At 42.6% G+C, this 127,417-nt stretch overlaps 4 protein-coding genes across 18 annotated transcripts; 3 read left to right on the plus strand and 1 right to left on the minus strand.

Moving 5' to 3' along the window:
- The first annotated feature begins 1,637 nt into the window (after nt 1-1,637).
- Nucleotides 1,638-7,372, plus strand: ZNHIT3 (zinc finger HIT-type containing 3). Its single transcript, XM_087956547.1, has 5 exons — nt 1,638-1,789; nt 3,830-3,861; nt 4,894-4,986; nt 6,218-6,298; nt 6,889-7,372. Exons 1-5 carry the CDS (start codon nt 1,695-1,697, stop codon nt 7,077-7,079), a joined length of 492 nt encoding a protein of 163 aa, XP_087812673.1. The 5' UTR covers nt 1,638-1,694; the 3' UTR covers nt 7,080-7,372.
- A 778-nt stretch (nt 7,373-8,150) lies between these two features.
- Nucleotides 8,151-48,609, minus strand: MYO19 (myosin XIX). Of its 3 annotated transcripts, XR_015747810.1 has the most exons (25): nt 48,435-48,609; nt 42,658-42,793; nt 39,748-39,896; nt 38,503-38,616; nt 38,075-38,207; nt 36,820-36,889; nt 35,297-35,399; nt 33,517-33,613; nt 29,352-29,428; nt 28,261-28,351; nt 27,349-27,520; nt 26,817-26,890; nt 26,357-26,478; nt 26,118-26,231; nt 25,174-25,350; nt 24,035-24,193; nt 22,464-22,571; nt 20,288-20,358; nt 18,878-18,990; nt 16,041-16,165; nt 14,478-14,650; nt 13,939-14,068; nt 13,313-13,398; nt 11,966-12,274; nt 8,151-9,412 (listed from the first exon to the last, which is right to left on the minus strand). XR_015747810.1 is itself a non-coding variant. In XM_026682733.2 (24 exons), exons 1-24 carry the CDS (start codon nt 48,441-48,443, stop codon nt 9,296-9,298), a joined length of 2,904 nt encoding a protein of 967 aa, XP_026538518.2. In that variant the 5' UTR covers nt 48,444-48,609; the 3' UTR covers nt 8,151-9,295. The 3 variants fall into 3 exon arrangements, 2 of the variants coding, with proteins under 2 accessions (XP_026538518.2, XP_087812566.1); XM_026682733.2 differs by lacking the exon at nt 16,041-16,165; XM_087956440.1 differs by lacking the exons at nt 11,966-12,274; nt 16,041-16,165.
- A 1,970-nt stretch (nt 48,610-50,579) lies between these two features.
- PIGW (phosphatidylinositol glycan anchor biosynthesis class W) lies at nt 50,580-52,885 on the plus strand. Of its 2 annotated transcripts, XM_087956533.1 has the most exons (3): nt 50,580-50,673; nt 50,752-50,819; nt 51,251-52,885. In XM_087956533.1, the coding sequence occupies exon 3, from the start codon at nt 51,261-51,263 to the stop codon at nt 52,770-52,772; it is 1,512 nt and encodes a 503-aa protein (XP_087812659.1). In that variant the 5' UTR covers nt 50,580-50,673; nt 50,752-50,819; nt 51,251-51,260; the 3' UTR covers nt 52,773-52,885. The 2 variants fall into 2 exon arrangements, with proteins under 2 accessions (XP_087812659.1, XP_026538521.2); XM_026682736.2 differs by lacking the exon at nt 50,752-50,819 and having other exon boundaries at nt 50,583-50,673.
- On the plus strand, nt 50,588-119,760 carry GGNBP2 (gametogenetin binding protein 2). Of its 12 annotated transcripts, XM_087956521.1 has the most exons (16): nt 56,558-56,758; nt 63,607-63,736; nt 79,382-79,462; nt 81,084-81,337; nt 82,927-83,025; nt 86,103-86,228; nt 90,112-90,114; nt 90,248-90,361; nt 94,763-94,972; nt 99,934-100,108; nt 103,412-103,609; nt 104,283-104,427; nt 107,061-107,186; nt 109,408-109,553; nt 115,108-115,359; nt 119,314-119,760. In XM_087956521.1, exons 2-16 carry the CDS (start codon nt 63,644-63,646, stop codon nt 119,515-119,517), a joined length of 2,226 nt encoding a protein of 741 aa, XP_087812647.1. In that variant the 5' UTR covers nt 56,558-56,758; nt 63,607-63,643; the 3' UTR covers nt 119,518-119,760. The 12 variants fall into 12 exon arrangements, with proteins under 12 accessions (XP_087812591.1, XP_087812642.1, XP_087812627.1 ...); XM_087956465.1 differs by lacking the exons at nt 56,558-56,758; nt 86,103-86,228; nt 90,112-90,114 and adding an exon at nt 50,588-50,673 and having other exon boundaries at nt 107,061-107,204; nt 119,314-119,650; XM_087956516.1 differs by lacking the exons at nt 56,558-56,758; nt 86,103-86,228; nt 90,112-90,114 and adding an exon at nt 56,346-56,405 and having other exon boundaries at nt 94,763-94,966.
- Nucleotides 119,761-127,417: the final 7,657 nt, after the last annotated feature.

Below are 127,417 nucleotides of genomic sequence, written 5' to 3' on the forward strand. Positions count from 1 at the left end.
TTTGCTATGACTACTGTACTGAAACTGATTATCGCCACCTGGTGGTGAAGAGTTGTCATTACTTACTATATTACCTTGACTTATGACCACAAATGAGCCCGGAATTCTGTTGCTAAGTGAGATAGTTCAGTGAGTTTTGCCTCCTTTTACGCCCTTTCTTGACATAGTTAAGAATAGAATAGAATAGAATAGAATAGAATAGAATAGAATAGAATAGAATAGAATAGAATAGAATTCTTTATTGGCCAGGTGTGATTGGACACACAAGGAATTTGTCTTGGTGCAAATACTCTCAGTATACATAAAAGTGTACAAGGACAAATAGCTGAAAAACAGCTTCTATCCCAAGGCAACTAGCTCTGTTGAGGTCTACTGTATGGTGCAGTGTTGATGTGGTGTTGGGGCTTTTCAATTCAATGTGTGGAATGTGAAGGATGTGTGAGTGTTTATTTTCATAGTCATGATGTGCACTGAAGATGGTGTTTGATTTTGTTGTACGAGGTGCAGTGACAATAAAGTAAACTAAACTAAACTAAAGAAAAGAGACCTTCGTCAAGAGTCAAGAATCATAAGGTACGACACTTAGTGATAGTCATAGGGTACAATAAGCAATCAAATCATACTAGGAAACAGTCAATATAAATCGTAAGGATTCAAGCGACAAAGTTACAGTCCTACAATCACAAGTGGGAGGGGATGGATGATCAGGAGTGATGAGAAAATTAATAGCAATAGTAGTGCAGACTTTGTAAATAGTTGGACAGTGTTGAGGGAATTATTTGTTTAGCAGAGTGTTAAGCAAATCACTGCAGTTGTTAAGTGAATCATGCAGTCATTAAGCAAATCTGGCTTCCCACATTGACTTTAGAATAGAATGAATGAGCTGGAAGGGACCTTGGGAGGTCTTCTAGTCCACCCCCCTGCTCAAGCAGGAGACCCTATATAATTTCAGATCAGGGACTGTCTGAAGACTCTTCTGAAAAACCTCCAGTGATGAAACCCCTGCAATTTTTGGTGGCAAGCAGTTCCACTGGTTAATTGTCCTCACTGATAGGAAGTTTCTCCTTAATTCCAGGTTGCTTCTCTCCCTGATGAGTTTCCATATCCACTGTTTTCTTGTCCTGCTTGGGACACAGCAACAGGTCATAAATATGAACCAGTTGCCAAGCATCTGAATTTTGACCACAGGATCATGGGGATGTTGCAAAGGTCATAAGTGTGGGAAATAGTCATAAGTCCCTTTTTTCAGTACCGTTATAACTTCGAATGGTCACTCCATGAACGGTTGTAAGTCGAGGACTCCCTGTCTACAAGAGCAAGCTTCAGCCCCCAAAGGGTTTTTCTTCCACCCACCCTTGGGAATCACGCATTCATACGACGCCTGGGAATCACGCATCATGCATTCGCGTACAGGCGGTCGCTGAAGCCTTCCGAAATCGCAACTCGGGGAACTCCGAGTCCTCGCCTTTCGTCAGCCTTAAGGGTAGGGTTCTCCTGCTTGGGCGTAGAGGGGGGGAGGGGTTGGACTAGATGACCTCTAAGGTCCCTTCCAACTCACAAGCCGAGCGCGATCCGGCTCGAGAAGCAGCTTTGCGGGCGGAGCAGCTGCCGGGTCTGGAGCCAAGCCCCGCCCGGGAGGCGGATCGGGCAGGCGGGCCGGAAGAGGCGCCGGAGAGCCCGGCCTTGGTGCGGCCATGCCGGGGACGTCTGCCGAGGGGCGATGCGTGGTCTGCAGACGCGAGGGGCGCCAGGCCGCGAAGTACCGATGTCCAGGCTGTCGGGAGAGATAGTGAGTACCTACCAGGGCGCGCTTTGCTTATGCTCAAGAGGCCGCTTTCGCGAGGGGAAGGGGCTTCCCAGGGTCTGGCGTTTGCAATGGGGGAGGGCGAGGGGGAGGAAGGCGCTTGGATGATCTCTCATTGGAGGGGAGGGGGGTCCGCACTGAGGAGGCTTGGAGATGCTTTGCAAGCACAGGGGGCGATTTGTTTTTGTCTATCTATCTATCTATCTATCTATCTATCTATCTATCTATCTATCTATCTATCTATCATCTATCCTATCTGATCTATCTTTCTATCAATCAATCGTATCATCCATCTATCTATCTATATCTATCTATCATCTAGCTGATCTATCTATCAATCGTATCTATCATCCATCCATCTATATCTATCATCTATCTATCTGATCTATTTATATCAATCATCTATCAATCAATCATCTAATCTAGATCTATATCTTCTGTCTATCTATCTATCTATCTATCTATCCTATCTGATCTATCTTTCTATCAATCAATCGTATCATCCATCTATCTATCTATATCTATCTATCATCTAGCTGATCTATCTATCAATCGTATCTATCATCCATCCATCTATATCTATCATCTATCTATCTGATCTATTTATATCAATCATCTATCAATCAATCATCTAATCTAGATCTATATCTCCTGCCTATCTATCAATCATCTATCTATCTATCTATCTATCTATCTATCTATCTATCTATCTATCTATCTATCTATCAATCATCCATCCATCTATATTTAGCTATCTGTCTATCAATCTATCAATCATTAATCAATAATCTAATCTATATATCTTCTACCTATCAATTATTTATCCCATCCACCCATCAATCATCCATCCATCCATCCACCTACCTACCTACCTACCTAATATTTCTTTGAACATATTTAACACATTATTATCCTCCTATTTGCTTCTATTTATAATATCCCAGCTTGGGGGATATACTTGGGGGAACCCCTTGCCAGGGTGGGAGGAGCAGGTTGTGAGGGATTTGGGGATTACTGGCAGAGCAGAAGGTCTCCCCTGCCTCTTTCTTTCGCCCAGGTTGTAGTGCAATAGGAGATTACTTAGGATCAATCTCTTCTAAGTGAGAATTGCTGGTTTATAGAAATCTAGAAATTGTTTCCCCCAGGAATGGTCCATTGGGATGTTTCAGGAGAATTTGTGGGTTGGTTCAGGTTGGAACCTACAAACTCTGTTCACACAAAAGTTAGGGAGAGATCTAACATAGGGTTTCTCATGCTTAGGAACTTTTAAGAACTGTGGAGTTCAACTCCCAGAATTCCCCAGCCAGCTATGCATTCTGTTTTCCGACAAAAATACCCATTGGATAAAATTGAGTTGTTTATTGGCTGGGGAATTCTGGGAATTAAAGGGGGCGTGCATAAGCGCACCAACGTGCCTACCGTCCCTGTCCTATTGTTTCTCTTATTCTTTTATTTTTCTTATATGTACCCATTTCATATATTCACAACTATGTATACACTTGTACTTATTATCTTGTAAACAATTGACAAATCAAATAAATAAAAATAAAGTCCACACGTCTTAAAAGTTCCTGTGAGAAACTTTGATTTAGCAAATGCATTTCCAGAATGTGGCAGTCTTGGTTAGAGTTTTGCTTAGTTGCGCTCTCTCTATTTTATTTTATTTATTTTATTTTTAAATACTGTGCTGTGTAATTCCAGCTCTTTGGCCTGGTGGATACTTTGGTGTATAATAGGAATCTTGAAAAAATGGGTAAATTAAGTGAGTTGTGTGTATCTCAGCCTCTGGAATCTAATTACCTTTCCACCTTAACTGGTGGGTATTTACTTTCTCTGTTGGCATTCAGCCTTGTAATGTCTAAAGGAGCAACAAGGAGACCTTTATCCATGTGCAGAGCGCATTCCTCCCACTGGATCCCGAGCTAGGTTGATATACAGAACCTTGGGATCAATCCACATTTTTCTTTTCTATTTCTTTTGCTCTTAAAACTCCTGCCCTGATGGATAATAATCTTGTCATTTCAGTTGTTCGGTGCCTTGTTACAAGAAGCACAAAGGTAAATTCCCTTTTTTCCCATCTGCATCCCTATTCAATTAATTCAAATTGTAATTCTGTGTCTCAGCCTTCTCAAAGTCCATATTGGATGGGGTGTATGGGATTTGAAGTCCTATAAATTAGAGAAGCATCGGTTTTGGTTTTCCATTTGCATCGTTTCCCTTCTGGTCAAATTCTATACTGTTTTTTTTCCCCTGGTTTTCATCTGGGGAAGTCCATTGTGGTGTGGTGGCCTAGAGGTGGAGTTCTCACCTCACAATCAGGAGGTTGTGAGTTCAATCCTAGGTAGAGGCAGGTATTTCTCTGTCTGGGCACAATGAGAATATATATCTGCTGAAAAACAACAACTCCTCATTGGTGACAGGAAGGGCATCCGGCCAGTAAATACTCAGCTCCACTCAGTTGCCCAGACTCCATTCCACAAGGGATTATGTGGTCATTAAAAGATGATCTGGGGAAGTCCATTGCAACTTTGGAACAGCTGCTAAGAAACCATTTCAAATTATAACAGACTCCCAAAAAGTCCTTATGACACCCTTCTGGGGTTCTGACAGCTATATATGCACACACACTCACACAAACACAACGTGGTCATGTGTGATTGCAATGAACCTTTGGCAACTGGCTTGCGTTTATGGCCTTTTGCAGGATCCAGTCCCATTACTGCAATTTGTGGTGGCTTTTGCTGGTTTCCGACATTCTGTTTTGTGGCAAAAGACACTCACTGGATAAAATTGATTTGTTTGTTGATCCCTGTGTTCATTGATGACCATGTCACTTGTTTAACAACCTCTGCAGAGAAAAAGCCATACAATTGGGCACCATCACATGGTGATCCACTTAACAATTGCAATTCTGCGTTCAATTCTGGTCATAAGTCAAGGACTACCTGCAGCCAAATGCAGATCTGGAGTCAAGTTTTTAAGCTTTGCAGCGACTGCCTTAAGAGATGGAAAGAAGGGTGTGGGCGTGATCTGTAATTCCAAATCAACATGATAACCTTAAAAAAAAAATGTGTTTGGAATTTTAATAGAAGAGTGCACATCCAGAGTGGATCCAGCCACACGGCCTGCAGATTCAGATCCTTCCTGCCCCGTTCAGAGAGAGAAATCCTGGAGGGCTGAAGGTAGGTGTTGTTTTAGTTGTGATGTGGAAGGGAAAATGGATTTTCTTTCTGTATGAAACATTTGCAGCAATGTTTCTCAGACCTGGCAGCTTTCAAGATGGCTGGCGGGGGGAAACTCTGGGAGTGGAGGTCCTCGAATGGTTTTGCTCCTTTATACTACGTAGTAGTAGTAGTAGCAGCATGCAAGAAGAGGCAGGAAAGGAGAAAGGAAAAGATGAAAGGCAAAAAGAAGAAAAGATGGGAAGAGAGCAAGGAAGGAAAAAGAAGGAAAGAGGGGAAGGAAGAAGAAATTAAAAAGAGGGAGGGAGGGAGGGAAGGAAGGAAGGAAGATAGATTATAATGAGAGGGAGGGAGGGTCTCATCAAAGTCCTGCCTTAGAACTTGGCCACCACAGGTGCCTCCCCTGACACGAGTCCCATGTCACACCCACCAGGACCACACACACCCCAGCCTTCCCCAGAGGTCAAACACAACTGGCCCTCAATGAAATTGCGTTTGACACTCCTGACATAGAATAATAGCAATAGTGGCGAATATCTGCAGCTCGGGTGTAGGATGAGGGTGAAGGTTCCTTCTCCCAAGCTCGGAGAACAAACCTTCACCCTCGTAGTATAATAGGGTGGGAAGGGACCTTGGAGGTCTTCTAGTCCAGGGGTCCCCAACCACCGGTCGCGGACCACCATCTTTTTCATGAAAAAGTGCTTCAGGTGAGCTTTTCCGGGTAGAAAGCTCACCGGAGGCACGTTTTCATCAAAAAGATGGCGGCGCCAGCGCTTTTCCGGTGAGCATTTCTACCGGGTAGAAAGCTTCCGGTGAGGTCACCGGAAGCACTTTTTCATCAAAAAAAGATGGCGGCGCCCAGCTGATGCCAGTACCGGGCCGTGGCGTCAAAAAGGTTGGGGATCACTGTTCTAGTCCAACTCCCTGCTTAAGCGGAAGACCCTACACACCAGCAGCCCCCAACCTTTTGGGCACCAGGGACTGGTTCTGTGAAGAAAGGTCTTTCTGTAGACCAGAAGGCATGGTTTTGCATGCTGCCTGCATCCTGTGGTTGGCGCCTCACTTGTTTGCTGGGATGCCGTGGCCCGGTGCCGGCCACGGACCGGGTGTTGGGGACCCCCTGCCCTACACCATTCCAGACAAAGGCCTCTAGCACAATGGTAAGATCTGTGCAGATGCTGCTTTTCTGGATTTCTTTAGTGATGGGAGTTGTCTCCTTTCGGTTTTTTAGGCAGCCCTTGGTCTGTGGATGACATTTTGACCGAAGATGATGAAGACGATAGGGTGCCTCTCCAGAAACTTCAGCTGTTGAGTAAGTTTTCGGCATAAAATAAAGAGTTTCCTGCAGTTGAGGAAACTTTCCTTTTTCAATCTCCTGCAAATGTTTGTTTGAATGAGATTACTAATGAAATCCTGATGATCTCCTTGCCACTGAGGGAACTAATTAAAAAATAAGGCAGTCGGAAGTCCTTGACTTATGACCACAATTGAACCCAAAACCTCTGTTGCTTCTAAGCAAGGCAGTTGTGAAGGGAGTTTTGCCCCCATTTTACGATCTTTCTGGTTAGAGTTATTAAGTGAATCACTGCAGTTATTTAGTAACGTGGTTGTTAAGTGAATCTGGCTTTCCCATTCACTTTGCTTAACTGAATGTTGCAAAAGTTGATTGCATGACCTTGGGATACTGCAACTGTCATAAATATGAGTCAGTTGCCAAGCAAAATTCACTTAACAATTGTCTCACTTAGGAACAGAAAATTTGGGTTCAATTTTGGTCGTAAGTCGAGGACTACCTGCATTTGACTTGTCCCTGATCCTCAGACATCTTAGATGCCAAGAACCTTTCAGTATCTGAAATTCTCAGCTCAACCTTCTTCATTTCCCTCCCTTTTCTTAAAACAGGGGAATCGGAAGAGCTCCGAGCCATCCTTTCGAATCCTCACCTCCGCACGCTGCTGCTGACCATTGACCAAGCCAACAACAAGAGTGCTCTCATGAGAAGATACATGCAGGAGCCTGTCTTTGTGGAGTTTGCAGATTGTTGCCTGAGGACTGTCGAGCCGGAGGTGGAGGAGAACGAAATTCCAGAGTGAATGTCTAGGAGTCAAGTAGAGGTTTCTCCAGCCCTGGAAAATGGCTAGCAAATCTGGAGATGCTTTGTCTTATTCACTGCCAGTTCTGTGTTGGAATCTCTTGGACAGAATGGGCCACGCTGCTCCCAAGAACAGTTGATCCAAGCATAGGGGTCATTTTCACAAGCTGAATTTTTTTTTTCAACTACCAAATTTTTGCCAGTTTCAAGAGTGGCAATTCCTCTGGTTTTGAAAGGGAGAAAGATGCTTTTATTTTTAAAATAAATCCTTTAATAAAGTCTAACCTCCTTTTTGCACTCTGGTCTGATTTTATATCATGTGGGAATGGGAGAAAAGTCAAAATTTTACTTCTGGAGTATAAAACTGATGCAGTAAAAATATCAAAACCAGCCATATTTATAATCATCTCAAGTTTATTACCTCTTAATTTACCGTATTTATCGGCGTATAACACGCACAGGCGTATAACACGCATCTTCATTTTAAGAGGGAAATTTCAGGAAAGCGCCGTTCACCCCCACTCCCACCCCCCGCGCGCTTCAATCCACAGTGTCCCATTCTGCCTGCCTGCCTGCCTGCCTTAGTTTCTGGTTGTTTGGGAGCAGCTTCGGCTGAGAATAATAACTATTCGCCTCTTTTACTCAGCCGAAGCTGTTCCGATTCAACCATTAACGAAGGCAGGCAGGCAGGCAGAACGGAGCACTGCGGGCGGGCGGGCGGGCGGGCGGGGTGGGGGGGGGAGAAAGCTGCGGCGACAGGAAAAGCCCCCCGCTTCTTTGAAGCAGTTTCTTCCTGTGCTGGTGGAGGAGCGAGAGAGCGACTGACAGAGCTGACCCAGAGAGAAGGACAGGCTTCGGTTGCTTCCTCCCTCCCCTTCTTTCATTTGTGTCCTTGATCCCCGATCCCAGCAGCATTCACCGAAGGCTTCTTAACATTATATCGGCGTATAACACGCATACATCATTTGCCCCCTATTTTCAGGGGGAAAAAGTGCGTGTTATACGCCGATAAATACGGTATACAGAATATAACGCAACCCAGAAGTTAGGAAGAATGATCGGGGACTATTACTTTGACCTCTGCCTTTTAATAATTTATTCTTTTTTCTGACATTTTAAGAAATATTTTGAACAAAACAGCTGCATCTCAGAAGAATTTTTAAAATAACTCTTCAGGTTTTTTATTAAAAAAATGCCCAGGCATCCGGCTTTTTCCTCATTACATGGGGGACACTGACAAGTGCAGCAGATTTAAAAAAAATATATAAAGTTCTCACTACATTAAAATGGTGTCTTTGGTGATTTAATGGTGTGGCCATTAAAAAACCCCTGAAGATTTCTATCCTGTGGTATATCAAACCTACAGCACCCTTTTGAAATAAACATTGCTATATAGACACATTTTTTTTAAAAAAAATAGCACCCTCAAAACTAGCAGGATTGAAATTCTACTGGCTCCTGGTTTTAATAAGATTTAGAGCTGTTACATGCTTCAAAAATGATTTGGAAGAACCATTTTGTGCCTGTACTGATCCAAAAACAGCACCTCTTTGCAATTTGTTAAAAAGTCTTTTAAGATTGAGGATTCTACAGAAACATAACATAAAAATGCTGTTGCTTTAAAGTTCTACATAAAGCCCCTGGATTCCTTGAAGTATCTTATTTAAAAACTTGTATGGAAACGTGGAAAAAGGTAGGCTGTTTTACTGAATAGCAGTAAAGTGTGGTGCTTTGAGCACTTCCCAATCATTTTCAAGGTGTGCACAAGACATGTTAAGATTTGCTTCCTGATTCTGAAAATAAAGGATCAGACTATCAAGGAGATGGGATCCTTTCATTACACTAGATTACCGGCTGCTATCAGGCCAAATAAAGCATTGGAGGTAGCTTGTTTCTGTTATATGCATACAACCATCCCAAAGGGGCGGGGGGAGTACAATTTAATTGATGGATTGAATGAGTGGGCCTCTGCATCTGGACTAGTGCTTCTCAACTGTGGCCCCTTTAAGATGGGTGGACTTCAGCTCCCAGAATTCCCCAGCCAGAGAATTCTGGGAGTTGGTCCACCTATCTTAAAGGGCCAAGGTTGAAAAACAGTATTTTAGACAAGCTCTGTATTGGGAAGAAGTGCTTAAGTTCTCTGGTCCTCCAGGAAGCATCCTAAGAAGAGCAATAAATACAGGACTAATCAAGGGCCCCAGAAGGACCCTTCCAGACTCAAGGTATTGTGCATTTATCAAGGAGAATCTGGTTGAACCCGGTCACTATGTGGCTGTATGGCCTGGTGTTGGCATAAAGCAGCGGAGACTTTCTGCAGTAGATCTTGGCGGAGTCCTGAAGGAAAAAAAAACAATAACTAGATGACTAAGGCATTATACAAATTAAAAAGATACAGTAATTGCAAAACGGCATCAAATTTGAAGCAAATTGGACGGTTATTTACAGTGAAGATAAACTGAGGGGCACAGTTAACATATATATTTCAAGCAAGGCCCAGTGATACAGCGAATGTGCAATCTATTTTTTTTTTATACTGAGATATTTATTGGTTAATTTTATTTGCCACCCATCTTGATGTGGGTCTACTCTGGGTGGCTCACAACCATAACATGAAGAAACCAATAACAGTAGCAAAGGAATAAAACAATAAAGAATGGAAGTACAATAATATGAAATTAAAAAATATGGGCAGAGGGGGACTGGGAAGCACAGAGGAGAAGTGGGGTCAGTTAATTAGTCCAGTAGCCACCATATATATTATTTTGGACTACATATTCCATAAGATAAAACAGCTACAGGTAATCCACGACTTACAACCATTTGCTTAGCGACTGAAGTTATAACATTGAAAAAGGTGACTTACAACTCTGTCAGCATCCCCATTCGGGTTGCTTGGCAACCAGGCATGTATTTACGATAATTGCAGCATCTCTAGGTCACGTGATCATCATCTGCGACCTTCCCAGCCAGCTTCCGAAAATCAAAGTCATGGGGGAAGTTGAATTCGCTCAACAACTGCATGATTCACTTAAGGGCAGTGTTTCACTTAACAATCGTGGCAAAAGGCCATAAAATCAGAACGACTCAAGAACAATCTTGCTTAGCGATGGAAATTCTGGTCCCAATTGTTGTAAAAGGACTACCTGTACAGGTAGTCCTCAGCTTACAACAGTTCATTTAGTGACCGTTCAAAGTTATACCACCAAAGAAAAAAGTGAGTTAAGAGCATTTTTCACACTTTTATGACCACTGCAGCATCCCCATGGTCATGTGATTTACAGTTGGATGCTTGACAACTGACTCATTGCTGCAGTGTCCTGGGGTCACGTGATCCCCTTTTGCGACCTTCTGATGGGGAAGCCAGATTCACTTAACAACCATATTACTAACTTAACAATTGCAGCGATTCACTTCAGCTGTGGCAAGAAAAGTCATTAAATGAGGCAAAACTCACATAACAAATTTCTCACTTAGCAAAAAAAATTGTGGGCTCCACTGTGGTCGTAAGTCGAGGACTACCCGTACGATGCTAGGAATGGCTAACATAGCAGTTATTCTAAATATTAATGAAAAGAAGGACTGGGGTGACATGATGGCAATGTTCCAATTTCTCAGGGGCTGCCCCAAAGAAGAGGAAGCCAACCTATTCTCCACAGCATCTGAGGGCGGGACAAGAATCAATGGGTGGAAACTAATCAAGAAGAGAAGCAACCTAGAACTAAGGAGAAATTAATCAGGGGAACAACTAAGGAGAACAGTTAATCAGGGGAACAACTTGCCTCCAGAAGTTGTAAATGCTTTAACAGTGGAAGTTTTTAAAAAGATGTTGGATAACCATTTGTCTGAAGTGGTGTAGGGTTTCCTGCCTAAGCAGGGGGTTGGATTAGCCCAGGGGTCGCCAATCTTTTGGACCTCAGGGACCACCAAACTCATAATTTTAACCCCTGGGGACCACTAATATGAATTTTGACTGACGGTGGCTTGCTGATGTTGGTGGGAGAGAGACAGAGAGATTTGATCTAACCTCTCTCTCTTACTCACACACACACACAGAGGCAGGAGTGGGATTAAAATTTCTTAACAACCGGTTCGTGGGTGTGGCCTAATTTGTGGGTGTGGCTTGGTGGTCATGTGACTGGCTAGGCATGGCTGTATATAAATATTATAAATATTTATGTAAATATTGATATTTTTTTATAAAGAGCAATTTTTACCCAAAACCAGGCAAAGGCAGGCAGATTTGAGTTGCTCACAGAATCATTCAGAGATCTATTATCTATCTGCCATCGACTACCTGAGTCTGTCACATAAAATTTGCTTGCAGTGAGTCTGTACTGAATAACAGAAGCTTCAATCCTAAGGAAAGTTCTAAAGATTAGCTAGAAAGCAAGAAATGCAATAATTTCCTGCTTTCTAGCTAATCTAAAACTCCCGGCACAGCAGAACAGCTGATGGTTGGAAAAAAAAGAGGAAAAATAGCAACTTAGCAGGCAAGTTCGCCAGGTAAGGAGTGAGTGGGTGGGGAGGGTACCTGTAGGCCATGTGGGTGGCACAGCCTTGTGTTTCTGTGCAGCCTGGATTAATTCTTTGGGGGGTGGTCTGGGGGTGACATTTTTCTGTGGAGCACCAAAATTTTCTCGCGGACCACCAGTGGGCCGCGGGTCACCAGTTGATGACCGCTGGACTAGAAGACCTCCAAGGTCCCTTCCAACTCTGTTATTGTATTCTATTCTAAATTCACTGGGTCTCCATGTATTTGAAAAAAATGGTTGTGCCCCAGTGTTTGGTTGAAAATTATTTAAGCGTGGCTGTTTTCCAGGGACGTGAGTGTGCGAGTGAGCAAAATTCTAAGTCAAACGTGGAAGTGTGTGTAACAATAGTCCTTACTTGTGGGGGAGCTCGGATGGAGTTGACACCTTGTATAGTGAACCTGGTCTCTGCCTTGGTCCAGTTCATCTTCTGTAAGACTTGGAAGCAAGTTAGCAGAGCAAGGTTTCTCTGGAGCCCCTCCAGCGTTGTCGGGGTGCTTGACAGAACAAGGCTGAGAGGCCAGAAACAGATGATGGAATTCAGAGGCCAGGATCTGTCCAGTTTTCTCGCAGCCTGGCCTGAGGGAGCAGCTATCCTAAGGACAGAGGGAAGGGGATGTTCTTCCATGCCATCCAGTTCTTCGGCAGCTATCACAGCCATCTTGGTCTACGGAAGAGTTAAAAAATACTCCAAGTTATCCACCAAGTGTCAGTACAGGTAGTCCTCGACTTACGACAATTGAGCCCAGAATTTATGTTGCTAAGTGAGAAATTTGTTATGTGAGTTTTGCCCCATTTTACAACTTTTCATGCCACATTTATTAAGTGAATCACTGTAGTTATTAAGTTAGTAACCTAGTTGTTCAGTGAACCTGGCTTCCCCATTGACTTTGCTTGTCAGGTCGCAAAAGGTGACCACATGACCCCGGGACACTGCGACTGTCATTAAAGCTGAGCCAGTTGCCAAGCATCTGAATTTGGATCACATGATCACTGGGATGCTGGAAAGGTTGTAACCATTATGAGTCCCTTTTTCGGTGCCATTGTAACTTCGAATAGTCAGTAAATGAACTGTTGTAAGTCGAGGACTACTTTTAGTGTGTGTGGAGGGCAAATGATGAAAGCAGCTGTGTCAATCCATCGTGACATAAACCCCACCACTTTTGCGTGTTGTGAGGTCACACACAGATATTTATTTTATTATTTTACTGATTAGATTTATTTGCTGCCCATCCTGCCTCAAGCTGACTCTGAGTGGCTTACATCATTAAAAGTGATAAACCAAAAAAATTAAATAGTTCTGATACAAATAAAAATACAAAATTAAAATTAAAAGATGGGGAGGGAGGGAACAGAATGCAAAGGGGTGGAGGTGGGGTCTATCCAGCACCTACAGTGTGATTATTCCTCTGTTATGCCTGAAAACAATTATTTGTGATGCTGTTTGAATTGTTTTGAGGAAAGCCTCCAATTCTATCAATGCTTCTACCCAACCTGTCTCAGACTCTTCACCCACATGTTTTAATGCATTTGTAGACATAAGGACTAGAAACTCTAGAAAAACATTTTAAAAAAAACAAAAAAAAAACCCTTGCTTAGGTTTTTGCCCAGAACTGCAACATGCACCTAGTTTTGTTTCCAGTTTTCAAAGAAGAAAATGCCTGGATGATTTTTTTTTTTACCTTGTTAAACTTGTTTTTCTTACCTTCCATTTCTTCCAGGTCTGTTTTATAATCCTAACAGCTTTACGTAACCTCTGGAAATGTTTCCTAGCTAGCCACTGGCGAACAGCTACCAAAAGAAGAGAGAGAAAAATGCATTAAGGGAATATACTAGAGCAGTGTTTCTCAACTTTAGCAACTTTAAGATTCATGAACTTCAACTCCCAGAACTCCCCAGTCAGTTATGCTGACTGGGAGTTGAAGTGCACACAACTTGCAAGTTGCCAGGGTTGAAAAACAGTGTGTTAGTGGGAGACAGATAGCAACTCTCTTATACTAGGACAAATGACTCTTCTAACTTTCTTGGAACTTGAGAAAATAACAGAATAACAGAGTTGGAAGGGATCTTGGAGGTCTTCTAGTCCAACTCTCTGTTCAAGCAGAAAACCCTATACCATTTCAGGCAAATAGCTCTCCAACCTCTTCTTAAAAACCTCCAGTGTTTTTAAGACTTTCCAAAGGGAGAAAGGAGACATTTCCCTAATTTGATCCATTTAAATTGAAATGTCTGGGATTGAACCTGTAGAATTTCACTCTAGCTATGTCTCTCCTTTCAAAAGACATGTAGAAACTCTTCCAGATCTCTCAGTATAGGAGCCTTCCCCCTCACCTGACTGGATGATGGTTGCAGACCATCTCTGCCTGGCAATTTTCTTCCTCCTGAACCTTCTCCAACAGCACTGGATGCAGAATGCTTTCTCAGATAACAGAGAAGCCCTTTGGAATTCGAAAAGCTCCAACTATGAAAAGAAATGTAAAAAAAAATTCTTGTTGGACCTGGGTGTAGCCCAAAAAAGATTCCTACACACATACACCTTTATTCCCTCCCCACCCCCCACCCCCAGTCAAGTTTAGCTCAGAGGGCTAAACTTCATCTCCTCTTTTCTGGTTTACAAAACAATTATGCTAATCAAAATGATTTTGTTTCCCCCCACATCCAAGGTAAGTGGAGAGGAGGGAGAATGGGAAGGCCTGAATCTATGTCACTAAAGGGCTTTGCCCCCACCTCCCAGACTTGTTTTTCATGTGTCCTCCTGAGGGCTAGAAATCTTTGATGTTACAGAATCCTATCGTGGCAAAAATTCACCCTGATTCCACCCCCGGCCAACATTTTGTTTTCCTTTCCAAAACTTGCTGGATGATTCTTACCATGGAGTTGGTCAAAAATACTTTGGTCTTGCCACAAAACATGGGTAGGTTGGGTGATTTTGTTTCTCCAGGTTTGACAGATGAATGAATGGGTTTCACTTGCCGAAGGATATCTTGGACCTCAGACTGCAAAGTGTCACATTCTTCTTCTATAGGAGTAGTCATTGGTTTGCCTGTTAGAGAATTAAAAAAACCACAGTAAAATGTTTTAAAATATTAGCAGTCACTGTGGGCCAAACTTCACGGGTTTGAACTTAAAAGTACTAAGTAAAATGGGACTAACTAAAATGTCTTGGAAATGCCAAAGCAGGTGATGCTGTGGGATCTAAATATGTACAATCTTTCCCCTCCTGCATGGAATGGATGCAGTCTTTATGGATTCTGTCTTCTTTACAGAATCTACAGGTAGTCCTCGACTTATGACAGATTGCTTAGCCACTGCTTGAAGTTACAATGGAAGAAGGGACTTATGACCCAGATTTGAAGTCACAGTGACCATTCCCCCAGTCTGCTATCCTGTAACCACATTTTGGCAACCGGTCTGCATTTACTGTTGTTTGCAGCACCCTGTGGTCACGTGACCATAATGTTTTTTTCCAGAAACTATTGTTTACTTCCAGTTTCCTGGGGGAGGAGCACCCATAGCGAACAATGGCTTCACTTAGAGACTGTGGTGATCGCTTTACGACCGTAGCATTTTGTAAGGACCTGCCTCAACTAGTTCCTCAGGAAAGTAAGACTCTTGAATCTGTTTGGTTGAATCAAAATAACTTTTACTGAGAGAAAAGTGATTGCAGGAAAGCCAGGCAGAATCTGAAAGAGCCCGCGCAAAGCACACAGCATTCTTTCATTTCCCCAAACACAAACCCCCTGACCAGTCCACCAACAGCCAATGTGAAAAGTTGTTATGGAAACTCCAAGGTGCTAGGTAGATAATCAGTCACCCTCAGGGCATGATGGTCCTGATGGCAGTTGGAATTGTCTGGGAGGGAATCAGCTCCTTCTCTGAAGACAGTCCCCCTCCCCCTTAATTCCCAAGCAGTTACAGTAAAGGCAAAAGCCTGAGAAAATGCCAGTGAGCCTTCTCTCCCCCTTTTCCAACAGAAGGGCAGAACACGATGCTAAGGACCTGACACATTCACTTTATGACAGATGCAAAAAAAATAACTTATAAAATCAGATGTGGTCACGGGATAAACTGCTTAACAACCATCACGACTTACGAGAGTGATTTACGGTAGTAAGTCGAGGAGTAACTGTACACAACAGTTGCATGAGATGTTGTACCTGCCCCAGCTGCTGCCCATTTACAGTTTGAAAGCATGCAAATGCAAGTAGATAAATAGGTACCACTTTGGTGAGAAGATAACAGTGCTTGCCTTGGCATATAGTTATGCTGATCACATGACCACGGAAGCATCTTCAGACTACGCTGGCTCCCTTGGCTAAGAAACGGATATGAGCAGCTCCCCACAGAGTCAGATGACTAGACAGGGGAAATCTTTATCTTTACCAACCCATGTAGTTTGGCCCCATGACGGGGGAGTCCTAATCTAAGCTTACCTCTACTAGCCAGCCTTGTTCTGCTAAAGCAAGGAGAGAAGGGTGAAGTGTGTTGCTTGGAGAGAGAGAGGCTGCCGTAGAGAGAAGCAAGTTTTGGGAAGAGTGGAAGAAGAATCCAAGGAGAACTAGGAAAACCAAAAAGGCAGTTGGAAAGATAGCGGGCAACTCATTTGATTAGCTGACGACAGCAACAAAAATAATAATCAAAAACTAAACCAAACACCAATAATTATTCCCGAATTTGTATACAGGTAGTCCTTGAGTTACGACCACAATTGAACCCAACATTTATGTTGCTAAGTGAAACATTTGTTAAGTGAGTTTGCCCCACTTTACGACTTTTCTTGCCACCATCGTTAAGTGAATCAATTCATTTATTAAATTAGTAACATGTCTGTTAAGTGAATCTGGATTCCCCATTGACTTTGCTTGTCAGGTCACAAAAGGTGATCGCGTAACCCTGGGACACTGCAGCCGTCATAAATATGAACCACTTGCCAAGTATCTGAATTTTGATTGTGTGACCATGGGGATGCTGCAAAAGTTGTAAGTGCGAAAAATGGTCATAATTCACTTTTTTCAGTGCCGTTGTAACCTTGAATGGTAGCTAAATGAATTGTGGTACCGATGAATTGAACCGAGGACTACCTGTATTTAGGTGCTTATTTTTCTAAAAATAGTGACAAATAAGAAGCTTTGGAAGCCATTAGCACCAGAAGCTTCCACGCTGCCACATTCTTGAGCTTGGGAATTTGGGAGGGGGGATTTTATGCAGCGTATGTAGTTAGACATAATAGCATTCTTCTTTAGAGTCAAGATCATGTTATTTCTGTACCTGGTGGTTGAAGGGATGTCTCAAGTTGGAACGGATGGTGATCGGGGCATGTGATGAAATGATGGGTGCAGGGGATGGATTTGTAATTTTTAATTATTGTAGGAAAACCCAGAACTTTCAGATTCGGGTTTTTCCAGATGTGCCAGCATGACAGCTCTAATAAAATGGAACTTTGACAAAATGCCTGTCTCGGAGTTTTGCTGTTGGAGTTTGTTTTTCTGAAACGCTGACATAAGACGTACTTCCCTAACCAAAAAGGAGCACTGAGTTATTTGTAAGTGTGATTCTTCAAGTGACCATCTCTAAATTCATGTATATTTGGCTACATTTTGCCAGAGGTTAGATTTTTTTACCAGGAATTCATTCTGCTTGTATTCCATATGTGCTACTAAGTAGGGCCTTTGCTATTGCTTCTGAACCTTGAAATTTAGAAGGGTAAATTTACAGATGATCAGGAATGGGACTGATAGGGGAAGTCACTGGTTCTTCATCATTGTTTCTGCTTTACAGATCCAGATGATTATACTGTTCGTTATCTGGAGGGAAGTAGATGCTGTAAGGCAGGGGGTCCCCAATCCCCAGTCCACGGACCAGTACCAGTCCATGCAAGTGGCAGGTGACTGCGCAAAGCTCCATTTGTGTAAGCAGCAGGTGTGTGTGCAAAACCATCCCTACCACCACCGTCACTGCCACCGGTCCACAGAGAAGGAAAAGTTGGGGATCGCTGCTATAAGGAAACAGAAGATACAGCTGTTTTCCTGAAGCAAGGCACTCTGGGGATGAAAGTCAAACTGACAGCATTGTAGATGTTTGCATTTCTGGACCCACTTAATACAATGATGGGGGATACAATTAAGAAAAGCTAAATTCTTACAATTAAGAGAGGCAGTTTGGTGGTGTGGTTAAGATGCCAGGCTCAAAATCAGGAGTACATGAGTTTAGTACTCTTTAGGCATTCTTGGTCCAGTCCAGGGGTGTCAAACTCAAGGCCCATAGGCCAGATCCAGCCTGCAGGGTGCTTAGATCTGGCCTGCAGGGCTGCCCTGGAAACAGTGAAAATGGAGCTCAGGGAAGCCACGCAAGGCTCCGTTTTCAGCCGTGACAGTCTCCTACAGCCCTCTACCAGCGAAAATGGAGGCCTGGGGAGGCTGCATGCTCCATTTTTGCTGGCTGAGGGATGGAGGAGGCTGTTGCAGTCAAATACGTAGCCTCAATGAATAATGTCGAGCTGGCCATGCCCACCCTGGTCACGCCCCTGACCATCACCACCCCAGCCCCCTGAGATCAAACACAACCCTGATGCGACCCTCAATGAAATCGAGTTTGACACCCCTGGTTCAGCCAGTCACTCTCTCAGCTCTAGGAATGAGCAATGGCCAATCTCTTCTGAAAAGCTTTGCCAAGAAAATTGAAAATTGTGACAGATGTGTAAGAGGAATGTTCTACAAAACGTAACCCTACAACTCAATTCCTCATACACTATAACTTCTGAAATCTGCAAATTCACAAATTTCAGAAAAATTTCAGAAAATCCAAAAGCAAAGGGAGGAATATGAAGAATAGAGAAAGTGAACAAAACATTTAAAAAATGGAAGAGAAGTTTAAAGACCTTGAATGCCCAAAGCTGATGAAGTCAATTAATCTTAGAGATAGTTGTGAAGAAGAAAAAATGAAACTTCGATTTTGGTTTTGTTGATTAGAAAGATTTGGTATTATAGGAATGGCTAGTTGTATGGTAATGTGTAAAAGCAAAAGTTGAGGTTGGAGTGTGTTTATTTGTGCTTAGAAGAGTTGGAAGTCAATGCTCCCTTTTCTTACTTTTTTCTCTTTCCCTTTGTATCCTACACCTTCTTTTCCCTGCTCCCTTTCCTTCCCTTAATTTCCTATTTTTTTCTTCTCTTTTTGTATTTTATATAATAAAATAAAACCTTAATAAACATGAAAAAATAATAATTTTAGAGATAATCCATGCTATTACCAGAAGATACAACCTTAAGCTTACCATTCTCTGCATCAGGGGAAAAATCATTTCCTTGGCTGGACGTTGCTTTCAGATTCAGTTTCTTTAATTTCTTCAGCAGCCCATAACGTTCTAAAAAGCTTCTGAAGGAAATCCTGCCAGGAAAGCAGTAGGGGAAAGAAATGATCTGATGCATAATCCAATTCTGTATACTTCTGTACAAACAGCCTATCACTGTAACTGAACCTGGAATTAGCATAATAAATCATGACAGTTATTAAAGAGGTCACCAGGTGACCATGCCTGATTTTATAACCTTTTTTCTGGTGGTTATTAAGCCAATCCATTGTCTGCAATGGGCTTTTTTTTATTACAGGAAACCAGAAGTAAATGCCAGGCTCTGGCAAAAAATATATATAAATCATGGTCACATGATCATCTGACACTGCAAATAGCCATAAATGTGGGCTGGTTGCCAAGAACCCAAAATGTGATCAAGGGTAGGATGCTGAAACTTCAAATCTGGGTTTTAAGTCACTTTAGGAAGGTCTGTTGTAACTATGTATGTCCAATTGATGTACTAATCAAATGAATTGTGGAAGCATAACTTTCTCTTTTACTCTTTCTCTCCACCCATCTGCCATTCCTCCACCCCACCCCACCCCCTCCAGCTATCCTCTCTCTTCCTTTGCTTCTGGCTCTGATTCATGATGGACCTTTTAGGTCCTCCTAAAAGAAACAATGGTCACAGTTTGGAGAAATGGTGGCATTTATGAAGGACCACCTCTAGGGGAGATGTATAGGGATAGTTATTGCTGTATTCCACCTATTTTAACAATGAATGTATCTTTGTGCAATTGAGTGATTCCAAATCAAACTTAGAAGTTGCTTTAAATAGTTCTATTTCCAAAGTTCAGGATGTGGTGAATAGGACCAGCAGGCTTGGAAAAATCCAAAAAAACTGCAGAAGTACAAAATGGTATATACTTAGCAAAATTATCAGTAGTAAACTAATAGCTTGCTTTGATGCTATCAACGGATGACAGGAATAGCAACTTATGTATGTTATGTCTGTATGCTAGCCAGACAGCCACATTAATTTTAGAGTTAATTTGGATATAAGCAAAAGGCCTCCAGTGTAAAAATAGCACCCAATTACCCAACCTGCAAATAACAAATAAATACCTTAAGAGAGAAAGGTCCTGGAAATAATTTTGTACATTTATTGTTTGGGGTTTGGCTTGCAGGAAATTTTATTTTATTTTTAAAAAAAGAGGGAAATCCTCTCCCACCACCGACAACCCAACTCATCGGGAATGAGATGATAGATAAATTTTATACAAATAATGTATTCTCTCATTTCCAAATATTATAAGGACAATGAGAGAAAAATGCAGGGAAAAATACAAGCCAGGAAAATCATAAATAAGAAAAGAAGTGCAACCTCTTTACCTAACTGGAAAGCCAGCTGCACTGATGTTGACAGTTTCTACAATGCCGCATGCCTCCAACTGATGCAGAACCTGGAAGAGAAAGAAACTTTGAAGAACACCACTCCCGAAAAACTGTTTCCACTTCTGGGGAACACACTCCAAGAGAGCTTCAGAGACAGAAGGGTTGGAGAAGGGCAATAAGAATCATAAGCGGTATAGAAATTAAATTCTACAACAGGAAACTGAAAGTCCTGGATATGTTTAATCTTGATAAAAAATGACCTAGAAGTGATATGATGAATATCTGAAAGAAGCCCACAAAAAAGGTGAATCTCATTCCAGAGCGTAGGAGGCAATAGAGTTGATTTTAATTACCAGGAGGCAGGTTCTATTTGAAAGTTAGAGAAAAAGTCTGGAGAATAAGAGTAGTCTGGCAGTGGGAAAGTCACTCAGGGCTGATGCAAAATCCTTTCCTGGATGTGTTCGTTAGGGGTGCTTTAATTTGGATTCCTGCTCTAAGAGAGAAGTTGGGTTAAATACCTTAATGCCCCCTTCAAACTGTATTACTGAAGAGTTAGATAGCTACTTACATGATCCCTGACATATACTAAAACAAGTATTTTTGTGTGGAAAAGATAGCAACAGCAATAGCACTTATATATTAATTCATAGTATTTTGCATAGTATCTCTGGGTGGTTTACAATGTAAGCATTATTTGCTTATTGCCTACAACACTCTGGGTCCTCATTTTATTTTATTTATTTTATTTTATTTATTTATTTGATTTGCCAATTGTTTACAAGATAATAAGTATAAGCGTATACATAGTTGTGAATACATGAAATGGGTACATATAAGAAAAATAAAAGAATAAGAGAAACAATAGGACAGGGACGGTAGGCACGTTGGTGCGCTTATGCACGCCCCCTACAGACCTCTTAGGAAGGGGGGGTGAGGTCAATAGTAGACAGTCTAAGGTTAAAGTTTTTGGGGTTTGGGGAAGAGACTACAGAGTCGGGTAGAGTATTCCAGGCGTTGACCACTCTGTTGCTGAAGTCGTATTTCCTGCAATCAAGTTTGGTGCGGTTTACTTTGAGTTTGTATCTATTGTGTGCTCTTGTGTTGTTATGGTTGAAGCTGAAGTATTCATTGACAGGTAGGACATTGCAATGTATGATTTTATATACCATGCTTAAGTCAGACCGAAGACGAGGCGTAATTCAAGGTTTTCTAGTTCTAGAATTTCAAGTCTGGTGGCATAAGGTATTCTACAACGAGTAGAAGAGTGGAGAACTCTCCTTGTGAAATATTTCTGGACTTTCTCAATTGTGCTAATATCAGATACGTAATGAGGGTTCCAGACTGATGAACTGTATTCGAGTATTGGTCTAGCAAATGTTTTGTATGCTCTGGTTAGTAGTGTGATATTACCAGAGAAAAAGCTACGTAGGATTAGGTTAACAACTCTTAAGGCCTTTTTGGCTATGTAGTTGCAGTGGGCTCTAGCACTTAGATCATTAGAGGTGAGTATTCCAAGGTCCTTTACAGAGCTTGGGTCATCAACAAGTTCTTGACTATTCAGCTTGTATTTTATTTTCTGATTTTTTTGCCAATATGTAAGACAGAGCATTTATTTGTTGAGATTTGAAGTTGCCATTTGTTTGACCATTCAGATACATAGTCAAGATCTTTTTGAAGGGTAGCAGTATTGTCTGTGGTATTGAACAGCTTTACATCATCAGCGAAAAGAACGCAATTGCTCTTAATATGATCGCAGAGGTCATTTATGTAGAGTATGAAGAGAGTTGGTCCTAGAACACTGCCCTGGGGGACACCACTATTTTACTGACCTCGGAAGGATGGAAGGCTGAGTTGACCTTCAGCAGGTCAGGATTGAACTCCTGGCAGTCAGCAGAATCTGCCCGCAATACTGCATTCTAACCACTGAACCACCAGGGCTCCACAACCCAGGAAAGGGTGGGTGGTATCAGCAAAACCAACAGATCCTTTATAAATATTGGGATAATGGGGTTATGCCTTAACTTTGAAAGACAGAAGAAATATAAAGAAAGGACTCCACATTGTAGAAGATATTTGATATTGATAGAAGAGAATATTTGTAGCTCAGGGTTGAACTATAAGGTGCCCTTGGAGGGGAAAACATAAATAAATAAAAAATTAGTGTACAGGTCACCTCCTCTTTTCTGAAAAGGTCCGCCTTGCAGTCTGCGTTGGGCTTAATGCACCGGATGTAGTGTGGGGTGGTGCTGTGCAGGATCTCCATCAGCTGCTCGAGGGAACCCTGCAAGAGAAACAAGAGAAATGGGCCCTTGACAGTTTTGAAAAGAAAAACTGATCTACAGTGAAACATTGCAGCGTAATGCATTCTTGCTCAAGATTGCAATCCATATATATATATATATATATAATGCCATCATCAGGCTTCTGTATAGTGTTCATCTGTGAGTCAGGCTTTTACAGTGGTTTCAGATTTGAATTTGAAATCTGAAACCACTGTAAAAGCCTGACTCACAGATGAACACTATAGAAGCCTGATGATGGCAGATGGATTCTGCTGAAACGTTGCTACAACTTTAAAAGAACAACTACAATGACGTGGGAAAATACCCGAACAAAGCGAATGCCATACATGTAAGTACCCGAAAACTTAAGAAAACATATATATATATATATATATATATATATATATATATATATATATATATATATATATACACACACACACACACACATACATACACACACACATATCCCTTGCCTTCCCACTCCCAGCATTCTGTGCCTGCTAAACTCATTGGAATCACGCCTCATAAGAAGCCTGGGGAAGCAGGATGTGAAAGCAAAGGAAAGCTGGGAGAAGCAGGGCACTATGTGAGGCCAAGGGACTGACTGGGATAATTTGTGACGGTTTCCCCTTTGTCTTTGCTTATGGGAAGATGGCAGGCAAGGCTGCGAATGGTGATCACGCGACTGTGGGGTGGTGCAGTCATCCTAAGTGGCAGCTGGTTGCCAAGTGCCCAAATCGTGATCATGTGACTACAGGGTCTTGCGATGACCAGAACTTCAAGGACCAGTCAGAAGTACAGGTAGTCTTTGACTTATGACAGGTCTTTTGGTGACTGTTCGAAGTTACAATGGCATTGAAAAAAATGACTTATGACCATTTTTCACACTTATGACCATGGCAGCATCCCCAGGGTCATGTGATCAAAATTCAGACACCTGCCAAGTGATTCGTATTTATGATGGTTTCTGTGTCTGCGGGTCATGTAATCCTCTTTTGTGGTCTTCTGATAAGCAAAGTCAAAGGGGAACCCAGAGTAACAGCCGTATTACTAACTTAACAACTGTAGTGATTCACTTAATAACTATGGCAAGAAAGGTCATAAAATGGGGCAAAACTCACTTTACCACCATCTCACTTAGCAACAGAAATGTTGGGCTCAATTGTGATCATAAGTCAAGGACTACCTGTATTACTTATTCAGTTCTGTTACAATTTCAAACAGTCACTGAACAAATAGTTGGTAAGTGAGGACTACCTACAGTTTAATGATTCGTCCTTTATTCATACAACATCCCATCCTGCCTCCCTTACCTGTGATCTCCTGTTCTAAGAATCTCACTTCCTCCTCTTCCTCTCGTTTAACAAATACAGGTTTTGGGGCTCACTGTTGTAGGAGGAAAGCACGGGGATAAAAAAATGAGGCACAACTTAAATTGAAATCTGTAAATGGGGCGAACCTTAAATTTTGAGACGACTGTGACAAGTGCAGGTTTTGCTTGAGTCTTTGTATGATTTTCGTCAGGTTTGGTGTTTGTGTCTTCTACAGGAAATAATTTCTGAAGCAAGGCATCCTGGGACTGTTGCAGCAATAGGACCAACTCTGGGGGAATGGGATCCTGTATTTTTAAAGAAAAATCAGAAGCAAACAAATTATCAGACTTTATCATAGTGAACCATAAACATACAGAACAATTCTAAATGCATCTAACTGTTGCAGCAGAAAGTGCTTCTGATAAAAATTCCAGTCCTTGCTCCGCCCCAATGTATCTTGGGGGGCTGGTGTTCCAAAGGACAGGGGCCACCATAGAGCAGGCCACTTCCTAGGTCCTATCAGAAGGCACTGCTTAATGGATGGAGTACGTCCACTACAGGCAGAAACCATGAAATACAGAAAGGTTTATATCTGTCTAACTTTTTTGTGGGTTTGTAAGCAAAAGCTGTTGCCACACAAAAGCTTCAGAAAGGAGACCCTAACCAACAGCCAGAGATATAATGTTTATTTGCGCATTTGTGAACAAAATTTAAAATCTTCTGGGGATGATGACATTATATTATTGCTGGAGGAACTGCAGGAGAAATTATTCCAGTCCCTTAAAGAACATGGTGTGAAAAAATATTCATATATATGAATAAATGGTATCTTCTGCATTCTTTTGGCCTCTATGGTCAGCAGATGATGGTTTAAATTGATGTTGTTCCCTGGTACCAAAGATTCAAGCAGCATGTGCAGGGAACTTCTCTGTGGCAGCAGCCTTCCTATTTTTACAACTCACTTTTAAAAGGCTGACAAGGTTTTTTATATCAGAAAATAATAATGGGGGTGGGGAGGGAGAGAGAGAGAAGAAAGAGACAGACAGGAGAAAGAGACGGGGGGAGGGAAGGAGAGAGGAGAGAGAGAGAGAGAGAGAGAGAGAGACTTGAACTAAGTTTTGTTTTTTTAAACAACTGGATGCTTTTCTTTAATTGCCCATCCAGTAAACCTATCAAAAGCTTTCTTGTACCAAATAATTAGAGACTTAACAAAAAATGACTTAGAGACCACTGGTTTCCCTATCTCTCATTTAAATTAACAAACACAAGTGATAACCAAACATACCTTATTTTTTTCTACCATACTCTCAATTCGATAGCAGACACTACCAGCATAATGGGATACGATGAAGTTTGGCTCCTTCCTAAATTTGTCTCGGCTTACACTCCTGTTCTTGGACAGAGCAATCTCAATCCGACTTTGAAACTGTGCGGCATTGGAAGTCCAGTTAAGGCGACAGGCCTGCCAAAGAAAAGAGAGACACAGTGGGGAAAAGTTGGCTGGTGGTGGTGGTGGGGGGGGACAGGGGGTAGGAGGACAATTACGACCAAAGCCAATCAAATTTAGGCATAGATGAGTATTTTGGAGCAGTCCAAAAAGGGGGAAATCCAATGTCGTGGTCAATGTCTATGGAGGTTTTCAGTCTTTGAAGATAGCAAAGTCCACATTATGGACAGAGAGGACCTCTGGTTTAAAAGAGGAGCCAAAGAGGCCATCTATGTCAAAACTGAATAGGCTTCTCTCAACAGAGGGGGAGGGATATGACATCACTCATCTCCTGTTTACAACACAGTCCTTTCGGCAGTTCCAAGGAGGTTCCACACTTATTTGCACTACTCAGGTGACCCTGAGGACAGAGACAAACCTCCAAGTGGCCTCAACAACTCTCTAAAAGAATGCAAATGACCAGCTGTCTGCAAGGAATATAAATCCTTCCATTCCCCACCATCCAGTCAGAGATGAAGAAGCTTCTTGGATGAGAAATGTCTTCAAGGAAAAACAAACAAAGTCCAGTCGTCTCTTGAAAAAAGCATCTCTGGGACAAATGCTGTGGTCTTTAAATCAGGCACTCCTTCATGCCTTTTACATTCCTTTTTTTCCCTTGTCTTACATTGCATCAGTATTGTCTTACAGTGCCAGTTTAGCCTCTTCCTTCCTCCTTTGGATAGCTCTGATTACGATTTAATGGACTTTATTTGAAAAGGAAGAAACGGAAGCTTTGGACTCACCTCATTGAGCAAGGAGAAGATGCTAACAGGATTCCCCTCAATGGCATCCAGACAGGTTTGATTATCTTGGTAGTTTACAAAGGACCATTCAAGACCTTCTTCAGCATATTCTTCCTGGGGGAATCAAAATCATAGGAAAATAACAGAGAAAATGATTTCAATTTGCCCAAAGACCCTGGGACACAACAACTGATTCTTGCAAAAGAATCCTTGGGGAAAATTCACTGGCAAAGTATTACCTGTTGAGCCTTTAGAAAATGGCCGACAAAATGCTGCTGCAGTTTCTCATTGGCATAGTTGATGCAGAGCTGTTCCAAATGGTTTTCCACAAAAGATTCAAAACCGTAAACATCAAGTAGACCTGAAGCAAAGTCAATGGGGAAGCCAGGTTCTCTTGATGACCACATGTTTCAATTAACAACTGCAGTGGTTCCCTTAACAACTGCGGCAAAAAAGGTTGTAAAACAGGGCAAAACTCATTTAACAACTGCAAATTTTGGGATCAATTGTGGCCATAAGTCGAGGATTATCTGTAGCCTCATCCCAAACCATTTAAAGCTGTAGAGGTAATAATCAGCACCCTGAAAGAAACTGGATGATTCCCAGATTGCAGAAGGTTTAATGTACAGAACATTATTTAATGTGGATTCTAACTATTTCTGCCAGCAGTTATGTATCCAAGATGGCCCCAAACAATACCTATGAAGTTGTTCCACACGGAATTTGAGGCACAGATGCTTTCGTTGATCACAGACACCAGCCAGTCAAAGATCCTGCAAGAAAGATGCAAAATTGTGTCACTCTAATCAGCCAGATATGCTATTACATAGCAACAAATAAGCCGTAAACACAAATACTGAGTTGTTAGGTGTCTGTCATAAACAGGACTGAAGACCCAGTCCAAAGCTAATAATCAATCATGAAGATTATACTTTTTCTTCCAGGTTACCTTACCCTCCAGGTGGGCCTCAAGGAGAGAAAGAGATTTTGAGGAATAGAATGGCGAGAGATGCACAAACTGAGATCTATCAGTTAAAATCACAAAGATACACGGCATTTTAAAATGTGATAGAAGGAATGAAAACACAGAATTTTAAGGACATTTGATGAACATTTGATGCTTTTATGAAGTATCCAAGGCAGTGTTTTTCAACCTTGACAACTTGAAAATGTATGGACTTCAGTTCCCAGAATTCCCCAGGCAGCCAGCCATGCTGGTGTAAGGACTTACCTGGCATAAATCACCTTGGCCAGACAGTCCCTCCTTGTATCACACTCTGCCTTGAGACAAGGCTTCCTGAACACCTGCCGTTGTCTCCCAGCGGTTATCGTCCGGATCCTGAGTGTGTCCAACAACTGCTCCCCAGGCACTCTTAAAAGCCGGGAAGCAGTCTCTGCGAAGCCTTGTTTTAAAAGAATCATTAAAAAAAGGGGTCAGTCACTTTTTTCTTAAAATAGCCTGGATAAATTTCTGTTCTACAATATAAAGCTTAGGATAATATCTTGGCTTGATCTATGGGTGGTTCACAAATATGAAATGGGAAAATGACTTATCATCCTAAAATTTTCTAAGTCAGCAACCACACACACACACACACACACACACAATTTATACAGATACAAACACCTGTATTTGTATATATCCGACATTATACAGTTAGTCCTCAACTTATGACCATAACAGAGCCCAAAATTTATGTTGTTAAGTGAGAAATTTGTTAAGTGAGTTTGCTCCATTTTATGACTTTTCTCGCCACATTTGTTAAGGGAATCACTGCAGTTCTTAAATTAGTAATACAGTTGTTAAGTGAATCTGGTTTCTCCATTGACTTTGCTTGTCAGAAGGACTCTGGGATGCTGCAACCGTCATAAATCCGAATATAAATCTCGTGACCATAGGGATTGCTGCAACAGTCGCAAGTATGAAAAATGGTCATAAGTCACTTTTTTCAGTGCCATTGTAACTTTGAACAATCACTAAATGAACTGTTGTAAGTCAAGGACTATCTGTATTATGACGTACTTTGCTGAATAAGATGCAAATGTCTGGTTTTACACCATCTTCAGAATTAAACCATGATTCTTTGGCAAAGCTGAAACTAGACAGTTTTGAGATTGGAGGACTGGCTCATGGGCAGCTCACCTTTGGCCAGGTTTTCTAACTCACAAAGTTGTGCCTCATCTTCTGACTCACAGAACTGAATATTGCCCAAATGGAGAAGACCAGCTAGTATCTGTAACAAAAAAAGGTTGCAAACTGGTTAGTTTCTCTGTATTCTGTACTAGTGATGTTTTTGGGATGATCTATACTCAGAAACTGAGTTTGCTGGAAACTGGCCAGCAGAAGATTTGAAGGAAAAAAACCCCACCCTAGGATAAAAAAAACATCCTATGTGAACACAGACAAAAATGGCATGAAGCCAGGCTGCTGAAATTCAGGATATGCTAAATCACCCTCAAACATCAATATGTGCTGATTAGGTGGCCTAACAAATCCTATCACGGATTTGTAACTAAGACTAAGAACATGGCATCTGGCCTCACAATTCCTGGCAAATAGATGGGGAAGAAATGTAGGTAGTGACAGATTTTACTTTCCTAGCTCCAAGATCACCGCAGATGGGGACTACTGACAAGAAATTAAAAGACGCTTGCTCCTGGGGAAGAAAGCTATGGCAAATCTAGACAGCATACTAAAAAGCAGAGACATCACCCTGCCAACAAAAGTGTGTATAGTCAAGGCTCTGGTTTTCCCAGTTGCAATGTATGGCTGTGAAAGTTGGACCATAAGGAAGGCTGAGCGCCAAAGAATTGAGGCCTTTGAACTCTGGTGCTGGAGAAGACTCCTGCGACTCCCTTGGTCTGCAAGGTAATCCAACCGGTCAGTCCTAAAGTAAATTAATCCTGACTGCTCCTTAGAAGGCCAGATTCTGAAGATGAAACTCAAATACTTTGGCCACCTCCTGAGAAGGAAGGACTCACTGGAGAAGAGCCTAATGCTGGGAACGATTGAGAAGAAAAGAAGAAGGGGATGGCAGAGAATGAGGTGGCTGAATGGAGTCACTGAAGCAGTTGGCATGAGCATAAATAGACTCCGGGGGATGGTAGAGGACAGGAAGGCCTGGAGGAACATTGTCTATGGAATCACGATGGGTCAGACACGACTTTGCAACCAACAACAACAACAAATCCTATCAATTAATCCAACTGCTATTGAGCCAAGGTTTAACTGACCTTAAAAACATTCTTCTGGGTGAAACTGTCGATACCCAAGTGGGTCATGGCCTCCCGAGTCACATCAAAACAGTCTTCTACAAGGCAAAGAGACATTTGTTAGATGGAAGTTCTCTCTTCTCTCCTGAAGATCAGGTGGCTCTAAGGCAGTCCCAAATCATGATTTGTAAGACGTAACAATGATTTGCTGCTACAATTTAACCAACAGCCTGAGTTAACATGCACTGGTACTGAATCAGAACGAACCTAGTAAGGCCAAAGTGCTCAAGTGCAAGAATAACTTTTAAGAGTTGAAATTGCAGGTAGACTATACTTGATTCCGCCTGCTTCAGAAAATGGGAAGAATCATGAAAAATGGATGAGACAAAAGCAAACTTATTTTTCTTCCGGTTTGTCGGCTTCCGCGAGCGGCAGGGATTTGCGGCTGCGCGATCCCTGCCGCTAGCGTTTTGGGGCTCCGACCCAGACGGCAGTGCGGAGCTAGGCTGCCCTGCAGGGGCAGCTGAAGGTAGGGGATCCGGAGAAGGGACTGGGGTGTTGCAGACCCTCCCGGCCGGCAGAACCCCTTTTCCCAGGACGGTGCAGCGGCGGTCTGTAATGGCCGCCACAAAGAAGCTGGCAGCCGGGTAAGAATGCGCAGGAGGAAGTGGAGAAAGTGCTTGAGAGGAGAAGGTTTTTCTTGGCTCCTAGGACTCTAAGACATATTTAATAAAATTCCTGAAAAGTATGACTTTCTGAATAATACCTGCCAGAAGAGGAAAAAAGCGGCTGTTTGAAGGTGCTGAAAGGATAGCTTTCCCTCTTTTCCTACGGAATAAATAACTGGATATTAAGAAACCTATTTTTTAGGTGAAAATTGGTTTTAAGCGATGAGTGGGAAGAGAGAGGATTAAAAAGAAAATAATTGTATGCTAAGACTTTGTTGGAGCAGATGCCTTAAGGATTTGAAGACTAGAATATATTGTAATAAGATTTTAAACAGATTTGGACTTTCTTTCTCTTTGATTGATATTACCCCAGAAGGAGAAAGTGAGAACTCTGCCTTGGTTTGGACTGATTGATAACTTTGGGACTGTTTTATCTTTTTTATTTTCTTTTGAATATTCTGGTTGTTGTAAGAAGAAAGAAGGAGAAAAGAAAAGAAAAGATTTATAATGGCTCTTTCTGTTGAGGAACTAAGAAAAGAATATGAACAAGCAAAAAAAAAATGGTAAAGATGGTGTGGAAGAAGCTTTCCTTTTCTTAGAAATGGCGCTTACTAATTATCAACAAACATTACAACAGATGAAGACAGCAGAGGAACAAGAAAGAAAGGAAGGAGCCATCTTTAATGAATCTCAGAATTTGATCCAGAAAGAAGGAAGAGAGAAAGAAAAGAAAAGAAGAGAAAAGAAGAAAACTAAAGGACTTAAGGACTTAAGATCTAAAAAACATTTAAGAAAGGGAAAATAAAGTGCAAAACCAATATGATGATAGTAAACAAAAGGGAAAAGGAATACGACAGAGAAGGGAAGCCGGTAAGGCAGAGGCTAGAAGAAGGGGGTAGAAAGGTTTGTTGGGAGAAGAAAGAAAGGGAAAAGGTGGAGAAAAGCTACAATGTTTTGAAATTAAATGGAAAAAAGGAATTTTTATGGATAATGGATAAAGTATAATTTTAAAAAAAAAGATTTTGCAAGGTACATAAGATGAGATGGTAGTATTGCAATGGTTTAAGAGTTGACAAGAGATTAAAATGTTAAAATGTTTAAAAATGATTGGCTTTAAAACTTAATAATAGGAGAGGTTTAGAATATTGTTTTAATTAAAGAGTTTAATAAAATTATGGTATTGATGTTATTATAAAATTTTTATTATAGTATTTTTTTTTAATATTTGGATTTATTGTCTAATTATGCACTTAATTATGTTGGATGTATTAGTTAGATAGAATGTACCAAGCAAAATCTGATTGGGTATTAGATATTATTTTAAAGATTAATTTGATTAACTTAGGGGGAGATAGAAAGGCATCATACTCTGATTAATGATTTCAGGAGAAACTGATTTTCTTTTTTTTTTCATAAGGAATGAGACAAAGGGATGATAAAAATGGACAAAAGATACAAATATAATGATTCAAACTAAGATGATTAATTAAGGTAGAATTAAGAAGTGTGAAATATGTGGAGAAGTTAATATAGAAGGCTTAGAATGGTAAATAAAATAAGTAATGATATGTAAGATGAGCATGAATATACCGTATTTATCGGCGTATAACACGCACAGGCGTATAACACGCATCTTCATTTTAAGAGGGAAATTTCAGAAAAAAAATTAAATTTCTAAATAAAAACTTTGAAGCAAAATAAGGGTAGCTCAGAACTTTTTTTTTATTAATATTATTACCACTTATAAGGTAAATCAGTGGTCCCCAACCTTTTTGTACCAGGGACCGGTTTCAAGCAGAAAATTTTTGCAAGGACGGGGGGCGGGGGGGAAGAGAAGAGAAGGAGGCTTCGCTCTCGCTGCTCCACCATCCAAGGAAGAAACTGCTTCAAAGAAGCGGGGGCTTTTCCTGTCGCCGCAGCTATTCGAGCGCCCGTTTCACCCCCCCCCACCCGCGCGCTGCGCTTCAATCCACAGTGTCCCATTCTGCCTGCCTGCCTGCCTGCCTTAGTTTCTGGTTGTTTGGGAGCAGCTTCGCTGAGAATAATAACTATTCGCCTCTTTTACTCAGCCGAGCTGTTCCGATTCAACCATTAACGAAGGCAGGCAGGCAGGCAGAACGGAGCACTGCGGGCGGGCGGGCGGACGGGGTGGGGGTGGGGAGAAACGGGCGCTTCAGGGAAGCTGCGGCGACAGGAAACCCCCGCTTCTTTGAAGCAGTTTCTTCCTGTGCTGGTGGAGGAGCGAGAGAGCGACTGAGAGAGCTGACCCAGAGAGAAGGACAGGCTTGGTTGCTTCCTCCCTCCCCTTCTTTCATTTGTGTCCTTGATCCCGATCCCAGCAGCATTCACCGAAGGCTTAACATTATATCGGCGTATAACACGCATACATCATTTGCCCCCTATTTTCAGGGGGAAAAAGTGCGTGTTATACGCCGATAAATACGGTAATTGAAGTCCATGAAGAGAGACACCTGGGTCCAAGTTACTTTCCAAAAGATTTTTTTATGTTTTGTGTGTTGTGTGTATATGTCTTTTGGGGGAGAATTAGTAAAAACTTGTAGAAATATAGAATGAGAATAATGGTAACTAAGTCAGAAAGAAACAGATGAAATAATAATAATGATATTGAATAAGAGTAAAGAGAAGTAAAGAGAAATTGAATAGGAGGTTTTGGTATGTTATATGGAAATGGTTTAAAACAGAATCATAATTTATCTGACTTGTTAAATTTACAATGGAAAAAGGTTTAAACATGTAATGAATAATGATAATTTGTGTGTTTTAAAAATTAATAAAACTTGTTTTTTTTTTAAAAAAAAAGCAAACTTATTTTCACTTTCATGAAAGCAAGAAAATATTGTCATTTTTCCTGTACTTAACGTATTTTCCCTGCCTCTAACATTAAACTTTGACATTTGGGAATCCTCAGGTTATACATCCAGGGCCAGGCAGTACTGAGAGAAATGGGGATGGGTGGAGAGCGATTATTGGTTTTTGTATTGGGGTTTCATCCCTAATAGCTGTCTGGGGTCACCAAGAGTGAGTTCAGTAGCCAAATACATTTTCTAAATAAATAAATATTCTAAAACCAAACCAAAATCCCAGGACTTGGTGGGACTACGCTCCAATTAAATAATCCTACTGAAGTACCTCAGAAATTATAAACAAACAAACAAATACATTTTTTAAAAACCAAACCAAAATCCCAGCTTGCTGGGGACTAAGCTCCAATTAAATAATCCTACTAAAGTATTTCAGAAATTATGTAAAAATCCTTTTAAATGAATACAGCTGAGAGTTTAAAAAGGTAGATTTGTCACCATAGTTCCTTATTATCTTTTTTTGAAAGTTAGCCTCAGAATTTGCTCCAGCAGTTTTCATCTAGTCATTTCTTCTGTAACAGCAACTCGGCTTAATTAATTACATTAAATTTTATTTATTTAGGCTTACAGTCAATCTCCTCCCTTTCTTTAAAGAAGCCTAAGAGTCTTTACATGATCTGGGTTTTCAAATGCTACCTTCTAGAGTCTTTTCAGAATTTGGAAGCCAACAGAAATGTGCACTCTCCAGAAGATCCCATTCTTGGCGCTCATCCAGCGTGGCTCCTTTTGCAATCTGGAAAGTAAGAAAACAGTGTGGCAATTTCCCTCAAACCTACATTTGTGTCCTAGGTACTGACTGTCATCCTCATACAGCTGCATTTACAGAACTTGCTAAATGTGCTTACTGAATTAACCCATTTACTGAATTTGTACAGTGATGGTAGTCTTACTTAAGTTGAATTTGGCACATGGTAACTTCTAGCTTACATTTCTGGGGTCTCCTGCTGGCTTCCTGTCCAAACTCTAACCAGATCTGAATCTTTTTCATTTTTTTAGGTCAGCCAATACAAACTAAGTGGTGGCATCGGCTGGAAGAAAACCAAACCAAGCAAGCTGTACAACATGCCACCCTCTGCATCTAAAGTTAATACTAATCAGGCAATCTATATGGAAAAAATTAAGAAACTAGGTTATTAAATGAGCTTAACACAATTATGGCAACAGGATCAATATTTAATGCAACTATGGTTTAACCATTAGACATGTTTCACAGGCATCTAGTAGCTAAAGCTGAGAAAGAATGGATCTGATTAGTACTTGGATGGGAGACTACAAAGAAATCCCCGGATTACAGGATAAATTAGGAAATTATGGAAAGAAGACAATGGCAACCTCCTTTTGCACCCCCAGAATGGCTAAATTTGCAATATTTCTAGAAGTCAGGCTCAGTTCAAAGAATCTTTACTTTGCTGGCATATTATGGTTGGTCTGCCAGATGCTTAGACTGGATGTGGCATTTTTGTCCACCTATCGAGTCCTTCCCAAGGATCTTGGATAGGCGGGTGTTTTTGTCTGGAGGTATTAAAGATATCTTTGTAGGATGTAAACTGTTCTGAGTAAAGCTGCCTTTTGCAGTTGACTGGTGGGATTTTGTCATTGCCAATGATGTTCAAGTGCATCTCCAGATGTTTTGGAATTGCACCCAAGACACTTATGCCTATTGGTAATACCTTTGCTTCCTTTTGCCACAATCATTGTGCATCTATTTGCAGATTTTTATGTTTTGTGAATTTTTCCAGTTATTTTTCTTCTATTCTGCTGTCTCTAGGTATAGGTAGTTCTCGACTTACAACAGGTCGCTTACTGACCATTCGAAGTTACAACAGCACTGAAAAAAGTGACAGGATTATTTTTCACACTTATGATCATCACAGCATCTCAATGGTCATGTGATTTACATTTGGATGCTTGGCAAGTGGTTCATATTTATGACGGTCATAGCGTCCTGGGGCCATGTGATCCATTTTTGAGACCTTCTGCCAAGTAAAGTCAATGAGGAAGCCAGATTCACTTAATAACCATGTTACTAATTTAACAACTGCATTGGTTCACTTAACAAAATGTGGCAAGAAAATTCATAAAATGGGTCAAAATTCACTTAACAAATTTCTCATTTAGCAACCTAAATTTTGGGCTTAATTGTGGTTGACTACCTGCATTACAATTACAACTAAACTTTTTTGTCTTTCTCATCAACATTATTAGATTTTTGTGTGTGTGTGAATACCTAATATTCCTGCCTGCCATTTTCCCACGAACAATTGAAGCAAGCAGGTTGTTCCATTAAAAAAAGGATATTACTCATACTGAGACTCTCAGCAACAAAGCAGAATTATTTTCCTAACATCACTATATGCATACAAATTTAAAAAGAAGTTATTGATTCACATTAAACAAACACAATAAAAACACAAACCTGGTAAAAAATATGGAAATTCCTTTCCTGAGGGGCTTGATAAGCAACTCTTGTTTTCTCCAGAAGAAAAGTCTGAATGGAAGCACTTGTTAAAAGCTGAGATCTATAGAATGGCAGATTAAAATTAAATCTTAGACTCTAAGAGCAGTGGAAGTTCAGCAAAATTACATTTCCTGTTCTATTCCAGAAGGCCCTTCTTCACATACAAGCTTTCCCAACTCAATGGATAGCAAAAAGCAAAGATTGTAACTTCAAGAATGCCAATCAATGGCCATAATTGATGAGGATGCTGGGAGGTGTAGTCTCAACATATTTGACGGGTGTTCAAAATAGACAGGATGGCAAATGTTGTGCATGATGCAAGCCAGGGGTGGGTTTCTACCGGTTCTGTCCACCTCTGTAGAACCAGTAGCTCTGAAGAGCAGTAGACATAGAACCGGTTCTATGTCTGCTGATGTTTTTGCCTGCCCACCCACCCGGGCTCTTACCTGATCTTTATTTCCTGATTTTGCAACTTCAGCTGCTGAACGAGGCACAGCTGCAGTTAGAAAAGCAGGAAAAGAGGGCTGTTTCAAAGGCTGCTTCTCTGCATGTAGCGTGCTGATGATGATTTACAGGCGCACAGCTCTCAGCCTGCAGGGAAGCTCGTAAATCCCGAACTGGTAGTTAACCCTGTCGTATTCCACCCCTGATGCAAGCTCCACCCTTCAATTTAATGCCACATTGGTTGTCTTGCCTGTTTTGATCCCACCCCTGGACACAATGCATAAATTCTTGCCCAGAATACAGGCAGTCGTTGACTTACAACTGGTGGCTTAATGACTGCTTGAAATTATTACAGGCCTGGAATGGGTGCTTTATGGCCCCTAAAGCATTTGTGGCAATTATGAAGTGTCATGCCACCTACTCATCCCATGGCAGTCATGTGACATTTTGGGCACTTGGCAACCAGTATGCCTTTATGATCAGTTTCAAAGTGCCCCAATCATGTGACCATAATGTGTGACTTTTTTGTCAGTTTCTGGCATTTTCTTTGCTGGTTTCTGGCCCAAAACACCTGTTTGGAAGAATGATTCACACTTATGAATGCAGCATATATATAATGACTGTGGATTTGTTTCACAACCACACCAAATTGCTTAATGACTGCTGGGAAAAGTATCATAAAATCAGGTCTGTTCATAGGAGTCCCTTGACTTATGACTATAATGACTTAAACCCAGCAATCCAGTTGCAATGTGGGTCAAAAATCGGGGACTGCCTGTATGGCATCTTTCAAATATATTTTTCAAAGCTTCAGGTTGGATTGGAGCTCAAGTCCGTTGACTTTTCAAATGTGTGTGTGCGCATGTGTGTACACGTACACACACACACACAAAATAAAAGTTGTGGAAGAAATTGTTAAGATCATCAGGAGGTGAACTGGACTCAAAGGAGAATGTATCTTTTTAACCTTAATTCTGAAACTTGATCATTGCAATAAGTTAAAATAGAATATCACTATGTGAGTGAATTGACAATACCTGTTTAAGTGAAGTTGGATGTATTTCCCAAAGCGGCTGCTGTTGTTATTCCGAAGGGTGCATGCGTTTCCTGTAAAATTAACAAAAAACTGGCAATATGCAAGACACACGTATCTATCACAAAGGTTAAGGAAGTATGAATTCAGGTAAAAGAGAGATCCGGCATTATGTTAACATGCAAGAGGATTTGACATAGCATGCCGTGTTAACTTGGCTTGATTTATTTTATGTGTGTGTAGCCTAAAATCCTGTTTTTTCTATAGTATATCAACATTTCTCACTATTCAAGGCAGGAAAGTAATGCAAGGCTCAGAACTGGACTAATATAATTTTTTAAAATGTCATCTCCCAAACCAGTTTTACCCAATTAGTTTAATTGCCTTATATTTTGTGGCCCTCTAGGTTCCCAAATGTGGCCACTCCTTTATATAATTTAGTGCTTTTTTGTGAATCAATCAGTTGTGGGTTGTTGTTGTTTTACAAAATGTTGCTTGGGGCAATGTGGAAAGCCAGTCACACTTTTTTTATTCATGGCTGTGTTTAGACAATTTTAGTTGGGTATGTCTGACTTTATAATCAGCTGGAAAAACTACATGTAAGAATTATGCCTTGAGGAGTATTTTTAAACCAAGAAGTAAGTTACTTGTTTCATCTATCAAGCTTTGTTCTTTTTGTACCTCTGCACAATATGGTAACATAAACAAAGTTTGTATTGCAGCCCATTTTTCACAGGTGTCTGAGCAAAAAGGGCTGCAGTACAAACTTTATGTTTACATTACAATATTGCACAGAGATACAAAAAGAAGAAAGCTTGTTAGATAGCATCCTAATGCACGTCTGATTAGTCTGATAGCTTGCTATGGACACTTATGGTCTGGAACTGTTTGAACAGACTAGATCACTGTTTCTCAACCTTGCCAAGCTTAAGACAGGTGGGCTACAATTCCCAGAATTCTCCAATCAGCAGGGAGAATTCTGGGAGTTGAAGTCCACCCATCTTAAAGTTGGCAAGATTGAGTAAGATGGATCAGATTTAATTTTTATTTGAATTGGATTGTTCCATTTGATAGAACATTGGTCCCCAACCTTTATGGCTTGGCAGACTGGTGCCCAGAGGGGGCGGAGAGGGGATGGTTCCATGTGACCGGTGGAGGCATGCCACTTATGTGGCCCAGTTCCGAATAGGCCATGGCCCGGAGGTTGGGGACTTCTGTGCTAGAGCAAACATTTTGTTTATTAAAAAGATCATACTTACCAAAAGCTTCCATGACAGGATTGGAATCCAATACTCGTTGCTCTATCCTTTCCACCATTATACTGCCTTCCGGGATGTCAGATGAAGCTGCAACAGTTGCATAAAACTTCATCAGGCAGCGAGAGGTCCATGTCTAGAAACAGATTTTGAATCAAATTCCATCTTTAACAAGATCTGGAATCTCTCTTTAATCCTGATTCAGTAACTACAGTTATGCAGAGGCAAGAACGAACTGATTCCATCCAAGGCAAAACTGGAAGGGGATGAAATTCAAAGCCTTAACTTCTAACATGGAAAAATGAGTTAGAGTGGCAACCTTCTGAATCCAGGTAAAAAAATCAGCTGGTCACACAAACGTGTAGGTCAATTCAACCAAAAATAAGCATGCAAAATTTCCCCCAAACAGTTTTAAAGACATCTTATCTTACCTTTCCAGCACCACTTTCCCCGCTAACAATTATGGACTGATTAACTAATGGAATCTGGCTCTGGACATTTCGGTAGCTTTCTTCTGCTACTGTGAAAATGTGAGGTTTTAATTCCTAAGGAAAAAAAAATACACAAGCAATTGGAAAGAAAAATGGAAACAGACAATTCAATGGCAGATTGAAACATTTTCAGCAAAAGGGACTCAACAGTAGCATCCTGGATGGATGGTGGAAGTAGTACCACAACTACGTCTTGCCTGTTTTGATACACACACACTCATGGACACAACTGGACATGCACCGTGTGGACTGAACCAGAACTGGAAAATTAACTAAAGCTAGGATAGGCTGAGTGTTCATGTGCACAAGCATACACCTTGGTTCTTGCCAATGCCGTGTCTTCTAAGCTCCAACAGTAGTTGTTGTTGTAGTTTTTCTTTGAATTTTTCCCACAATGTATTTTTTACATTGTGCTCACTGATTTCTTACAATGAAGCTACAATACACATTGTGATGGCAAAGTTTTGATTATTAGATGACCTGTCACAGAGTCTATGTTTGTTAGAACCAAGAAAGAATACTGACCTGAAGCCATTCAGATACTTCCATGCCTAAGAGAGACTTTAAAAGCAAAGTCTCTCTACTCGTAACTCATCACCTCCACCATGCACTGCATTACTTCTGACTGGTCTCTCCCAATATATTTCAAAAAATTAAATGATAGAAACCTTCAGTCCAATGCTTTGTTTTAAAATAAGGGTTCTAGCAATATTTTATTATATGCCTGTATTGAGGTGTCATACAAATCAGAAAAACAATTGTAAAATTCCACGGAATTAAATTAGTTTGAAATTTAACAGCCAAACTAGTAAACAAAGATTGAATATGTGAAATATTTGACAAGTAAAACCAACTGCAAATTACATAATTTGTGCAATATGCCATAGCACTTGTTGAGCTTAGTGCTTTATGCTTTTTTGGCTTGGGGAATTCTGGGAGTTGAAGTCCGCACATCTTTGATTGATAGAAGAGAATATTTTGTTGAACTGTGGGGTGCAATGCTAGAGTTGATGACATTACGTACTTTGGTAATGAAACGTCTGCAAAAAACCACTAAGCTTAGAAGACATCAAGGACCCCATACACATATTAGAGTTGCCAATATTGAAAAGCATTAATCTAACTTTAAACCCAGTTTGGTTTTTCAGAAAGGTAGCAATCAGCCACTGCGGTATATCCTCTCACCTGAAGATGGTCAACAGTGTGGTATTGGTTCATGAGCTCTTGCGAGTAGAGAGACTGAACTGGACGGAAGGGGTTGATGGCCACAAGGCTGCACCCCGCTTTGGTATAAAACACACTGATCGCATATCTTGCTTGCAGACACCTCAGAACTAAAGATAGCAGAACATTTTGTCAATGTTTACTACCTGTTCTTTTTTGAATTATCTATTTTAGTTACCGTTTTCAAAATACAGAATAGTAAGTCTCTGCCTCGTCTGATGTCTTTTTGGACCGACAAAGTTGATTTTACTCTGGACATCATGAGTTTCAATTCCCCAGCAATTGCTAAGTTGGCTTGAGAATTCTGGAGTTCATGTGTATAAAATTCAAAATATCAAATAGTGGCGTTATGCACAAAGACATACAGATAGTCCTCAACTTACAACCATTCATTTAGTGACCATTTGAAGTTACAACACTGAAAAAAGTGACTTATGACAGTTTTCACATTTACGACTGTTGCAACATCTCCATAATCATATGGTGCTTGGCAACTTGCAAGTTTTTGTGTTATATTTATGCCCGTAGTGTCCCAGGGTCACGTGATCACTATTTGTCATCTTCTCAGCCAGCTTCTAATAAGCAAAGTAAATGGGGGAAATCTGGATTTACTTAATGACCACTTGATTCACTTTAATAACTGCAATGATTTGCTTAACCGTGGCAAAAAAAAGCAAAAAAATGGGGCAAAATTCATTTAACAATTGCCTTGCTTTGCAAGGGAAATGTTGTGCTCAATTGTGGTTGTAAGCCGAGGACTACCTGTAATTCAAACTCCTGAAGGCAATAGGGGTGGGTGCAAATGGGCCATTAATCAGCTGTATTGGAGAGTAAAGCAATTACTTCTTTTTTTAACATTCAGCATGACCAGACTGGAATAAGCAGATCTCCAAATTACAGATTACAAATAATTTCCCTATTTTCTTGCTGCTGAAGACCATTAAGGGTTGCCCCCTATCAAAGTTGTGTCCGACTCTAAGGTACAGTGCTCATCTCTGTTTCATTGGCCATTAGCCAAGGGAGCCAGCGTTGTCCAAAGGCAATTTTTGAGGTCATGTGGCCAGCATGGCTATATGCCAAAGGCGCACAGAATGCTGTTACCTTCCCACCAAAGTGGTACCTATTTATCTACTTCCATTCACATGCTTTCGAACTGCTAGATGGACAGGAGCTGGGGTGAGGATGGGAGCTCACCCCATTTGCGTGCTTGGATCTTGAACCCAGGCTGACAAGTTCAGAGTCTTTAACCACTGAGCCACTGCACAATCTTCATTACAGGTAGTCCTCAACTTACAACAGTTTGTCATTGAAATGGCATTGAGAAAAATGTCTTATGACCGGTTTTCAGCTACAACCATTGCAGAATTCCCATGATCATGTGATCAAAATTCAGATGTTTGCTGACTGGTTCATATTTATGACCGACACTGTGTCCCAAGCTCATGTGATCCCCTTTTGCAACCTTCTGACAAGCAAAATCAATGGGGAAGCCAGGTTTACTTAACAACCATGTTAGTAACTTAGCAACTGCAGTGATTCACTTAACAACTGTGGTAAGAAATGACGTAAAATGGGGCAATATTCACTTAACAAAAGTCTCACTTAACAACAGAAATTTTGGGCTCAATTGTGGTTGTAAGTCGAGAACTACCTGAAGCTGCTTGTTTTTCAAAGGGCAATAAAAGTTGCTGCAACGTGATCCTAGAGTACAGTTTGAACTTCTTGTACGGAGAGACCTCACTTAGCAACCACAAATTGGACGGGCAACTCTGCCACTAAGCAAAACTTCATGTACACACAACAGGCTTACCATCTCATTTCTTCTATTTATTTATTCATTTTTAATTTTTATTTACTGTATCGCACCTTTGTTGTTTTTACAGAGAAACTCTAGGCGGCAAACATATCTAATATTCCTTCTTCCTCCTATTTTCCCCATATAACAACATCCCTGTGAGGTGGGCCGGGCTGAGAGAGAGAATGAGTAGCCCAAAGTCACCCAGCTGGTTTTCATGGCTAAGGCGGGACCTGAACAGTTGTAAAAATCCACTGGTGTTTATCATATGACTGCAGGGATGTTGTGATGGTCAAATGCAAAGACTGGACATAAAGCTTCTTTTTCAGCTCCATTGTAGTTTTAAATGGTTGCTAAACAGGACAGTTGTTAAGTAAGGACTACCTGTAAAGTAGGTAGTTTTATTTCCAGGCCTCAATGCATTTCAATGGCCAAATTTCTAGTATATAGATAGTCCTTGACTAACAACAGTTCATTTAGTGACCATTCAAAGTTACAACGGCACTGAAAAATGTGACTTAGGATCGTTTTTCACACTTAAAACCCTTGCAACATCCCCATGGTCCCGTGATCAAAATTCAGATGTTTGGCCACTGGTTCATATTTATGACGGTCGCATTGTCCTGTCCTCTTTTGCAACCTTCTGACAAGGAAACTCAGTGGGGAAGCCAGATTCAGTTAACAACCATGTTACTAATTTAAAAGCTGAAGTGATTCACTTAACAACTAAATGAAAGGTGGTAAAATGGGGCAAAATTCACTTAACAAATGTCTTATTAGCAACAAAAATTTTGGCCTTGATTGTGCTTGTAAGTTGAGGACTACCTGTAATTTCTGCATGATATTATTGTTCAAATGACTAATATCTCTGATGTTACAAGAGACAACTCCTCACCTCAATTGAGTCTATTAAATCGAATTATATTATATTAAAGGCAATACAATCTATACCGCAAACTGATTGTTGATTTCAAGTGAGAGAAGAATTTTCATGAACAGGCGACCTGATTGTATATGTGTAAAATAAGAGTAGCTCTGAAGCAAACTGTTTTCTTTAAGAGTGTTTGAACTCTTACCCGTTGTGGTGGTTACAGGATTCACTTTGGTAAGGTCACTGATGCAAGAGAATTGTTGTTGGTCACTCAGAAAAGATTCAACTTCTTTGTCCAAAGAATTATCTTCCCCATTGTGATGGGCGGTAAAGCCATTAGCCTAAAAGCAGAGATACAAGCATTAAGAGACTAATGCAAATGAGATATTATTCCAAAGACTTCAGGATATTATCTGCAGGAACCTAAATTTAAAACATTATTTTTAAAAAATAATAACAATCCACATTCCTGTCATGAAACTTTGTGAGATTTGTATTCTGGTGTGATTTCTGCCTTTTCATTTTACATGAATTTTGCCCTTCTGGCTTCATTCTACCTCGCCTAAGTGGGTGCCTTGACTTATGATCATAATGGAGCCCAAAATTTCCATTGCTAAGCAAGACAGTTAAGTGAGTTTTGCCCCATTTTACGACCTTTGTTGCCATGGTTGCTAAGTGAATCACTGCAGTTGTTTGATAACACAGTCGTTAAGTGACCCTTGCTTCCCCGTTGACTTTGCTTCCCCGTTGACTTTGCTTCTCATGTTACAAAAGGTGATCACGTGATCCCAGGACACTGTCTTCAATACGGTTAGCTAAGAATCTGAATTTTGATCAGGTGACCATGGGGATGCTGTAATGATCGTAAATGTGAAAAATGGTCATAAATCACTTTTTTCAAAGCCGTTGTAACTCCAAACGCTCTCTTAAAAGAATGGCTGTAAATTCAGGACTAACTGTAGTTACTAAACCCTCAGTTTAAAGGTTTGTTGACAAAGGAATTTGGTACAATGAAATCATATGCATCATGACATCTACATGTGTGTGACATCATCATGACACATGGAACATCATTTGCCTCCCTGCAATTACTAGGTTCATGAATCACAGTAAATCAAACTGCATTCTGGTTTAGAAAAATGTAGGATTCATACAGTAATTGGAATGAATTGGATTGATGAATTGAACTCAAACAGAACTCTATAGAAGAGTCTATAGAGATGTTCAGTCATCCAGGTCATAATTGCCCCAAAGTTGCTTCTCATCCAAGAAGCTTCTTCAGCTCCGACCTTAGAGCCCTGTCCCAAAAGTGGTTTTTTTTCAAGAGGCAGCTGGACTTTCTTGATTTTCTTCTAAGACATTTAGTTTATCATCCAAAAAACTTCTCCAGCTCAGAGAAGATGAGAAGAGAAACAGAGTTCTAAGGCATTCACTAGTATAATTTGTATGGTTTTGTTCAGCACTAATTGTATGAACTCTTGTCATCATTTTGTATGCAAAGACCAACAATTACAGGTAGTCCTCAACTTACAACAGTGTTGTTTAGTTTCATAGTGAGCGTTCAAAGTTACAAGGGCACTGAAAAAGAGTGACTTATCACTGTTTTTCATACCTACAATTATTGTAGCATCCACATAATCACACCATCAAAATTAAGACACTATGAGAGTTGCAGTATCCTGAGGTCATGTGTTGCCCTTTTACGACCTTCTGACAAGTAAAGTCAATGGGGAAGCCAGATTCACTTAACAACTGAGTTACTAACTAAAAAACTGCAGTGAATTCACTTAACAACTCTGGCAAGAAAGATTATAAAATGAGGCAAAATTCACTTAACAAATGTCTCACTTGGAAACAGAAATTTTGGTGCAATTGCAGTCTTATGTCGAGGACTACCTGTATAGTATTAATCCTTTGCATTTTGATTTCAACTACCACATACCTACCAATTTTCATCTGAATAACAGTTTGGGTTTAATTGTCGATTAATCATCAAAATTACTCCATCAGGCTTTTTCAAACCAGCATGTTTTTTTCTTATATGTGTTTCTGGCAGATAAATTGTATTTACTTTTAATTTTTTTCCAAATCTTCAATGTATTTTGGTAAGTGCTATAAAGGGAGGGACCAACTATGCATGTTCATCCTAACCTGAAACCTGTGAAGCAGCTGTTTACAAAACATACAACACACACTGCTACTGTTGTGGACTGCCAGAGTTGAAGATAATCCAATGATTTTTCTCCAATATAACAGATCTGTTTCCAGATTGTTACACGCACATTAGCAAAGAGAGGAGGAATGCCTGAAGGGAAAACAGAGGCAGAACAATTTTACATGGGTGTGGTCTGTGGAAAGTTTTATGAGGACAAGGAGGGAAAAAGTGTGAAAACATACTTTTTGATTGCTAGCTTCATTCCACTTCAGAGCAACTGGCAGATAATAATAGCTTTAAACTACACTAGATGCTTGCTTATTACATGCATAGAGTACATTTATATTTCCCCTACTGTTATTTTCTCTATTAAGATTCTTCCCTTTCTTCACAAAGAATTATGTTGTACAATAATACAATTTATATTAGTTTCTTTCGAACATTATTATACTGTAATCATTATTACCATATATTTTAAGCAGAAAATGGAATTAAAAACCCCCATTTCTTTTCCTAAAAGTTTTTTATCTGCCTAGAAGTAGTTTCCCTTCTTCCGCATAGAAGAAGGCTAGAAACTAGGAGAGCGTGAGTTCTAGTTCTGCCTTGGACACAAAGGCAGCTGGGTGACCTTGAGCCAGTCACTTTCTCTCAGCCCTAGGAAGTTAAATAATGGCAAACAACTGAAAAATCGTACCAAGAAAACTGCAGGGTCTCTTGTTCAGGTAGTCTCTGAGAACTGGACACAATTGAACAGAAGAAAAAGAAGTCTAATTATAGTCCTTCAAGTCCCCCCTACAAAAGCTAATTGGTTCTGACTCTGTTAGCTTTTGTGTGACAAAACAAGGTCAATGTTGTTATTATTTGGCAAACACTAAATTTTCTGCAAATTTGCCCAGAGAAAATGCTCACAAAGATCTCAATGTCCATTTTTTGCATTGCCATTTTTAAGCAGGTAAGAAATAAGACATATAAGCCATAATTGAATTAAACATTCTGTTTCGTATATCAGAGTTTCAGCTTAGAGGTATGTAAGAACCAAATAATGTTTGTTGGATTAATAGGAGAGGAGAGTACAGGACAGAACAGGACAGGACAGAATAGGATTCTTTATTGAGCAAGTGTAATCCGACACACAAGGAATTTGTCTCTGGTGCATAAGCTCACAGTGTACATATAAATATCGTAAAACATAGGAAATAATGTTTATGGTTGCATGTGCTGAGAAAATCATGGAAAAATACTAATTCTGGAAACCTTAATAATATTCACCATTAATCAGCATAGTGTACAAGTATAGCCTATGGGATCAGTTTTAAATTGAACCATGGTTTATAATGATTGATTTGTGGAATAAATTGCCAAGCTACAACGCAGATCTTCTGTACAAATCACAATGGCTGAATTTATCAATCATATTAAGCCCAGATGTCTTCTTTGCCAACCAATGCAGTTAATATACTCTGCCTTTGGGTTTACCTTGAACAATTTTTGATGACTAGAATTTGATTCCTTTATTCTATATGCAAATGCGCTCACACTTTGCCTCTTACCAACCCAGACAGTGCAAAGAAAGGGATTAGCACTGACCTCAAGTATTTGCTTGGGCAGGGATCTGCAACCTTAAACACTCAAAGAGCCATTTGGACCTGTTTCCCACAGAAAACAAAACACCAGGAGCCACAAAACCTGGGTAGGCATGGCCAACTCGACATTCAGTCACTGACCCTCCCAGCCACACCTACTCAGGTTTTGTGGTTCCCTTGTGTTTTCTTTTCTATGGAAAACAGGTATCTCTGTGTGTGTGTCCCTCTTTCTTTCTCCCTCTTTCTCTTTCCCTCCCTCTCTCCCATTTCTCTCTTTCTTCCTCTATCTCCCTCCCGTCTTTCTGTCTCCCTCTCATCTTTCTCTCATCTTTTTCTCTCTGTCTCTTTTTTCTCTTCCTCCCTCTCCCATCTCCCTCTTTCTTCTTCTCTCTCTGTCCCTCCCCCCTCATCTCTTTCTCTCTCTATGAACCAAGTCAACACGCACTAGCTTCAGATTTTATAATTTAATTTAAATCAAGCTAAACCATAAAACAGCCAAGAACAATCTACTGTACTGTTTATAACAATAAAGGTACTCTAGCCTTAAAGATCTACTGCTGTGTATATACTATGGCTTTTTTGTGAATTATATCTGTCCTTCAAATAACCTACAATCCATACAAAGGGCTGTAAACAAAATTTCTCCTCCTCACCACAAACTGGCTTAAAACAAAACACACATTCAAAATTCAGAATTTAGGGATATAAAAACAATCTTCTTGAATCAGAATATTTAATTCTTAATGCTTGCCCTCTTTTTTCCCTGCCTTAGATTAGAACTTCATTTAGGGGGCATAATATTTCTGGGAGCCCACTGAATAAGATTAGTGGAATTGCAGTATAAACACTGGATATAAGCTCTTTGACTGAAAAAAACCCTTCACTTTGATGGATCTAATGAGAAGCTGATGGACACAGAAGACTATTACAGCATTGTAGCACAAATTCCAATTAAAAAACAAACAAACAGCAATAATTCTTTTAAAAATCAGTCTTAGCCTTAGGCCAAGTTTGCCCACTGGATATTCCTCAAGGAAGAAAAAGATAACTAGAGAAAGCCACCACAGTTTCAAAGAGAAATGGCAACAAGGCCTGGATTTGAGTTGGATGATGGGGTTCCATTATTAAACAACCCAACCCAGGCTTGGCAACACAAGTTGATTGAGGTTAGAAGACTTTTGTCCCAGATTTTTAGTGGGAGAATTTCAGCAAATATGAGGCTATGGTCATGATGTATCCAACATAATATATTTAATTGGGTTTGTACACCATATGTAGCCATAAACAAGGTTTTGTCAAGATTTTACATTTCACCTGTTATGCCAAACTTTTAAAAAGGTAACTATCTCAAACAGCCTTCAAAATTCCCGAGGTGCCTTCACCCTTTTCATTAATCCTAAATCTTTAATATAAGACAGTCCTATTGAAATCTATGGGGTTTTTCATATAAACATTTCATATTTTTTTAAAAGCCACTTGCCTCTGGCTTTGTAACTTTAAAAATTACAAGCAGGATATTTAAGTTTTTCACATGCTGGTGGTAGATTATTCTTGGGTATAAAAGTTCCACTGAGTTATGACATTGTACTCATCAAACAAGTATCAGGCAGACCACTTGGAACTATTTTGTGAATGAGCTTATTTTGGACATTGGTGAATTTAAAATTTGGTATTTAAATTCCAGCACTTTTCCAGTTTGACTGCAAAGATTTGCGTATAAATATATACTTGAGTTGACTCACCAACACACTACACCAAAAGACAATTTTATTTTTTAATGTGTATCTTGTGAGCTACAGTTAAGTCAGTATGGTTTCAAAGCTACAGTCAACTTTAATGTATTAACATATATTCATTTTCTGTAAAAGGGTCCTAGCCATTATTTTTAACCCTAACTTACTGTTACTACTGGATAACTTGCTACAAAAGTTTTTTTTCTTTCAAATGTTGAAATTAAAGGAAAGCCGGGCCTCTTAGCTGTCTCTTCTCTTATACAATCTGGCAACTTTTTCCAAAAACACTGCTTCTGCCAAGTTTTCTCCCCTCCCACGGTTTAGCTTCGCCCTGGGAAGCAAGAAGGAACTTCGTACATGCGCAGCAGAACTCTTGCTCCTTTACATCTCCTTTTATTTCTCAAGATTTGAGGGCATATTAAGGGGACAGACGGAATAATCAGTGCTCTGGTTCAGCCACGGAGATGGGAGGGGGAGAAAATAGATCGTAATATTGCCCAAACTGACTCACCCGCCGCATATAGATAGATATGGAAAGCGGATAAAGCTAGAATCGGAGTTTCGTGGTGGTCCTGGGAAAGCCGAAGGAAATGTCCTCTAACAACAACCGGGGAAGGAAGGCTGAGGTCGCTCCCTACCGGTCCCAGTCCAGGCAAAGGCGGGGCAGGAGCAAGAGGCGGAGGCTGCTGAATTTGAATCATCAAAAGGCCGGGATTGAGCGTCCCGCCTGCGGAGCCCAAAGCCCCCTGCGTTTTTTTCTGGGGAGGGAAGGTTAGCGAAGGACAGTGGCGGAGGGCTCTTGCAAGGGGTGCGCGTTTTCCTCCGGGGAAGTCGGGGGTGGGAAAGTCCTGCACTCTGCAAAGTTAAAACTCCCCGAAAGACGCAACCCCTGGGAAAATGCAACACGTGGCTCGTGGAAAGATCTGATCGGGAGCTGTATCACGTGCTTTGCGAATAGCGTTCGAGGTCTTGGCGTTTTCGCCCAGCTACTTCGCAAAAGGCGCAACCTTCAGTTTCGTCGATTTTTGCCTGTAATTCTTTGTATTACAAGGACGTACGCGCGGTCCTTCGAATAAAACAGCTGGATTAAAGGGCTAGCTTTCTACTTAAAGGGATTCAGTTTCCGTAAGGTGAAGATGTCACTCAACATCTGAAATCTGGAGGAATCGCTTCTAAGCGGGTGGAGACGCCAAGCGAAGGATTTGCCGGTCTTGGGTTGTTCCAGATTTTAAAGGAAGGGCAGGAGGGAGGCTTTGGTACCTGGTTAGAATAAGTACCAAAGCCGTGGTTTCTGTAGGTCCATTAGCCCAAACTAAATGGAGAGATGCTCGAAATGTTATAAATGTAAGTGAAAAGACATTTTTCCTACTTGGGGTTAAAAAAAAACTTTCTCTGCAAAAAAAAAATATGGATGTAGAGGTTTGGGTCCCAGTTTTAACAAGCCTAGAATAAACCACTTGTCAACGAGGACCTCATTTCGGTGCCTGATCTTATCTATGGCTGAGTTCACTAAGATTCAGTAAGGCTCTGATTTAGATTCACATACTTATAATCAGAACATAATTTTGCGTATCATGTTAATCCTCTGGATTTTTAATAGGAAACGAGCATTCATTGCTCAAACAGCGTGGTGAATCAGGCAGTACGGTTTAGGAGGATATTTGCTGATGAAAATGTCGCTAGGAAACGGATTCCTCCTTTACTTTTTTTGTGTACGGTGCTGTGGCAAGCTGAAGTTTAAAATAGTCCGCAGCGGAAGGCAAAAGAAGAAAGTATTCCAGACGTTCAAATGTAATATTCTTTTGAAAGAGCAATTCTTCTCTCTAAACTGCGTCATTCTCATTTAAGTAACTCAAGTCCTATGTTTTTTGTTTTTAAGGAGTTGTTCTCCCTGGTGACTCATGTAGGTTATTCTTTCAAAGCATTTCCGGGTGAATATTTGAAAAATGCAAAGAAATGGATAACATTCAACTGGATTTTAAACTTTTCTCTCTTCCTGCTGCCGCCTCCCAGCCTGTCTGAATTAATATTCAAAATATGGGGATATTTATAAGCTCGTATTTATTTGTTAGTTGTTTCAGAAGGGCAGGGTCCAGACTCACTTGCTGCCTAGAAAGCAGCTTCCAAGGGGATTTAGTTTGAATTTTAAATTTATTTTAACTGTTCCTGTTAAAAGGAAATTAATTTTAAATATTTTAAGTTTTCTGCAATTCTTGTCACAACTGGGCAGTGCTGGTGTCTGAATACTTAATTGCTTGCTTGATTTTATTGTTTTTAAAATATTTTTATTGTCAGCAGTTCAACGAAATGTGTTCACGATTGATTGACAGATAAGATAAATATTATGTGCATTGACATTTTAATCATTCTCTACCCTTTCCTTTATAGGGAGAAAAACCTAAACACCAAATTTCATATTTAGTAATGAGCCCAAAAAAGAGATTAGCATTTCAGCAGTCTAGACCAGTTTGGGAATAAACAGAATTGGAATGGAATGGAGTAAAACCAAACGTGTTTACTGGAACACGATAAAGCAGCCCTTCATATTTTGTACTGCAATGCTTTGTTATGAGTTGTACATACCTTGTCAATCAGAATGCATTGCAATATTTCTTTGAATTTGTAGATTTCAAAGAATAACTATTTTGTTTTTCAGCAGACTGAGGAATTTCTAAGGAATCTGCTAGCCAGAAAAAAACATGCTGAGAACAGCGATGAATCTTCCTTGAATTATCTGCTTATGCAAAGAAGTACTTATTTTTTATTACATTTATATCTCTTTGTTAGACTTCTGTTCTACCTTTCTCACACAGTATTTTCTCTTCCAGTAATTATATGGAGAAGTAATGAGTTGAAATGTGCCAAGGGATGAATGGAAAATGAGAAGGAAAAAGGGGTTAGTTTTATTAATTGAAGGGCTATTAGTTTTTCTGTCTAAATTGTGGTGGTCCTTTCTGGATCACAATGATATCTTTGGTCAGAATATATCTTCTTGCACAAATCTTTCTCGTCTGCTTCCCAAAATTGTTTGTGATGAGTCCCTTAATAACTGGCATGACTTACAGTCATAATTCTGGGGTTCATTACAGTCAAAAGCCGAGGACTAGTTGGGGAGATCATTATTGCTAACTGATATTTTTCATCAACTACGCAAAACAAATGTATTGTCCATTGTTTTGTCCAATAATTCTCTATTGTACATTGAGAAACTGGAAAGTAGTCTCTGAAAGGTAGGAATCTATTTTTAAGCAAACCCAGATGCTTTCTTTTGATTCCTGTTTTAATTTTCTTGCCATTCTGATTTTTGTTTTAAATATAACTTTGCAGAGGCTGAAAAATGTCACAGCGGTTGGTAAAAGAAGCCTTTCTAAGTAACCTAAATGGAACGACGTTACTTGAAATTTCTGTTGGCTTACCTCTTGCACCATTATGTGTTCTCACCAGAGGACTGCTCCTAATTTTGTATTTTCTCCACAATGGAAGACCTTTATGCTCAGTGTATAGTAATTTTTTTCTAGACTTCACTGTTTTAATTGTACCTCCAGTACTTTCCTGTACAATTTTAGCTTCCATACTCCCTTTTGTGGTCCTCTCCATTATGGCATTCTGCACGGGCTTGATTTTTGTCATTTTTACTAAACGGACAAATTATGTCCAAGTGTCTCTTAAGCGAATCTTAGATGATTTTCTGAGAACCAACTTGGACCCAGAATACATTCCCTCCATAACCTCGCTTCGAGTGTTCATCAATTTATGGACATCCATTAGCATCCTGGCTGTAGACTTCCCACAGTATCCCCGGAGGTATGCCAAAACAGAGTCTTATGGGACAGGAGTGATGGATTTGGGAGTTGGAATATTTGTTTTTGGAAATGGTGTGGTTTGTCCAGAAGTTCGGCTGAAACCTGGTGCAACCCAACACAAATTCTTTTATCTCACAAGGCAATTGTTGACCGTATGGCCCCTCCTTCTCCTTGGCTTTGGACGACTAATGAGTGTTAAAGCAGCTGACTATTATGAGCATGTCACCGAATATGGTGTGCACTGGAACTTTTTCTTCACTTTAGCTGCTATACGAATGGGTGCATCACTTCTTCTGACTCTCTTCCCCGTGCACAAAGCCTGGATAGTCGCAGTAATGTTAGCTGTGGTTTATGAATGCTTTCTTGAGATTACACCTCTGAAGATGTTTATTTTGCATGGAAGCAATGGGCAAGATTCAAGGACTGGTTTTCTAAATGCCAACAGAGAGGGCATATTTTCTGTCATCGGTTACCTTGCTATCTACATGGCTAGTGTGCAAGTAGGTTTATCTTTGTTAGGAAAAAGAACAACAGCAAGAGGGTGGCTTAAAATAATCATCTACTTTTTACAGGCCATTTTTCTCCTTTTTATATGTCTCTACATTGCTCAGATGTACATTGACACCGTGTCCCGACGAATGGCAAACCTTTCTTTTTGTATATGGATTGTTGCTAGCTGCTTGATCCTCTTTAGTTCTTTTTTAGTGGTTGATCTCATTCTCGTATTCACAAAGCTGCTTGTGGGTGGGGCTGATATTCCTAGTAGTTGGAACGTTCTGCACTCATCAACATATAAAAAAACTGATTTGGAATTTCGGCACAGAAAAAACGAATCTCAGAGTATGTGCATGATCAATGCTGTGAACAAAAACCAGCTTCTGCATTTTTTGCTAGCCAATGTTTTAACTGGTCTTGTAAACATGCACTTTGATACAATGCACAGCAACACACTGTCTGCCATGTTAATTGTGCATTTATATATGTTTACAAACTGTTTAGCTATGTATATATTGCAAGCAAAAAATATAATTTTTAAATGGTGGTAATTTACAAAACTGCAGGACATGTCTAAGCAGTCTCCAGGCATCAACACTGACTTCAAGGTACAAAAAATATTGCCAATAAAAATGATAAAAGCTGCAATGCCATTATGATGAAATATAAAGGCTTGGGTGTTTTTCCTTAGGTTTGGGATATATATGCATAAGATGGGTTGTTGTTTTTTTAAAACTGGGATATTTAATACCCCATTTCTGACTTTTGGGAAATGGGAACTATTTTAAACAACAGAAGACTTCTTGTCAATAATGTGATATGTTTACAAACTTTTGTGACATTATGAAATATAAAAACCATTATCACTGGCGTGGGTTGGGACAATTTTTTTTGGTAGGGGGTTAAAGGATACAATTGATAAAGACAAAGGCACCTGTTTTTATTCTTATTTTAGAAAAAAAAATATTTCAATGGTGCAATCAGAACATGAGTGCTGGGGGATCAGGTGTAGCTTGAAGGTTTCTTACACTTGTTTTACTGTTTCTACTCAGCCAAACTGACATATAAATTTAGGCTGGTTTTGGACCCTCAATTGAGAATACAGAAGGTGAATCAAAGTATAAAAATTAAAGACGGCCGTTCTACTTAGGTTTCTGGAAATGGATCAGCTTCTACCTACATTAGCTTAGTTGTAATTTACTATTGATTGGGGAAAAAACATCAACTACATACAAATAATGTACAAAATAAAGTTCTCGTTTCTGAGGTCATCACCTCAGAAATGAGTTGTTTGCAGTGGAACTGTCATTATACAAATAATGTGCCATTTTCAAGGCCATGCAATAAAGTAATCCAATTGTTGTATTTGTTCTGAAACACAATTTATTTAAAAGCATCAGTGTTTATGCAACTGAAACTTGCCAATCACAATGAGAAAATGTGAACTGTACAGGTAATCCTCTACTTACATCCGTTCATGACTGTGGTGTCTAATTGTCACTAGAAATAAAGGGATGTGAAGAACCAGAGGTCCCTGTATAAGGTCGGTTTCTTTCAGACATGCATGCAATGTTACAATGCCACATTCAAAGGAACCATGGCAACACTAAGACTGCTTTCACCATTTATTTTTTGCAATTCTCCCCATCACTTCCACAAATACCAACACTTGTGAGACAGGTGAAATAATGTTCAAATACTTTTGGTCTGCAGCCCTTGGCTATTTTTCTTTTCTAAATAAAATTATGCTTTACGTTGTGATATGCCACTTCCAATTTATTTATGATGCTAAAACGCTAGATCAGGGGTGTCCAACCTTGGCAACTTTTAAGACTTGTGGACTTCAACTCCCAGAATTCCTCAGCCAGCAAAGCTGGCTGAGGAATTCTGGGAGTTGAAGTCCACAAGTCTTAAAAGTTGCCAAGGTTGGACACCCCTGCGCTAGATGAAGGAGCCTAGCAAGGGAGTCGTTACAACCCTTAGAGTGACAAATGGAATGGCAAAGTACTTGGCAGGCTAGAAGCTAGATACTAACTAGCAGTTCAGGTACAAGCCAATCTTTGTTAGAACCTCAACCCTGTAACTGCTTAATGCCAGGTTGATCTATATTATGAATGCAATAATATACAGGTGGTCCTCAGCTTATAACTGTTTGTTTAGTAAACAGTTACAACAACACTAAAATAAGTGACTGCCCTTTTTTCACACTTAAGGACTGTTGTAACATCCCTGTAGTTGTCATGTGTTCGAAGTTCAGATACTTGGCACCTGACACATGACAATTGCAGTGTCCAGGGGGTCATGTAATCATTTTGTATCCTTCTGACAAGCAGTCAGTGTGGAAGCCAGATTCACTTAACAATTGTATTACTAACTTAACAACTGTAGTGAGTCACTTAACTATGGCAAGAAAAGTTGTAAAATGAAGCAAAACTCACTTAACCAATTCTCTTCTTAACAATAGAAATTTTAGGCTGAATTGTAGTCTTAAGTCGAGGACTACCTGTAACTATGGATAAGGATCATAAGATGACCTTTCTTTCCAAATAGACGTAAATGATTAATTCCTTCAGTTTTACCTGAGTGCTGGTATCCAATCTGCTGTCAGTATGACCTTGAATTATAGAAGAAGCATTCCATTTTTGATTTCAGATTCAGGTTTATCTTCTGCTGGACACCTGTACGGAAAGATATCTTTCTGTTCTATTGCTGTGCCATTTCTCAGTTGATTGCAAGAAAAGGCCCCAGATTTGGCATTGTGCATCTCTAAGCTTCTTTTAAAAATTGATAAGATATATTTTGGGGGCAACACAGGTATACTTTGCACCTCCTTTAAAGTATTTATAAGATATATTCTTTTTTTTGGGGGGGGAGCAAGTTATATATTATCCCTTTAAATATTGATAAAGCATATTTTGGGGGGAAAGCAGGCATACATTGTACTTTTAAATATTGATAAAGTATATTGGGAAGAAGCAGATTATGTACCTTTTAAATACTGAGATAAAATTTGGGGGAAAAGCAGGTACACATTATACCTTAAATATTGATAAAGTATATTTTAGGGGAAATAAGGTATATATTATACCTTGTTTTAAATATTGATAAGGCATGTTTTGGGGAGAACAAAGGTAGTCTTTAAAATATGGATATGGATATACACATCTTTCAAATGTTAAGATACAAGTAGTCCTTGATTTACAACAGTTCATTTAGTGACTTTTGAAAATTACAACAGCACTGAAAAAGGGTCTTAATGATCATTTTTCACACAACCATTGCAGCATCCCCATGGTCACATGAACAAAATTCAAATGGCAACTGACTCATTTTTATGACTGTTGCAGCGTCCTGGTATCATGTGATCACTTTTTTTTATAAGCAAAGAATGGGGGAGATTCATTTAAGAACCATTTTGCTTAATAACTGCAGTGATTCACTTAACTGGTAAGGAAGGCTGTACAATGGGGGCAAAATTCATGTAACAAATGTTTCACTTAGCAACAAATATTTCGGGCTCAATTGTGGTAATAACTGGAGGACTGCCTGTATATTTCAGAAGGAAAGGTCGCCTCATAATTTTTTTGTATGAGAAACCAAAACGGTTTAAAGAGGCCAACGAAGTTTAAGGACCAGTAGCTATTTAAAATGGATGAGGGAGAAATTCTTCAGGAACACTGCCAAAGGGGCAATTTTGCCCCGTTTTTTATCCCAAAGCCAGCCCGTTTCGGATCTATATACGAATTCACTCTCGCCTCAGGGAGAGCGCGAGATCAACATCGCCTCATCGCCACTTTTTCCCGCTCGAACTTTCTCTCGAGGCGGAAGAAACGGCTTACTGGGCATGCGTAAAACCTCAGCGCCCTATTCGCCGCACCGGCGGCAAGGGGCCATTTGTGACAGTTCCCAAGAAGGCGGGGGAATAAGCTTGTAGATTCGACTTCACGTCAGCGTTGGGCATGCGCAGAAGGCCGCAAGCCGGAGCCTCTTACCGGCTTTTACCTATATAAAGGAAACGCTCTTCCCCACCCTCCTTTCTTCGATTTCAGCTCGCGGTGGAAAAAAGCGAAGGGGAAGGCCGAGGAAGGGGCGGGCCACGCAAGGGTCATTTACATACAGAGAGAGGGGGGGCGGAGCTTGTGGCAGAGGAGAGAGCTTGAGCCGAGGCACGCCCTGAAAGAGCAGTTAGTCGCCGGGAGGAGGGGGGGGTCGAAAGAGGGCGGGGTTTGGGAGGCCAGGAGGCGGAGCCTGGTGAGCGGTTGGTCGGGGCGGTGGGTGGGGGAAGGTGGGAGGGCTGCCTTCTCCGTCTCTCGCGAGAGGAGGGGGGGCAGCAGGAGGAGGGGCGGGGGCGGAGCCAAAGCCGGACGAGGAGGCTCCATGCTGCCCTCTTGAAAGGGGAGGGAGGGGAAGGGAAGAGAGAGAGGCCAAAAAAATAATAATAATCGCCCGTTTCGGCGTTTCGAGGTGTGGCAGTTTCTTCTCCTGCTGCTTCAGCCGCTTCAGCCAATAGGAGAGGCGGGCTGGGGGGAAAAGGAAGGTAAATTTAAATAGAAGGTGGAGCCTATCGGAGCAGTAAGTGGTGGGGGGGGAAGGAGGAGAGAGAAGAAGAGGAAGAGCGAAGGTTATGCTTTGACCTACTCGTTGCCTTATTAATTTATATTTTTCCTTCCATGTATTTCTATCCTGGGGAGGAGGGGGCATTCCTGCTCCTAACCTGCTTCCTTTCGAAATGCGTAAAGAAATCCCCCCCTCTGCCTGGAGAAGGAGGGGGGGAAGCCATTTTCCCCTTAAAAAAGCCATTTTCCCCTTAAAAAAGCTATTTCCCCTTTTTAAAAAAGCCATTTTCCCCTTAAAAATGCCATTTTCTCCTTTAAAAAGCCATTTTCTCCTAAAAAAAAAGCCATTTTCCCCTTAAATAAGCCATTTCCCCCCTCCCCCCATTATTTGAAGATTCCCTGGGAAAAATGCCCCCTTGCAAAATCTGAAATGCCAAAGGTGGGGAAGGGATGCAAAGAACATGGGAAAGTCAAAAGGAGAGGTAGTAAGAGTGAATTTAGCCCCTGATTAAGGGGAGAAAAGAAAAAAAACCAAACCACCCTCCTTCTATCCCAGGGCAGTAACTCTATTGAATTCTACCGTATAGTGCAATATTAATGCGATATCAGGGGTTTTTAATTCAATGTGCGGAGTGTGAGGGATGTGTGTTTGTGTTTATTTTCATAGTCATAAATTGTACACTGAAGATGGTATTTAATTTCGTTGTACAAGGTGCAATGACAATAAAGTAAAGTAAAGTAAACTTTTGGGAAAAGAAGTAGGCAGGCTGCTAATTACCAGGACTTTTTCTTCTGCTTTGAAACAAGCTGCTTTGCTTTATTCTTTTTGCCCCCTTGGGCAAATTGGGTAAGTGTGTAGGTGTGCAGGTTGTGCTTAAACATCATAATTGCTGGTAAAGCCCTGGATTTGGGTTGCTAAAATGCATTGCAAGTTGGCCTGCCTTGCAATTCCAGGTTGCTTAGTTCTAGAAAATCGAACATGTTTCTCCTAGAAGTGGTTTTTCAAGCTGTTACCAGGCTTGGATTTTTGGGTCCTGCTGTAATTCAGAGCCTTTGGCTCAGCAGCGTGGAGTTTGGTGTCTTTATTTGGTGTCCTACTTTTATCTCTGTGCAGCAAAAAAAAAAAAAAAAAATTCCCTAGAAAAAGTTCCCTTCCTCTCCGTCACCTCGTTTGCAACTAGTTGGCAGGTGCCCCATCACCAGAAGGTTTCAAAAATAGACTGGACCACCATTTGACCCAGGATGCTTTGAGCAGGGGGTTGGACTAGAAGACCTCCAATATCCCTTCCAACCCTACGATTCTGTGTTCTATGTTTGTAAAAGGTAAATTGGGGTTGTGGTGGGAAGTTACTTTGGCTTAGCCTGTGGTGTGAACCCAAATGACGTGATTTTCAATAAGGTTAAACTCAACCCTGGCACAAATTGTGATACAGGTAGTCCTCGGCTGATGGCCACAATTGAGCCCAACATTTCTGTTGTTAAGTGAAAAATTTGTTAAGTTTTGTGACTTTTCTTGCCACATTTGTTAGAGTAAATCATTGCAGTTGTTAAGTTAGTAACCTGGTTGTTAAGTTGAATCTGGCTTCCCCATTGACTTTGCTTGTCCGAAGGTCACCAAAAGAGAATCCGATGACCCTGGGACACGTCATAAATATGAACCAGTTGTCTGGCATCTGAATATAAATCACTTGACCATGGGGATACTTGCAAGTGTGAAAAATGTTCATAAGTCACTTTTTCCCCCCGCCAGTGCCGTTGTCAGTTTGAATGGTCACTAAATGAACTGTTGTAAGACAAGGGCTGACTTGCATATTATATGGTGTAGTCGTTTTTTTATTGTGTGTCTTTGAATCTGTGTTGTCTCCTGGCAATTGCCTGGGCAAGTCTGCAGTTTTCTTGGCAAGGTTTCTCACAAGTGGTTTGCCGCTGCCTCCTTCATAGAACTGAGAGAGGGACTGGCCTGAGGTAAACCAGCTGGTTTTCCGCCTAAGGCAGGACTAGAACTCGGCTTTCCAGTTTCTCGCCCAGTTGCCTTAACCACTAGACCACTAGGCTCTCCTGATATTATACCTCTAAGTGCCCAAAATATTTGCACAGGCATCATAAATATGTGGTAGGCCCTGAGTGTAGTATAAGGATTTATGGGGATGATTGTGAATACACATTTCAGAATGATGTTAGTCTATGGGAGCAGAGATTCAGCAAGGGGTCTGGTAGCACCTGTCCTGGCTGATCCATTTTATTCAAAGGCATATTTACTCGATTGTGAGGCAAGTGGCTGTATAAATATTAATAAATTAAGCTTTCGTGCACTGCATCTTGCTTTATCGGGTACACATTTGAGCAGCAGCTCACAAAAGCGTATACCTTTGAATACTTATTTATTTAGCATATGGCATATACATGGGCTAGCAAGATATATTAGCATTTCATCTAGATTAGTAAAACACAATAAAATATAAATGTTAAAATAATATAATAATATGTACAATATAATTATTAATAAAATATAAAAGAGCTATGTTCAAATTGCAATGTTAAACTTGATTTCATTGAGGAACGCATCAGGGTTGTGTTTGACCTCGGGAGTCTGGGGTAGGCATGGTCAGCTCGATATCACTTGTGTCGGTTGCCCTGAGTGCCCTGCCAGCAAAAATGGGCTCCCAAGTTCTGTTTTTGGCTGCGACGGCCTCCTGCTACCCTCTGCCAGCGAAAACGGAGCTCAGGAGCGAGCTTCATTTTTGCTGGCAGAGGCACCTCAGGCTGGTCCTTCACTGTTTCCAGGTTGGCCCTGCGGGCCAGATCTAAGCACCCCACAGGCCGGCCAGATCCAGCCCCTGGGCCTTGAGTTTGACACCCTGGTTTAGGCCATCTTAACTATTGAAGCCCAACCTCGTTTATATTTTTTTAAAAAATCAGATACTGGACTGGTACATGCCCTCAGCTTACAGCCGGTCATGATGTGATCTACAGTTGGATGTGGGATCTCGCAATCACACCTAGGGGTGGATGCTATGCCCCATGTATACACAGAGTCTCGGCAGGCACTATGTGAGGTGGAAATCATGTTCAGGATTGTCCATTGTCGTTGTGGGAGGCACATTTGTATGGAGTCATTTATACGTCTTCCTATAACGATGTTCAGTGACCCATTTGACTTTCCATTGGGAACCGATTTAAAAGTTGTTGGCCAGACGTTGTGTAAGTGCCAACGAGGACTTCCTGGATTTGAGTCTTCCGGCTGATAAATGAGGAAGGTCAGCACTTTTAAAAAATTATCCTTCGTTCCAGGTTGCAATTCAAAGAGAGAAGCAACCTCGAACTAAGGAGAAATTTCCTGACAGAACAGTTTATCAGTGGAACGGCTTCCCTCCAGAAGTTATGGCTGCTCCAACACTGGAAGTTTTTAAGAAGAGACTGGACAACCATTTGTCTGAAATTGTATATGGTCTCCTGCTTGAGCAATGGGTTGGACTAGAAGACCTCCAAGGTCCCTTCCAACTCTAGCATTCTGTTAAAATTGTGTTACTGGACTATTATTATTTTTTGCAAGGCTGCATTGCATCTATTACATATGTGGTGAAATAAATTTATTTCTTTCAGATAGGTAGAAATGGGAAAAGGGAAAATTGGAGGGAACTTAAAACTGTATGACTCTGGTAAAGAGAATTGTAATTTGTGAATGTGTAAAGAAGATATGAGCACGTATGTTATTTAGAGTGTCATCAGTGCTGATTTAAAGTCTTCAGTCCTTTACTATTCTTTGAAGTGAAGCCCAGAGGGGAGACCTTTGCTAAGAATAATGAAGTGGAGATTTAAGGCAGGCTTAAAATTTAGGTGCCCCTCCTCTCACAAAAATGGCTCCGCTTATATGTGTATGCTGGACGGGTGGGGGCAGCGATATATTTTAAAAACTGGATTTTCTGAATGTGTACCCTGTCCCAACCTATAAGCTGGGTTCATGCAATATATACTAAGTTTAAACTGAACACTAAAAAAGCTTAGGTTGCTAAAGGAGAGTATTTGTAGCTCAGGGTTGACATGAGGGTTCCTTGGTGCTCTCTGAGCTTGGTTGTTTTCTTGCAGACATTTCATGACCCAGCTAGGTAACATGATCAGTGATAATCAACTAGTCATCATCGACTAGCACTGACAGTGTTACCTGGTTTGGGTCATGAAACATCTGCAAGGAAACAACCAAGCTCAGAGAGCGCCAAAAATCCCTCAAAGCATAGGCCAGGGGTCTTCAAACTGGACAGCTTTAAGACTTGTGGACTTCAACTCCCAGAATTCCTCCTCCGGTCATGTTAGCTCAGGACTTCTGGGAGTTGAAGTCCTCAAGTCTTAAAACTTGCCAAGTTTGAAGACCCCTGGTACAGAAGCATAGTTAATTGGCTTGGTTATGTATGTTGTTCAGTGGAAAAGCCCCAGTTTTGTTGTGTTTTAACAGCAACCCCACGGTGTCCAACTCACCTATGTTTTTAACTGCCAAGTATTTTTTTTTAATTGTGTTTCAGTTGCTAATATGATTCTGAGCGCCTCACGTGTGAGGAAACATTGACACAATGCTGGTACCTCTGTCTTTCCCTAATCTTAGTTCTGAGCAGCCAGGTTGAGACGCAACACTATTTATTTTTTATTTTATTTATTTAGTTTAGTTTGTCAAGCCAGTATGACAAAACAAGTATAAGTCTGAACATAACATATAAACATATAAATATAAACCGGTATAAGTATATACATCATAATTGAGTACGAATAAATGGGAAGAGTAGGATAGGGACGGTAGGCATGCTGGTGCACTTATGCGTGCCCCTGTCAACTTTGGAAGCCATATTAGCACCAAACGCTTCCACACTGCCACATTCTTGAGCCTGGGAAAATGGGAGGGGGGAATGTCTTGGAGTGTATGTGGTTAGACATAATAGCATTCTTCTTCTAAGTCAAGGTCATGTTATTTCTGCACCTGGGTGAGAGGACGTGTCAAGTGGGGGCAGATGGTGATTGGGGCCTGGGATGCCATGAGGGGTGCAGGAGGCGGATTTGTAATATTTTACTTATTGCAAGGAAACCCAGAACTTTCAGATTCGGGATTTCCCAGATGTGCCAGTTTACCACTCTAATAAAAAGAACCTTGGAGAGGATGTCTGACTCGGAGTTATTTGTTGGAATGGAGGTTTTCTGGAACGTTGACAGCCCCCTCTTAGGAATGGAGTGAAGTCCACAGTAGACAATTTAAGGTTAAAGTTTTGGCGGTTTGAGGCTGTGACAACAGAGTCAGGGAGTGAGTTCCAGGCCTTGACCACTCTGTTGCTGAAGTCGTGTTTTCTGTAACCGAATTTGGAACAGTTTATTGTTGAGTTGGTATCTGTTGTTTGCCCGTGTGTTATTGTCCCCAACATTGCGAATTAGTTTGCTTTTCAGTGCGGCCAGGCTGAGGGTGGACTCATTCGGATCTGGATTAATGAATCATCCTGAAATCTGTGCATAATGTACAGGTAGTCCTCGACTTAACAGGAGTCCATTTAGTGACTGTTTCAAGTGACAATGGCACTGGAAAAAGTGGCTTGTGTGACTGTTTTTTCCCCCATAGTGACGACTTTTGCAGCATCCCCATGATCAAAATTCAGATGCTTGGCAGCTGGTTCAGTTTTATGACTTTTGCTGTGTCTCAAGGTCGTGGGAATCACCTTTTGCGACCTTCCGACAAACAAAACTGTCAACGGGGAAGCCAGATTCACTGAACAACCATGTTACTAAACTTATCAACTGCGGTGAAGTCACTGTGGCAAAAAAGTGTCGTAAAATGGGGCAAAACTCCCCGAACCAATGTCTCGCTTAACAACAGAAATGTTGGCCTCAGTTGTGGCCGTGGGTCAAGGACTGCCTCTATTCACAAGATGATCTGTACTGTTAACTTTTTTTCCCCACTTTGTTGTGGGTCTATGGGAAACAATCCATGCAAGTTCACACACCCGCAATCAAACCTCAAGTGCTTGTACTTAGCCATGGGTGTGTTCCAGCCGGTCTGTATGACCTACATTTTCTGGACTCCCTTCCTTCCTCCTTGGAAGAGCTTTAAGAAGCACATGTTCAGACATCCCACAACTCCAGGAGCCGTAAGGTGCTTCTCTGCTTCTCATCCTTGAGACAGGTCAGAATAACAGAGTTGGAAGGGACCTTGGAGGTCTTCTAGTCCAGCCCCCTGCTCAAGCAGGAAACCCTTATACCATTTCAGTCAAATGACTGTCAGTCTCTTCTTAAAAACCTGCAATGACGAAGCACCCACAACTTCTGGTGGCGAGCTGTTCCACTGGTTAATTGTTCTCCCTGTTAGGAAGTTTCTCCTTAGCTCCAGATTGCTTTCTCTCCTTGATTAGTTTCCATCCGTTGCTTCTTGTCCTGCCCTCAGGGGCTTTGGGAGATAATTTGACCCCCCTCTTCTTTGGGGCAGCCCCTCAAATACTGGAATGCTGCTATCATGTCACCCTGGTCCTTCTTTCCTGTAGACTGTCCAAACCCAAATCTTGCAAATGTTACTTCATATCTTCTTCTAAAACTAGGCTAACGTCCTGAAAGCCACCCCCTCTTCTGGCTCAAATAAAAATATAAAAAATAAATAAAAGCCGTAGGTAAAAAAAAAAAAAAACATCCAAGGAGCACCTAGATGAGGTGTTGCCCCCCTCCCTTTCTTTCCTCCTCCTCTCACTTTCCTCTTTTGTCGAATCTGTCCCGGTTAAGGAGGGTGATTTTCTCCCCCCTGCTGGTGAAAGTGTGGCAGAGGAACTCAAGCTTATATTTACTTGCCCTGGGTTTGGCTGCTTTTCAGGCTTTGGAAGGAAGAGGCAGAGCAAACGGCAACAGAGATGGCGCGGCTGGTGGCCGTTTGCAGAGACAGCGAGGAAGAATTCCTCTTCGAGAGGCTGCAGATCCCCCTTTACATCGACGACACCCTGACGGTAAGCGAGTCCCGGGCCACTTCACCCTGCGCTGGGGGGCACAGCGGGGAGGGCTCGCAACGCGCCACAAACGGGTGTTTTGCAATCCCCAAGCAAGCCATTCCACCCCCCAACCCCCCCTCCTCCTCCTTCCTCCTCCTTTCCTTGCAATGCTCTCGGCAGACTCTGGAAAGGCCTCCGGGGCCACGCCTTGGAGCCCTCCCTTTGCGGTAATTGGTACACTGGGGTTGCCTCCAAACGCCTTTTTGTGCCCTTACCCACATCTGGGAGACAACGTGCACGCACAGACACACACGCAAGCACGAGCGCACATACACGGGCAACACACATGCCCTCACTCGGGAGGCCTTAAGCCGGAGAGTCGAAGCCATTTTGGAACCTCTATATATCGCCCGTCGGAGGCCTTGGGCGGCATTGTGGGTGGGGTGGGATATGGGGTGGGGGAGGGGGGAATAAAGGACCCACAAATGCAACTGTGGTGATGGGGGGGGAGGGGGGAAGGATTCCTTCGGTATCCTTCAAACTCTCTTGACGGGGTGGAGAGTGAACTTTGGTTGCTTTGCACACCTGTCCGGCTTTGCACGCCTTCGTTTTGAAGGATGGGCATTTTAATTTTATTTTTTTCCTTTTTTATTTTAGAAGGAAGGAAGGGGGTAGAGGGTTGCAGGGGAACCTTTGCAGGTTGGGGTGATTTTTTTTTGTTGTTGTTGCAAGATAGAGATTTGGGCAGGAAAGATCCCAATTTCTGAGAGGAACCAAATGCCAATATTGTAGAGGAATTTCTTCCTAACATTGAAGGTGACACCCCCAAAATATTTAAGCATTTTACCAGCATTTAATACTCTTCCAATCTGTTCATCTTCCTTCCTTCCTTCCTTCCTTCCTTCCTTCCTTCCTTCCTTCCTCCCTCCCTCCCTCCCTCCTTCCTTCCCCCTTTCCTTCTCTTCTTTTCTTCCCTCCCTCCCTCCCTCCCTCTCTCCCTTCCTATCCTGTCTCCCTTCCCTCCTTCCCTCCCCCCTCCTTCTTTCCTTCCTATCTTCTCCCTCCCTCCCTTTCTCTTCCCTTCCTTCCTCCCTTCCTTCCTTCCCACTTTCCTTCTCTTCCTTTCTTCCCTTCCTCCCTCCCTCCCTCCCTTCCTATCCTGTCTCCCTTCCCTCCCCTCCTTCTTTCCTTCCTATCTTCTCCCTCCCTCCCTTACTATCCTTTCTCCCTTCCCCCTCCCTCCCTCCCTCTCTTCCCTCCCCCCTCCTTCCTTCCTATCTCCCTCCCTCCCTCTTTCTTTCCTCTCTTTCTTTCTTTCTTTCTTTCTTTCTTTCTTTCTTTCTTTCTTTCTTTCTTTCTTTCTTTCTTTCTTTCTTTTTCTTTCTTTCTTTCTTTCTTTCTTTCTTTCTTTCTTTCTTTCTTTCTTTCTTTCTTTCTTTCTTTCTTTCTTTCTTTCTTTCTCCCTTTACCTTAAATTTCATCATAAACAGAGGGCTCTATTCTTTTTAACTCTTTTACCCAGGCCCTGAACCACTACTTCCAACTCCATCTTAAGTTGCTTGCTTGTTATTTTGGGTAGGTCATCCAACCTCTACTTGGAGATCAGGCCATTGGATCAGGCCAGTAGGAGTAGGGCCTAGTATCCTCGGTCTAAATCGGCGATTCAATGGATAGAATGAGAAAGCCCCCAATTTTCCTATTGTTCGGTATATCTTGGTCATTAATCCTTGGCTTATGACTGTAATTAGAATCAGAATTTCCATCGCTAACCAAGGCAGTTAAGTGACTCGTGCTGGATTTGAAGACTTTTTTTTTTAAACCATGGTTGATAGAGGGTTCAGTGCAGTTGTTAAGCGAGTCATGAGGTCATTAAGCAAGCCCTTTGTCACATGACTCTGGGATGCTGCAACCATTATAAATACACGCTTGGTTGCTAAGCGTTTGAATTTCGGTCACGTGACCCTAGGGATGCTTCAACCCACAGTCCTTGTGTATGCAAGGCCTGGATTGTGTAAATCACTTTTTTTTTTAGTGCCACTGTTAATCTTGAACGGTCACTAAATAAATGATTGGAAGTCAAGGGCAACCTGTACTTTGATGCTGGGAGTGCGATTTCCATCTGCTGCATTGAGTGATGGGAATAATCACAGGTCAGAATCACAGAGTTGGAAGGGACCTTGGAGGTCTTCTAGTCCAACCCTCTGCTCAAGCAGGAGACCCTATAGCAGAGGTCTCCAAACTCGGCAACTTTAAGACCTGTGGATTTCAATTCCCAGAATTCCTCAGTCGGCCGTGCTGCTGGGCAATTCTGGGAGTTGAAGTCTAGAAGTTTCAAAAGTTGCCAAGTTTGAAGATCCCTGCCCTATACCATTTCAGACAATGACCTGTTGGCTTGGAGATCAACAGCTTGGGGAAATCCAGGCAGAGAATTTGGACTTTAAAGAGAAAGATTCTTCCTTTGACCCCAGTTTCCCAATGAGGGACCTTTCTGGATCACCGGTCCAGATTGCTGAGTGCCTCCAACACAATGCGTGCAGATAGTCCTTGAGCTAAGACCACAATAGAGCCCAAAATGTCTGCTGCTAAGCGAGACAGTTGTTAAGTGAGTTTTGTCCCATTTTACGACCTACCTTGCCACAGTTGTTGAGTTGAATCACTGCACTTGTTAAGCTAGCCACATGGTTTAGTTTAGTTTACATTTACTTTATTGTCATTGCACCTCGTACAATGAAATCAAACACCATCTTCAGTGCACATCCTGACCATGAAAATAAACACAGACATCCCTCACGCTCCAGACATTGAATTGAAAACCCCTGATATTGCATTAATATTACACTATATAGTAGATTCAATAGAGTTCCTGCCCTGGGATAGAAGCTGTTTTTCAGCCTATTTGTCCTTGATTTTATTATTATCCTGTACCGGCTGCCAGATGGTAATAATTCCCAAAAAAAAGGTTAAGTAAATCCAACTTCCCCACTGACTTTGCTTGTTGGAAGGTTGCAAACCCTGGGATACAGCCACTGTCATAAATACGAGTCAGTGGCTGAATGCCTGAATTTCGATCACATGACCGTGGAGACCCTGCAACAACCGTCGTAACTGTGAAAAAATGGTCATAGGTCACTTTTTCTGAGTGCCGTTGTAACTTTGGACGGTCACTAAATGAACTGCGGTAATTTGAGGACTTACTTGTACAAAGTTCCTGGCTTGCTTGGAAAAAGTTCCACATTAAATGCCTAATACAGGTAGTCTTTGAACTATCCCAATTGAGCCCGAGGTTTCTGTTGCTAAGTGAGTTTTGCCTTTCTTGCCACAGATGTGAAGCAAGCCACTGCAGTTGTTAAGTGAATCACTTGGTCATTAAGCGAACCAGTTTCTGTCTCCTCCCCCCCTCCCCCATTGACTTGGCTTGTTGAAAGCCGACCAGGAAGTTTTACAATAGCGATCACGTGACCTCTGGGCAGTGCAACTGTCATAAATACAGGTCCTCGACTTACAACGGTTGGCTTAGTGACTGTTCAAAGTTACAGCGGCGCTGAAAACAAGCTACTTATGACCGTTTTTCACAGTTACGACATTTCCAGCATCCCCCAAATTCAAGTGCTTGGAAACTGACTTGCATTTATGACAGTTGCAGTGTCCCGGGGGGTTCATGTGATCCCCTTTTTGTGACCTTCTGACTAGCAAAGTCAATGGGGGGGGAATCAGATTCACTTAGCAACCGTCTTACTAACTTAATCAACTCCAGCGATGCCCTGGAAGGTCGTAAAATGGGGCATAATTCACCAAACAGATAATCTCGCTTAACAACAGAAATTTTGGGCTCCGTAGTGGTCGTTATTTCATGGGCTTGCCTGTACAATCCGGTTGCCAAGCACTCAAATTTGGATCAGGGGACCATGGGGATGCTGCAACCGTCGTAAATGCGAAAAACGGTCATAAGTCACTTTTTTCCAGTGCCTTCGTAACTTCGAATGGTCACCTAAACCAGGGATCTCCAACCTTAGGGACTTTAAGGCTGGTGGACTTCAACTCCCAGAATTCCCCAGCCAGCTTTGCTGGCTGGGGAATTCTGGGAGTTGAAGTCCACCAGCCTTAAAGTTGCCAAGGTTGGAGACCCCTGACCTAAACAAATGTTTGTAAGTTGAAGACTCCCTGTATCACCAAGACCGATTTAACTGCCCTGCTGAGCCGAGATCGTTCAACATTAACCAAGGTGGAAACCTGTTACCCTTTGTATGCTTCGGATTATAATTTCCCAGCCTTGTTATTAAATAAGAATTAAATGAAGTTTCTCCGCCGAAGCCTGGAAAACAATAGTTCACTATTATTATTTTTACCACTTGAAAGGGGCCCTTGATCTCGCCTGAATGGCGTGGTGAACTTGCCGTAAAACTGAAAGCACTTTTTATTTTAATCGTCTTGCCAGTGGTGCTTTCTAAGGCGGCGGTGGGTGTGTCTCTCGGGAGTGCAATTTTGTGATGAGGGTGGCAATTGCCTTAAAACGCCTGGGGTGCCGTTTCGCAAAAGAGAGTTTTTGAACTGGGAAACAGCAAAAAAGGGGAAAAAATTCTTGGACTGCGCCAGTGGCGGATTAGAAAATACCTGGATCTCCAATCTATCTATATATATATAAAAAAAGTGAAATGCCACTCACGCATCATCACAAAATCTCCAGAACCGCAAAGCCTAGAAACTTGAAATTTGGCACGTTATGTTCCTTTTGGCTTCTAGGTGCTCACTAAGAAAGGATTTTTCAAAATGACCACCAGAGCTATTAGTATTTCCTGTATTATTATTATTAACATGCTCTGATGCTAAGGAGTTCTACTCCCCCTTCCCACCTGAAAAGAGACCTGTTCCAACTGCAGTTGAGCTAAGCCACACCCAGGCTCCTTGCTGTCTTCTTGCTCACACAGCAAATACTGTTTCAGTTTCCAAACAGCCCTCAACTCTCACACACTGACAGGACATTAGCCAGATGAATACCGATGGATTGTGGTAGGCAGAGGCAGAAATTTTTTCCCCTTATTTTTCTTCCCAAAAACTTGCCTGATCGCATATTTTCGTAGCGAAGCACAGGTATATCCTTCTAGTAAAAGATAAAATATTTATATTTTAGAGTTGAATGGTAGGCTGGACTTGGCAGTTTTCTTGCAGATGTTTCATTATCCTAACTAGGTAACATCATCAGTGCTCTTGATAATGTTAACAGGTAGTCCTCGACTTATGACTAATTGCTTGCCACCGTTCAGAGTTATGATCTACCTGTAAAAAAGGGGGCTTATGATCTGGATTGGAAGTTTTGAATGCTTGCACCCAGTGTGGTTGTGTGACCGCACTTCGAGCATTTGTCAACACAGCCACAAGTTACTGTACAACAATAACTTCTGGTTTTCAGCAAAACTGCACCCATAGCCAACCATTCATGGCTGCGGCATCTAATTGTCATTAGAAAGAAAGACCCATGAAGAACCGGAGGTCACTCTATAACAGGGGTGTCAAGCTCGATTTCATTGAAGGCCGCGTCAGGATTGTATTTTACCTCGGAGGGCCAGAGTGGTCGTGACCAGAGTGGGTGTGGTCAGCTCGACATCACTCGTGTCAGGGGTGCCTGTGGTGGCCCGAGCCCCCGGCCAGAGAAAACAGGCTCCTGAGCTCTGTTTTCGGCTGCAACAGCCTCCTGTAAGTAACCCTCTGCCAATGAAAACGGAGCTCAAGAGGGCTGTGTGCAGCCCACCCGAGTTCTGTTTTTGCTGGCAGAGGCACTGCAGGCCAGTCTTTCGCCGTTTCCAGGGTGGCCCTGTGGGCCTTGAGTTTGACCCCCCTGCTCTATAAGGCCAATCCCTTTCATACATGCTTAGCTGTAATTTACCGTTGATCAGGGTTATCATGATAGCAGTATTCCAGTATTTGAGGGGCTGCCTCAAAGAAGAGGGGGTCAAGCTATTCTCCAAAGCACCTGAGGGCAGGACAAGGAACAATGGGTGGAAACTAACCAAGGAGAGAAGCAACCTGGAATTAAGGAGAAAATTCGTAACAGTGAGGACAATTAATTAGTGGAAAAACTTGCCTCCAGAAGTTGTGGGTGCTTCATCACTGGAGGTTTTTAAGAAGAGAGACTGGACAGTCCTTTGTCTGAAATGGTATAGCAGAGGGGGCTGGACTAGAAGACCTCGAAGGTCCCTTCTAACTCTGTTATTCCGACCTGTCTCAAGGATGAGAAGCAGAGAACCACCTTACGGCTCCTGGAGTTGTGGGACGTCTGAACATGTGCTTCTTAAAGCTCTTCCAAGGAGGAAGGAATGGAGTCCAGAAGTGGGGTGGGCTAGAAGACCTCCAGGTTCCCTTCCAGCTCTCTTCTATTCTTATTCTAACGTGACATACAAATAATGTAGAAGATGAAGTGTTCCTTTCTGAGGTCATCCCCTCAGCAGTGAGTTGTTTGCAGTGGAACCATGTCCAACAAAAGTCACTATACAATAATGTGCCATTTTCAAGGCCATGCAATAAAGTAAGCCATTCGTTCTGAAACACTATTTATTTAAAAACACCAGTATTTGTGCAGCAACTGACACTTGCCAATCACAATGAGAAAAGGTGGACTGTACAGGTAGTCCTCGACTTACAATTGTTCACGACTGCAACGTTGTCATTAGAAAGAAAGGGACATGAAGAGAAGGACCAGGAGAGACATGATAGCAGTCTTCCAGTATTTGAGGGGCTGCCCCAGAGAGGAAAGGGTCAAGCTATTTTCTAAAGCATTGAAGGCCAGATAAGGAATAATGGATGGAAACTGAACAAGGAGAGTCAACCTAGAAATAAGGAGAAACTTTCTGACAGAGAACTATCAACCAATGGAACAGTTTGCTTTCAGAAATTGTGGGAGCTTCATCCATCACTGGAGGCTTTCAAGAAGAGATTGGACTGCCATTTGTCAGAAATGGTGTAGGTTCTCCTGCTTGGGCAGGGGGTTGGACTAGATGACCTACAAGGTCCCTTCCAACTCTGATTATCTGTTATCTGAAGAACTGGAGGTCACTCCATAAGGTCAGTCCCTTTCATGTATCCATGCAATGTTACAATGCACATACAAAGGAACTTTCACAGCAACGCTGTAAGACTGTTTTCACCATTTATTGTTGGCAATTCTCCCCATCACTCCCACAAATACCGACAGTTGTAAGACAGGTGAAATAATTTTCAAATAATTTTGGCCTTCAGCCCTCGGCTATTTTTCTTTTCTCTTCTTCTTTCCCTTAATGACCTCTGCAAAAATGTGAAATCGTGTTAGTCACATGACATGACACTATGAATTATGACTGCAATGGGCAAGCTCCATTATGTTGTAACTCAAGGACTTTCTGTCCTTCGTGATGAAGGGACCGGGTTGGGCGAATGAATTATCTTGCCTGCAAACCACCAAAGTCTGAGAGCACCAAGGACTTCCATATCAAGGTCTTATCAGTTCTCGACCTACTACTGCAATTGAGTCCAAAACTTCAGTTGCTAAGCAAGACCCTTGATAAGTGAGTTTTGCCCCGTTTTATGACCTTTCTTGCCACAGTTGTTAAGTGAATCACTGCAGTTGTTAAGTGAGTAACACGGTTCTTAAGTGAGTAACACGGTTCTTAAGTGAATCTGGCTTCCTCCTTAACTTTGCTTGCCAGAAGTTCTCAAAGTGTGGTCACGTGACCCTAGGGCGCTGCAACCAACATAAACATACGTGCCAGTTGCCCAGCATCCAAATTTTGATCATGTGACCATGGGGATGATGCAGTGACGTGTAAAAAATAGTCATAAGTCACTTTTTCAGTGCCATTGTAACTTCATATTGTCACTGAACGAATGGTTGTATGTCTAGAAGTACCTGTACAATTTTTATTTCTCTGACGTCTGTGCCAAGTTTTCCTCTTACAGGGTGGCATAAATAGCATTCAAATCAATCAATCAATCAATCAGAATAAAGCTGGAGCTCTTCTAGTACAGCCCACTGTTTAAACAGGACACCCTATACCATTCCAGACAAGTGGCTGTCCAATCTCTTCTTAAAAACCTGCAATGATGAAGCACCCACAACTTCTGGTGGCAGGCTGTTCCACTGTTTAATTGTCCTCCCTGTTAGGAAGTTTCTCCTTAATTCCAGGTTGCCTCTCTCCTTGATTAGTTTCCATCCATTGTTTCTTTTTCTTGCCCTCAGGTGCTTTGGAGAATAATTTGACACCCTCTTTGTGGCAGCCTTTCAAATACTGGAATACTGCTAATCAAGTCCCCCCTAGTCCTTCTTTTCTCTAGACGGGCCAAACCCAATTCCTGCAACCGTTCTTCATATGTTTTAACCTCCGGCCCTTTGAATCCTCTTCGTTTCTCTTCTCTGCACTTTTCCCAAAGTCTCAACATCTTTTTAGTAATATGCTGACCAAAACTGGACACAGTATTCCAGGTGTGGCCTTACCAAGGCTTTATAAAAGCCGTACCTAATACTTCACATGATTTTGATTCTATGCCTCTGTTTATACAACAAAAAAGATTGTGTTCACTTTTTTGGTGGCAGCTGCAGTTTTTGTCCATATCGGCACAAAAACTGGTCCTCAAAGTTCGTGACCATTGCAGACATGGGCGTAACATTTGAGTCTTGGCAGCCAGCTCGCATTTAGTTTAGTTTAGCTTACTTTATTGTCATTGCACCTCTTACAACACAATTAAATACCATCTTCAGTGTACATTATGACTATGAAAATAAACACAAACATACATCCTTCACATTCTATACATTGAATTGACCCCTGATATTGCATTAATATTGCGCTATGTTTACAGCCGGTTGCCATGTCAGTGGTCCCATGATTGCCATTTGTGACTGTCCCTCCCAGTCTGCGGAAGCTGGCAAGGAAGGTCCCAGGTCCCCTGCACCCCCACACACATACCCTATACCTTCTTTCCCTGGCCCTCCTGTGTTTTTTTCCCCTTAGCACTGTCATAACTTGGAATGGTCATTAAACAAATTGTACTTATGATCACATCACTTAGAAGTGGGAATTCTAGACCCAATTGCTGCCGTAACTTGAGGACTACCTGTATTAAAGAAGTCACACTGGTCTTTCAATGCACGGTGACTGGAAGCACAATATCGCACCAGGAATACATTCCCAACCTAAAAAACACCCATATAAAAATGGCTCAAATCTTCCTACATTTTGGTGTCCTGGATGATATCTCGTGGGTGAGAGTTGCAAGGATTGTACAAGATTTTGGCCGCTTAAAATGTTGGGGTTTTGGTGGTGCCTGCATCCTTACGCCAGATTGCACACCAGCTCCGCCTGCCTTGGAAAGTGAAGTGCTTTATAGTGGTGAAGGGACATCTGAGTGTGCAAGGCAGCTCTCGCTGCCTGCCGGGCACAACCAGGGCGCTAAGCCTCTCGGCACTGGAAAAACGGGAGTGTTATGAAGATACTTCGGAAAGGTGGAACACTTATAAAAGAAGCTTTTGCATCTATAAAGGTCACTGTTGGATCTGTAGGTAGATTATATTTAAATATAACTTCTGATAATTATCTCAGAGCGGACATGGGATTAGTCCTAAAAAAGTACAGGAACGTAGTTTGAAAATAGAACGAATGACTTAGCAAGGTGGTTGGCTCTCCTTCACCTGGAGGCTGCCCGTCAGGGTTGCTCTCATTTGGTTTCCTACACTGTAGGTGGGATTGGGCTCAGCGGTGGGCTTCAGAAATTCCAGCAGCCGGTTCTCTGTCCGGTTGCTGGGTGGGCGTGGCCACGGTGGGCGTGACCTAGTTGGGGTCTTGCACCACGGGGGGGGGCCTCCCCCAGGCTCGGAGCCCCTCTGGAGCCTGGAAACGGGCCTGTTTCTGGCCTTCTGGAGCCTACAGGAGGCCTGTTTTTTGCCCTCTCCAAGCCTCCACACGGGCCCTCCACTTACCTCGCATCCAAAACGGGCCGTGTGGAGATTCCTGGGAGGGGTGGAGTAGAGTGGGAGGGGAGTAGAGGTGGTATTTAGCAGGTTCTGACAGGTTCTGGAGAACCGGTTAGCGGAAATTTTGAATAGTTTGGAGAACCGGCAAATACCACCTCTGATTGGCCCCGCCCCCATCTCTTCTCTGCCTCCCATTGAGTCCCAGCTGATCGGCTGGGTCTTCTTTGGTTGCCCTGCACAGGAGAACGGAGCTGGAAAGCAGGTTAGTGAGGTGGGGAGGGAATGGGGATTTTGCAGTAACCTTCCCCTGCCACGCCCACCAAGCCACACCATGCCCACAGAACCAGTAATTAAAAAAATTGAATCCCACCACTGGAAGGGAGGCATGGGAGAGGTCAGCCAGGGGTGGGATTTGGCGGTTCTCTAACCGGCCATAACATTAGCTATGGGTTCTCCCAAACCCGGCCGAACCCGTAGCAGCCCATCCCTGGTTGGGCTGGATGACCTCAAGGGAAGTTTTCCAAATCTTAAGATTGTCCGAATCACTGAAAGGGCCAGCTACGTAACTCTACTAAGGACCATAGAAAGCAGGTATATTCCTGGATGGCCTTAATTAATACAAACATATCAACCTGTCTTAACTGTAATTATTATTCTCCAGGCTCCCAAGGTGGTATACAGGAAGTGCTTGACTTACAACAGTTCATTTGGAGATTGCTCAAAGATACAATGGCACTGACCGTTGTAACTTTACAACCAATTTATGATGTAAATTCCAGTCTTATGGATTACATTTCAGTGTCAACCTTGGGTATTCACACACACACACACACGTCAGCATTTTCCCCAGCTGTTCGAAGACACCAATTTTTATTTGATTATTAAAAAATTTATCTGGGTTCATTATTTATTATTAGCTTTAAGATGTCCTGTATTGTTAAAAGGCAGCTTTGGGGCAGTTTTCCTAATCCCTGAGAGGTGTTCAGAGGACCAGAGCATGCTTGCAAAGAGAGGGCAACCTTGCCTGTGACATAAGACAGATGAATGTTGGATTAGATCAAAGGTCTTTGCTTTGCGCAAGAGAAGAAGCTGACAAGGTCCTTCCTCAAAGACCTTTGATCTTCTCAAAGAACAATTTGAGAAATCCAGGGATATGGCACTGGGGGCAAGGGTGAGTTGGGAGCAGGCACCTGACCAGCATTCTACTTAGCCCTTAAATGTTTATTTATTTAAACCGTTTAGATAGCCGTCCATCTTTCGACCACCACTGGGCAAATCTCAATCCAAAATTAAGATTCGGATTAACAGAGTTGGAAGGGACCTTGTAAATCATCTAGACCAGGTGTCAACTTGTAAAACATATCCTACATGTCTCAGAGAGTCGGCTTCATACAGGTCATGCTGGCATGTCACTCGTAATAAATCTTTTGAAGTTTGCCCTTGAGGCTTACGATTAATTTAGGGCGATCGCTGGAATCCTGACACCAGGGGTGTCGAACTCGATTTCATGGAGGGCCACATCAGGGTTGTGTTTGACCTCGGGGCCGCAGGTGAGCTTGGCTGGGGTGGGCGTGGCCATCAAGGTCATCAATGTCGCTCATCAAGGCTCTGTTTTCGGCTGCAACTGCCTCCTGCAGCCCTCTGCCAACAAAAACAGTTTGGAGAGGTCGTAGGCGGCTGGCTCGGGCTCTGTTTTTGCTGGCAGGAGGCTGTCGCGGCTGAAAATGAAGCACGGACGAGCTGTGTGTGGCCTCCCCAAGCTCCATTCTTGTTGGCAGAGGGCTGCAGGAGGCCATGTGACCACCGGGATGTTCGTTAAGTGTGAAAAAAAGGTCATAAGTCACTTTTTTCAGTGCCGTTGTAACTTGGAACGGTCCAAAATGACTTGTAAGTTGAGGGCTACCTGTATGGTAAATACATTTGGGATGCTGCAACAGTTGTAAGTGTGAGAAACGGTCAGAAGTAAGGACTTTTTTTCAGTCTCATTGTAAGGTGGAATGGTCGTGACACCAGTGGCTCTTAAGTTTTATACTTCCTGTATAAAATCATTTTAAACATTATAAAACTCAACTGGATAAAACATCTCTTCTTGTGCCATTATCCGTCATCGGATGTTGGCGATCATGTATGTGTGTATGTACACACACACACATACAAACATTTTGAATACAGTGTATTGTCAGAGCATATCTACAGAAAAGAAAAAGAACAAAAAGAAATAGTAACATATATACTAATAACAATAGTAATGGTGTAACAGAATAGTTTTAACTGAATTTCTCTTTATATTAGCTTATTTGTAATCCTGTTGGTTATATTGGCATATTTATCATTATAAACCATTTTTTATATTTAGTTCGTACATAGCCATAATCTTTCTTCATCTAATGTCTATTATCTCTAACCACTCATAAAATCTATTCCATGTTGAGTAAATATACTGTATCCTCTTTGTCCTTTATTTTTAATGTTAATGTGTCCATCTCTGCACAATCCAATATTTTCCAAATTACATCCTCATCTGATGGAGTGTTGTCATTTTTTTTCCAGTATTGTGCAAATACAATCTTCACTGCTGTCAATAACAGGCAAGACTAGGTATATAGTCCCTTTACTATAGCCCTCTGGCATTATGCCCAACAAAAATATTTGTGGTTTGGCGATCATGTTGGCGATCTCCTATTTTGATCAACAGCCGCATGAAAAAGTGCTGCTGAGTTTTGTTCAAACTGGTCCCTTAGATTTTGAAGCCATGATGTTCTTCTTCTGCCTGGACCTCATTTGCCTTCCATCTTTCCCTGGAGGATGAAGTGAAGTATGCCGTATTTTTCTGGGCATCGCATCACACGTCCAAAATATTCTAACTTTTGCTTTTTGATGGTTTTGATAATTTCCCTTGGCTTTCCTTGGCGGCTTATCACCTCCTTAAGTTATAAAACACAGAACATTTAAAACCACAATGTGCCATCCTCTTTTTATCTTTTTCCATCGATTGGGAGAAAAAGCAGGTCTTCAAAGTCTTTTGCAAGGCTAGCAATAGACAGCCCTCCGACTCATACTTGCTTGTCAGAAGGTCGCAAAAAGGGGATCACCTGACCCCGGGATGCTGTGATCGTCATAAGTATGAACCAAGCGTGTGAATTTTGATCACGTGATCATGGGGATGCTGCAAAGGTTGTAAGTGTGAAAAATGGTCAAAGGTCACATTTTACAGTGCCATCCTGCCGTGTTTTATATATATTTCTTGCCACCAAAAAGGGTACCAGGTCTTATTTACGGGGGATGTCATCCACTGACTAACCTCACTTGCACACGTCGCCCCCGGCCTCCTTTTTGCTGTCAGAGGCCTCCAGGAATTTCTTTCGCAGCTGGCAAGGCTTTCCTGAAGGCCTCTGCGGCCGATAACAGAGCTCTGGATCGATCCAGAGCTTTCTTATCAGCTACAGAGGCCTTCAGGAAAGCCTTGCCTGCCTTGCTGGTTGCAGAAGAAATGGGCTGGCGAGGCAGGTGTGCGAGGTGTGCGAGGCCTGGCTACAACTGTCCAAAGGTAAGTAGTAGGGCAGCTCCACCCCACTATCCCCACCCTAGTTTAATTTTTACCCGTGCACTCTGGAGTGGGCAGGATCTTAATTGGGGTTTGTTTTGGGGGGTAGGGCTTATATTGGGCTCACGTGTAAAAATCAAGCTAGGACTTACTTTCAGGGTAGGTCATATTTTCAGGGAAACAGTAACTTTGAACGGTCAGTGCATGAACTGTTGTAAATCCTTTAACTCTATAAGCTTTCTGGGTTGTGTTGAAGCTTTCATTTATTTGTGGCAGTGCAAGCCGTTCTGTTCACGTTGCGCTTCAAAGCAAATAGGCTGTGGTGTTACAAGAGGAGCACAGCAGTCCTTTTAAGGGGCTGAATACGTGATGTTGTACTTTTAAGAAGGTCTTGAGAAACGGGGCCTTGTGATTGTGTGCCCTCCAAAAAGTCATAAGGCTTAGCCACCTGTTGCTCTGTTTACAACTCAGCTCTTCAAGGTTGAGGTGCAAGTAAGGTCAGCACAGTCTACACAGGTAGGCCTCGAATTGCAACCCTTCGTTCAGTGGCCGTTTGAAGTTACACTACTGAAAAAGGTGATTTATGACCATTTTTCACACTTAACGACCATTGCAGCTTCCCCAGGGTCACATGATCCAAATTCAGATTCATAGCGATTGGCAGGTATTTATATGTTGGTTGCAGCATCCTGGGATCACATGATCCTCTTTCGTGACCTCCTTGACACAGGCAAAGTCAACGGGGAAGCCAGATCCCCTTAACAACCCAGTTGTTAATAATGCAATAGCTGCAGGGATTCCCTTGACCACTGTGGCAAGAAAGGTTGTAAAACTCAACAAATATCTCGCTTAGGAAGAGAGATTTGGGGCTCAGCTGTGGTCGTAAGTCGAGGATTACCTGTGCAGGTCTGGATGTCCCATTCAAATATATCTTCTGATTGTCTATTTGGATGGATGGGCGGGCGGGTGGGTGGGTGAATGGATGGGTGGGTGGTGAATAGTTGGGTGGGTGGGTGGGTGAATGGGTGGGTGGGTGGTGGATGGATGAATGGGTGGGTGGGTGGGTGAATGGATGGATGGATGGGTGGTTGAATGGATGGGTGGAGGGTGAATGGGTGGGTGAATGGATGGGTGAATGGATGAATGGGTGGGTGGGTGGGTGAATGGATGGGTGGGTGGGTGGGTGGGTGAATGGATGGATAGGTGAATGGAGGAATGGATGAGTAGGTGAATTAATAAATGGATGGGTGGGTGGTGAATGGATGGATGGGTGATGTACCATCAAATTGGTATTGACTCTTAATGACCACCTAGATAAGGGGAATCCAACCTTGGCAACTTTATAGCTGGCTGGGGAATTCTGTGAGTTGAAGTTCACAAGTCTTAAAGTTGTCAAAGTTGCACACCCTTGACCTAAATCGGAAGGATTTATATTCCTTGCAGACAGTTGGTCATTTGCATCCTTTTTAGAGAATCATTGAGGCCACTTGGAGGTCCGTCTGTGTCCTCAGTTTCACCTGAGTGGTGCAAATGGGTGTGGAGCCTTCTTGGAACTGCTGAAAGGACTGTGTTGTACACTGGAGATAGATGATGTTGTGTCCCCCCCCCAGTCACCCTGTTGAGAGAGGGCTGTTCAATTTTGACATAGATGGCCTAACTGGCCCAAAGATGCTGAGCTGGCTTTGTGCCTAAGGAAGGACGTTTGCTCACTAGATGTCTATGGAGATTCTCAGCATGAACGTCCCAAAGGTGCCTTTTTCAAGAGACAACTCGACTTTCTGGGTTTTCTTTGAAGACGTTTCGCTTCTCATCCCAGAAGCTTCTTCAGCTCTGACCGGATGGTGGAGGATGGATGGATTTATACTCCTTGCAGACGGCTGGTCATTTGCATCCTTTAAGCTAATCATTGAGGCCACTTGGAGGTTTACAGACGGAAGAAGTATAAATCCTACCAATCCCCACCATCCAGTCAGAGCTGAAGCTTCTGGGATGAAAAGCGAAATGTCTTCAAGGGAAAACAAAGAAAGTCCAGTCGCCTCTTGAGAAACATCCCTTTTGGGACGTGGATGACTGAGAATCTCCATAGACACTCGTGTGTGTGTGTGTGTGTGTGTGTGATCTCCAGTGTCTGCTTCCACCTTGGCCCCAGAACTCAACTGCCAATGTTGTTCTTCTCATGCAGATGGTGATGGAATTTCCTGATAACATGCTAAACCTGGATGGACATCAGCACAATGGAGGCCAGTTGAAGCAGTTCATTCAGGTACAGTAGTATCTTGCCCTTGCGAGATCCAAGCGCTGGGGTTTTTAAATTCACAAAAACGATTAGGGGCCTGGAGGCTAAGGTTTATGAAGAGCTGAAGTTTGATCCTGGCAGTGGGGGTCGGGTTTGACTCAGCCTTCCGTCCTCCCGTGGTGGGTAAAATGAGGACCCGGATTGTTGGGGGAGCAATAGGCTGACTATAAACCCGCTTAGAGAGGGCTGTGAAACACCGAGAAGCAGTATATGTCTTAAGTGCTACTGCTGTTTCTAAGTGCTATAAATATAGCTTGTGATTTTTATATATTATATAAATAATATATTGTTGTTTAAGACGGTATGTTGCATCCAGTTTTGTCACCATGATATAAAGGTGTTAAAATGCTAGAAAGAGTGCAGAAAAAGCACCAAGAGACTAAAACATATGAAGAATTGTTGCAGGAATTGGATATGTCTAGTTTAATGAAAAGAGTGATTGCAGGGTTCCAATATTTGAGGGGCTGCCACAAAGAAGAAAAGGGGTCAACCTATTCTCCATAGCACCCAAATGTAGGACAAGAGGCAATAGATGGAAACTAATCAAGGAGAGAAGCAACCTAGAATTAAAGAGAAATTTCCTGGCAATTAGAACAATTAACTTGTGGAACTACTTGCCTCCAGAGGTTGTAAATGCTCCAACTCTGGAAGTTTTTAAGAAGAGATTGGACAGCCGTTTGTCTGAAATGGTATAGGGTCTCCTGCTTGAGCAGGGGGTTGGACTAGAAGACCTCCAAGGTCCCTTCCAACTCTTTTTTTTTTTAAATAAAAGTTTTTTTATTTTTTACACATCTCTTCAAGTGAGCCACGTGGTTCCAAGCTACAACATTCATGCATAGTCATAATTACATTTCCAACTTTATTTAATTTCATATCAAATCATTATCTATTCCATTGATCTTTAAATAAGTTCTCACTTCATATTTTCATTAATCCAATATCAAAAGCATTTCATCCTCACATATATTTTCCACTCTTTATCCCCTATTATTTTCATTTCCAGCTTACCACCTATTTTATTTTACATTATTATCTTCTTTAACTTTCTCAAAGCCAATGTGTAATAAACAACAACAAAAAGAATAAAATAAACTAATATATTCAGGATCCACATGGTATTTCCCCCCAGGAGGAAATATGAAATGGTTATAGGAATATCTCTGGAAGAAATACAAGATTTATTGTAATCTTATATTTCTTCCAGAGATATTCCTATAACCATTTCATATTTCCTCCCTGTTTCCATTTAACCAAATTTTACCTATGGAATTTTATTAAGTTTTCACTCCCTCCTTTTAATCATCATATAATAATCTCATTGCAGATACTTTACAATGTAATTATCAACTATAAAACATGTATACAAAATGTTTTATGAGTTAATTGGAGTAACTGCCAGAACCCCGACAATAATCCTTTCTGGTTTACCATATTCTCATAGTCCTTTCCAACTCTGGTTATTCTGTTGAGATGCATGGCTTGTATAAATTTTGCAAACCAACAAACAAATTATACTTTCCTACCTATGATGGTCGCTGTAGCGCTGAACCGTTACTTTAAATAATTCCTTACTCTCTTCCCTCTGCAGAGGCATAGCATGCTGAAGCAGCAAGATTTGAGCATCGCCATGATGGTGACGTCACGTGAAGTCCTGAGCGCCCTTTCTCAGCTCGTCCCCTGCGTCGGCTGCCGCCGTAGCGTGGAGCGCCTCTTTTCTCAGCTGGTGGAGTCTGGGAATCCCGCTCTCGAACCCCTCACGGTCGGGTCCAAGGGAGTCCTGTCTGTCACTCCGAGCTGCATGAGGGATGCAAAGAAGCTTTACACGCTTTTCTACGTGCATGGGTAAGATCACTGAGGGCCAGCGTCTTGCCCTATCCCTCGTGGGAAGATTTTTGTTTTTCATCCACCCATCCACCTGTCTACCTATGTATTCATTCTGTCACAAAGGTGAGCCACTATGGCCCCTTTACGAGTTGTGCACTGGCTCGGGAATTCTGGGAATGGTTACAAAGGTTATAAAAGGGTCATAATTGCCCATCCTTTTCCTGTCAGATTTAAGAGGCTGCCCAATTCACCTTCGATGCAGAATAGAAAAAGTACCCTAGATACATGGCGGCTAGAGGGGCTTCATTTGTGGCCAGCCCAGAGTTGGCCGGAGTTTGGAATAGAGAAATAACCATAGATTAACCTCCATCTGCACCCTGCCGTGTTTTGATATAGGCAAACTCTGGTTTCCTATGTGGATTACGCCACTCCTTTACCCACAGATTACTACACCTAAACCACGCGCTAGTCGCAATCCCAAGATAGCTGTCGACATCATACAAATAGTGTAAGGAGGAATTTTCTGACAGTGGGAACAATCAACTAGTGGAACAGAAGTTGCCTTCGGAGGTTGTGGGAGCTTCATCACTGGAGGCTTTCATCACTGGACTGCCATCTGTCAGAAATGGTGTAGGGTCTCCTGCTTGGGTTGGGGGTTGGACTAGATGACCTCCAAGGTTCCTTCCAACTCTGTTAATCTGTTAAAAATGCAGGCAATCTTTGACTTACAACCACAACTGAGCCCAAAATTTCTGTCGCTAAGCAAAACACTTACAAAGTGAGTTTTGTCCTATTTTAGGACCTTTCTTGCCACATTTGTTAAATGAATCACTGCAGTTGTTCAGTTAGTAACACGGTTGTTAAGGGAACCTGGCTTCCCCATTGCCTTTACAACGTCAGAAGGTTGCAAAAGGGGATCACATGACCCTGGGACACTGCAACCACCATAAATATGAAGCGTTTGAATTTTGATCATGTGACCACGGGGTTGCTTGTGAAAAATGGTCATAAAGTCACTTCTTTCAGGGCCTTCGTTACTTTGAACAGTTGCTAAATGAACTATTGTAAGATGAGGACTTCCTGTACAATGAAAGTTTATGAAAGAGCATCTATAATGGGCCTTCATACAAAATCATGTTGGATGGGAAATATAATGTTGAACGTGTCAGCATTCCAGAAAACCTCCATTCCAACAAATAACTCCGAGACACAAATCCTCTCAAAAGTTCTTTTTTATTTGGGTAGTAAACTGGCACATCTGGGAAATCCCAAATCTAAAAGTTTCGGGTTTCCTTGCAATAAGTAAAAAAATACAAATCCGCCTCCTGCACCCCTCATGGCATCCCAGGCCCCAATCACCATCTGCCCCCACTTGACACGTCCTCTCACCCAGGTGCAGAAATAACATGACCTTGACTTAGAAGAAGAATGCTATTATGTCTAACCACATACACTCCAAGACATTCCCCCCTCCCATTTTCCCAGGCTCAAGAATGTGGCAGTGTGGAAGCGTCTGGTGCTAATATGGCTTCCAAAGCTGACAGAACGGATTTTTCAAGGATTTTTTTTTAAAATTTTTTTCCCCATTTCTTCTCTTCTCCCCAAAGGTCCAAATTAAATGAAATGATTGATGCAATTCCGAAAAGTAAGAAGAACAAGCGGTGCCAACTGCATTCTTTGGACACTCACAAACCGAAACCCTTGGGGTAAGTGTTAATAAAAAGCACACGCATGAAACGGGTATGGGCACACCTTAGGACACCCCTCGGCAGGAAGTGGCTTAGTTGGTAAAACTGCTGGGCGTAGAGAGAAAGCAGAAATGGACAAAATAATGGTGCTTTTGTGCCTGCTGGCATCAAACCGAAACATTAAAAAAGCAGAGTCAAAAATAGATTTTCTCTACCAAGGCCGTGTTGGTATAGGTTGGGTGTCAGCCACCTGCGGCTCCGGAGCCACATGCAGCTCTTTGGGCCTTCTGCTGTTGCTCCCTGTTGGGTGATCCCACCGCTGGCTGGCCCTGCCCCTCGCCCTCCCAGTCACTCCTCGCCTGGCTTGAGAAGGTGAAACTCAAAATAACAAAAATGAGAGGGAGGGAGGGAGGGAGAAAGAGAGAGAGACCCATTTCCCACAGAAAACACGGGGAGCCACAAAACCTGGGTAGGCGTGGAAGAGCGGGGGTCATGTTACTGGGTGGGAGTGATGTTGAGTTTGCCACACCCACCCAGGTTTTGGGGCTCCCGGTGTTTTCTGTGGGGAAACAGGTCCAAAGAGCTCTTTGAGTGTTTAAGGTTATAGTATAGGTTGAAAGGTTATAGTATAGTATAACCTGGTATAGGTTGAAAAATTAGGAGCTTAAAAACCCATGGTGAATGTTACCACCAATAATTGCCCTTTGGTGGCACTGTCTTAGTGGGGATCTTCCCTAGCCAGCCAGCACAATTGAGTCAAAACTAGCAATTTAATCCATTTAAGTGATATTTTTACCCCCCAAACAAGTTGTATCAGGGTATGCATTATGTTTATTTTTGGGGTGTGTGTGCCTGCAATTGCAAGTGACAGCATTGGGGATATAAAACTGAATTTTTTACCCCTCTGCAAAACGTCTATGGATATTCTCAGTCGTCCAGGTCAGGGCTGTCCCAAAGGTGCTTTTTTTCAAGAGACAATTCATAAAACATTTCTATGGCCGTTTTAAAGTTGCCAACAGAAAGAGAGTGGGGAGAAAGGGGTTTGAAAGAGAGCAGTGTAGCAGTTTGGAATCGGAAGTGTATCCCATTCATAGTTTTTCAGAGATTGTAACTAGGTGACTGAAGTTTCTGCCAGGCGAAAATCTAATTGGAGAACATGATTGATGACTGTTGGCTATGGACGTGTTTTGTTGGAGAATATGAATTATGATACACCCAGGGGGTGGGGGAAAACCAGGGTCAAGGGTGACAGTGAATGACATGTCTCAGAGTCGGCTACACCCAGGTCATGCCGACATGTTGACTCCAGTAGTGGGAGTCCATTTTTTTTACTACCGGTTCTGTGGGCGTGGCTTGGTGGGCGTGGCAGGGGAAGGATACTGTAAAATCTCCAGTCACAGGTGGTATTTGCCGGTTCTCCGAACTACTCAAAATTTCCGCTACTGGTTCTCCAGAATTGGTCAGAACCTGCTGAATAACACCTCTGGTTGTCTCCCAATAAATCCTGTTTAGTTTTGGAAGTTTGGTTCGAGACTCATGATTTAATTGGGGTAACTGCCGGAATCCTGATAGAAGGATTTATATTCCTTGCAAGTTATCCACCATTCAGTCAGAGCTGAAGAAACTTCTTGGATGAGAAGCGAAATATAAAGAAAAAACAGAATGACAGTGTTCCAGAAAACCTCCACTCCAACAAATAAGTCTGAAACAGTTGCCTCTTGAAAAAAGCACCTCTACAAAACATTTTCTGAGGATCTCAGACTTCCCGTATGAACTGTAATAAAAATTACAGTCAATTTTTATTAAAAAAGAAATCAGCTGCAAGGGTTTCAGTGTATAGGGAGTCCTCGACTTACGATGACAATTGAGCCCAACGTTTCTGTTGCTAAGTGAGACAGCTGTTAAGTTAGTTTTGCCCCATTTTACGACCTTTCTCGCCACAGTTAAGTGAATCGCGGCAGTTGTTTAGTCACATGGTTGTTAAGTGAATCTGGCTTCCCCATTGACTGCTTGTCAGAAAAGGGATCACATGACCCTGGGACACTGCAGCCGTCATAAATATGAGTCGGTTGCCAAGTGTCTGAATTTTGACCCTGTGACTGTGAGGATGCTTTTACAGTCGTAAGTGTGAAAAACGGTCACGTCACTTTTTTTCAGTGCCATTGTAATTTTGAACGATCACTAAGTGAACCATCATAAGTCAAGGACTACCTGCATACAGCAAGCTCTGACTTTTCCCTTCAGTCTCTTTTAGTGGAAACTGAATTTTAACTCCTCTTCAGTTGCAAGGAGACAGGTTTTTAAGCGTCATAATTCACGCTTACGGGGCTGTTCAGTGGTTACCAAATTTCCGGGGTTATTTGGGGGTGGGGTTCCCCCTTCTTTTAATGGTCCTGTTTGTTCGTTCTAAGCCTGTGTGGCTCCTTTGATGCTGTTGTGGGACCTTTTCTTTTATTGTCCAAAAGGTGCTTTTTTTTTCAAGAGGGCAACTGGACTTTCTGTCTATTTTTCTTTGAAGACGTTTCGCTTCTCATCCAAGAAGCTTCTTCAGTCCGTCCTTTTTTTTGGATAGTTGTTGATTACATTAGCAGGGTACAATAACCACAGTTGGAGGCCTGGTTGTTTCTGCTCTTGGGACATAATCAGTGGTGGGCTTCCAAATTTTTTCCTACCAGTTCTACCACGAGAGCATGCTTCGCATAGCGCAGCACTCAAAAACCGTCCTCTGTGTCAGCGCTAGTGAGGTGAGCTGTTTTTTTTTTAGCTCAGCTGAGGCGCAGCAATCCGGTCTGCCACGCAAATCAGCTGAGGTAAAAAAACAAGGGAATATAGGACAGGAAAGGGGGGGGCGGGCCCACCAGAGGTGGTATTTGCCGGTTCTCCAAAACTAGTCCAAATTTCCACTACTGGTTCGCCTGAACCGGTCCGAACCGGCTGAATACCCCCTCTGGACATAATCCAGTTTCTGTTTTATGAGGGTTTTAAAGGTGGGTGTATGAAAGGGGCCAGGGAGGCCTAAGGATCCACAAAAGAAACACATCCATTTACACCGTGGTAATACCTCTGAATTCTTCTTTTAATGCTGTATACCCTAGTGAAGGGAACGGTAGCACCCCGAGCACAGAGAAGTTAGGTGCAGATAAGAGATCTAGCGAAGAAGACAGGAAGGAGAGCAAATGTAGGATCACTTTCTACTGTGGACCTTTCCAGGGAGCCAGCAGGTAAACCATACCAGAAAATATTGAATTGTTTGTGTCTTGAATACGGCGCCGCGGTGGCTCAGTGGGTAAAGATGCTGGGCTTGTCAGCTGGAAAGCCGGCAGCCTGGGTTCGAGACCCGAACGCCGCGGGATGGGATGAGCTCCCATCCTCACCTCAGCTCCTGCCAACCTAGCAGTTCGAAAGCACGCAAATGTGAATAGATACAGGTAGTCCTTGACTTAACGACCACAATTGAGCCCAAAATTCTATGTTGCTAAATGAGAAATCTACTAAGTGAGTTTTGCCCCATTTTGCGACTTTTCTGGCCATAGCTGTTAAGTGAATCACTGCACTTGTTCAGTTAGTAACCCAATTGTTAAGTGAATCTGGCCATTTGAGCCATTTGAAGTTACCAGTAGGTAGTCCTCCACTTACAACCTCAGTTGGCACCAGAATCTCCATTTCTAAGCAAGGCAGTTAATTCTGTGAGTCACACCCAATTTTACAACTGTTTTTGCCCTGGCTGTTAAGCAAATCACTGCAGTTGTCGAATGAATTATGTGGTCGTTAAGTGAATCCGGCTTCCCCCATTGACTTTGCTTGTCTGAAGCGGATCGGGAAGGTCTCAATCTGGCAGTCACATGATCCCCCTGCCATCGTCATAAATATGGTTAGCCCTCGACTTATGACCACAATTGAGCCTGAAAATTTCTGTTAAGTGAGACATTTTTTTTAACTTTTGTTCCATTTTACAATCTTTCTTGCCTCCATTGTTAAGTGAATCACTGCAGTTGATAAGTCAGTATACCGGTTGTTAAGTGAATCTGGCTTCCCCGTTGACTTTGCTTGTCAGAAGGTCGCTAAAGGTTGATCAGGTGACACAGCAACGGTCATAAGTACAAACCAGTTGCCAAGGATCTGAATTTTTGATCGCACATCATGGCAGAGGCTGCAAAGGTCGCAACTGTGAAAAATGGTCGTAAGTTCCCTTTTTCAGTGCTGTTGTAACTTTGAACGGTCACTAAATGAACTGTTGTAAGTCAAGGACTACCTGTGCATGCTGGTTGCCAAGCACCTTAATTTTGATCCTTTGACTCTGGGGATGCTGTAAGGGTCATAACATTGATAAGTCCCTTTTTCAATGCTGTCATAACTTCGAACGGTTGCTCAACAAATGTTTGTAAGTTGAGGAAGATCTCTACCCACATGGTCTAAAGCAGGGGTCTCCAACCTTGGCAACTTTAAGGCTTGTGGACTTCAACTCCCAGAGTTCCTCAGCCAGCAAAGCTGGCTGAGGAACTCTGGGAATTGAAGTCCACAAGCCTTAAAGTTGCCAAGGTTGGACACCCCTGGTCTAAAGTAACAGAAAGACTGCAAAAACCTCAGAGATTTAAGCAAATAAACCTACTTTCGTATGGTTTTCAACAGGCAGTTGTGGGTAAAAATCAAGGGTCTTTAAAAAGAGGTGAGCACTGACAGAAAGAGCCCCTTTAGAAAATTAAGGGTGTGTGTGTGTGTGTGTCTTCATTTGAAGGATGGCCAATGTAGGCATAAGGAAGGCAGATGGAGAAGGAATGGATTACATCAAACAAAGTCTATGGAGATTCTCCGTCATCCAGGTCGTGGTTGTCCCAAAAGTGCTTTTTTTCAGGAGGCAACTGGACTTTCTTGTTTTTTTTTTAAGACATTTCACTTCTCCTTCAAGAAGCTTCTTCAGCTCTGACTGGATGTGGGGAGTGGAAGGATTTATATTCCTTGCAGACAGCTGGTCATTTGCATCCTTTTTAGAGAGCTGTTGAGGCCACTTGGAGGTTTATCTGTGTCCTCAGGTCTTTTGAAGACGTTTCGCTTCTCAGCCAAGAAGCTTCTTCAGCTCTGACTGGATGTGGGGAATGGAAGGATTTATATTCCTTGCAGAGAGCTGGTCATTTGCATCCTTTTTAGAGAGCTGTTGAGGCCACTTGGAGGTTTATCTATGTACTCAGGGTCACCTGAGTGGTGCAAATGGGTGTGCAGCCTTCTTGGCTGCAGGATGTTTTTCTGCCTTGTGTCACAGGCACAGGCTGTTGGGGACGAGTCTTATGTTATTTGCATCTCAAACTGAAGCGCAAATGGTTCCTGTAGTCTGCCATTTTTCTTTGGAAATCCGTTCCCCACCATCCAGTCAGAGCTGAAGAAGCTTCTTGGATGAGAAGCAAAACATCCTCAAAGAAAAAACAAGGAAGTCCACTTGCTTCCTGGGGGGCGGGGGGACACCTTTGGGACAGGAAACAAACGAATGCTGAAAAAACTTACAGGTAGTCCTTGAGTTATGACTGTAATGGAGTCTGCCCATTACAGGTAACCCTCGAGTTACGACCATAGCTGAGCCCAACATTTCTGCTGTTAAGCAGAACAGTTACTAAGTGAGTTTGCTCCATTTTTACGATTTTTGTTTTCTTTGCCAGTGTTTATGAAGTGAATCACAATGTTTATTAAGTGAGCAATGTGGTTGTTAAGTGAAACTGGCTTCCCTATTGACTTTGCTTGTCAGAAGGTCACAAAAGGGGATCTCATGACCCCAGGACACTGCAACCATCATAAATACATGCCAGTTGCATGATGACATGACCATGGGGATGCTGCAACAGTTGGAAGTGTGAAAAGCAGTCCTAAGTCACTTTTTTCAGTGCCGTTGTAACTTCAAACAGTCACTAAATGAATAGTCGTAAGTCGAGGACTACTTATATGGCCATAAGTTATAATATTTATAAAATGGGTCGGTTATATGGCTGATGTAATTTTATGGCCTTTTGGGGAGCAGTTCTGAAGCAAACCCACAGTTAGCTATTGTGGGTGAGTTTTGCTGAAAATTGGAAAAATTGCCGTTTTTCAGCAAAATAATTGTAAAACACAGTTATGTGACTGTAGGACGCTTGAAACAGCCTTAAATGTGCCCATGTTGCTGAGCATTCAAAGTGTGGTCATATGACCAAGGACATCTGATCAATGAAACTTTGGCTTCTGGTCATAAATCCCCTTTTCCAGATCAGCTGTAATTTCAAATGGTCCCTAAGCGAGTAGTCATAAGTCAAGGACTGCCTGTAGATGAAAAATAACATTTTGCAAACCACTGGAAATTGTTTTGTGAAAGTTGATTATCAGGTTTTTTAATTCTCATACGGCTTCGTACTCGGTACCTCCAAGTGTGTGGGATGGAGATGGGATGGGATGGAGCCCCCGTTGCCCGGCTGTGTCGAATGTGGATCTTTTTCCCCAGCTTGTACAGATTTTATATATATTTTTGGTATATCTTTTTAGTATTGAAAGCAGCCTAGAATTTACTCGGGTGATGTTGTGGCTTGCCAGCGGCCAGCAGAGCTGGCGGCAGACTTGGACAGTGAGGAGGTTGGGGAGGAACATGGGCCAGTCCTGGAGTCTGGAGAAGGCTCGGACAAGGGCTCTGCGTCAGAGGCAGAGATGGGGCCAGGGTCGTCCGACAGTTATCGGCTGCCTTTGGAGTCTGAGATCAGTGGGGCAGAAGAACAGCTGGAGCCTGTTCCCAATGTGCGCATGTGCAGAGCTGCCAGGAGAAGGGAACAGTTAAAGAACAAGGGTTGACTAAGGAGTAAAGGCACAAGTGGACGGTGAATGGCCCCTGCCATAGGTAATAAAGTGGAGCGAAAGGGGACTGGTGTTTGCAGGAGACAATTAGTTTGTTTAATTAGTGTGAAGATTTGTTCGTTACTCTCAGAGAAATCCTTGCCAAGTATTTTCTTGTACAACGTTGCACTTGGAAGTTATCGGCCTGGCAGCTCTCTAAGCCTGATAAGGTCTGTGGTTGCAATTCACCCTTGAAAGAATGTTTGCCGGGACTTTGCTGGATGTGAATGGATAGGAATTCACATTAGCCAAATAAAAAAGGGGGTTTGTCGGGACAAGGAGTCTGCTTCGTGATTTTGTGAAGCCTGGGTCAGAACAGGTGGGGTGGATGGCCATATACGTTCCCTAAATAAATAAATGTTCTTCTTCTTTTTTTTTTTTTTTTACCCCTCTTCAGAGGTTGCTGGATGGATATATGGGAACTCATGTCGCAGGAATGTCGAGATGAAGTAGTCTTAATCGATTCCAACTGCCTACTAGAGACCCTAGAAACTTACCTCCGAAAACACAGGTGAGTAGCTGGGATTGGGAGCGCCCTTCTCTTCCCCCTCTGCGTTTTACTCCGTGTGGTCAGTAAAGGTGCGTCCAAGGTGACACTAGGGTGGATTCAAAGGAGCTGAATCCAGTTATAGAAGCTTCTAAGGAAATCCGCCTGCACTGTCCTTTGGAAGGAGAGATCCTGAAGCTCCAATACTTTGGCCCACCTAATGAGAAGAGAGAGCTCCTTGGAGAAGACCCTGAGGATGGGAAAGATGGAAGGCAGGAGGAGAAGGGGACAGCAGAGGATGAGATGGTTAAATTCAGGGCTGAGATTCAGCCGGTTCGGGCCAGTTCGAACGAACCGGAAGTTAATTTTACATCCAGTTTGGTGAACAGGTAGTTCCAACAACCAGGTGGCCCCCGTCTACCCTGCTCCTACCAGGAGTCCCATGAGACCCATCTGGCTCCCAGGTAAGTGTAAGGTGGCCTCCTGGGAGCAAAAATGGGGCACGGGGGGAGTCTGGCGCCACCCCCGCCCGCTTTGGCTGCCAGGAGGCTCCAGGGAGGCCTTCAAGGGAGAAAGAAAGAAAGGAAAATAAAGAAAGAGGGAGGGAAGGGAAGGGGGAAAGGAAGGAAGGGAGAAAGGAAGAGAAGGAAGGAAGGAAGGAAGGAAGGAAGGAAGGAAGGGAGAGAAAGAAAAGAAAGAAAGAGAGAGAGAGAGAGAGAGAGAGAGAGAGAGAGAGAGAGAGAGAAAGAAGAAGAAGAAGAAAGAAAGAAAGAAAGAAAGAAAGAAAGAAAGAAAGAAAGAGGGAAGGGAAAGTAAATGAGATATGGATGGAGGAATGGATAGAGGGAGGGAGAGAAAAAGGAGAGGAAGGAAGGACCACAAACCCTGGCACTAGACGTAGCTTCAGAGGATGCTTTGAAACAGCACAGCAATCCAAGGTCGGAAGGGACCTCAAAGGTCATCTAGTCCAAACCCTATCTGCAGCAGGAGACATCTGGCTTATTTTGGTGCCTCACCCAGTCACCTGACCACCAAGCCACACCCACAGAACCGGTTGTTAAACAATTAGAATCCCACCCCTGGTTAAATGGTGTCATCAACGCAACAAACATGAATTTGGACAAACTCCAGGAGACAGTGGAGGATTGGGGGTGCAGGGGGGCTGGCATCCTGTGGTCCTTGGAGTTGCGAAAATTCGGAAACTCAGCCGACTCAACAACAACACAGAAGCTTCTATTTTTTTAACGTTTGAACACCAGTTTTTTTTTTTTTAAATCTGTGGCAGCATCCCATGAGCCTACAAACCCCTTTTCCAGGTAGTCCTTGACTTACGGCCACAATGGAGCCCCAAAATTCTGTTGCTAACTGAGGAATTTGTTAAGTGAGCTTTGCCCCACTTTCCGATCTTTCTTGCCACAGTTGTTAAGTGAATCACTGCAGTTGTTAAGTTAGTAACATGGTTGTTAAGTGAGTCTGCCTTCCCCGTTGGCTTTGCTTGTCAAAGGTCACCAAAGGGGATCATGTGACCCCAGGACTCTGCAATGGTCATAAATATGAGCCGGTTGCCAATCATCTGAATTTCGATCACGTGACCATGAGGATGCTGCAATGGTCGTAAGGGTGAAAAATGGTCATGTCACTTTTTTCAATGCTGTTGTAACTTCAAATGGTCACTAAATGAACTGTTGTAAGTTGAAGACTACCTGTACTTGATTCACCATGTTGGATTGGACACCACAAGAGATGCCTATAGAGCCTATTTGAGTGTGTGTGTGTGTGTGTGTGTGTGTGTTAAAGCCAGAAAAAGCATGCAGTGTGTATGTTTCTCTCTCTTCTCGATCTCTTTCCCCTCTTCCTCTTTAACATTTAAAGAATAAAATAAATAAGTAAACAAAAAAAAAGGAAGAAAAAGAAAAAAAAACCATAGTGGATGGAAAATAAAATATGAGTAAGTAAAGAATATGGTCAGAGCTTAAAATTTGCTATTTCAGAGATTACATACTGTAATTCAATGAATATGTACTACTAAATTCATTAAATCGTCTTGAGACGTAATTGTCCATCATTACAAAACTCTCAGTGTTAATAGTTCCATTGATGTCAGCACACTATCCTAATCTAAAATAAATGCGCACATATTATAAAAAGAAAAAAGGAAAATACTAAAAACAGTGAGTGAAAACAATATTAAGCCCCAATTCTCTCTTTCACCTTGAGGAGTATTTGTCAATCATTACAAAACTCTTAAAACAGTGATGTTTATATTGATTGTCACCATGGTTTATCGTTATCTAAAGTAAATACACACGATCTTATGAAATGAAAAAAGGAAAACCTGAAATACTAAAAATCGATAGGTGAAAAACAGTGCTATATAAAGTATCCTCCTGAGAAGTAATTGTCAATCATTACAAAACTCTTTTAAGCATCAATACTTAAATTAATTGTCCCCGTGGTTTATCATTACCTAAATAAATGGGCAGCATCTTATGGAAGGAAAAAATACTAAATACTAAAGAATGAGAGTTGAAATCAGTATTACTTTCTAAATTCTCTGCCATTGTACCTAACTGCTGATTACAGGTAGTCCTTGACTTACGACCACAATTGAGCCCAAAATATCCATTAGTGTGCAAGACAGTTAAGTGAGTTTTGTCCCATTTTACTACCTGTCTTGCTACAGTCGTTAAGCGAATCACTGCGCTTGTTAAGTTAGTAATAACAGTTGTTAAGTGAATCTGGCTTCCCCCTTGACTTTGCTGGTCAGAAAGTCTCAAAAGGTGATCACATGACCCTGGGACACTGCAGCCGTCGTAAATACGAGTCGGCTGCCAAGCGTCACATCTTTGATCATGCGATCACGGGGATGCTGCAATTGGTTGTGTGGAAAACGATCATAAGTCCCTGTTGAGTCGCCAGGTCACCGGGTAAATCACCTGGTGGCGCAGTGGTTACAATGCAGCATTGCAGTCGAACTCTGCCTGTGAGCGTGGCGTTCGATCCTGACGGGCTCATGGTTGTTGACTGAGCCGTCCATGCTCCCAAGGTCAGTGAAACGAGGACCCAGATTGTTGCGGGAAAGATGCTGACATTGTAAACCACTCAGAAAATGCTGTAAAGCCAGGGGTGGGATTTTCCTGGTTTAACAACCAGTTTGGTGATCCCGCGCTTGATGCGCATGTGCAGCGCTCAACACAGCGGAGAAGCAGCAATCCTCTGTGCCGCGCTAATCAGGTGAGATGATATAGGTAGGTAAAGCACAGGGGCAGGGCGGGCACATGATAGTTGCAGCGAACTGGTTCGCTGCCAGTTGATTTTCTGAGCAAGGGGTTCAGCCAAACCGGTCCGAACCAGGAGAATCCCATCCCAAAGCACTAGGAGGCGGTATTTAAGTCTAAGTCAGGGGTGTCAAACTCAAGGCCTGGGGGACAGATCCAGCCCATGGGGTGCTTAGACCTGGCCTGCGGAGCTCCCCTGGAAACAGCGAAGGACTGGTCTGCAGTGCATTTTCCAGTGAAAATGGAGCTCGGGAGGTCTGTGTGTGGCCCTACGGAGCTCCGTTTTCTCTGGCAGAGGGTTGCAAGAGCCCATCACAGCCGAAAACGGAGCTCAGGACCCCGTTTTCACTGGCACTCTGGCCACCTCAGGCACCCCCAAGACAAGTGACATCAAGTTGGCCACCCCTACCCCCCCCCCCCACACACACACATCCCAAGGTCAAACACAACCCTGATGCGACCCTCAATGAAATCGAGTTTGACACCCCTGGTCTAAGTGCTGTTGCTGTTTATTCAGTGCCATTGTAACTTCAGACGGTACTAAACAAATGGTTGTAAGTCAAGGATTGCCTGTACATCCAATTATTGGTCGCCATTAAAGCTGCATCTGGCGAATGTCTTTCCATCAAGTACTTTGCCCCATAAAAAATGTCTTTCTGTCAAGCGTTTCCCTCTTTTAAGAAAAAAATAAATCTATAATTCCCCTGTCAACTCATAAAACATTTCTATGCCTGTTTTAATAGTTGCCATAAAACGCGGGGGGGAGGAAGGAAATCTGGAAGAGCAGTTGAAAGCGAAAGTACATTCCAACTCTTCTCTTTAAAAGACTGTAACTAAAATACCAGAGATTTTGCCCGCGAATATATTTAATTGGAGAATGTGAATGATGACACCCAGCCTGTGAATGTGCTCAATTGGAGAATCTGGTTTATGAGACGCTCGGGGGGGAAGTGGGGAAACAGGGTCACAGGGGACTGTAAATGACGTATGCGAGTTGGCTTCATACAGGGCAGTGCCAGTATGTCGCCTCTAATGAATCCTTTGGATTTTTTTGAAGTTTGCCTCAAGAATCATGATTTAATTAAGGTGATTGCTGGAATCCTGACATTCTTCCCCACCCCCTTTTTTTTTTTTTTTTTTGAACTAGGTTTTGCACCGACTGCAAAAACAAAGTCTTGCGGGCTTACACCATCCTGATCGGCGAGCTGGACTGCAGCAAGGAGAAAGGCTACTGCGCCACCCTTTACGAGGGCCTGCGCTGCTGCCCTCACGAGCACCACATCCACGTCTGCTGCGAGACCGACTTCATCGCCCACCTCCTTGGCCGAGCCGAACCCGAGTTCGCAGGAGGGTACGAGTATGTAATTGGCTAGACTGGGCTTTCTAGCGCTTTTGCTTCCTTTTTTTTTTTTTCCCCCCTCAAAAGAAAATGTATATTTCTGTCTCGAAGATATACATTGTGTGCCCGGGACTGTCGCACCTCTCTCTTGGTCTGCCGTGCTGTTGGCGCTTGTTGGCGCATGGGCCTTCTGAGTGGGCTTGCTCAGCGCTGCTGGGACGTGGGTTTGCCACGCAAGCCAAACAATTTCCTTTACAAATAGCAGCTTTTATAAGGCAGGGGTCCCCAAACCCCGGGCTGCGGCCTGTTCGAAACCGGGCCACGGGAGAAACGGCCAAGCGCGTATGCGGAATTCCGCTCGCGGAGCTCCACTCGCGCAAGTGGAGCTTCGTGTGCGAGTGTAAGCTCTCTCCACTAACGTGTGAAGTTCCATGCGTGAAAGCAGAGCTTTGCGCGTGTGTTTGCCGCTCTCACGAATGGACTGTGTGTGCATGCATGTGCTTGCCACTCACACCTCCCCTTCCTGTGCTGGGCCAGTCCCCCAAGCTGGAAAGGTTGGGGACCCCTGTTATAAGGGATTCTTTGGGGAATCTCTTTTATCAATCGGCCTGCAGTCCAGTTTGAGAGACCCTGTTTAGTGGTTAAGGCACCAGGCTAGAAAGCAGGAGACTGTTGAGTTCAAGACCACCCTTAGTCATGAAAACCAGCTGGGTGACTTTATGCCAATCACTAGGAGAAGATGAGTTCTAGTTCTGCCTGAACCATGAAAACTGTCTGGGTGATTTTGGGGCCTATCACGAGGAGACAGTGAGTTCTAGTCCCACCTTAGGCAGGAAAGACGGCTGGGTGGCTTTGGACATCATCAGGAGACAGTGAGTTCTAGTCCCGCCTTAGGCAGGAAAGACGGCTGAGTGGGTTTGGGCCTATCGCCAGGAGACAGTGAGTTCTAGTCCTTAGGCAGGAAAGACGGATGGGTGGCTTTGGACATCATCAGGAGACAGTGAGTTCTAGTCCCGCCTTAGGCAGGAAAGATGGCTGAGTGGGTTTGGGCCTATCGCCAGGAGACAGTGAGTTCTAGTCCTACCTTAGGCAGGAAAGACGGCTGGGTGGCTTTGGACATCATCAGGAGACAGTGAGTTCTAGTCCCGCCTTAGGCAGGAAAGACGGCTGAGTGGGTTTGGGCCTATCGCCAGGAGACAGTGAGTTCTAGTCCCGCCTTAGGCAGGAAAGACGGATGGGTGGCTTTGGACATCATCAGGAGACAGTGAGTTCTAGTCCCGCCTTAGGCAGGAAAGACGGCTGAGTGGGTTTGGGCCTATCGCCAGGAGACAGTGAGTTCTAGTCCCGCCTTAGGCAGGAAAGACGGATGGGTGGCTTTGGACATCATCAGGAGACAGTGAGTTCTAGTCCCGCCTTAGGCAGGAAAGACGGCTGAGTGGGTTTGGGCCTATCGCCAGGAGACAGTGAGTTCTAGTCCTACCTTAGGCAGGAAAGACGGATGGGTGGCTTTGGACATCATCAGGAGACAGTGAGTTCTAGTCCCGCCTTAGGCAGGAAAGACGGCTGAATGGGTTTGGGCCTATCGCCAGGAGACAGTGAGTTCTAGTCCCGCCTTAGGCAGGAAAGACGGCTGAGTGGGTTTCGGCCTATCGCCAGGAGACAGTGAGTTCTAGTCCCGCCTTAGGCAGGAAAGACGGCTGAGTGGGTTTGGGCCTATCGCCAGGAGACAGTGAGTTCTAGTCCTACCTTAGGCAGGAAAGACGGCTGAGTGGGTTTGGGCCTATCGCCAGGAGACAGTGAGTTCTAGTCCTACCTTAGGCAGGAAAGACGGCTGAGTGGGTTTGGGCCTATCGCCAGGAGACAGTGAGTTCTAGTCCTACCTTAGGCAAGAAAGACGGCTGGGTGGCTTTGGGCCTATCGCCAGGAGACAGTGAGTTCTAGTCCTACCTTAGGCAGGAAAGACGGCTGAGTGGGTTTGGGCCTATCGCCAGGAGACAGTGAGTTCTAGTCCTACCTTAGGCAGGAAAGACAGCTGAGTGGGTTTGGGCCTATCGCCAGGAGACAGTGAGTTCTAGTCCCACCTTAGGCAAGAAAGACGGCTGGGTGGCTTTGGGCCAGTCATTCTCAGCCCAGCCCACCTGACAGGGTTGTTGTGAGGAAAGTAGTAGCAGGAAGGTGTGTTGGATATGTTTGGGGCCTTGAGTTACTTATAAAAATAACAAAAGGCAGGATAGAATCAATAAATCCATCTCTGATCCTGGTTCCCAAACGGCGCAGAATGTTTTCGGTCAACACATTTCCAACCTCTCAAAACCGCACACCAACCTGACCTGAACCATCCTACAGCTTGGCAACAAGCCATTTTGACTTCAGAATACTTCTGATGGCCCATTTCACCCCTGGATGAGAAGGCAGCATTTGAGGTTGGAATATTTTCCCCTCTACAAGCGTTTCTGACCTCTTTACGGGCATCCTGCTTAGTGGCCTGCCATTACAACGCATTATAATAACTTGAGTTTTCCAGGGGAAACTTTTAGGAACTTTTAAACTTAAGTTTATTATACTAAGTTTGCTTCTGGTGTTTTTTCCCCCCCTGAACATCACTTAAGTATGTTATTAATTTAACATCTGCAGTGATTCACTTAACAACTGTGGCAGAAAAGGTCATTAAATGGGGCAAAACTCAGTTAACCAGTCTTTTGCTTAGTAATGGAAATGTTGGGGCTAATTGTGTTCATAAGCCGAGGATTACCTGTACATGAATCCATGGTGTACCCTGGCATGATACTGGACTACGTTTCCCAGCATTCTCTCTCTATAGCTGAGCCTGCTGGGAAATGCAGTTGAATCACATCTGGAGAGCTGCCTCAGTTTTAAACTGCCTGTTTCTGTTTAAATTGAAACCTCTGAATAGCTGTTTGAAATAGCAATAGCACTTTAGACTTATATACCGCTTCACAGTACTTTATAGTCCTCTCTAAGCAGTTTACAGAGTCAGCCTCTTGCTCCCAGCAATCTGGGTCCTCATTTTACCCACCTCGGAAGGATGGAAGGCTGAGTCAACCTTGAGCTGGTCAGGATTGAACCACTGGCAGTGGTTAGCCTGCCATAGCGATAGCACTTAGACTTATATACCGCTTCACGGTGTTTTACAGCCCCTCTCTAAGTGGTTTACAGAGTCAACACATTGCCCCCAACAATCTGGGCCCTCATGCGAAGCCTCCTCTTGGCTCTAAGGAAGTATCCCCTTCTGCTACAAACAGCCAGGTTGTGGTTGCGGGGAAAATAGGAGGAGGAAAAGAGTATTATGTACATTTTCCACCTTGAGTTATTTATACAAATAGTAAAAATGGGATTTAAAAAGTCAAATAAACAAGCAAAGCCACAGAGGGGTGTCGCAGATGTGTTTATTAAAGCAAGTTTGCTGTCCTGTTTTTTCCATTTAAAAGGGGAAAACAAGGTTCCATCATATAAAAAAACAAACAAACCCATCACCATCATGGTTTTTGAGATGTTTTGAAGGATTAAGACATTCGAGTAAACAAATGTTTTTTGCATGGATTCCTTTTGAAAAGGAAGGCTTTCCTTGAGCTTCCGGGAGGGCGGAAATAGCCTCCCGGGTCTCCAAAGGCTCTCTGGAAGCTGGAAATGGGCCCATTTTCCGCCCTCTCTGAGCCTCCACACGCGCCCTGCACTTTCCCGCATTCAAAACGGGCCACGTGGGGACTCCGGGGAGGGGAGGGGCTGGGTGGGTGGGGCCAGCCAGGAGTGGGATTTGGGGGTTCTCCGAATTGCACAGAATCTTAGCTAGAGGCTCTCCCGAACCCCCAGCAGCCCACCCCTGATCCGAGGCCTTTCCCTCATATCTATACCCCAACACTGCCCAAATCCATGAAAAGGATGGGGCTTGGAGCATTGGTGGAATTTTGGTCACTAAGCGATGCAATTATTAAGTGAGTCATCAGAGGATTGGATCCGATTTTATAACTATCTGATGTCAAACATTATCTGAGCCTTGATGGAGATAGATAGATAGATAGATAGATAGATAGATATATATATATATATAGAGAGATATAGAGAGAGAGAGAGAGAGAGAGAGAGAGAGAGAGAGAGAGAGAGACATCTTGCGATCTGTGGAACTAAAATTATATTTACTTCCTAAGCTTTTGTCAGCCTCTGCTGACATCATCAGAGTATTAAGCTACCATTACAGAGATCTCTGCCTTTATATATCATTAACCAATTTAGCCCTTGCATGCGTAATAGGCCCTTCCAACCTCCTCCGCCTTCCAAGGGCCTATTATGCGTGCCAGGGCTAGCTAAATTGATTAATGATATATAAAGGCAGAGATCTCTGTAATGGTAGCTTAATACTCTGACGATGTCAGCAGAGGCTGACAAAAGCTTAGGAAGTACAATAAATGTAATTTTAAGTTCCGGAGATCGCAGGATGTCTGTTCCTTCTTTTGCATATAGAATAATGAAATGAAATAAAACAAAATAATAAAATAAAAAGATAAATAAGCAAGCATGCAAGCGAGCGAGCAAACGAATCCTGTGGTCATTCAGTGACCCACATGGTCATTAAGCAAATCCAGCTTCCCCCATTGATTTTGCGGCTGGGAAGCTGGCAGCTCGCGGTCGTGGTGCGATCCCAGCACAGTTCACCCCGTCGTAAAGGCAAGTCAGTTGCCAAGCACCCAAATTGCAATCATGTTGACTGCAGGGGGCGAGGCGACCGCGAGGACGGGGCCGTAAGTGGCTTTTGTTGTTGTTGTTGTTGTTGAGGCCATCGTGAGTTTGAACCGTCCTTAAATGAACCGTCCTAATTTGAAGTCCACCTGGACATACAGATTACAAAAAAAAAACCAGTGTTGAGAACTCCTAATAAGAAGTTGGAGTTGCAACAGGAGAAGTGCCCAATGCCTAAGGACTTACCTTGCCACGTTTCCCTGTTTCCTTTCGTTTTTTTCCAGGAGACGAGAAAGACACGCGAAGACAATAGACATTGCCCAGGAAGAGGTCCTTACCTGCTTGGGCATCCACCTGTATGAACGGCTGCACCGCATCTGGCAGAAGCTGCGGGCCGAGGAACAGACTTGGCAGATGCTTTTCTACCTGGGAGTCGATGCTTTACGCAAAAGCTTTGAGGTAGCAGCTCTCTGGTTTCCTTGCTTACCTGGAGGGGGTAAAAGCAGGAAGTAGGAAAAGCACTGAGGTCTGTGGAATTCTGGGATGAATTGAATTCAATTCAAAATTCAATTCAAAATTCAAAATTGAATTCAATTCAGTAACCTTTATTGTCAGAGTACAACATGTATAGGATGACATTGGCTGAGCCTCCCTTCGTGCACCCACCCCCCTCCAAACACAATACAACTCACAGTGAAGACAAAATCCCTAAATAGGGGTGGGGGGAGATGTCTGTCCATGTCCCTTAGAACAGGGCTGTCCAAACTTTCTGGCTTGGACTGGTAGCAGCAGGGGGCAGGAAGTGGGGATGGTTTCAAGAGCGGTAGCACTTCAGACTTATATACCGCTTCACAGGGCTTTACAGCCCTCTCTAAGCGGTTTACAGAGTCAGCATCTTTTTTTTAATTAATATTTTTTATTTTAAATACAGATAATACAAACACAATACCTATACATTTAAATACAAAAGGAAAAAAAAAGAAAAAAATACAAAATATTACAGTGCACCCCACCGCCTGAGACCATTTTTTTTCCTTATAATTCTTCTTCTATAACAATTAACAGATTTACTATATATTCCAATTGTGCCCTTATCCTTTTCATATCGACATATATTCTTGAGTAGGTTTATTTCCTTTGCCTTCCACCAACACTGATTTCATAACCACCACCCCATAGTTCATTAAAATTGTTTGCTTTAATCATCCCTTTTTTAAATTTAATTTTTGTTGTTAATTTATCATTTATTGCCATACTCCAAATTTCATTATACCGCTCATTTCTTTGAATATCCCAATTTCGTCCCCAATATATAGCCATCACTAATCTAGCAGCCATTACCAAATTTACAATCAATTCCTTTTTTGTTTCATTTATATCCCATTTTTCCACCAATAACAGTAATACAATTCTCAGTGACATATCTAAATTTACATTCAAAAGTGCATTAATTTCTCTAAACACCATGTCCCATATTTGTTGTGCACTATCACAATCCCACCACACATGCTTATATGTTCCAACCTCTTTCTTGCACCTCCAACAAATATTTGTATATTTACCATCTATTTGATTTAATTTATGTGGTGTTAGGTATTACCTCCATATCACTTTATATCCATTTTCCTTAACTCTAACTGACATACTCTTATATACTCTTCTATTCCAAATATTTTTCCAATCATTATCATTTATTTCTCCTAAATCTGATTCCCAAATTAATTTTAAACCTTTTGCCTGCTCTTCTAATTCAGTTAATATTCTATATATTTTCCCAATTCTTCCTTTACCTGTATATTCTTCATTCACCTCACATTCTTTTATAATCATTTCAAATTTTGTTAACCATCTTTCTCCTCAAACCCTTCTTCCCCTTTTATTTCTCTAATTGTATCAAATTCAACCAATTTAATTTAATATCTGATAAAACGTTCTTTAATTGTGTTATATTCTTTATCTTGTTCTTCCAGTCTTCCCATTTATATATCTGATTTTTCTTGTAATTTACTAATCCATTCTTTCAATTCAATCTTAGGGAATATCTCCATTTATTCCATAATTCTATCAAATTTTTCAAAAAGGAATTTTGAATCCTAGCAATTTTTAAAATATCCTCTTTAAACCAATATGTTACTACAGGTTCACCTATTTCCCTTAATTCTTTCAGATAACAGATAATCAGAGTTGGAAGGGACCTTGTAGGTCATCTAGTCCAACCCCCTGCCCAAGCAGGAGACCCTACACCATTACTGATAGATGGGAGTCCAACCTCTTTTTGAAAGTCTCAAGCTGTTCCATTGGTTGATTGTTCTCACTGTCAGAAAGTTTCTCCTTATTTCCAGGTTAAATCTCTCCTTGTTCAGTTTCCATCCATTATTCCTTGTCTGGCCTTTGGGTGCTTTGGAAAATAGCTTGACCCCTTCCTCCTCTCTGTGGCAGCCTCTCAAATATTGGAAGACCGCTATCATGTCTCCCCTGGTCCTTCTCTTCACTAGACTAGCCAAGTCCAGTTCCTTCATATGCTTTAGTCTCTTTAGATGCTCTAATCATCCTGGTTGCTCTATATCCCTCCATATTAAATCTCTAGTTACTGGTATAATATCTGGGACCACCTTTAATTGATTAGCTACCTAATAATTTCTAACATTTGGAAGACCCAGCCGACCCTTCTTTAATGGTTCATACCATAATGCTTTACTTATTCTTGCTCTCTTGCCTCCATTACAATACACCTCCAGCAACCTCTGTATTTGCTTTCATTCTTGATCCAAAAATTTAATTGGCATCATCCAAAGCAACAAAAATAATTTTTGGTAAAACTTTCATTTTTACCCCAAACAATCTGGGTCCTCATTTTACTGACCATGGAAGGATGAGTCAACCTTGAGCAGCAGAACGTTGATCAAACTCCTGGCAGTGGGCAGAGTTAACCTGATTCTTTCGTCTTCCAACTTCTACCTCGTGTTTCTAACCATTGATAAAACCTATTCCATGTTAAATAGTATTCTGTATCTTCTTTATCTTTTATTTTTAGTGTTTGTCTGTCCATTTCCACACAGTCTAGTATCTTCCTTATCGTTTCATCCTCTAAACAGGGTGTTTTCATTCTTCTGCTGCACGTATACAATTCTTGCTGCAGTCAAAACATGTAATATTAAATATATTGTCCCTTCGTCATAGCCCTCTGAGGTGATCCTTAGTAAAAACAATTCTGTCCTTTCACTCTTTCAAAGTCTCAATATCGTTTTTATATCGTGGCGACCGAAACCGGATGCCGTAAGGGTAGGATACAGGGTCCCGTTGTAGGGTTAGGGTCAGGATTCCGGCAGTTACTCCAATTAAATCATGAGCCTCGAGCCACACTCCCAAAACTAAAGAGGATTTATTTGAAGTTAACATTCTATGTCCTGCACTAACCTGGGCGTAGCCAACTCTGCGATACGTAATTCACTGTCACCCTTGATCCTGCTTTCCCCCCATCATCCAAGGAAAATCCATAGCCAAGAGTCATCAATCATGCTCTCCAATTAGATTTTTGCACGGCAGAAGCTTCAGTCATCTAATCAGTCTTTGAAGAAAATATGAATGGAATGTACTTTCGATTCCACACTGTTGTCTGCTCTTTGAAACCCCCCCACCTTCTTTCTGTTGTCAACTATAAAACATATATACAAAATGTTTTATGAGTTGACGGTAGTTTTAGGGAAGGAGCAAAACGTCACCTTGGATCCTGCCCCCCTGATCCACTCTTTTTCTAAGCAGATGGCGGTGGAGAGGGTGCAAGGCATCAGCCGGCTGGAGCAGCTGTGCGAGGAGTTCTCCGAAGAGGAGAGGGTGCGGGAACTCAAGCAGGAGAAGAAGCGCCAGAAACGGAAGAACCGGAGGAAAAATAAGTGCGTCTGTGAGATCCCGGCTCCGTTGCAAGTGATGGAGGAGAAGGACATGCGGAGCCAAGAAAAGGTGAGGGGCGCCGAACTCCTGCGCGGATGGATTGCTGCCTGGTTTTTGAAGTGGGAGGAAGAGGTGGGACTTCCTTAAGTTGTCTTCTCCTTGAATGGGAAGCTGGGGGCAACAAGGTGGCGGGATGGAGATGCAGGGGGCCCGTGACTTACAACCGTTGGTGGGATTCAATTTTTTTTTACTACCAGTTCGGTGGGCGTGGCTTGGTGGGCGTGGCTTGGTGGGCATGTCAGGGGAAGGTTACTGCAAAATCCCCCTTCCCTCCCCACCCCACTAACCTGCTTTCCAGCTCCGTTCTCCTGTGCAGGGCAACCAAAGAAGACCCAGTCGATCAGCTGGGACTCAATGGGAGGCAGAGAATAGATGGGGGACAGGGCCAGTCAGAGGTGGTATTGGCCGGTTCTCTGAACTACTCAAAATTTCCGCTACCAGTTCTCCAGAACTGGTCAGAACTGGCTGAATGCTACCTCTGCTTACAACCATTCCTTTGACGCAAGGGTGTCAAACTCCATTTCATTGAGGGTTGCATCAGGGTCATGTTTGATCTCAGGGGGGTTACTTGGACTCACTGTCCAAGTCTGCCACCAGCTCCGCTGGCGGGCCACAACAGCCACCTGCTTGCGCCCGCGAGCAGGGCGTGTGGCGTTCACGTTCCTTTTCTGTCTCTTTGAAGGAAAATTTCTTGGAGACCAGCTGCACAGCCTGTGGCAGCCCGGAAGAGCGGAGCAGCCGCGTCGAGGTCATTGTGACCAATGCGAATGCTTCCTGCACTTGTCCCACCAGTGGCGCTTTACTGCGCTCCCCTAAAATAAAGAAAGGTAGGTCGTGCCAGCTCTTGGCGGAGGTTGCTTTGAGTTCTGGTTAAATAACCAAATTGGGCTGTTTATGTGGGATCCGTGGTGCTCTCTGAGTTTGGTGGTTTTCGTGCAGACGTCTCATGACCCAACTAGGTAACATCGTCAGTGCTAGAAGGGACTGGGGTTTGCACTCTGTTTATATATAAGTGGCTGGTCCGATCAGTGTTGGTGGGCGCATTCTTGGTGGTTCCTAAATAGGCTGTTGTTTCCTGATTGTTTGTTTGAAATTGGTCGTTCCTTGTTTGGGGTATTGTTTACTATGGGGTCTTTGGTGGTCCCTGAACTTTGTTGTCTTCTTGCAGACGATTCATTCCCCAACTAGGTAATATCATCAGTGCTACAAGGGAGTGGGGATTGCAGATGGGAGGAAAAGGAGCAGGAAGGACTGTGGAGGGCGGGCTGGGTGCTTTCTGAGCTTGGTTGTTTTCTTGCAGACGTTTCATGACCCGATTAGCTAACATCATCAGTGCTATCGGTGGAGTGGGGATTGCAGACAGGAGGAGGAGAAACAGGAAGGACTGGGGAGGCCTGGGTGCTTTCTGAACTTGGTTGTTTTCTTACAGATATTTCATGATCCAGCTAGGTAACAGCATCAATGCTAGAATGCAAGCAACTTGACATTAAACCAGGTGTCAATTCATAAAACGTTTTCCATGCCCGTCTTATAGTTGCCAACAGAAAGAGAGGGGGAGGAAGCGGTTTGAAAGTGCAGTGCAGCAGTTTGGAATTGAAAGTGCATTCCATTCATATTTTCTTCAGAGATTGTAACTAGGCGACTGAAGTTTCTGCTGTGCAAAACTCTAACTGGAGAACATGATTGATGACTCTTGGCTATGGATGTGTTTCATGGGAGAATAGGAATTATGATACACCCGGAGGGGTGGAGGGAAAACCAGGGTCAAGGGTGACAATGAATTACGTATCTCAGAATCGGCTACACCCAGGCAGTGCCGGACATGTTAACTCCCAATAAATCCTGTTTAATATTGGAAATTTGGCTTGAGGCTCATGATTTAAATGGGGGTAACTGCCGGAATCCTGACCCCAGGATCACTTGCATAATATTGTATATAATGTTTGTGCTTTTTTGTACCTAAGTGCCTCAAGAAAGAAGCCCGTGAGCTTCTGGCAAGTCAAGAAAAATAAAAGGAAAAGATAAGAGTAACCTTTGTGGCTTTTCGCTCCTTCCCATTTCACAGCTTTGAAGAGGTTGACGCTTTTGTTTTTAATTTCAATTCACCGCAGTTCAGCGTTGTGGCCGAATTCTCAGCTGTGGTTTATGTTGACTGTGGTTTGTTTGGAACAGTCTTAAGTGGGTTTTTTTTTTTTTTTTTAATCAAAGCTCGGATTGTCCAAGCATTGTGCTTGGCTGGTGCAAGCTGCAGTGAATCAGAAACTGAAAAGAAAGCTTTGTAGTTCCTTGTGGCTCTGCTATGGGAGAGCAGAATGGATTTGGGGCGAGGGTGTAGTCTAGCCCTGCTGCCATTAGGATAAAACAGGATTATGGGACCTGTGGTTCTCCGGATTGGGTTGAACTCAAGCCAATGTAGATTGGGGCCCCATGGGTATTTTACTTGTGTGTTCAATTGAACATGCAGCAGATTCAAAACAAATCCAGCAGACTTTTCTGCCAGTGGATACTCCTGAACGTTGACATACCATTACACACACACACACAAGGCAGTTTGGGGTAGTGGATAAGGTGCCAGGCTAGAAACCAGGAGACTGAGAGTTCTAGTCCCACCATGAAAGGAAGCAGGGTAACTTTGGGCTAGTCATGAGGAGACTGTGAGTTCTAGTGCCACCTTGATATGAAAACTGGCTAGGTGACTTTGGACCTGTCACCAGGAGACTGTGAGTTCTAGTCCTGCCTTACACATGAGAGCTGGCTGGGTGACTCTGGGCCAATCACCAGGAGACTGTGAGTTCTAGTCCTGCCTTACACATGAGAGCTGGCTGGGTGACTCTGGGCCAATCACCAGGAGACTGTGAGTTCTAGTCCTGCCTTACACATGAGAGCTGGCTGGGTGACTCTGGGCCAATCACCAGGAGACTGTGAGTTCTAGTCCCTCTACATTAAGGACTCTGGGCCAATCAAAGACCAGTTGGATGACCTTGCCACTTTTATGACCTTGCCACTTTTACTTCTAAAAAATAATAAAAGGCAGGATACACATAAATAAACCCAAATAAATAAACATACATGAAACATACACAGTGATGGCCAAAGTAGATCTTTCAAAAACATGCTTATCTTCTTACCGCTTTAACCGTTGTAAAATTTAAAATTGTATATGTTAGGGTAGCGGCCCCTCGCCTTTTGGGCACCAGGGACCGGTTCCGTGGAGGGAGGTAATTTCCACGGACTGGAAGGGGCGTGGCTTCACGTGCCGGCTGCATTCTGCGGAGGGGGGTCTTCCTTTGTTTGCGTGGCCCAGTTTCTGGCATGCCACAGACTGGTGCTTGGTCCACGGACTGGAGGTTGTGGGCCCCTGCGTTAGTGGATTTCCAATCCGGCGGGTTCTTTTTTTTCCCCACCAGACCAGCCTGTTTCTTCGGCCCTTTGTCTGAACCGCGCTTAACATCTCTTCCAGGTTTATCCGCTCACTGTAATGGCAGCGATTGCGGCTATTCTTCCAGCATGGAAGGCAGCGAAACTGGCTCACGGGAGGGATCGGACATCGCTTGCACCGAAGGGATTTGCAACCACGATGAAAATGGTAGGAATGCTATAAAAGGTTTGTGCAGTTTCTTTTTTTTCCTGGGTTTCCCCCCCTACCCCCTTTGGGAGTATCTTCCAGAAGTCAAGACTGACTTAAAAGGCCCATCAGAAAAAGAAAATGTTTTCTGGGAATGTTTAACCCCTTAAAGGTGACCATGATGTGGTTGCTGTATCAATCTAGTTCAGGGATCTCCAAACTTGGCCACTTTAAGACTTGTGGACTTCAAGTCCCAGAATTCCTAGCCAGCCTGGCTGGGGAATTCTGGGAATTGAAGTCCACGAGTCTTAAAGTTGCCAAGTTTGAAGACCCCTGATCTAGTGAATTGATCAGCCCTTATTCCCCCTTCTTGACCTACTTAGCCTGGCCACATTTTTTGTTTCAGTGGAAATGCTAAAATTATAAGTTTTTAGGTAGAGTTAAGTTCTTCTCATAAAGGAAGACAAGGGGCTGTATAGTGAGTTAGATTTAGGCTGATGCAAAGCCAGCTGGGTGACTATGGGCCAATCACCTGGAGACAGTGAGTTCTAGTCCCGCCTTAGCCATGAAAGCCAGCTGGATGACTTTGGGCCAATCACCTGGGAGACTGAGAGTTCTAGTCCCGCCTTAGCCATGAAAGCCAGCTGGGTGACTTTGGGCCAATCACTGGGAGACTGTGAGTTCTAGTCCCGCCTTAGCCATGAAAGCCAGCTGGGTGACTTTGGGCCAATCACCAGGAGACTGAGAGTTCTAGTCCCGCCTTAGCCATGAAAGCCAGCTGGGTGACTTTGGGCCAATCACCGGGAGACTGTGAGTTCTAGTCCCGCCTTAGCCATGAAAGCCAGCTGGGTGATTTTGGCCAATCACCAGGAGACTGTGAGTTCTAGTCCCGCCTTAGGCATGAAAGCCGGCTAGGTGACTTTGGGCCAATCACTCTCAATCATAGGTGCTCGTTATATGGAAAAGGAGAGGAGGAAGCATTATTAAGATTGTTTATAAAACATTTTGTGTTGTTTATAAAAATAATAAAAATGGGATATAAATAAAACAAATAAATCCCAGAAAGATCAGAGAATATTCAGAAAGAGGCCCCCTTGGGGCAGGATGAGTCTTAAAATCTCCAGGGATGAAGCCCGTACAACTTCTAGTGGCAAGCTGTTCCACTGGTTAATTGTCCTCACTGTTAGGAAGTTTCTCCTTAATCCCAGGTTGCTTCTCTCCTTGATTAGTTTCCATCCATTGTTTCTTGTCTTGCCTTGTAGTGTTTTGGAGAATAAATTCCTCTTTGTGGCAGCCCCTCAAATAGTTTGCTTACTGCTTTCATGTTCCTAGTCCTTCTTTTCTGTAGCCTGGCCATGCCCGATTCCTGTAACCGTTCTTCATATGACTATAGAAATATGTCCTCCAGATTATGGTTGTCCCAAAGTTGCTTTTTTCAAGAGGCAACTGGACTTTCTGGTTTTTTTTGAAGGTGTTTCGCTTCTTATACAAGAAAACAGCTGTCTGCAAGGAATATAAATCTTTCCATTCCCCACAATCCAGTCAGAGCTGAAGAAGCTTCTTGGATGAGAAGCAAAACGTCTTCCAAGAAAACCCAAAAAATGCAGTTGCCTCTTGGGAAAAAAAGGCACCTTTGGGACATTCTTCATATGTTTAACATATGTTATATGTTATTAGTTAGTAGTCACCTAGGAAAGATTAAGGCTCAAAGGCATTCACGGGAGGTGAAACCTTGCCCATTTGTGTTTACAAAATGAGTCCATTACGTAAATTATGGGGATTGGCTAAGACACTGAGCTTGTTGATCAGAAATTTTGGCGGTTTGGCGGTTTGAATCCTTAGCGCTGTGTAACGGAGTGAGCTCCCATTACTTGTCCAACCTAGCAGTTGGAAAGCATGTGAAAAATGCAAGTAGAAATATAGGGACCACTTTTGTGAGAAGAGAACAGCGTTCCACGCGCCTTCGGGCCTTTAGTCATGCCGGCCACATGACCACGGAGACGTCTTCGGACAGCGCTGGCTCTTCGGCTTTGTCACGGAGAGGAACACACCGCCCCCTAGAGCTGGAAACGAGTAGCACACAGGCGCGAGGGGAACCTTTCCCTTAATGAGTCCATGCTAATTCCCCATTTGGTCTCGGGACATCGGAGCACAGTTTGGGTGGAAGGCCTGGCTTCCAGGAGGGTCTCCTCCCAGCCGCCCCTGCTCAAGCCCCTTTTTTTCTTCCTCTCTTTCTCGCCAGTGGATGATCCGTGCATTCACCGTTGCGAAGACAAAGAAGAGGATGGGGACAGTTGCGTGGAATGCTGGGCGAATTCGGAAGATACTAACATGAAAGGCAAAAACAAGAAGAAGAAGAAGAAAAACAAGAAGTGCGAAGCCGAGCACGTAAGTGGGGGCATTTTAGGGTCAGGGTTTTTGGTTTTCTTTTTTTTTCTTTTTTTGCTTGCGTGCTCAGGGTTAGCTTGGATGTCGGCCAAGGCTCCCCCTCGATCTCTTTTCCTCCCGGGTGCCTGTTGTTCCCATGGCCCCCTACCCATCTGAGGGCAGCAGATTACACGGCTGGGAATTCAGCATCATTGTTAGAGAGAAGCTGTCCAACATTGTTAGCAGGATTATTATTTTTTTAAAAGGAGACAATGAGGCCGGTTAATGAGGAACCGGGTTAGCTATAAATTAATGCTCTGAGTTTATGAATCAAGCGGCCGTTGCATAGAGGTGTGGCTAAATGGAGGAGAGGAATGTCTCTTTTGTGTTCGGATCTCGGTGGAAATGAGCAGGAGTCATTCTGAATTGAACAAAACCCAAACGCAAGGCAGAGCCTCTCAGTCTTGGCCAGCTGAAGGCGGGTGGACTTCAACTCCTAGGATTCCCCATTCCAGAATTGAATCCCACACCTCTTCAGGTTGCTAAGGTTGAGAAAGGCTGTCATAGGTACAGGTACAGGCAGTCCTTGCCTTATGGCCACAATTGAGCCCAAATTTTCTGTTGTTAAGTGAGACAAATGGTCACTGGAACTACCGGTTCACCCAAACTGGTCCGAACCGATAGAATCCCACCCCGGCCATAAGTGTGAAAAAATGGCCCTGAGTCACTTTTTTTTTTTTCCAGAGCCGTTGTAACTTTGAACGGTCACTAAACGGGCTGTTGTAAGTCGAGGGCTACCTGTACAGAGAAGATTGCACCTTTGTTGGAAGAGGGGGAAACTTGCAATGCGGTGCAAACTCAGCAAGCCCAGGGAAATGGCACGGAATCCAGGCATGCAAACTCAGGGAGGCAGAGGAAAAAGAAAATTGGGGGAGGGGTATCAGGGAAAGAAGGCGTAGGGTAGGTGTATGTACATGTAGTCCTTGACTTACAACAGTTCATTTAGTGACCGTTCATTCAAAGTTACAACAGCAGTGAAAAAAGTGACTTAATGACCCTTTTTCACAGTTACAACCTTTGCGGTGTCCCTGAGAAATTTTGATCATGTGATCAAAATTCAGAGGCTTGGCCACTGGTTCATACCTATGACCTTTGCTATGTCCCGGGGTCATGTGATCCCTTTTTGCAATCTTTGACAAGCAAAGTCAGTGAGGAAACCCGGTTAATTTAAACCAGCAGGTTGCTAACTGATCAATTGCAGTGATTCCCTTAAGAACTATTGCAAGAAAGGTCGTAAAATGGAGCAAAAGTCACTTATCGACTGTCCCACTTAGCAGCGGCTCAATTGTGGTCGTAACTTGAGGAGTACCTGCAGTGTATGGTTAAAATTTGTGCATTGTGAGAAAGTTTGGCGTTGTTTTGTTTTTTTCCCATACTCTTTGCATTTTGGTGAAAGATTTAGTTCTGGCTCTGGTATCCTTTAGGTCCGTGATGGTGAACCTATGGCACGTGTGCCGAGAGTAGCCCGCAGAGCCATCTCTGCAGGCATGTGAGCCGTCACCCCAGCTCAGTTCCATTGCACATGTGCGCGCACCTCCCGCCAGCCGGCTCATTTTTGGATATCTGCGCGCATGCGTGCGGGAGGTCAGGGCGCATACGGGAGACACATGCGCAGGGGGGGGGGGGAGTACGGGAGGGGTTCGCGTGTGCATTGCATTATGGGTGCCGGCACGTGTGTGCACGCCTGCGCATAGTGGCCTTTGGGCACGCGACGACAAAAAAGCCTTCACTGCTTTAGGCTGTGGGTGTTTCTTTCCAACAGAACCTCCGTACAGTTTTGAGCGGAGGCCGAGCGTCTTCGCATTTTAGCAGCAGCGAGGCTGCCAAACGGTTTGGGCGCTGAGGTCCTGCCTATCATCAGGTCATCCCATTTGCAAATTTTATTGGTCGGTTGGCTGGTTCAGTTGATTTTGGAAGGAGGCCACCTCACGTCCAAAGCAGCTGAGGGTTGGCTTTTCAAACGCCTCCTCGCAAAGCCCCAAGGGAACCGGGGGGGGAGGGATAAACGTAACAATAAGGCCTTGGAGAATATAACAAGGAAACGGTCGGTCGAACGGTTATCGGGTTTGCTAATGGCCCTGGCTGGGAGAGCCCAAGTTTCGCGAGCTTTCCTGAAGAGGCAGAGCCGAGTGCAGCTCCAAGGGGATTCATCAATTCCAAGGGAAATCCTCCTGGGGGAGTTGATGCATCCCATATGCCCAGGGGTGGGCTTCAGTGATTTTAGCAACCGGTTCTCTGCCTGGTTGCTGGGTGGGCGTGGGCATGGGGGGCGTGGCCTAGTCAGCCTCCTGCACCATGGTGGGAGTGGGGGTGCTTTTTGCCCTCCCTGGGCTCTGTAGGCTTCCCTCGAGTCTCTGGGAGGGCGAAAATGGTGGTGGCTAACTTTTTTGGGTTTCTGTGCCAAAAATTGTATGCGCGCTTGCACGCTCGTGCTCATGTGCCAGCACCCAGAAATCAATGCGTGCCCCCCACGCCCCCTATGCATGCGCATTCAATCCCCCCACCCCACCCTCACCGCCCCCTTACCTGCACTGCACCTCACAGCTGATTTTTGGCCAGTTTGAGGCCTTTTTCGGCCTCCCAGAGGCTTGAGGAAGGCTTCTGCAGGCTTTGCAGGCCGAAAACTAGCCCCGTTTTGTCACTTTCTGTATTTTCAGAAAAACAGGAAGTGAGGAAACGGGGCTAGTTTTCGGCCTACAAAGCCTGTAGAAGCCTTCCTCAAGCCTCTGGGAGGCCAGAAATGGGCCCATTTCCGGCCTTCTCTAACTTCCGGGAGGCCCATTTTTCGCCCTCCCCGAGCATCTATGCGGGCCCTACACTTACCTGGCATCCGCGTCGGGACTCCGGGGAGGGGAGGGGTAGGGTGGGAGGGGCCATCCAGGAGTGGGATTTGCCGGTCCGCTGAACCTGCCATAAATTTAGCTAACGGTTAGCTACGGGTTCGCCCGAATCAGGGCAAACCCGTAGCAGCCCATCCCTGCATATATCCCAATAGGGAGGACAGACTCTGGGTCCCTTCCCCAAAACTGTGCCATCTGGTGGGACTCAGGAGGGGTGGATTTGTAATGATAGTGCCCCCCCCGCCAAGAAAACAAAACATGGATGTGTCCCCCAAAGCTTGCATCAGGATGAGTGGGTACTCAGTTGATGAGTTGTAGAGTATTTTAGTTCTGATGGATGAGTTGTGATTTCTGATTGATTAAGTTGTGATTTGATTAGTTCTGATTTCTGATTGATTGGTTCTGATTTCTGATGGATTGTTCTGATTTGATCATTTCTGATTTCTAATTGATTGTTCTGGTTTGTTTAGTTCCGATTTCTGATGGATTAGTTGTGATTGATTAGTTCTGGCTTATTGGATTCTGATTTGATTAGTTCTGGTTTCTGACTGATTGGTTCTGATTTCTGATTATTCTGATTTGAATAGTTCTGATTTCCAGTTGATTGTTCCGGTTTGTTTAGTTCTGATTTCTGATGGATTAGTTCTTTTTGATTAGTTCCGGTTTATTTGATTATTCTGATTTGATGAGTTCTGATTTCTGATCGATTGTGATTTGATTAGTTCTGATTTCTAGTTGATTAGCTCTGATTTTTTTGATTATTCTGATTTGATGAGTTCTGATTTCTGATCGATTGTGATTTGATTAGTTCTGATTTCTAGTTGATTAGTTCTGATTTTTTTGATTATTCTGATTTGATTAGTTCTGGTTTCTGATTGATTAGTTCTGGTTTCTAGTTGATTAGTTCTGATTTTTTTGATTATTCTGATTTGATTAGTTCTGGTTTCTGATTGATTAGTTCTGGTTTCTGATTGATTAGTTCTGATTTGAATAGTTCTGATTGAGGAGGATTTCTGATTATTCTGATTTGATTAGCTCTGATTTCTGGCTGATTATTCCAATTTGATTAGCTCTGATTTCTACTTGATTAGTTCAGATTTCTGACTGATTAATTGTGGTTTTTGATTTATTATTCTGATTTAATTAGTTCTGGTTTAGTTCTGGTTTCTTATTGGTTATTCTGATTTGATTAGTTCTGGTTTCTGATTGATTAGTTCTGATTTGATTAGTTCTGGTTTCTGATTGATTAGTTCTGATTTGATTAGTTCTGAGGGATTAGTTTCAATTTTGAGTTCTGACTATGGTCTGTTGGTTTTAATACGACGTGTTAGCATTGTTGTCTTTTTCATTTGATTTGATGATTCCTTTTTATTCCCAACTAAAGTTACATCTGAGTTGTGCAACCATATAAATAGATCTAAATAGACAAATGACACCCTTCCCAGGACTTGAGCAAGTTGGAAAATGAGGGTAGGCGGGCAAACTTCAGAGGGATTGAAAGAAAGCTGACAAAATTTGTTGTCCCCATCATTTGTCCCCTGAATAACAAGGACAGCTCAACAAACCCTACCTGGGGAAATGCAAAATAAACTCTTAAGGCCCTTGAGAGTAAGGTTAAAAAAAGAAACCACCAGGAAGGAGATTTGCAAAACTGCCAGGTGGATTTCAGCCCAGCTCCACAAAACAGATAAATCCTAGCTCTCTCGGTCTAAGAGAGAGTGGTCTAAACCAGGCTTTCACAAAGTGGTCAGTATAGACACACCCCCCCCAAGAGTGAGTGGGAATGTCCAATGAGCCAGTCAGTGATTAGACGTCAAAAAGGGGACAATAAATGGCTATATGCTGACTCTGTAAAACCGCTTAGAGAGGGCTGTAAAGCACCGTGAAGCAGTATATAAGTCTTAGCACTATTGCTATTGCAAACTAACCTCTGCCCACTGCCAGGTGTTCATTCCTGACCGGCTCAAGGTTGACTCAGCCTTCCATCCTTCCAAGGTGGGTAAAATGAGGATCCAGATTGTTAGGAGCAAGATTCTGACTCTGAAAACCGTTCAGAGAGGGGCTTTAAAGACTATGAAGCGGTATATAACTCTAAGTGGTAGTGCTATTGCAGATTAACTTTGCCCACTGCCAGGAGTTCAATCCTGTCTCAGCCTTCCATCCTTCCAAGGTCGATAAAATGAGGACCCAGATTGTTGGGGTCAATAGGCTGACTCTGTAAACCACTCAGCGAGGGATGTAAAGCACTGTGAAGCGGCCTATAAGTCTAAGTGCTATTGCTATTGCAGGCAAACTGTGCTCACTGTCAGGAGTTCGATCTTGACCGGTTCAAGGTTGACTCAGCCTTCTATCCTTCCAAGGTGGGTAAAATGAGGATCCAGATTGTAAGGGGCCAGACCCTGACTCTGTAAACCGCTCAGAGAGGGCTTTAAAGAACTGTGAAGCGGTATATAAGTCTGCGTGTTCTTGCTAGTGCTATTGCAGATTACCTCTGCCCACTGCCAGGAGTTCGATCCTGTCTCAGCCTTCCATCCTTCCAAGGTCGATCAAATGAGGACCCAGATTGTTGGAGGACAATAGGCTGACTCTGTAAACCACTCAGCGAGGGATGTAAAGCACTGTGAAGCGGCCTATAAGTCTAAGCGCTGTGGCTATTTTTTTCCCCCTGCCTCCAGATCCAAAAGCTGAGTAGCTGCCTGGTGGAGACCAGTAACCGAGAGGGTCCGGTGACTGCCACGCACACAGACTACCACCGAGACAAGACCAAAGACCCCCGTGCCGAAATCTGTTGTCGCATAGAAAAAGCTGGGCCCGCAACGGTACCTTGGCTGGAGCACAGGAAAACAGCCTTGTTGTGTGCGGAATCTTCAGAGGCATCCCCTGCTCCCGAATCAGGGAAGGGCACAAAGAGTTTGGTGGAACTCCTGGTAAGTCCCAAAGGACATCCATACGCCTGTGGAGATTCTCCGTCATCCGGGCCACGGTTGTCCCCCCCCAAAGGTGCTTTTTTTTTTTTCCCTCAAGGGGCAACTGGGTTGGCTTTGCTTTTGTGCTTGAAGAGGTTTCGCTTCTCATCCAAGAAGCTTCTTCAGTTCTGTACCGAATGATGGAGGATGGGAGGATGTATACTCCTTTGCGCTCATCTGGTCGTTTGCACTCTCTCTGAGGATCATTGAGGCCACTTGGAGGTTTTATCTGTGCCCTCAGGGTCACCTGAATCAGAGTGCGAATGGGTGTGGAGCCTTTTTGGAGCTGCTGAAAGGACGGTGTTGTAAGCAGGAGAGAGGTGGCGTCGTATCCGTCAATTTATTTTTTCAAAGCATCAGAGAGAAGAAACAATGTTAGGCAACTAATCAAGGAGAGAGGCAACCTGGAATTAAGGAGAAACTTCCTAATTGTGAGGACAATTAACCAGTGGAACAGCTTGCCACTAGAAGTTGTGGGTGCTCCGTCCCTGGAGATTTTTAAGAGGAGACTGGACAGTCACTTGTCTGAAGTGGTTAGGGATCTCCTGCTTGAGCAGGGGGCTGGACTAGAAGACCTCCAAGGTCCCTTCCATCTCTATTCTGATTCTCTGTTGAGAGAAAGCTATCCACTCAGGAAAAAAACCATCCTCCACCATTCAGTCCGAACTGAAGAAGCCTCTTGGATGAGAAGCAAAACATCTTCCAGGAAAAACAAAGTCCAGCTGCCTTTTGAAAAAAAACATCTTTGGGACATTTAAGAATGAGTTGGCCTTGCAGTCTGCTTTTGCTAAGAGAGAGGAGTGAGAAAGCAGCCTTGGTTAAAATGGACCAGGCTGGTGTTGGAGCTCATGATCAGGAGAATTAATTGGTATTAGCTCAGGTAAGATTGGGGAAAGTGAGAGATTCATGAATTCATATATCCATTCATTTACTTACCCATTTGTTCATACTTTTATTCATTTATTCACTTATTCATTTGTTTATTCAATTATTCATTCACTCACCCGTTTATTCATTCATTTACTTACTCATTCACTTACTCACTTACCCATTTGTTCATTCATTTCCTTATATATTTCCTTATCATTTATTCACTTATTTGTTGTATTCATTCACTTACTCTTACCATAGAATAACAGAGTTGGGAGGGACCTTGGAGGTCATCTAGCCCAGCCTCCTGCTCGAGCAGGAAATCCTGTACCATGTTACACAAATCGTTGTCCAATCTCCAGTGTTGGAGCATTCACAACTTCTGGAAGCAAATCGTTCCACTGATTAATTGTTCTCACCATTAGGAAATCTCTTCTTATTTCTAGGTTGCTTCTCTTCTTGATTAGTTTCCATCCGTTGCTTCTTATTCTGCCTTCTGCTGCTTTGGATAATAGATTAACCCCCTCTTCTTTGGGGCAGCCCCTCAGATATTGGGAGACTGCTTATCATGTCACCCTCAGTCCTTCTTTTCATGAAACTAGACATACCCAATTCCTGAAATTCTTCATAATGTTTTAGCCTCCAGCCCCCTAATCATCTTTGCCATTTATTTATTTCACTTTATTTATTTCTCTTATTGATTGATGCCATTTATTTATTCGTTCCTTCAGCCATCCGATTTAAATGCTGTATCCGTCTCAGTCTAACCCCTCGTGGTATCTGATAATCTAAGCTGCAGCTTACAAAAAGCTTCTGTCTTTTAATACAATGTGTTAGTCAGAGAAGATGCTACCAGGCTCCTGATGTTTGTTTGTTTGTTTATTTACTTATTTATTTATTTTTGCCATTGTAGACTAACACGGCTCTCTTCCCACATCACTCACAGTTTGTGACTCTGGACTGAATACATCATAAGCAATTAAGTCCAAAGATAACTGTCCCACAAGGAGGACATTCTCGATTTAGTGAACTACCTCGAAGAGGACATTCTTGATTTAACAGTGGTTGCTTTGCAACTTTTGGACATTACAACAGACTTTCCCAGAGCTTAGGACCCAGGCTCAAAGTTCCAGTGGCGCTCACACCCCCACGATCATGTGATCATATTTGGGTGCTTAAGACTGTTTGCAGTATCCCACGTCTTGTGACCACAATTTTCATCATTTTTTTAAATGCCAGACACCAGAATTTACTTCTGCTAAGAACCTTGATGGCACAGTGGTTAGAATGCAGTATTGCAGGCTACCTCTGCCAACTGCCAGCAGTTCGATCCTGTCTGTCTCGAGGTTGGCTCGGCCTTCCATCCTTCCGATGGAATGAGGACCCAGATTGTTGGGGGCGAGATGCTGACTCTGTAAACAGAGGGCTGTAAAGCACTGTGAAGCGGTATATGAGTCTTAAGTGCTATTGCTACGGCAGGCTAACTCTGTCCACTGCCAGGAGTTCGATCCTGACCTGATCCAAGGTTGACTCAATCTTCCATCTTTTTGAGGTCGGTAAAATGAGCCCTCAGATTGTTGGGGGCAAAACCACTGAGAGAGGACTGTAAAGCACTGTGAAGCAGTATATAAGTCTAAGTGCTATTGCTATTGCAAACTAACTCTGGCCACTGCCAGGTTCGATCCTGACCGTCTCGAGGTTGACTCAGCCTTCCATCTTTCCAAGGTTGGGTAAAACGAGGACCCAGATTGTTGGGAGCCAGAGGCTGACTCTATAAACCACTTACAGAGGGCTGTAAAGCACTGTGAAGCGGTATATAAGTCTTCAATGCAATTGCTATCACCATCCTGCAAGTAACCCAGTGGTTAAAAAGGGTTCATTTAACAACGGTTACATTCACTTCACACACACACACACACACCCCCCGGAATGTTAAAACTGGGCTTTGATCAGTTCACCATAGGGATGCTGCAAACAGTCGTAAGTGTGAAACACTTAACCTTTTTCAGGACAATCGTCAGGGGTGGGCTTCAAAAATTTTAGCCATGGGTTTTCTGCCCAGTTGCTGGGTGGGCGTGGCCTAGTTGGCCTCCTACACCATGGCGAAGGGGGGTGTTTTTGCCCTCCCCGGGCTCCGGAGGCTTTCCTCAGCCTCCGGGAGGGTGAAAACTGCCTCCCCCCGGGCTCCGGAGGCTCTCTGGAAGCCGGACACGGGCCCATTTCCAGGCTTCCCGAACTTCATCGTGGCATGTTTTTCGCCCTCCCTGAGCCACTGCGTGCACCCTGCCCTTACCTGCATCCAAAACGGCCCACGTGGGGACTCCTGGGAGGAGAGGGGTGGGTGGGAAGCTGCCAGGAGTGGGATTGGGGGGTTCTCTGAACTGCACAGAATCTTAGTTAGGGGCTCTCCCAGGGGTGGGATTCACATTTTTTAACAACCGGTTCTGTGGGCGTGGCTTAGGTGGTGGGCATGGTTTGGTGGTCATGTGACTGGGTGGACATGGCTTGGTGGTCATGTTATTGGCTGGGCGTGGCCAACTCAATATCACTCACATCGAGGCACGCATCTCCTCACCTGGCCTCTCATGACTGTGGGGATGCTGCAACAGTCGTAAATGTGAAAACGGTCATAAGTCACTTTTTTCAGTGCCATTGTAACTTGAATGGTCCCTCCACACAAGCAAAGTACCAGCAAAGGAGGGGAAAAAAACTCCAGAGAAGTTCCTGAGACAGGAAGTCTAGTCCTGCCAAGAATGTAATAAGGGTTAACGGAGAGGCAGTTTCTGTAAGCAACCCCAGAATGTTTCCTTCCTGCCTTCCTTACAGGATTAGGCCAGTAATTTCCTCTAACAACCGGTTCTCCGAACTGCTTAGAATGTTAACAACCGGTTCTAGCGAACTGGTAGAATCCCACCCCTGGGCTCTCCGAACTCCTGCGAACCCCCAGCTGCCCACCCCTGGCAAGTTCGAACATCCCCTAAACGAACGGCCTTTAAGTCGAGGGTTTTTTGCATTTCTCGTCTCTCTCCCTTTGTGCTTTTTCAGGATGAGTCCGAATGCACTTCCGATGAAGAAATATTCATCTCGCAAGATGAGATCCAGTCCTTCATGGCCAACAACGAGTCCTTTTACAGCAATAGAGAGCGGTACCGACAGCATCTGAAGGAGAAATTCAACAGATACTGCCGCCTGAACGATCACAAGAGGCCGGTGTGTGGCGGTTGGTTGACAACAGCTGGAGCAAACTAAACCGAATAAAATTAGCTCTGTCTTTCAGTCAAACTGTCAAAAAATGACTACTTGCGCGTTTTCTCTGTCTTCGGAAAACCGTCTCTCTTAGCGACTAAACAAAATCGTATCTTTTTAAAAAGAAAAAAAGAAAAAAAAAGACGGTGGTTTTCTTTTCTTTCGGTCTTTCTGTCCTTTCTGTCTTTTTTCTTTCCTTTTTTCTTCTCTTCTCTTCCCTTTCCCTTCCCCTTCTTTCCTTTCTCTCCCCTTCTCTTTTCTTTCTCTCTTTCCTTTCTTTCCTTTCTTTCCTCCCCTTTCCTTCCTTTTCCCTTTCCTTCTTTCCTTCCCCTTTCCCCTTCCCCTTCTCTTTTCTTTCTCTTCCCTTTCCCTTCTCTTTCCCTTTCCTTCCCTTTCCTTTCTTTCCTTCCCTTCCCCTTCCCCCTCTCTTTTCTATCTCTTCCCTTTCCTTTCTTTCATTCCCTTTCCTTCCTTTTCCCTTTCCTTCTTTCCTTCCCTTTCCCTTCTCTTTTCTTTCTCTTCCCTTTCCCTTCTCTTTCCCTTTCCTTCCCTTTCCTTTCTTTCCTTCCCTTCTCCTTCCCCTTCTCTTTTCTTTCTCTTCCCTTTCCTCTTTCCTTCCCCTTCCTTCCTTTTCCCTTTCCTTCCCTTCCCCTTCTCTTTTCTTTCTCTCCCCTTTCCCTTCTTTCCTTCTTTTTCCTTCTTTCCTCTGCAGGAGGCTGGTGGAATTTAATCCCTTTAATTTAGTTCCCTGCCCCCAATCTTACTGTATTTCCAGGCTTCCTGGTCTCTAGTTTTTGACAAGGAGAACTGAGACCAGCCCCAAAACTTATCCTAATTTAAAAGCCACCTCTTTTCATTCAATGTTTCTCTTAACTGTGACACTTATCAAACAGGAAAAAAAAAGCAGCTTAGTGACAAAAGTAATGTTGTACTTATAATTCTGTACAGAAATGACAATGAGCTCAATATAAAAAGGATTTTACAAAGTAGACATCCATTTGCAAAAAAAGAAAATTTAAAAAAGATGTTCTGGATGTAATATGTCGGAAGCGCGGTGTGCAAAATTTAAAAAATAAAGAATATTTATTAAGATGCATAGTAAAAAAAATAAGAAAAGACAAAAAAAATAAGTGTGTTTGTTTCTGCCGTCGTTCGTGAAATCGGAGGATGCGGGAAGCTTGCCAGAGTTAGGTTTAAATTTTAAGGGTAGAGGAGGGAAGAAAGAGGTTTCAAAGTGATCACTTTAAAAAGCCTGATTGCATCCCATAGTTTGTGGCTTATGGATCCAGTAATCATGATAAAAGATGAACTCCTGGAGCCTCTGCAAGTACCATCATGCACATTGCTTGGCACTGGTGTAGAAGTGGCCTGCCATGGTCACCTCTTCATTTTATTTTTAAATTTCCTGGTGGTCTCCCATCCTTTCTTAGATTGCATGTTTCCAGGAGAACCGCCAAAGGCCGAGTGTCAGGGTTCCACGTAATAGATCCATATCCAGCAAAAACTCCAAGGCAGGTAGCATCTTCAAGGAATAGCTTTATTGGAAATATCATATTGGCATAGAGTAGAGTACAGTAGAGTACAATAGAATAGAAAGGAATAGGAATAGGAGTAGAATATTTATTGGAATTGGAATAGAATAGAATAGAATAGAATAGAATAGAATAGAATAGAATAATAGAATAGAATAGAATAGAATAGAATAGAATTCTTTTATTGGCCAAGTGTGACTGGACACACAAGAAATTTGTCTTGGTCCAAATGCTCTCAGTATACATAAAAGATACATTCATCGAGTCGAGAATCATCAGGTACAACACTTAATGACAGTGATAGGTTACAATAAGCAATCAAATCATACTAGGAAACAGTCAATATAAATCGTAAGGATACAAGCGATAAAGTTACAGCCATACAGTCACAAGTGGGAGGAGATGGGTGATAAGGAGTGATGAGAAGATTAATAGCAATAGTAATGCAGACTTAGTAAATAAGACAGTGTTGAGGGAGTTATTTGTTTAGCAGAGTGGTGGCGTTCAAGAAAAAACTGTCCTTGTGTCTAGTTGTTCTGGTGTGCAGGGCTCTATAGCGTCGTTTTGAGGGAAGGAGTTGAAACAGTTTATGTCCGGGATGTGAGGAGTCTGTAAATATTTTCACAGCCCTCTTTTTGACTCGACAGTATACAGGTCCTCGATTGAAGGCAGGTGGGTAGTAATTGTTTTTTCTGCAGTCCTAATTATCCTCTGAAGTCTGTGTCTGTCCTGTTGGGTTGCAGAACCAAACCAGACAGACAGATCTGGTGAAAACAGAGTCTGAAGATTCCCACAGTTTTTCACCCAATTAAAAGTTTTCCTCTCATCCCCAAACACATGGTCCAATCAAGGCGCTGTCTGGTTGCCTGGTGACATCACTCCGCCTTCCTCCGATCAGGTGTGAGAATGTCCTTGGTTCCCAAGAGAAAGTATTTTGTTTTGACTACATATCTCCAGCTCTCTCTAATCCCCCATCTCCCTATCCCTTGGCTCCAGTGTGGCAGCACTAAAGCTCCAACATGACTCCAGTCAGGTCAAATTCAGGGTTGACACCAAAACTTAGATCCAATAGAACAGCATTTCTTTTCTTTTTTTAAAAACAAATTTTATTAATTTTACAATTAAAAACAAATCAACAACACATACACAAATAGAAAAGCCAGAAAAGTGCAAAGAAAAAAGAAAGAAACGCAAAAAGAAAAAAGAAAGAAAGGAAGAGAAAGAAAAAAAAAAGGTGAACACTTAAAAACATTCTCATTTTCGACAGTTTGTAAGATCTTTTCTCTTCTTAATTTATATCATATACGCACATCTTATCCATATCTATATTTAGATTACACTCATATAAATCCAATTACAAAAGACCCCTAAAAATCAAAGAGTACAAAATCAGATAACAGCCAAACAAAATTTGAACTTAATGGAACAAGAAAAAAATGGAAATAAATTTGAAAATGACTAAACAAATTTATTTTGAATATGCTAATAAACCAGGAAGATGGCTATCTTATAAACTTAAAAAAAGGATAGAAAAGAGATTGATATATCAATTCATAGACGAGAAGGGCGACATACAACAAGAGATAGAAAAAAAAGACATTGTACACAAATACTTTGAAGAGTTATATAAAAAAGAAGTCAATGAGGATAAAATAAGAAATTACTTAGATGAAACGAAAGACAAAGTAATTGGAGATGAACTGATAGAATTATTAAACAAAGATATTACATGGTCCGAATTGAAATCAGCAATAGAGAATCAAGGGAATAATAAAACCCCGGGGCCAAATGGGATCCTGGCAGAATTATATAAAGCAATTGCGGAACAAATTGGACCACTGATGATGGAAGTGTTTAACGAGGTCTTAACTGGTAGCTAAGATGCTGGACTCGTGGAGGGGAGCATTGATTTCGCTGATCCCAAAGGAGGAATCTGACCATAGATACATTAACAACTACAGACCAATTTCACTCCTAAACACTGATTATAAAATATTCTCTATTATAGCCAACAGACTAAAACAAGTTTTAAATCCGTACATACATGAAGACCAAAATGGATTTCTCCCAACTAGACAGATAAGGAATAATTTAAGAACAGTAATAGATGTTTTAGAATTTTATGAAGCCCACCCTGAGAAACAATCCGCACTCATGTTTTTAGATGCAGAAAAGGCATTCGACAACTTACATTGGCATTTCTTAATTCAAAAAATTTATAATATGAATTTAGGCACCAAATTTGAAAATATCAACAATTTATGATACACAGCAGGCCAATATCATAATAAATGGGGAATACACTGGTCCAATAAAAATAGAAAAAGGAGTCAGACAGGGTTGCCCTCTTTCACCTCTTCTCTTTATATTCGCTTTAGAAACACTCTTAACACGAATTAGGCAAAATCCTGAGATTAAAGGACTGAAGATTAAAACAGAAGAATACAAATTGCAAGCGTTTGCCGATGATATGGTTTTCTTTTTGGAGGAACCAATAGAAAAAGGACATAAATTGATAAAAGAACTAGAACAATTCGGTGCAGTAGCAGGACTTAAAATCAATAGAAAAAAAACAAAATTAATGACTAAAAATCTAACAGAAGACCAGAAAAAGGAATTAGAGGTAAGTATGGGAATACAGGTAACAAAGAAAGTTAAATATTTAGGAATATGGCTAACACCACATTGTAAGACACTCAAAGAGAATAACTATGACAAATTGTTGCAACAAGTAAAGAAAGATTTAGAATCATGGAGTAGGTTGCAACTTTCACTATTGGGCAGGATTGCTTCTATCAAAATGAATATTCTACCAAAATTCTTATACTTATTTATACTTATTATCTTATACTTATTTCAGACGATTCCAATTAAATTGCATACTTTTTTTTTTGAAGAACTGAACAAAATAATAGTTAAATTCATTTGGCAAGGAAAGAAATCTAGAATTAATGTAAAGGCATTACAGGATTTGAAAAGTAGGGGTGGATTGGCACTTCCAAATTGGGAACTATACTACATGGCAGCTACTCTAGTTTGGTTAAAAGATTGGGTGAATTTACTTAACAAAAGAACGCTATTGTTAGAAGGCCACGACCTGCAGAGGGGATGGCACGCCTTTTTATGGGAAGTAGGGAAAGTCTAATCAGTCATATTTCCATAGACACTTAATTAGAGATTCACTATTAACTAATTGGAAAAAAGTACAGAAGAAACACTATTTAAAAGTATCGATTTGGTTATCGACAATGGAGGCAATGATTCACCCAAACAATCTGGACATTACTAAAATGATCAAATATAAAGATTTATTAGATGCACAAGGAAAATTGAAAACATGACAAGAACTACAAGAGCGGGGATTTAAAATAGATCAGTGGGTATACCTTCAAATTTACAGTAGATATAAATAAGATAAAAAAGATTTCGGAATTAATAACAAACTCCAGCACTTAGACAAAATCTTACTAGGATCAAACAAAAAAAATATAACTAAATTTTACAACTACCTACTGGAAGTAGAGTTAGAAGAAGAGACAGTCAAAGGGAATATGATAGCTTGGAGTAGGAATGTTGGACGGAGTATCACATTAACAGAATGGGAGAAGATTTGGAACAGAAACAATAAGATCACTAAATCGGCAGCTTATAAAGAAAACACTTACAAAATGTTTTACAGATGGCACCTTCCTCCTTCGAGGTTAGCGAAGATGCACCCCAACACGAGTCCAAAATGTTGGAAATGTAAAAATATAGATGGAACCTTTTTTCATATGTGGTGGTCTTGTAAGGAAACCCAGAAATACTGGCAAAGAGTTAGAAAGTGGCTAGAAGAGATAACAAAAGAACAGATTCAATATAAACCAGAGTCCTTCCTGTTAGGGATTTTTGACAAACAGCTACCTAAAAAAGTGAAGTATATAACAATACATATCTTAACAGCGGCCAGGCTAACGTTTGCTCAGTGTTGGAAACTACCTCACATACCTACAGAACAGATGATCATCCAGAAAATCTCAGACTGTGCAGAAATGGACAAACTAACTTTAGCACTTAAAAACAAAGATTCTTCAATATATTATAACAATTGGAATTGCTGGTATAAATGGTTAGACCAAAGATAGACTTTATATCATAAAGTAAAAAAGAATGGGATAAACTTATATGAGTGTAATCTAAATATAGATATGGATAAGATGTGCGTATATGATAGAACAGCATTTCTTAACCTCAGTAACTATAACTCCCAGAATTCAACTCCCAGAATTCCGCAGGTGACATGCTGGCTAAGGAGTTCTGGGAGTTGAAGTCTATACCTCAAAAAGTAGCTGAAGCTGAAAAATACTGCAATAGGGGCTTGCGTAAAGGAAGCACAAAGGAAAAGGCGTGATTTATACTCGTTTATATGTGATGCTTTAACAGCTTTTTAAAACGGATATTGTGCTGTGTTGTAAACCTTGGTCTACAACGATGGATTTTCCAATAAACCTTGGTTCTCGTGACCCACTCATCCATAAACGAAGCAAGGTCGTATAGTACATTCAGCTCAGATGTTTACTAGTTTGCTGTTCAGGGTGTTGTGCAAACACAGCCTCCATGTTGGGTTATATTGGTGTTTTAAATGGGATTTCCTTAAGCTTCTTACATTCTGTGATTTTTAATCTGCCAACTCTTAAAAAAGAAGACTGAAGGGAGGAAGGGAAGGTGGGTAGGGAACTTGAAAAAAAAGAAGAGATAATTTATGTATCTTTATTGGAAATTATTTGCTGTGGCCCAGGTTGGCATTTTATGCAGTATATCTATTTATCTTAACCATTGTTATCTTAACCATTGTTTTCAAAATCAGCTGGACTTTGTGGTTTCAAAGGAGAGACGCCTCATAAATTAACCACTTTTTGCACCCTATAATTCTTTGGGTTACTTGCACCCTATCTTTTGCAAACCCCGCTATAGAACTGTAGGGTGGAAGGGGCCTTGGAGATCTTCTAGTCTAACCCCCAAGACATGAGCCTTGATACCATCCTGGACAAATGCTCATCCAATCTTTTATTGAAAACCTCCAGTGATGGAGCATCCACAACTTCTGGAGGCAAGCTGTTCCACTGGCTAATTGTTCTAAGTGTCAGGAAATTCTTCCTTATTTCCAGGTTGGGTCTCCTTGGGAGGAGCTTTCCACCCACTGCTTCTTGTCCTGCCCTCAGGAGAGTGAATTGCCAACCTCATTGCTGTGACAGACCTTTAAAAGTTGGAAGATGGCTATCATGTCCCCACTAATCCTTCCCTTCATTAGGCTAAACATACCTAAATTCCCTTAAGCCCAGGGGATCTTCAACCTTGGCAAGTTTAAGACTTGTGGACTTCAACTCCCAGAATTCCTCCTCCAGGCATGTTAGCTTAGGAATTCTGGGAGTTGAAGTCCACAAGACTTAAACTTGCCAAGGTTGAAGAGCCTTGCCTGTTGTAATGACGAGGCAGTCGAGGTGTTTGATCATGATCAACTGAATCATGATGATCTTTATTGGAGTCTAGTCTTGCATTTGTACACATTTTTAATTATCCTCCATCATTGGTTAACTTTGGTTACTGCTTAACTTTCGTTACTGTTTAGCATAGTAATTAACACAATTATCTCTAGTTAAAGTCTAACATATGTTTACTTCCTCTCTCTAATCCTCCTTTAGATTAGTGACTTTGTTTGCCTGAGTTGTATTTGCTTGGAAACATTCTTTATCTGAGGTTTGCCATCCGAGATAGGAATATTCCTGCAATTACAACTCTACACTTGCCTTAGCCGTTCATCAAACAATTTAGTCTCCAGATCCCCTAAACACCTTTGTGGCTCTTCTCTGCACAATTTCTAGAGTCTTCGCACCTATTTTTTGTATGCCTGTGATAAAAACAATGGAGGGAGGCATGCATTCAATAAAGGGGGATGAAACAGCAGGAAAAATACAGGGTGCATATACAGAATGGAAGCATTGGGGTATACCAATTGGTGTAAACATACGGTGTGCATACTAAGCTGGACCTTTGCATCAATCCTCCAGAAACGTCCTTGAAGATAGCAATAGTAGTTAAGACTTATAGACAGCTTCACAGCACTCTCTAAACTGTTAAACAGGGACAAGATTGAAAAGTTGCAGTGAAGAAGACCTTTCAATAGAGAACATGAACATCGAGGGTGATGGCCAGAAGGTGCTTGGAGAAAAGCTGGTTTTTTGTGTCAGCCGTTTTCTTTCCTTGCTTCACAAAAATAGAATAACAGAGTTGGAAGGGACCTTGGAGGTCTTCTAGTCCAACCCGCTGCCTAGGCAGGAAACCCTACGCCACTTCAGACAAATGGTTGTCCAATCTCTTCTTTTTTTTTTTTT

This window comes from Notechis scutatus, chromosome 1, assembly GCF_049901735.1.
Source record: "Notechis scutatus isolate UNSWTSFEM ecotype Mainland chromosome 1, rNotScu1.2, whole genome shotgun sequence".
Taxonomy (NCBI): Eukaryota; Metazoa; Chordata; class Lepidosauria; order Squamata; family Elapidae; genus Notechis; species Notechis scutatus.

Coding starts and splice junctions, on each gene's coding strand:
- PIGW (XM_087956533.1), top strand. CDS start 51,261: ATGTCACAGCGGTTGGTAAAAGAAGCCTTTCTAAGTAACCTAAATGGA.
- GGNBP2 (XM_087956521.1), top strand. CDS start 63,644: ATGGCGCGGCTGGTGGCCGTTTGCAGAGACAGCGAGGAAGAATTCCTC. Junction 90,362..94,762: donor ACTTACCTCCGAAAACACAG/GTGAGTAGCTGG, acceptor TTTTTGAACTAG/GTTTTGCACCGACTGCAAAA. Junction 100,109..103,411: donor CTTTACGCAAAAGCTTTGAG/GTAGCAGCTCTC, acceptor TTTTCTAAGCAG/ATGGCGGTGGAGAGGGTGCA.
- ZNHIT3 (XM_087956547.1), top strand. CDS start 1,695: ATGCCGGGGACGTCTGCCGAGGGGCGATGCGTGGTCTGCAGACGCGAG. Junction 1,790..3,829: donor CCAGGCTGTCGGGAGAGATA/GTGAGTACCTAC, acceptor TTGTCATTTCAG/TTGTTCGGTGCCTTGTTACA. Junction 6,299..6,888: donor CCAGAAACTTCAGCTGTTGA/GTAAGTTTTCGG, acceptor TTCTTAAAACAG/GGGAATCGGAAGAGCTCCGA.
- MYO19 (XM_026682733.2), bottom strand. Junction 13,399..13,938: donor TGCAACCATCATCCAGTCAG/GTGAGGGGGAAG, acceptor TTCTTTTGGTAG/CTGTTCGCCAGTGGCTAGCT. Junction 9,413..11,965: donor CCATCCGAGCTCCCCCACAA/GTAAGGACTATT, acceptor TTTTTCCTTCAG/GACTCCGCCAAGATCTACTG.